Source organism: Theropithecus gelada, chromosome 8, assembly GCF_003255815.1.
Source record: "Theropithecus gelada isolate Dixy chromosome 8, Tgel_1.0, whole genome shotgun sequence".
In the NCBI taxonomy this organism is placed as follows: Eukaryota; Metazoa; Chordata; class Mammalia; order Primates; family Cercopithecidae; genus Theropithecus; species Theropithecus gelada.
The window spans coordinates 113,239,769-113,383,947 of record NC_037676.1 but is presented as its reverse complement, the minus strand read 5'-3'; the positions used below and the strand labels follow the sequence as shown (position 1 = coordinate 113,383,947).

Genomic DNA, 144,179 nt, shown 5'->3' with positions numbered 1-144,179 from the left:
GTGATTTCATAATAGCTACTTTCAAACTTTCACTTGAAAGACAGGGGAGAGGGTAACTATTTTGAATGAGAGGAACTATGAGTAGTTCAACTGGTATTCCCATTCATTAAGATGAAAGTGGTCAAGGAAATAATATGTATGTTTCTTAGTACTGATTAATGTCCTAGACTTTTGATCAGGATCTTGCAAGGAAAACGACTTGAATATCTGAGTAAAGGAGATCTTGATGGAAAGAAGCACAGGGACAGATGTATAGCAATGGCAATGAAGAGTTAAGATTATTGTATCACACATCAACACCCACCAAGAAGCATTCATCAATAAGAAAGCACTGAATAACCAAGTATGCACATAAGTTTGCCAGTTGATATTAGTTACTTTATTATCACCTACTCTGAAATGTGCACTATGGACACATAAAGTGAGTGTCCACAATGGCAGTGACGGAGGCTGTGTATAGGTCCAGGAGCATGAATTTGCATTTTCAAAGACCAATTTTACTACTACCGCCTATGAATGTCCAACTTCACAGCAGAGGTAGTGAGAGAATGAGCCTATGACCTTGGGATCTATTATTAGTACCACATACCTCACCTTTCAGAAATAGACAGCTTCATAGAATGCTACCATTTCTTTCTAGAAACACAACTGAGGTTTCATCTCAGAGGCAATCCTCTCCAAATACAGTGTGCTATTTTTCCAGATGCAGTATCTATTAAATCAGAGCTTCATATGTGAGTATGGGAAGCCACAATGTTACTTCTTACTATCACTACAAATGAACCACTGGGATTGTGGAGAGTGGTGTCCCTGCAACTCAGGGGTCTGTGGATTTGGAAGTTTTATTCCCCATAGGGGATGCTCACTTGCCAGGAGATTAGCAAGGCTCTCACTGAATTTCAAACTGTACCTGCTGTTGAGTCACTTGGGAACCCTTATGTATACAGACTAGCAGATAAGGAGTCACCATACTGATGGGTATGAATGACCCTTGTGAGATACGGCAAGGTTTCTCTTCAAACAGCCTGCTCAGCTTCTTATTCTCTAATTCCAAGTACCCCCCACTTTCTTCTCCTTTTTCTTCTTTCTAATTTTACTACATATCCAGAATGACACAGTCCCAGCCCACATTCCTTTCCTTATTTGAAAATGGACTGACTCTGTAGTCCTCTGTAGATAACCCCTTCCCCCCCTCCCCCTCTTCCACCCCTCGCCCACCTTATCTAAAAAAGTTCAAATGTTTAGCCAATCGAGTCTGATTTAAATTGTGTGGTCCAACCCCAGTCAATGGGAAAAGGATACAGGGAGAAAACATGCGTTGAAAATAAAAGCTTCTACTCTCCTTTGTTCAGTGTGTCCTCGTGACAACCAGCCCTACAAAAAAACGCCCTTCTGCACAAAAGTAAATTTACTTTACTAAAAAATCCTTTGTTTCAATACTCGTCTTTATTTACAACTCCAGACTTAATTTCTAACAACCCTGATCAGCTAAAGGGAGATTTGGTTTTAAACAGCAGAGTAGAAATACATGTAAAATCCAGGTGAACTACCCTGGTATCTGCTGGTATTCATCTCCCCAGTTAAAACTTAGTGGACACTTGCACCAATCCCAGATTAAAAAGAGAATAATGAGCAGGGTTTGAATTCTTTAGGAATGAAGTTATGAGTCATGCCATTTGTTAGGTCACCAAGATTGCAGAATTGACAATGAAAGGTGAAGAGAATTTAAAATTTAAAATGGAGGAGGAAGAGGATGAGTATTACTTGTGACACTGAAATCAAGTGGAATGGCAGGTAACTCTGTAGTTCCCCCCACTCACCTCTCACTTATGAGTTTTGTCTCAGGGAGGGAGGCTAACAGAGATCATAGAGGAACTGCTTTCCAAACCTGTGAGGAGAAAGAGGCCTGTGCAATACGAGGTATGAATTGTGATAAACATAAAATACACTACTCAACCTCCTCCTCAGGAAACCTAATTGACTGTTGGTGTCAGCTGCCGCTCTCTGAAACTAGCCATCCATTTGCACAAGACCAGGTTGGGAAGCTCCCAGCTAATAACTAAATGCAGCAAGGATATAGTTGCCAGTTTATTTCTGCAAGACAAAGAACTCTTCTGTCCAAGGACTGTGGCTCAAGGACTCCTCACTGGCCTGACTGAATCTTTCTTAGAACCACATACTGCAGTCTGAGACTCTTTCTACCCACACGCTGTGCTTTCTCTGTTACCTGTACACTAGTCAAGTCTGTATCACAATCTGAAATATTTTCCAGCCTCCCCTCCCCAATCCCACTTTCTTTCACAGGTATTTCTCCCAGTAAATCTCTTCCATGTCTAATCTTGTCTTGGCATCTGCTTCCCCAAACTACACAGATGAAAGTCTTACTCTAATGATATCATATATACTGTCATAATTTCAATTTTAGCCACTATCTATGATACATATATAATAGTAGTTTTTGAGGGGATTTTAATTTACCAACAATTAGGAAATATCTTTGGGACTTTTTTTCTGTGTGCTTGTTTGCACTACTGTAAACTGATATTTTGTTAAGAATAGATGCATAATGATAAAAAAACATATTTTTATATTCTTATTTCTTGATTGTATTTCTCAAAGTGCTTTGAATATATTGTTATTTATTTGTTGTTTAGTTCATCTGAGTTCCATTAATTTTCATCATTTAATTTTACATATTGAATTAAACATTGTGTTCCTTTATTAACCTCAATGTCAAAAGTCTATGATATTTTATTTCAGCATAACTTGTTTTACATGATCCAAATATTGTTAGAGAAAAAAATATTATTACCTCAGAAGATGAGAAAAAAATGATGTGTTTGTTGTATGTGGATGAATGTGTTTTAGATTTTAGTATTGTTCTCCAAACTTGGCCCTTTAAAATCTGTCTTTTCAGTGTCTCATGTCTCTGCATTTTTCATTGCTCTTTGTATTGCTGGTGGTATTATGATTACTTAAATCAGCTTAGATAAAATTGACAGAATTTTAAAAACCTGCCAAATCAACAGTTAGAATGTTTAGTAATGGAACTTGACTCGGTAATATTTATAATTATAGGCTCAAATACTTCTAGGCATTTCTCTGTCACTTTTCTTTTTACTTCTCTGAATGTTTTATTTTTTTCTCATTGAGCACTGCCTTTAATCTCATGCTGACAAAATATTGAAGTGTATGTTTTAATATTTTTTCCAATTAAGATTTTTGAAGAATCAAGCTTTTAAAATTGCAGAAATATGCTCTGATTTTTTTTTTTTTTTCTTATGTCAAGTATTCTCTCTTAGATCAGGAACTTGGAGCTAGTGGGACCATAACGTAACATAAAAGATTTTTCTGGAACCACAGAGTAAAAGCAGAAAGAGGACCTAGTGGAAGGGACTATTTCATGAGGAAAAGAAAAAGATGTTTACCAAAAAAACAAAACTAAAAGGAAGAAAATGTCCAGTCTATTCTAAAATTGATGCCATTATTACAGACTTTATGATATAACAGAGAGATGTTCAAACATGAGTTTTAGTATCAGTGTGAATCTAAATTAGAAAAATAGAGTTAAAATTAACTGTTAAATATGAGAGCAAATTCCAAGATGGTTTGATCAGGAAAGTTTGTACTCAGTAGCAATACGTAAAACCTTCAGATGATAGAAATATGTATAAATCTTTATTTTGTTTGAAAGAAGAGCAGAATAATAACATTATTATGAGTCAAGCCCATCAGTCATTCTGATTATTATGTCAGAAATCATTCTGAGCTCCAAAATATTCCTCAAATACAGTTTGGAGTATTTGATTGGTACCTAAAATTGATTAGTATCTAAAAATAGAAAGACCATATGCAATGTAACAACTTTTAATAGTCTATCACATTAATCTCACTTTTCTCTATTATTTTTATACCTTGTCTTTGTCATGTCACTCATCATATAGTCTTGTACTTATTTGTTTAATATCTGCCACTATCACTTGACGGTGAGTTTCTTAAAGTTAGAGACTTTATATTTATATCCTTCATAGTCTATAAAATGCCTAGTGTAGTGTATGTTCTGGAAAAAGTCTTTTTTAGCAAAAAAAAAAAAAAAAAAAAAGAAAGAAAGAAAGAAAAAAAAGGACTATCCAAAAGAGGAAATTTGTTACCACACATCCAGGATTTATCATTATAAAAAGACTATAATTTGAAAATAAGGAAAACAATCTATCTCAAGTTATGTTAGGTCCAAAACAGAATAATTTTACAAAAGAAGCGTCTTTTACAAATAAAAAAATCAGACCTACTCATTATTGGATCATTGAACTATTGACCACAACTAAGGTCATGTGTCATTTAAGGACTAGAGAACAGATAAGCATTTAGATGAAATTCAGGAGGTTGCAACTTCAATGCTTTTAGATATACAAGATCAGACTATTTCATGATTTTTTTAAATAACAAATGCAAATCCTTTGTACCATAACAAAACTAGATTACACATTGTGATACTGAAATAGTTAAATTTGTCTCTCTAAACTATATAAGGCATAGTATTTCAGTTGTAAATATGTTTTAAATATAAAATAAGGAAAGTTTAGAGTAACAGCAGGTAAAGATACAAAATAGATAGGATAGTTCAGGTTTTTTTAAATACCTGATTTTTAAAAATGCAAACGAAATCAGATAACAGGTAAGACAAAAAATGGGAAGACTTCAGATGGTTTTCATTTTGTCTATACTTGTTACTGATGGAGATAACCAGATAGGAAAATGTGTTTAACAATTTAAGCTAAAACTTTACTATAAAAAAAAGTGAAATACAGAATAGTGTAAAAGAATGGTGATATTTTTGCAAAAATTATAAAAGTAAAATGCAAGTAGAAATAATGGGACTAATATACAAAGTATGAGCTGTCTTTCAATATCTCACTTTTATAATAGTAGCCATAATTTCATGATAAATGATCATGATAAAATGTACTGTAGAGTTAAAATGTTTATCCCCACAAGATATGGAAGTCTTAAGGTATCAGGTGATAGTAAATTACTTCTTTCTAGTCACTGTGTTCAGTAATAATCAATATCAATTTAGTGTGTCATGTATTTAGAACACACAAGCTAATGTCAAATCATAAAATAAGTATCACATAGTTTTATTAATAATTGTAATATAGTTATGCTATATTTCCTAATCAGCAAGACTGGTCCAATAAGTTGCTCACTAAGAATAAGTTAAATGCTTTGGAAACTAATTAACTCTCTCAGGCTGCTAAGCACCATTTAACATATTAAAATTGTGATTTACTAAATGGCAGAAGTTAACCTAAATGAAACAAATGCAGTTCTGCAATTTTTTTTTTTTTTTTTGAGGCAGTCTCACTCTGTTGCCCAGGCTGGAGTGCAGTTGGATCTCGGCTCACTGCAAGCTCCGCCTCCCAGGTTCACGCCATTCTCCTGCCTCAGCCTCACAAGTAGCTGGGACTACAGACGCCCACCATCACGCCTGGCTAATTTTTTGATTTTTTTTAGTAGAGATGGGGTTTCACCATGTTAGCCAGGATGGTCTTGATCTCCTGACCTCATGATCCCCCTGCCTGGGCCTCCCAAAGTGCAATTTTTGATTAATGTATTTTGTTGTGGCCTCTGCAGTTTACACTCTATATTATGCCTGATCTGAGTAATGCTCTTACAAAAGTTTAAGTAGAATACACTTCTTTGGATTGTTTCACCTAATATTATACTATTATGGCCAAGACCATAGGCTGTTGACCTCTGGGTGTTGGGTGCTTCCATTGGGTGGCTTCTAAAGACACATCAAGAGAAGTAATTAGAACTATGTGCATGAAAAAATTAATAGATGAGAAATGTCTGAGTGCCAATACATGTTTATTCTAAGAAGCCTTTCATGCAATTGGTGGGGATCAAGTCCACATCACATTTTTACAAATTTTACAATTACAAATTGCAATTATAATCACAAACTTCACATCAGAGTACACAACACCTGTAATTAGAACTCATGCTTATTTTGTCTTTTTCCTTAGTCATCACCATCAAGACACAATCACGTTCATTTCTTGTGACTCATGACTGTGCCGAGGAGATAATTTAGAAAAAAAAAAAAAAAAATCCAAAGGAAAGTAACTATATGAGATTTTTCAAATATTGGTTTTGATTTGAAGATATCTATACTGCTCTTGAGTTTTCTTAAGGGAATGCTGATGTTCCTAGTATTATTCCCAACAAAGTAAAAAGAAATAAAAATAGATTTGCATATGCCCTTATTTTTATTAAAATAAAGATTTTTATTCCATCTGGAAACACTTTTTAGTTATTTACTTGGTGAAGAAATATGAAAGCAAAGACGTGTGCCAAAAATAGATAAAATTCATTACGCAATTTTTTTCTTTGATTTCTTATGCTTTTGCAGAACTGAGACCTATCTTTCAATATTTCTGAATGTTGAAATAAATGATCACAGATTCTTATGTGTCATAATACCAACAGTGGACATTTTGATTGGTTGCTTAAAATTATTTGTTATGAAAATAAATAGCAAGTAGCAAGAGTGAAAATGTCATAATCATAATATAAGATGTTAATTTGTAAGACTGAAATTATTTAAATTTCAATAAATGTTTTGGACAACTTACAAATGTAGTTAATATGACAGACCATAGTTTGGAAAATGAGTAAAAAACAATATTTTGAGGCAGTAATATAAATAAATGTATAAAGTATTGATTCTGAGAAATCTGAAATATGCTTTAGAAAGGTTTTGAAATCTTCTTACCATCAACATTTCTCATCTTTTGAAATAACAGTTCTGTCTCTCTGCCATAAATAATTTACTTAGTTCTTTCTCCTAAATTTCTAAATTCTAATAACAAAATTCTTAATTATATCTAAAACCAAAACTATCTCTTTGCATTACTGAAATGTCATGGCCAACGGTCATTTGGGAATAAAAGAATTAACAGCTGGTCTGTAACTTTTTTTCTTCATTGAAGCACCTGGGAATAAATAGTCTAATCAAATTGCCTTCAAAAGATACTAATTGAATCTCTTGATAGCATTTATTAGCAGAATGTTTTCCTATTTATGGAATGTTTTTAGCAAAATATACCTGGTCTGTCTAGGTTACTTATGACCAACACACCTGAAATTTATGGATGTCTGTGGTATGACACTCTGGAAAATGTTTGAGTTAGAGATGGAATTGTCAGATAAACAAATATTGGTATTTCACGGTTGTGCTGATTATAAATTTATTGTCTCTCAACCACAAATTAATCTTTTTATACTGCTCTAGGAACACAGATTTGGGTCCTTTTAAATATTTGTTTTTCCTGTACCAGCTGGCAGAACATTTTGTCAGCAGAGGGCACTGTAAGAGAAAAAGAGCTTTGTTCTGTACTTTGGATATGTTGGCTTTGTAGGTTCTGGTAGCGTTCATAGCTTCTGTAGTGCCTAACTCTCTCAGCTTAAGTCAGGCAGCAATACCTTGATAGCCAGCAGATTCCTTGACACATCCCATCTCCAGAGCAGTTTTGAAGAAGAGTGGCATTTTCCCAGTGTCCAGCTCCTGCAGTGTGTGGCAATCAAGTGGCACTTCACAGCACCTCTCAAACCACAGGCATTTCCACAGTATCTGGACCCTGCCATACACATTGGACAGCAGAACCATGTAGTAAACAGTCCAGTATCCCAGATGGTGGATTTCTGGCAAGTTCCAGAGACCATATTTCCAGCAAGTTCTGCTGGCATGACACCTCACAACTTCTCTGTCATCCAGTGAGCAACAGCTGTGCCATCTTCTACGAAGTTGAGAACTCAACAACTGTGTGATTTTCTCTCCTCATTGAACCCAGAATGATACGATAATCTAACTAGCTCCGTTTCTAAAAGTGATGCCCTTATTATATCATGTAGAAGCATAAATGTTAAATTTAGATGAGTGTCTTATAAAAAAGATCTGTGGGATGGGCTGGCAGTCTCAGGCTCTTCCACGCCGTGTCTGTGTCTTTCAATTACCTATAACCTTTTAGTTTGATTCTGAGCAAAGTATATGATTTTTGTGTCTAATTTCACAACTCACCCTCTTGTATTATCTCTGTATATGTGAAAAGAAAACACAAATCATCACAAAAATTACATTGCTGACTCTCAAAAATAAGACAAAGGGACAAACATTCACCATAAATCTGTATTACAAAAGCACTGTTGGAAAAGTACTAGTATATTCTAAATAAAATATATTAAATGGCTTCATTAAAGAAAAAAGATAAAGTTGCAAAATGTAGATTTTTTGGAATATAAGTGTACTATATCTTCATTTAGTTCTATAGAATCCTCTAGATTTGGCTATCATTAAAAAAATTATTCTCAACTCTGGGTACCGTGCTAACATCTATTCTCCATTTTCCATAACACAAGTATCTTTCAAAAATACACTATTTTATTATAAACTCTATATTTTTAGCACTCTTAAGGCAATAAAAGTGAGAGTAGATAACCTAAGGATTGGGTGAAAACAGATTTAGTAATAAAATAGTTTGACTGACAATATGGTTTGGGCCCTGTAATACCCACATGTCATGGGAGGGACCCAATGGGAAGCAACTGAATCATGGAGGTGGTTCCCCCCGACCCCTTGCTGTTCTTGTGATAGTGAATGAGTTCTCTTGAGATTGGTGGTTTTATAAGGAGCTTCCCCCTTCACTTGGCTCTCATTCCGTCTCCTGCCTTCCTGTGAAAAAGTGCCTTCCGCCATGAATGTAAGTTTCCTGAGGCCTCCCCAGCCATGCTGAACTGTGAGTCAATTAAACCTCTTTTAATAAATTGCCCAGTCTTGGGTATTTCTTCATAGCAGCGTAAGAATGGACTACTACACTTGTTTATGTATTTAATAAAAATTAAGAAATAAGACATATGCTCAAAATCAAGGAATGTGTATTTTTAAATATTTTTTCATTTTTTTTTCACAAATAAGACACAAAAAACTACTAATTGTGTTGCTGTGAAGATTCAATGAAATAATGAATGTGAACATTATCTTTTATTATTATTATTATTCAGGCTATGACAACGAATCTACAAAACAACCATTTCTAAAATTATGATGACTTATTACAGGAAGGTTTAGTTATTGTTCACAATACATGACTATAACTAGGCAACTCTATCACTTTTCCTTACCCCAGGACTCAGACAGAATGAGCAGCCACCAGACTAAATGTTAGCATTCTGCTGGTAGAGTGAGAGAGATCTCTGGATAATCTTACATTGACAATTAAATGCTTCAATTTGGAACTGGAACTTGTTACTCCCACTAACAACTCATTGGGTAGGACTAACTGTATATCCACCCCGCTAAAAGAGAGCCAGAAAATTACATCAGGGTTCTGAATATACAAAAAAAGGAGAACTACTTATAAAGTTAGAGTAACTGTTGGCAAAAGAATTTGAGAATTTGAGAAAACTTTGGCTCCATTTTGAATTCAAAACACAATAAACCTTTTCACTGAAAGACACCTCAAGTCCAAAATCATATATGATATACAATAGGTTCTATAACAGTTAGACCTGATCCAGACATTTATACAGTGAAAAAAATATCTGTCCCTTAAATACTTGATACATACACCACATTAAATGCTCCCATTTGACAAGAAAGAGAGAGAGTAGAAAATATAGATCTCACTGGCTTATAGCTAAACAGAAATTCTGCTGTGCAGTTATTATGGTGACCCTTCACTGTGGATGGTAATGTTTCTTGATTAGGACAGGTTATTTTCCTAAAGAGTGAGGGATTCCAAAATGATATTCCTGCATGAACTTTGTCTCTGCCTCCTAAGATTTTTTTCCATTCTTCATTGTTGCTTGGTCAAATTTCAAGTGGGCATTAGAGGATGTGTTTGCTTATGGGGCAGTTTTCTTTTGCCAACAGTTACTTATACCCACAGGTTTTTTTGTTTGCTTGTTTTTGTTTTTTTTTGAGAACATTTTGGTTATTAGATTTGCTATATTTTTTTTTACGTTTTTGATTGTATGATGGTCTCTTGTATTTTGCCTTTTTGTGGTTAATTTTTGTTTTAATTTCCATTTTAATTTTAGACTCCAGGGGTACATATGCAGGTTTGTTACAAGAGCACATTGTGTGATGCTAAGGTTTGGCTTTTATTGACCCTGTCAGCCAGCTAGTGAACATAATACCCAATGGGAGGTTTTTCAATCCTCATCCCTCTTCCTCCCTGCCCCTGTACTTCCCTCTCTCCCTACTTTTGAAGTCCTCAGTGTCTATTGTTCCCCCTTTATGTGCATGTGAACCCAATGTTTAGAGCCCACTTGTAATTGAAAATATGCCATATTTTGGTTTTGTTCCCACATTAATTCACTTAGAATAACAGCCTCCAGCAGCATTCATGTTTCTGCAAAGCACTTCCTTCTCTTTATTGTTATGTAGTATTCCATGTGTTTATGTACCATACTTTCTTTATCCCTTCTACCACCGATGGCACATAAATTAATCCCATGTCTTTTCTATTGTGAATAGTGCTGCAGTGAACATCGAGTGCATGTATCCTTTTGGTAGAATTATTTATTTTCCTTTGTGTATGGGATTTCTGGATCTATTTGTAGCTCTATTTTTAGTTATTTGGAAAATCTTCAGACTGCTTTGGAGATTTGCATTCCATCAACAGTGTATAAGCATTACCTTTTCTCCATAGCCTGCAAACATCTGTAATTTTTTGACTTTTTAATCATAGCCATTCTGATTGGTTTGAGATTGTATCTCATTGTTGTTTTGATATCTATCTCTCTGAGGATTAGTGATGTTGAGCATTTTTTAATGTTTTTGACCACTTGCATGTCTTGGTTTTGAGAAGTGTCTGTTCATGTCTTTATCCACTTTTCAATGGGGCTGTTTGTTTCTTGTTGATTCATCTAAGTTCCTTATAGATACTGTATATTAGTCCTTTGTTGGATGCATAGTTTAAAAATATTTTTTCATTCTTTGGGTAGTATATTTATTATTTTGATAGTTTCCTTTGCTGTGCATTAGTTCTTTAGTTTAATTGAGTCCCATTTATCTATTTTTTGTTTTGGTCATCTCACCAGAAGTTTATTAAAAGACTTGAGAAAAGATTGTGAGCAGTGTCAACCATGGATATTATGTCTGCTCTTATTCTTTATCTCAGTGCTTTATTCTTCCTAATTATAAATCCTCACCCAGAATATTATTTCTCACATTTTATTGCAGATTTTATAAAACCTATAGATAATAATTAATCAGGTCTGTGATGTACATTTAAACCCAGTCCACATGGATATTGATCCCTCCTGTAAATCCTTAATATTTCATAGTACATGCAGTTGTTCATCAGACATAGCACATTTTAGTCAAGACATCCTCTCATCAACATAAATATCCCCTACCAGGTTTTGGTCTCTTAATCTACCAAACTCTGAGAAATCATCATCCCACGCTGGAGTGCTACCCTCCTCGCTCCGGGCCCATGATACTTGGGGGTGACTATACTGAAACTATACCTGGCATCCAGTTCTGACTTCAGGGCCATAAAACTAAGATCGCCCACACATTCCCCTTAAATAAGACATCTTGATGGGCTAATGACTACCACCATATTAGCCAGTCATTTGAGCACTGTCATGCATTTGGTATTTTTAACTTTTGGGAGTAATATCACTCAGCATCGCAGAAGACCTGGTCCCTGCCGAATCCACTGTAGACAGACTCGGATGAAGTCCATAGTTTACATCTCGACCGATATGAGCAACTAAAGAGAAGGCAGTCGAGGTGTAACTACAGCTGAATGGTTCTCTGTTTTCATGCTAAGCGTGCTTCAATATTTTTTATCTGCTTCTTCTTACACATTGGTCGAGGTTTATACTATGGATCATTTACATTTCTAGAAACCTGAAATATCGGCATTATTCTCCTGCTCACAGATTATGGCAACAGCATTCATAGGCTAGTGCTCCCAGGAGGCCAGATATCACTCTGAGGCACTACAGTAATTACAAATCTACTATCAGCCATTCCATATATTGGAACTGACCTTTTGCAATGATGATGTGATAAAAAATCCATCATCAACATAATGCAAAGTAACTGAAAACCTTGAGACATTTTTTGACAAAACATATGTTAACTTCTCGTTGGCAATTAGTGGTGATTCATACATAATTGAGTGAAAATTAAATAAATGTGCCATTTTTAAGTGTAAAATAATTGCTGTCACTTAAAGCATGTATGCAAAACTCATAATTTTCTAATATATGTTGACATAGGTTCTAAGGCTTTAATAAAGGTTTTTATCAGGGAAAATACGTACTGGAAAATTATCTGTCTCTGAGAAAAATATGCAGTTATGCAACAAAACTAATATTCTACTCACAGGTAGCAAAAGTCAATATTGCTAAGGCCTTGCTCTGGGTAAACATTAGACAGGGTGAAAAGTAACATGAGCTTAATCTTGTTGTAGATCAGCATGGACTGAATGCTTATGACCTCACAAATTCATGTGTTGAAATTCTAACCCTAAAGATGATGGAATTAAGAAGGGGCCTTTAGCATATAGGATGAGTGCCCTTATGGAAGAGACTCCATAGAGATCTCTTACCCGTTCCATCAAGTGAAGTTATAGCAAAAAGATGGTTACCCAGGAAGAGGGCCATCGTAAAACACTGATTCTGCCAGCACCTTGACATTGGACCTCCTAGCCTCCAAAACTGTGAGGAATAATTTTTGATTGTTTGTATTCTACTGAAGCTATGAAATTTTGCTGTTGTAGTCCAAATAGTCTAGCACAATGTCCCAAAGAATATGAGTATAAACATATATATGCATATATGACATATGTATGTGAGTATACACACACAGATTTCTGAAAAATTCACTCTTTAATATATAATTCTACATTTCTATTTTATTGTGTATGCTAAGATAGAATGAACCACATGAGTTGCTTCATTTAAATTCTTGTTCATTTTCCAGTTTGCACTTATGCCATGTCCTTTTTTTGATTTCTAATATATATCTCTTCTCAAGACTGGAGAAGTACACCCAAATCCATCTTTCTACAGAAGTTTCCTAGAGAAATAATTTAAACAAATTGTAGTCATTCCTTCATATGTTTGGGCTCAACGTCAATGGATTTAACCACAATAGATCAAAAATATTTTTAAAAGTTGTATCTTCACTGACTCTGTAGACTTTTATTTCTTGTCATTATTCCCTAAAGAATACAGTGTAATAAGTATTTACATGAAATTTACATTACATTAGGTATTATAAGTAATCTAGAGATGATTTAAAGTCTGTGGGAAGATATGTGTAGGTTATATGTAAATACTATAACATTTAATGTAAGGGTCTTGAGCATCACTGGATTTTGGTATCCATAGTGGAGTTAGTCCAAGAGCCAATCACCAACAGATACCAAGGGATGACTGTACTTCAGTGAAAGGGAATAAGTAACAAAAATAATCATTTAAAGAGACTACTCCATTAAAGAAACCACTCTTTTATTTGTTCTCTCCAAAAAATTGTTCCAAGATAAAACATACGTAAATTATTGTCATTTCTAGTCTTTATAAATAATAGAGTGAAATGAGGGGAAAAATAATTTATATTACCTACATTAATAATGCTTTGCTTGGGGTTTATGCAACTTGGGGATGGCTGAGCCAAAAGAAAAATAATAATAATGACAATGATAATAATAAACAAGTAGAAGAAGAAAAGGAGAAAAATAATTGATTTGCTTAGTTCCAGATTACACTGAAAGTTTTAATTTTGAAAAATATGTTTTATGATGAAGAAAAACAAGAAGAAAAATGATAAAAAGAGACCGGAGAAAAATAATTGGATTGCTTACTTCTAGATTACATTGAACATTTTTCTTTTTGAAAAATATATTTTATATCTAGTTATAATATTACTATACTGTTGAACTAAAAAGAAAATAGAACATTCTTGGTAAGCTCTTGTTGAGTTGTAGTTTTAGGAATATTCAAGTATTCACCTGCCTACTTGTCTTTTTTTTTTTTTTTGGATGTCTTATAGGAAAAACACAGTATGACCCAACTAAAACTCTTTATACTATTTCCCAATACCTGCTCTTAGTCAAATAAATACATCAATACTTCCTGTATTTGTAAATGTTACCAATTTATACGCTATTATAAGGCCAAAACTTAGGAGTCACAGTTAAAACTTCATCTCATTCTCTTGAAATGTTAACATAGAAGAACAGGTGAGGTAAAAGTAGAAGGCTAGACGCTCTTGCACTGACCCCTCCCTTTTTACATCAGTGTAGATTCTTAGTAAATTGTAGGGAATTAAAATTCCCCAAAGGGTACATTTCTTCTGTACAATATTTATTCAGGCTATATAATTGAAGTAGAATTCCTTTACACCAGAGTGTGAAGACAAATTGCATGCGAACCAGAAGAAAAACCCCAAATACCCTGTAGAAAAGGAAGTTACCTACTAAATTTCATTTCATTCAGGTTTTTCTGAGTGAATTTAAGTGTCTATGTTAGGACCATACTTGTCCCCAGAAGGATCACCCATACAAAGCTACAGCCATACCAAAAAAAAAAAAGAAAAAAGAAAAGAAAGAAAGAAGAAGAAAGAACATTATACAGTATAATAGATGGAGGGTTGTGTAAATAAACAGATAAAAAAATGTTAAAAATCAACAAAAGGATCTTTAACTTGTTTAACTGGACAAGAAGAACTGGATAGTGCAAAGATCTCTGCAGGTCATATGTCTGAAAGGGCTTACCAGAATTTGCAGGACGTACTCATGTAGGCCTATTATTTAGGCAAAGAAAAGGGACAGCACAAGATTGACTGTCCTGCATGTCCCTCTTTTAACCCAGTAAGGGCAGTGCAAAAAATGCATGTCAGATTTGCAAGTCAAATTTGTTAAACCCGTTGGGCCAGTTGCAAACCACCGTTAAATATACTGACCCTGAGGGTCCTTCATCAAGTTTCAGACTTAAAGGGCACATTGTAAATCCACTGTTCTCATACTGGCCCAGGTTTAAAGAAAGTATCTTAAGTCCATCTGTAAATCAACTCTATCTCCTGAAACAGCTTAGTAAATTTCTTAATATTAAATGACTGCATATTTATATCAAACATTATTTTTATTGAACATAAATGAATTACTTTGTTTTAACATGTGTCTATAGTGGGGTTTTTATTTGCTTGTTTTTTTAGCAGCCTGGAAATTGTCCAGTAAAGATGTACAAATTATAATTTCAATAATTTATGCAATATTAATTGGGTTAACAGTGATACACAGGGATTCCAGATTTTCAAAAAAAAAAAAAAGCTTAGATTCAATAGTTTTATTTTGTATTAAATGGTGATACATATCTATATATACACATATATATATGTATGTAGCCACATCCATATATAATTGCAAGAAATAAGGTTAATTTTTCTTTTTGTTTTTATTTTTTAACTGGGAAATTTATTTTAGGTGTATGTGGATGTGATTGTGTGTGTGTGTTCATCTAGTAGTGAGTTACTTTTCATTATAATTTTATTTTTATTTTATTTTATTTTTTAATTTATTTAGATTTTGTTAGAACAGGTTGGAGCTCAGGTCAAAATTGAGCAGAAAATAAAGAGTGCCCATCTATCCTCTACTGCCATGCATGCACAGCTTACCCAACTATCGACATAGCCCAGAATGGTATATTTGTTACAATTGATGACCCAACATTGACTGGACATTATCACCCAAAGTCCACAATTTACATTAAGGGTCATTCTTGGTGTTCATACTGTGAGTTTTGACCAATGTATTATATTTTTATATTATTATAATATCATCCAGAAAAGTTTGACTGCCCTAAAAATCTTCTGTGATTCGTATATTTATCCCTTTCTTTCCTCTAATTCTGGGCAAAAATTAATCTTTTTACTATCTTCAAAGTTTTACCATTTTCAGAATGTCATATACTACTAGAGCTGAATCATATGGTACATACCATTTCCAACTGGCTTCTGACACTTAGTAATATGCATGTGTTTCCTCCATGCCATTTCATGGTTGATAGGTCATCTCTTTTTAGCAGTGAGTAATATTTCATTGTCTGCATATACTAGTTTATTTTACTCAGTCACTATTGAAGAACATCTTTATTGTTTCCAAATATTGGCAACTATGAATAAGCTGCTATAAATAGCTTTGTGCATGTTTTCATGTAGGCCTCCGCTTTCAATTCATTTGGCTAAATACCAAGGAGCATGATTGCTGGATTATATGCTAAGAGTTTGTTTAGTTTTTTTAGAAAGAGTCAAACTGTCTTCCAAAGTAGCTGTACAATTTTGCTTTACACCAACAATAAATGAAAGCCATTATGGTATGCTTCTCCTCCTTGAGTTAGAGCTGGTGCTGTTAGGAACATCAATGACAACATTCCCATAATCACAGCTTAAAATATACCCCAATTGCCTGGAAATCATTTCTTTTCTTTTCTTTCTTTTTAATTTTTTTTCTTGGCTGATAAAAGATAATGGAGGTTATAATTTGAGCGTCCAAGAAAACTCATATGGAATTAAAAATGCAGACGGGAGAATATTATATTTTGATCTACTTCCTAGATCATTCAGATGCTGGTATTCTAAACCATGTGAGTAATTTTCTTCTCAAATTGTAGAAAAATTGGTATCTTAAATCGACTTCATGAGATTAATATTCTCTGTTAAAACTGCTTTTAACAGAGACAGAGTTAATGTGGAAGAAATTCCTAGAGAAATGACTAATGAGAAAGATTTTGAGTAGCCAATTTTTTGCACTGTTTATGATGCATTACATAGTTTGGACAGAGACAAATTTCCTGCTTACTATCTTTTTCTTTAGGAAACTAGTTTCTTAAATCCATAAAAATTCTAGTAGAGATTAATGCAAGTTAAAATGAGATTGATTTAATAGCAGAAAGAGTTAAACTCTAAGAATCTACTATATCCAGGTCAAAAGCCTTGACAGACTATCAATTTAGACAGTAAAAATTTCTGGGAAAGAAGCCAAGTGAGATAGCACCAAGATAAAGAGTCGTAAATCTGAAGAATGAAGTTCTCTCTGCTTCTAAAGGACCACCTTATTTATCCTGCTCTTTTTAAATTTAAAGATATTTGCCTTATAAAATCTGAGGCAGATGGTGGGGACTTATCAAGAGTTAAAGGCAACAAGCATTCATTTTTGCCTCCAAGTTCATTAAGACATCAGAAATATTTAGAAGAACCCTAAGCTGTATGCCAGAGTTCAGGTATTTAGGATGAGATAAAGTTTGTTTTCATTCTTTTTTCATAGAGGGATTACCTTAAAAGAAAAGACTATTATAATTTCGGAGGAAATAAATAAACATAAATCTGAGTTTGCAAAGTTGAAGTAACTGGAAATGTCATCATGATTCCCTGGGTATGTTTTCAGAATTAGTTTATTCTGCTCCTGCAAAAATACCATTCTTGACTAAATACAGCAAAGGAATACAGGCTACTGATTACTGGGCATTTTAAATGAGACAGCTCAGAGATGTTAACCTTCACCAAAATTCTAGCATTCAAGATACAACATTGGTAGTAGGGTTAGTGAGTAAAACTAAAACAACGGCCAGGCGCGGTGGCTCACGCCTGTAATCCCAGTACTTTGGGAGGCCGAGGCGGGCGGATCACAAGTTCAGGAGATCGAGACCACAGTGAAACCCCGTCTCTACAAAAAAAAAAAAAAAAAAAAAAAAAAATTAGCCGGGCGCCTGTAGTCCCAGCTGCTCGGGAAGCTGAGGCAGGAGAATGGCGTGAACCCAGGAGGCGGAGCTTGCAGTGAGCTGAGATCGCGCCACTGCACTCCAGCCTGGGCGGCAGAGCGAGACTGCGTCTCAAAAAACAACAACAACAACAACAAAACAAAACAAAACCTAAAACAATGATACAGATTTTGAGGAAGGAGTGATCTAATCCCCTATTTCTAATAAAATTATTTATCTGATGCCTGTGAATTACCTCTGGGCATCAAAAAATAAATGATGTTGTACCTTCTGTTGATATAAGGGCACCTGATATAATTTTATTTTGAAATTATCTCTCTGCATTTCAATTTGTTTGGTAGAAAGTCAATGATCTGGGGATGCATCAACTTCAAAACAAGTTCATGTTGACTGCCAGTACGGATTCTTTCACATTACCTTGGCAAAGCAAAAAAAAGTCGTATTTCCTTTTTGGTTATCAGAATATATAACTTTATCAACATTTCCATAATCTGAAAAAATAGACTATAAACAAATGAACTTTGAAGTTGGGTTTCTTTGGGAAGTGGAATCTGAGACAGAGATTTATATAGAAGAGATTAAACAGGAATTGCTCTTTTGATAAACATTGTTGAAGACTGAAGAAAGCAGAATTGGCAGAACAATAATTTGAACTAAGATTCGGTTACTACAGAGGTCTTGGCTGGTCAAACTCAGAGCTCTGGCACAGGGATTACCCTACAGGCTTGTCTTGTATTGAAGCCAAGAAACTTGCCTTTACATTCGTTCCCTTGGCCAGACATTGAACACTGGCTTCTTGGGTAAGAGAATATAAGTTTAGGCAAGAAAACTTTTTTAGATGAGAACCATTCTTAAGGAGGGGCTCAGGAGATAGATGTGAGCTGCCAACACTGCAAAAACCTGAAAGAAGTGAATGATTTATTCTGGTAGCAGGGGACATCTAGGAAGCCCTAAGAATGTAGACCACTCTTGCATGCGTTAGAGCTGCTCGTTTGTATAATGTGATAAGAAAACACATTTTCAGTAATTTTAGCCAGCAACTCTTCCTGGAATAATTATAAACTGATATTTATGGGTATGCATAACAGTTCCCATTGCTATACTTTGTTGATATTATATTCCTGCCGTTAGATGCTCATAACTAAACCTGATACTTATGTTATCTGTAATATACTACCAAGTCTAGATTTGTCTTGTGTTTTACTTATGCTTCTTGTGGTTTCAGAGATTTACCTTACAGCTTGACTAAGAACTTTATCTCTGAGTGGTCTTAACTCCTGATCAATAAGCACTTCTCAGATGACATTAATGAACTTTACCACTTACTTTCATTATTTGGCAAAGAATAGATGCACAAGTAAGTCACTTGGGTGCCTGAATATGTAATATTAGTTGTACTATCTCTTGATCATTTAAGTTCACTGTCTCTAAAAGGAAAGTGACTTGTTTCCTTGTCAGTGGTTCTCCTGCAATGAGGAGCATGAAGTGAATGAGTGACAGCCATAGATTCAAGTTGAATTAGACTCTTGTTATTTCCCCAATAGAAGCATTTTCCTTCTGAGAACCAAGGCTCCAAAACAGAACCTACAGTTGTGTAGACAGGAAAGGCAAAATCTCCAGATGGGTTTCTGGAGAATGCTAAAAAGTGACACTACTACTTATGCACCTTGGATTGTATTTTACTTATTAAGGACACAGGGCTTCATAATCGTCACTGATGTAGTGTGTATACTTTATCTTGGCACGTAGTGTCCATCAGCACAAGGCATCATATCCAAATGGCACTTCAACTTCACCTTGGACAGGCCATTTCTTTGTCCTATCAAGCCAGCACGTTCTATGTACTGAATGGTGCAGTAATATGATTGGACTCTTGAATCTTAGATCATGAGTTGCAAAATTCTTGATATAAAATTGGTATCTTAATCCAATTCGGTATTATTCAGGATCCTGTGTTGGTGAATGAAACACTCTGTAACCTTTATATATTGTGTGGCCAAGACATTATGTGCAGGAATGTCAATACCATACTTTATATGTGTTGATTCTAGACAAGATAAATTGCCACACCTTTTGGTATTGTAGGATCTAATGTAATGTCTCTTTGCCACAACAAAGTGGCTAGTTAATCCCTTTAAACTACAGTGACATGTCAAGAGTTCATAATTCGTCCCTGTGGGTTGCAGTTACAGTAGTTAAATTGCCCTTCACACTTTATGTTCACCACAACAGTTCTTTTTACATGTCTCCTACTCATGGTCTCCTAGTCTGTCATTTCAGACCTAGATCAACCAGCCCAGTCAAGCCATTCATACCGGGGGGTGTGTGTGTGTGTGTGTGTGTGTGTCATACTTTTCTCAGGCTTACTCTCTTTTCTTACAGAGTGAAGGTCCAGAGTTAATGTGAAAACTAACCATCAGGAAGATTTTCTCTCTCCACCTTTCAAGGGCACATAAAGGAGGTCTCTAGTATATTCCAAATGCATTTTCAGCTTGCCCTGACATAGGAAGTGAAATCACATACCATATCAAGACAATCTATCTGTAAAAACAAGCATGGTCTTTCTACTCTATCTGCTGGTTATATTGGAACCACCCTAAAGGGACACAGTGTGAGCTCATGGAGAGGCATGGTAGAAGCATAGTAGGAAATACAGGGGCTGACTACCTGCTCAAATAATTTACTTCCATCCTCCAATATTGCTTGTGAACTGGGTTTACCACATTTACTTCACCATGAAATCCTGCCTACCCAGCCAGTTTTAGGAATTAGTGAGTGCAACGGAACTTACCTCATGGTTGGCATTTCTGGCTACCAGGCAACTTGGTGTTTTATGGACAGGCACTTCATCTCTACCTGGATTCACTATCATGCCAGAAATGGCTTTGCAAATGGTATTTTCCTCTGTGGATGGCATAATTTTATCAATGATCTATCAGGCTGCCTTATGATTCTCCCATGGGGGCTTGCTATAAATTCTACACAGTGTCTTTCTGTAATACTAACAAGTCTGGAACCATAGGGTCTGCCAAATCCTATAGTACGAAAATAGGATGGACTTGCATTATATTTCAGACCTTCTTCATCATCCTTTTCTGCTCTGATACTCACCAAGAGCTGTTAGTCTTTTGTGTCACATATTATATGAGTTAAAACATCATTACCAATTGTGAAACATGGTAATTCCATAAACCTAAGGCCCTACCAAATATTTTGTGTGTTTGTTTTTCTCTCTTATTGTGGAAAGTGTAAGTTACAATAATTTCCCTATTACCTTAAAGGAGCCATTCCAGTATATCCATACCCTAAACCAATGGAAGCCTAATATTTCCTACTAATGATGAATGCCCCTGAATGTATGTAAGCTTTATTTCAACCCTCTGGAATGCATGTATCTTACCAAAACTTTTAACCTACTGGCCACTTCTTGCAAATTGGGAGAATTAATGTAATACAGTTGATACAGAAGATCAATGTCATAGTCTCTGTTTTTCTTCAGACCATATTATGGCAGAGAAAAGAAGAGTTGGGCAAGACTAGAAATGTATGTTGTTCAGGATCCCATCTATACGCAAATTGTTTGGTTTTAGTTGTTGTTATTTAAGGTCTTCTGAGAAGCACATACAAAGACGTAATTAGACAATGAAGAGATTTAATGGGCAGGAGAAGGTAGGCAGAACATTCTAACCTTGCAATAGGATTTATAACTATAAAAACAACAGGAAATAAAGAAGAATTGATTTGGGAGAGTCGCAGACTGCAGTGAAGCTCTGAGAAGTTCTTGACCAAGTAAATGAGAAGCCGCAGAGGAAAAAATGCCCATTAGTGGAGTACTACATTGGGCTAGAAACAACCCAACTTTATTCCCTAGTCATGCTCTTCTTTGTCTATGAGAAATCTGAAGAGAATGCAGCCTTGTCATGAGACTGCTGGAAATCCAAATGTGTGGCAGATGGAGGATTGTTACCATCTACGCTGCTCACAATAGGTTCTCTCGAAAGTACATCTGAGTAGCACAACTCCATGGCTGTCGAAACCTGACTCCGATCAGGTTTTAACACCTATATTTATAATTTTCTTCTGAAAGAAAGCATCTCTTTTCTAGATCAGGCATTAGAATTAATTATAGCAATAACAACATCACTTTCCCTTATCCCAATCTCTCGGAGGCAATGAAATTAGGGCAGTTGTCAACTGCACTTTTGGGTTTGTGCCACAGAAGAGGAGCCCTCAAGTGACAAATCTAGGATCTTATAAGGAGCTGCTGTACAGCTGCCACCCTCCCCTCCTGAGGAAAGAAGAGAAACCTTATTTTCCTAATGTAAACAAATCTCAAATAAAAGTCCCTAGGATTTTGCCTTCCTTCATGGCTTGAGGTTTTATTCCTCTTCAAAGTGTAAACACATAGATAAATTTATACATCTCTAAGAAGTATTTTATTCTTGAATTTCTGTTCAACAATCCATTATCCTAGATTGCCTGTATTTTTTGCTCTGAAAGCCATGAACATTCAGAAGCACGAAAACATTTTTTGCTACAATTTCATACTTCTTGTACAGCACAAATACGCTTAACATATGCACAGGCAGGAAGCAGCGCCTCTCTGGCTCCTATGGGCCTCTCTTTCTCAGTTCAAATTTAGAAGAGGGAGGTTAGTGACATGCAGGCCCAGCTACGTAGTTGTTTTCAAGGCCAGGATTGGCTCCCATCTCCTTCTTCCTCTATTATTTATTCTAAATTCTCATGCTCAGCTATCATCTTTGCAGGTTTTGGTTTCTTATGTGGTAATGGAACTCAAATTCTCATTCCTGAGTGATGTGAGTTCTTCGTAACCATCCTCTTCTGAGGCCAGAACTGCTGCATAAATACATTTATGGTTAGAATTAGAAAATAAAACACTAAGGTTTACTAAAGTGAATCATGTGGGTTACACACCTATTCCTTCCTTCCCTAATTGTGTAAAACCATCTGTTTTCTGCTGATCAGAAGAAATCACCCTTGTCAAGATCATGAGTTCTTTACTTATCTTCTGGTCCCTATACACAAAATATCTAAAGTGTTTAGATGGCAAGCACCTAAAAAGCTAAAATGTGTAGTTTAATGTGATGCTTGCTGTATCATGAGAAAGTGCTCTTACGTAGTCTAAAATTCTCCTTAATTCATTATTACATCCCACCACCCTTGATTCAGCACCTTCAGAATCCAATCACACACATACCATCCCGTCTCCTTCTAGTAATTGTTGGCCAAGATCTGCAATTAATTTATGATGTATTCTGTAACATTAATAAAAATGTCTATTCCTTTCCATACCAGATAATATTGTGAATTAATGCTTATCGTAGGCTAAATAATGGCCACCCCAAAATATTAAGTCCTAATCCTTGAGACACAAAAATGTTAAGTCCTAATGCTTGTGCCATAAAAATGTTATGAGGCAAAAGGGTCGTTCAGATGTGTTAAGAATCTTGAGAGGGGAAGATTATCCTGAATTACTAGGGTGAGCCCCAAATACAATTTCATGCACCTCTGTAAGAGGGAGGGAGAGGGAGCTTTAACATGACAGAAGAGGGGAAGGCAAAGTAAAGATAGAGGCAGAAATTGGAATGATAAAACCATAAGCCAAGAAATGCCAGTAATGACCAGAAATCCTGACAGCACTTTGATTTGGGATCACTGACACTGACTTCAGACTTTTAGCCTCCACAACTATAAGATAATACATTTCTGTTGCTTTAAGTCACCAATTGTGCTAACTAGTTAAAGCAACCACTGGAAACTAATACAATGCTAATCATTAAGACTGCACTCAGGAAGAGATGTAAGGTTAGATGATGAGGGGAGCACATTTTTTCAACAAGGAAGATAACTATGCATTTTTTCAATAGCTGAGTTGTCTGCTTTAGCACAGCGGACTGGGACATTCTGCAGGTACAGAGGTGCCATGAGAGTCTGAGATTTGTTGACTTCTGAATACATTGACAAAGACAACTCTATATGAAGTCTCAGAGCCCCAATCCTTTCTACGAGGTCTCTGACCTCAGTGTAACATATTGCTAGCATTGAGAATACAGCCTTCTCTGTAACTAAGTCTTAGCCATGATCCTGAGCTTTTCCTATGTTCCAGCTGTAGGAGATGAGTCTCTTTACATGCTACCAAGGAGGCCATCTGGCTTTCACACTTAGGTTTTAATTGGAGATTAATCATCCCTAGACATTCTAAAGCATTGAAGAAACTCAGCAGCACCTGCTGGATTTTATAGAGTTAGTATTACTAATTCATATGAAACTCTCAAAATCCTGAGCCATTGGACTTGCTAGTATATTCCTTTGCATTGGTATTTCTTCTCAGTTAAATGCCAATGGAAGGTTAATAATTATACCACTACCACAAGCCATACTAATGGGCTATTAGTCATCCAACTACCACTAACGACAGATTCTTCACAGCCAACTAACTAGCAAGCCATCCAACCCCAAACTCCCATTTTAGAGTTGGCTACTTTGGTTGACTCCTGGCTTCAAATGTTTAGGGTCAGGTTTCCTAGGAAAACAACTCTGACACACAGATTTACATACAAAACTCTTTTTTGCTTATTTTTTGGTCTTTTTCTTTGTTTTGTTTGGCCGGGAAAGAAGGGGTTTTCTTTGTCATCCTGGTCCTTAATAGTTCAGCCAAGGCTCCTCTCAGCTGCTCTCCTGCCCTGCCCTGTCCTCTACAGCCCTCTCTTGGAAGGACTCCCCTGCCCACCAGTGGAGGATGCCAATGTGACATGAAGGCTGCTGGGAAATGTAGTCCATGGTCCTAAAGGGCCCTCTCTGAGTCCCAGGAACCCCTCTTCTAGCTGCAGGATGGGCTCAAACCTTTTAAACTTAGAATTTACAACAGTTTGGGGGCCTTTCTCTCTTGGTTCTGCAATTAGCCCTATCCAGAACACTTTGCAAAGCTTAAGAAGAGCCCAGGGCTGTTCACAACTTCCCCTTGCTGTAAGGCCTCCATCACAGTGAGGTAACAGAATTGTGATTTTGACATCATAGACAATTCAGTTCCTTGCATTGGGGGAAAGGGAGAGTATCATGATTACAGTTGGATCACCTAAGGCAGAGAGGGAAGGAACCAACAGGTATATGAAGAAGACTGTATTTCCTCCTCAGGAAGAAAAAAATCACTTATAAGTAAGTCTCCACCACCGTCTCTCACTTCAACCAATGTTTCAAGTCCTTTTTAAAAGCCCTGAATTTAGACGTTAGAAGGTGAAGAGATTGGGGAACAACTAGACGGTTACTGGTTGTTACGTAAATTTGAATCTCAGGTAGCATTAAAGATGGTTCAAAGAAATTGGCAAAATAATGGAAAAAGAAGAGGTTTTAAATAATGCCTTCATGCTGTGATTTCTTTGTAGGGCAGAATTTTAGATTTTGAATGTATTGGGAAGTAGTATTAATGCAATTAATTGTCATGGTTATATTTAGTAACAAAGTTCCCCAGAAACATCTGTTTTCTCTACATATTTTGTATTCTGCTTAAGCCTAGATAGATATTTTGAACCCAGAAAATTTGAGACAGGTTTTAGTTAATTTATAAAGTTTATTTTGCCAAGTTTGAGGATGCACACCCATGACACAGCCTCAGGAGGTTCTAATGACATGCGCCCAAGGTGGTCAGAGCACAGCTTGGTTTTACACTGTTCTGCCCAGACCGTTTATTCCCCGAAAAAAGACCACCAGAGTCCAGAGTCAAAGCTAAGCAGTAAGGACCTTTATTACAGGTTCGAACCTGGAACTCTCACCTGCTCGTGAAACGAGACAGGCAGGAGAGAGCTCCCCCACTGAGTTCCGAACAGTGTTATATAGTCTAAGGAAAGTGAGCATAGAATTATTATACAAATCAGATGTATGATTGGCTAGTGTTTGAACAAGGCGATTTGGCTAACTCTGATTGGTTCCCGCCATTTCTGATATTTCGGTTCAACCCTTGAGGCGGGAGAGCAGTTTTACACAAAGGCAGTTAATTATATTGCGTCAGGTTGCACAACCGGTTTATGGCAGCAAGAGTTTATCTTACTTAAACACGTCTTGTGACCCGGCCTCAGAAAGAAAAACAGGTACTTACAGAACTTATGAAATCTCTGGTACGTGCAGAGATTAGAGAGCAGAACAAAGGGTTTAGCAATAGGGTGTGGCGGGGGAGCGGGTACGCATTTTTGTGTCTTTGTGTCCTTTCAACACATTTTAGGCAGACATAAAACATCAATCAATATATGTAAAATGAACATTGGTTCAGTCCAGAAAGGTGGGAAAACTCAAAGCAGGGAGGGGATTTCCAGGTCACAGGTAGGTGAGAGACAAACAGTTGCATTTTTCTGAGTTTCTGATTAGTCTTTCTAAAGGAGGCAATCAGATAGGCATTTATCTCAGGGAGCAGAGGGATGACTTTGAAAAGAATGGGAGGCAGGTTTGCCCCAAGTAGTTCCCAGCTTGAATTTTCTTTCTGGCTTAATGATTTTGTAGTCCAAGAAAATTTCAATGGTCAATTGAGACAAACAGATCTGAGATATTTCCACTGATTACGACAGGGTGGCAGGTTTACGGATAACATTCATTAGGTTTCTGAACTTTCTGAGCAGACTTGGTGACACTGCCAGCTCTAGCAGCCTTCTTGTTCACACTTTGATGATGTTACTGAACCCTGATTTGAATGCTTGCTGTTCAAAAGAGAGATATGTGAGGCTGAGGCAGGAGAATCGCTTGAACCCGGGCAGCAAGAGGTTGCAGTGAGCCGAGATACCGCCACTGCACTCTAGCCTAGCCTGGGCGGCAGCGGCAGAGACTCCATCTCAAAAAAACAGAAAACAGAAAACAAAAAACCCTTAGTCTGTAATAAAGTGTGCCTCTGACCTAACTCTGCCAGAAGCCCTCTTCAAGGGCGACCTTTCGTGATTCTTTCCTCTTTAATTCTTACATTTACCATGAGATTAAAATATATATATATTTTGGAATATCTTTAACTTATGAAGTGACAGAGCACTACACTGAAAACTACCAAACTTTGATGAGACGCAATATCGTTATGATGTTAGTTCTCCCTGAAATGACTGGTAGTTCCAATGCTTCGTTATATAATCCAAGAAGGCTTGTAATAAAAATTAACAAGCAGTTCTAAAGTTCATATAAGAATATAATAACTTAAAAAAATCAAATCAGGTTGAAAATGAATAATAAGTTGCAAGATACTTTAAAAAACTATACAGTCTTAAAGGAATTTTCTTTGTAATCATTGGTAGGAAATTTTCTTAGGGAGACTGAAGGAGCAACCATAAAATAAAGAAATTGATAAGTTGAAATTAATCAAAATTTGAAACATTTGCCCATCAAAACACCCCATAAAATAAAAAATCAATTACATATGGTAGATATACTGCTTGAGAATTTTAGATTAAACAATTAAATAGTAGATTCTTAAATTACATTTTTAGCTACAAAATAAAACCATGCTCAGCTTTTGTTTTAAAACATATTCTAATTTATATTCAATCGATAAAATAATTATTTCCAAGTAAGATTAATACTGATGTGACATTAAGGGTTAACTGTAAATGAAGGTTAAGTGATCTCTAAGTAATTTTGAGAATGAAAACTTGTGAGGAAAAGAAAGAGAGATACACTCCATTTTGTTCTATATTTGAGATGCTGTTAATCTGTGACCCTACCCCCAACCTTGTCCTTGCAAGAGACATGTGCTGTGGTGACTCAAGGTTTAAAGGATTTTGGGCTGTGCAGGGTGTGCTTTGTTAAACAAGTGCCTGAACGCAGTATGCTTGTGAAAAGTCATCACCATTCTCTTAATCTCAAGTACCCAGGGACAAATACACTGCCAAAGGTCACAGGGACCTCTGCCTAGGAAAGCTAGGTATTGTCCAAGATTTCTCCCCATGTGGTAGTCTGAAATATGGCCTCGTGGGAAGGGAAAGACCTGATCGTCCCCCAGCCTGACACCCGTGAAGGGTCTGTGCTGAGGAGGACTAGTAAAAGAGGCAAGAAGGCCTCTTGGCAGTTGAGATAGAGAAAAGCATCTGTCTCCTGCCCGTCCCTGGGCAATGGAACATCTCGGTGTAAAACCCAATTGTATGTTCCATTTACTAAGATGGGAGAAAACCGCCTTAGGGCTGAAGGTGGGACTTGCTAGCTCAATGCTGCTCTTTGTGCACTAAAAAGGTTTATGGAGATGTTTACATATGCATATGAAGGCACAGCACTTTTCCTTAAAACTCATTCATGTCACAGAGATCTTTATTCATATGTCTTACTGCTGACCTTCTCCCTACCATGCTCCTATTATCCTGCCACTTCCCTTTTTCTGAGATGATAAAGATAATGATCAATAAATACTGAGGGAACTCAGAGACTGGTGCTGGAGTGGGTCCTCTGTATGCTGAGCGCCGGTCCCCAGGGCCCACTTTTTCTTTATACTTTGTGTCTCATTTCTTTTCCCAAGTCTCTAGTTCCACCTAACGAGAAACGCCCACAGGTGCGGAGGGGCAGGCCACCCCTTCAAAAACTCTTTGAGGCTGAGATCTAGTCTATTATTAAAATAAAATGTGAGAAATTAAGAGATACAATTGTTTATAATAATAACATTACAATTTATTTAAAGTTAGCCTGATCCCTTTTTCCCAATATATGTAATTGGTAACTAAATATTATGAAGCTCTCTGCACCCTTTATCCTTAAGTCATTTTTTTTTTTTTTTTTTTTTTTTTTTTTTTTTTTTTTTTTGAGACGGAGTCTCGCTCTGTCGCCCAGCCTGGAGTGCAGTGGCCGGATCTCAGCTCACTGCAAGCTCCGTCTCCTGGGTTTACGCCATTCTCCTGCCTCAGCCTCCCGAGTAGCTGGGACTACAGGCGCTTGCCATCTCGCCCGGCTAGTTTTTTGTATTTTTTAGTAGAGACGGGGTTTCACCGTGTTAGCCAGGATGGTCTCGATCTCCTGACCTCGTGATCCGCCCGTCTCGGCCTTGAAAATGATGATATACATTCATAGAATAGCTTCGGGTTACAATAAAAGTATTAGATGTACTTTCACCATTTCCACATTATTTTCTAAAATTATTTTAGTATTATCTGAGGAAATTGCCTTAATAATTTCTAAAAAGAAGAAAACGTATACATCTCAAAACTCACTTATTATTCAAGGGCTTCTAATAAAAGCTGTAGAAGCCTTGCTTTCAAAGGCAATTTTTACTCTCACAACAATTTTCAATTTATACTTCAAAATGGGTTAAAAATAAATGAGCTATTAAAGACTACTGGGTTAAGCATCACTGCTCTTATCATTTGCAAATTGATGTATCTTTATATCAATCAAAATAAAGTGATTCAACAATAATATTCATCTAATATTTAGCTGTTGTTAGAAAGTACATTATTCTGTACAAATATTCAAGGATAGAATCCCATGGTAAATGTAAGAATTAAAGAAAGAGGAAAGAATCACGAAAGGTGGCCCTTGAAGAGGGCATCTGGCAGAATTAGATCAGAGGCACACTTTATTACAGACTAAGAGTTTTGGGTTTTTTTTTTTGAGATGGAGTCTCTGTCGCCCAGGCTAGGCTAGAGTGCAGTGGCGGTATCTCGGCTCACTGCAACCTCTGCCTCCCGGGTTCAAGCGATTCCCCTGCCTCAGCCTCCGGAGTAGCTGGGGTTACAGGCGCACACCACCACGTCCAGCTAATTTTTTTTTTTTTTTGTATTTTTAGTAGAGATGGGGTTTCACCATGTTGGTCAGGCTCGTCTCATACTCCTGACCTCGTGATCCTCCCGCCTCGGCCTCCCAAAGTGCTGGGATTACAGGCGTGAGCCACCGCGCCCGGCCACAGACTAAGAGTTTGTAAGTATTCAAGGTGATAATGTTTATCAGAGGCTTGGACTGCTTCTGTGTCTTTTTGTTGTGCTTTTCTGGGAGGGAGAGTTGTGTGTCTGTTCCCATACATCTTTCTGCAGCTGCAGACATACTCCCTGAGTCTGCTTTTAGATTTCCTATCTTAGTGCACCTGAAGGAAAAGAAACGTGCTTATTAAGGCCCACTGTTTTACTGGGGCTCGTTGTATGAGAGTGGAGTTTGGCAGTTACCCAAAAGACTTTTCCCCCACCTCCCTCTGTGCCTGAGCTGTCTTGTCTGTATTTTATTATCTGCTCTTTGTGGCTGCTTGTAGTTAGAAGAGAAGCTTCTACATGATTTCCTGGAAATGCGTGAGACTAGAAAGGGAGCTGGAACTTAAAGTGGCGGTGTTTGTCCAAGATGATGGTGCTCCTCCTCTGTTATAAGGACCACTTTTATAATTTTTTAGTTTTTATTGCTAGGTTATAAAAAGAAAATTATTATTATATACTAGATTTTACTAAAAAACATTTATTAGAATCCTTAGCATTTTCTTAACACAGACATATTATACACACATAAAAGAGTTTTTGCTTATTTCTCTATCTGTATCCTTTCTAGCTCTTAGATTATGCCACCATTTGTTCTTTCTAGCGCAATACTGAATATAAATATTAAGATGGGCCAGGCGCAGGGCCTCACACCTGTAATCTCAGCACTTTGGGAGGTTGAGGCAGGAAGATCACTTGAGCCCAGGAGTTCAATAACAGAATGGGCAACATAGTGTGACCCTGTCTCCACACACAAAATGAAAGTAGCTGAGGTAAGAAGATTACTTAAGCCTGCAAGGTAGAGGCTGCTGTGAGCCATGATTGAGCTATGACACTCCAGCCTGGGTCAGAGACACTGAAAAAAAAAAAAAGAGAGAGAGAGAGAAAAGAAAAGAAAAAAAAAGAAAAGAAAAGAGAAAAGGGAAAGGAGAGAGGGATGGAGGGAGGAAGGAAAGAGAAAGAAAGAAAGAAGGAAAGAAAGAGAAAAGTAAAAAGAAACGAAACGAAACAGAAAGAAAAGAAAAGGAAAAGAAAGGAAGGAAGGGAGGGAGGGAAAAGTTAAAAGTTAAGATAACATACTCTTAATCTCCAAATTAAAAGAAGCCGTCTAATATTTTAACAATAATAATCTTAGTTGTAGATTATACACAATCTATTATAACCTTATAGTTAATTTCTATTTCTATTTTATGAAATTTTTTTTAAAATTATAAATTGGTTTTGGATTTTGTCAATGCATTTCCTGAAGATGTTGAGATAATTCTTAAAATTTTTTTGTTGAGAATGTGCAAGACTACTTTGTTTGATTTAAAATATTAAAACAAACTTCCATAATTGGGATAAACCTGTGCCTTAGTGTGTTAAAAATTTTATATGCTTTTACAATTTGATTAAGAAATTCATATTTTACTTTTGAGTGACTTAAATGAGATAAATAAAATACAATTCACCTTTATTTCCTGAAAGAAGTCTATAAAATTACTATGTTTTCATTATTAAAAGTTTGACAAAATATAGCAATGAAGCCACCAGGTCCTTGAGACTTTTTGCAAAATGTTTTAAAAGTATAATTCTTCTAAAGTGATGTAGGGCCCTTTAGTGTTTTAAATTCCTTTTGTATCATGTTTGCTAAACTGAGTTTTCAAGAACTTTGTTCATGTCATGTAAATAATTTATTAATGTAAACAGTTTTCTTCATATTGTTCGCTAGTTTAAAGTCTTTACAATGTCTAATGGTACCTCCATCATTTCTAATGATTATTTATTTTTTCATTTTTTATCTTGATCAACTCTGTTAGGAATTTATCAAAATAACTAATATGTTCTATCTGTAAGCTTAAATTTATGTTTCCAACTTTGTTAATATCTATCTTCATTTTTAGTATTCCCTTTGTTCTACTTTCAATTTGTGTGGATTGGCTTTCTAACTTCTCAATATGGTATATTACATAATCAATATACAATTGTTTGTCAGTATTATGATTTTTAGTTATAGAATTTTCATTTTAATAGATTCTATTTCTATAGAGTCTTGTTCAACCAACAGGATGACACTGTTCTTCATGTCTATATTTATATTTATAATGGTAGCATCAAAGTCCTTGTCCTCTATTTCCAACATACGGGTCAACTCTTGATGTGTTCCTACTTATTGCAGTTTTTCCCATATACTACATGTATACAAACACGCACACATATACAAATGTATGTATACACACATACATACACACACACACAATCTCCTTGAACAGATTCAGGAGTATCCACCAGTAATTTAGTTGCCTGGCAAAATTGCCTTCATAAGTTTCAATTAAATAATCTAATTGCTTCATGAGAGTTCTTCGCTCTGGCACAGCTTTAGCTTCAGAAATGCATAACCTTTGATTCTCTATGCATCAACAATGACTTCCTGCTAGGCTTCCCAGAGGCCTCAATGAATGGTCTTCCCAGAGGCCAAGCTTTTGGCCAAGGACTTTAGGAGAATCCCTTCACAGTTTTCTGGGTGGGGGTTCTCCTCTGTAGAATTTTACCATTCCCAAAACCTGCCTAACAAATTTGCGAACTGAGAAGCTCTGATCTTCCCATGTATGCACCTCGGCTCAGCTTGGGATCTGCTTTCCTGATTAGGAATACATTCAAAGGTAAAACCTTGGGTGAATGTGGAGCTCACTTATGGATCCAGCCTCTTTGACTTTGCTGTTTGTTATCCAGCACCAGAAAACAGTTCACTTATAAATGTGTACAGTTTTGCAGTTGTTTAAAGTGAGAAGTTCACCTTAGCTATGGGTCGAGGAACCCACATTTTTAACACAACATGAAACAATAGAAAAGCAAATATTGTGAATTCAGAAAAGCTACTGAATCAAGATTCTGCCTAAAAAATACAGAAACTAATTTCACACACACACACAGATACACAAACACGTGCATTCATAGAAAATTATGAAGGTCTAATTTTAACCAAAATTATCTTGAGAACAAGAGGATTAGGAATGCTACTAACACTGTATAGTCACACCAAAAATCTGCTAAAAATATCATAACCTTAACCTGTTATTCAAAATGATTAAGAAACATTAAGATATTTATAGGACATATGAAAATACAATATGTGAAAGTTACAAATATCTGAAATGGGTGGCAGGAATGCAGAAATAATTAGTTTTTTTAAGTATTTAGAAATTAAGATTAAACAAATAAGAACCCAGGAGTGAATTACAAAAATAATAATGCATTAAGAAGCATAAAAGTTAAAAGAAAAAGCAAAATATAAAAGCAATATAAGTTTTTCACCACAAAGTAATGAATATTAAATGTAGACAATAAAACTCTGAGTTAATAGAAATTTCTGAAGCAGTAAATCAGGCAAGGGAGCAGAACATATACTAAAATGTATTATTCAGAAAAATTTTATTGAATTAAAAAAAGAAAACTACATAATGTTCCAGAATGATCAATATGTATTCCAGTAAAACTGCTAGACTTCAAGAAAAAGAATCAGTTCTTTGAGAATCTAGACAAAAACAAAGAAAAAAAACCAAAAGCATGAGGTATTTATATAGCATAAATTTATGGCAAAAATATATATCAGAAATAACATATTTAAAATTCTCAAAGAAAGACAATGGGGCCCTAAACTTTAGCCATTACTGAGAAATGGAATATTTAAGTTCCAAGAGTTCATAACTATTCCTTCAGTAAGAAAAAGAACAACTGAGTCTAATGTTGCCTTTCACTTGTGATAAACATTCTTTGGATGTAAATAACATTATGAAGAATAAGCTTCTTCTCTGAAGTAGTCAGAGAGCACAGATTGCTCATGATTATAGGCCAGATACAAGGACAAGAAAGTTGTGATAGTCAAACTTCATCTTTAATTAACTATTTTATTTATTTATTTATTTATTTGGAGACAGAGTCTCGCTCTTGCCCAGGTTGGAGTTCAGTGGCATGACCTCAGCTCACTGCAACCTCTACCTCCTGGGTTCAAGTGATTCTCCTGCCTCAGCCTCCCAAGCAGCTGTGATTACAGGCACGAGCCACCACGTTCAGCTGATTTTTCTATTTTTAGTAGAGACGAGGTTTCACCATGTTGGCCAGGCTGGTCCCGAACTCCTGATCTCAAGTGATCCCCTGCCTCGGCCTCCCAAAGTGCTGCCATTACAGGTTTAAACCAATGTGCCCAGACTAAGTAACATTTTAATCAAAGGGTTGTATAAGCATCCCACAAATGAACAAGTGGTTGAATTAGAACCCTAAACCACAGATTAGCCGTGGCCATGACAATCACTGAAGGTTAACTGCATCAGGAGAAACAATGTTTAGAAGCAAAGAGAATACCATTTGTGGATCAAGGATGGAAGCCTGGAAGTGTATGGAGTTGTTTTCTGTTCTTTCTCCCTGGTCCACTTTGGGTTATCACAAGAATAGAGAAACTGAAGAATCATACACATACATCCTACTCTTTGACTAAAATAAATTCCAGAAATCAATCAGATCATATATATTTTTTTTTTTCACCAGAAAAATGGTTTTGCCTTGAACTTACTTCCAGGGGACATGGACATGAAGAAGTTGTTGGACTATTTGGAAGACCCATGATATTCACATAAATAAATATTATTATTTCCATTATAAAGATAAGGAAATTGAAGTCCAAAGTAAAGGTGCCATTAGTTAAGGTCACACAAATATTAAGTGATGAAGAAATAATCCACCTTATGCAGTCTGACCCAATGAATTATATACAAAAACACCATACTATAGTACCTCTCTTTGCACTACACAGAATATACTATTCAATTTATGCTGTTATATTTATAGATACTATCTTGATTTTATGCAGTGTACTCTTGCCTACTTTCTAGTTGAAGTATTTCTTCAAGAAAACCTTGCATTATGTACATTCCAAATGTAGAAGCACATCTGGCAGTGCTTACACCACTGTCCTATTCTTAGGTTCACACAAAAACTGCAGTGAACTTCTCAGATCATTCAGATTAGAACTGATGCTAAATGAGTTATGAAAGCCTCATGGATGCTTCGATTGCCTAAATTCCTTGGCTATTCACTGGGAAATAGTAAGAATTACATATTAATGTTCAACATGAGGGAACCAATTGCTTTATGTTGTAATATGGCTTAATATGTACTTACAAAAACATGCATTGACTCAAATAGCAATCTCATCAGCTGACCAGGTTACTCATGTAATAGACACAGGTGAGTTATATTGACAATACGGAAGTAACTGCATTTGTGACACTGGTAATTCTAAGAAACATCACTGCTAGCTGTAGAAAATGTGACTCTGTGTATTTAATTAGCAATATTAGAATTACCTGACATTACACTGTGTCAATTCTAAACTCTTCAGTGAGAAGAAAGACTAAGAGGGTAAAGCAGAACAATTTGTTCATAGCTTTACCTTGTGGCGTTACATAGTCTATACGTTTGTAATGTATGCATGTAGTGTTAACAAGATGTGTTTGTGTGCAAGCAAGGACAAGTGATGTTGACTTCTCACCTCTGTAAGCCAAACAATATAGGGAAAAAACTTTAAAGATACCAGTTAAAATTAAATATCAGGTCTCACATGCCGAGGAAGAAAATATTTTATACATATTATAAATGAGACTTTCAGAGTTAAAAAGCATGAATACTTTTTGTCTTACAGTTATAAGTGACTGAGTAAATATCTGAGTCCAGCTTATTTCTAAAGCCCACATGCTTAATACTGTGTAGTTTTACATTTTTTCAGAAGAATGTACATTTTACATTACATGGAATGTAAATCTAACATTCCATGGAATGTAAATGGAAATCTTAGCATTTCCATTTGCTAAGAGAGAAATTGCTGGGTTATATTGTGTGTATTTAACTTCACTGAACTCTCCAAAGGGTTTGCAATCATTTTACTTCCATCATCAGCTATTGGGAATCCTATTTGTTCCATAGTTTTTTACCATTACACAATGTTGTGATTGTTTAGATAGATAAGAGAGAGAGAGAGAGATGATAGATAGATAGATAGATAGATAGATAGATAGATAGATAGATAGATAGATAGATGATAGATACATAGTAGATAGATAGACAATAATAATACATCAGCTGAGTGAGTATAAGTCAATATATATACTGCTTAAATAAAAGTCAATATTTACTGTAGTATTTTCTTAAGGCTGCCATAAGAAAGTATCGAAAATTGATGGCTTAATGTAACGCATGTATTTTTTCGCAGTTCTGGAATCTAAAAGTCTGAAATCAAGGTGTTGGTGGGGTGAGTTCTTTATGAGGACTTTGAGGGAAAATCTGTTCATTGTCTGTCTCCTAGTTTCTAGTGTGTGCCTGCAATCCTTGATTTTCCTTGACTTGCAGGTGCATCACTCCAGTCTCTGCCTTTGTCTTCATGCAGTGCCCTTCCTATCTCTGTCTTCTCCTTATAAGGATGCAAGTCATACTGGATTAAGGTCCCAGCCTTCTTTAGCAGGACCAAATCTTAAATTAACTAATTTCATCTGTAATTATATTATTTCCAAGTAAGATCACATTTTGGGGTACTGGGTCATGACTGCAACAAATCTTTTGGAGGGACACGATTTAACTCAGAATATCTACTACATGCTGAGATGCTCTATGTAAATTAACATATTCAGAATGTGTTATTCATGACCCAAGGAGAAACCATACACGTTTTGAATCTTTCTTCCAATTGAGAGCTAAACAGCAACCTTGACTTCATAAGCAAGTGTAAGATTATTTTTACAAAATAACTCAAAATGCAAGAGTTGTAAAAATATTATGCAACAGAACAATATAACAACTATACTGACTGGAGAGTGAAAAGCAAAAAGTACAAATAGCAATATAAATAAATACTTCATATCTTCTGAAAGACAGAAGATATGAAAAAATTTTCAGATATCTCTGAAATATAAGTCCAGTGATGTGCAATAATTAATAGACTTGTGAACTCAATTAATTATGTGTTTCTAGAGGAAGAACAAGAAAGTGCATTTTAGCAAGAATTCAGATAGATTCCAAGGATATCAGTAAAAGCAGAGGGGTATGCAGAAATTTGTTGTGGAGGTTATAAATTAAAGGGCAGTGATTATGCAGTTGTAGGCTCAATGTTTGATATTCATTATTTTTATCATTAATAATTAATTTTAAAAATTAATGTTATTTTGCCAAAGAATAGCATATTATAATTATATGTCAGCCCACATTGTTGAAGATTAAATTCATTATTGTATTAGCAAAAATGCTTTATAGCGTTGAATTAATCAAAACATTAAATTTAAAACTTCATATAAAAGAAATTCATACTTCATATAAAAGAAGTATGGAGCTAAGTATTCCAGGGTTGAGCATCTATGGAGCTCTCTATACCATACTTCACTATTCTTGTTTATGGTTTTTAAGTCGATTGTTTTATTTTGACTTCTGGAACTCCAGTTATGACAATGTTAGGCTAGTATAAAAAACAAAGGGAGGCCCCAGCTGTACGTAGCTGCCTGGGTTATCTTGCGCCTTGGTAATTATGACACTGCTGAGTCAACAGCAGCCAATATCTGTTAGACATTCTGAGCCTCATTTACGCCAGCTCTGAGTTGACTATATCAGGATGCTAGAATAGTTGAAAGGAGAAAGAAAGGGAAGAGGGCAAGCCCTTCCCTAAAGATTCAGCCACATTGATCACCCAACACTTGCTCTTATTATTCACTACCAAGAACTTCTACCTAATGGGACAAAAAACATGTTGCAAGTAAACATATTACTCACCCAAACTTTGTAAGAAATATTGTGCCCAGATTGAAAAAGAGCTTGTGTTTCTTAGGAGTAAAGGTAAGATGGATATTGTATTCTCTATTGGAGAACCCAAATATGAAACAGCTCACTTGTTAACTGAATAGTGTCAGAAGTATTGAACTCAATCTTCAGATTTTCAATTATGTAGACAGGGTGAATTAAGTTCAAAAAGGTTATTTTGCAGAGGTCATCCCAATACTTAATGCAACTATAAGAATGTAAATCCAGGTCTCCTGGACACCAATTCATGCTTGATTTGAATATAATATGCCCCTTTGAATGTAATTTTTTCTAGACAAGGACAAAAATTATATTTACAGCTTAAATACAAAAGAGTTACTTCCAAATGTTTAGTTTTTTCAGTCATCTTTAAAAATGAAATGTAAAACATGGATATAAGTGTTCAAATCATAAATGCTAAATTTCAATAAATTATTTAAAAATTAACAATTTAATAATCACACACCAGTTTTAAAAATTACTGATACTGGTAATGCTCCTGTCCTGCCACCTCTGAGTCAGTAATTTCTTCACTCAAAGGCAAGTAACAGCCTAATTTTTAACCCCATAAACGTTTGCCTAGCTTTGTATTCTAGATTTATAAAATCATATATCTGTATGCATTATGTTTCTAAAATTTAACTTAATATGTCAACATAACTAGTTTATTTTTTTAATACAGTATCCTTTTGTGCAGATTTTTAATATTCTATTGATGATATATTTGAGTCACTTCTGTGTTCTGAATACTGCCTCTATTCTAAATACTGCCTCTATGAATATTCTTGCACTTGAAGCATGTATACAGTAAGTCCTTAACATTGTTGATAGGTTCTTGGAAATGGTGACTGTAAGCAAAATGATGTATAACTAAATCAATTTTACTGTAGGCTAAGTGACAAAAACAAGAGTTAATTTCCCATATCATATTTCTGGTCACAAAAACGTTACCCAACTTCCAAATAAAGACCTGAAAGACTTCTATCATTGAACATTAAAATAAATATGAGCTATATATACACTTAAGAAAGATTAATAAAAACAAGTAATAATAATTTACAATTTTTAATAAAAACAAGTAAGATAATAATTTACAATTTACAATCAGTGAGTGATGTTGGTCATCGTGGTGAGTTAAATCAAGGAATAAGTGGTTGCAAAGCAAAAATTGTAAGGAGCACCTTCTAGAGCCATGCAGGTCGAAAGCAATCACAAATATGGCAGGCATGCTGAGAGCTTTCCTCCCACATCATTTATTGCTGTGCATTTGTCTAATCATCATGTACTTTACAGATGTTTATTTTAGGACAATTTTTGTTTGGCATCCATTCACTTTCTAATCTTATTCCCCAGTGCAGGGGCACAGGTGACCACAGCCTATCCTGGCAGCTCAGGGCCCAAGGGAAGAACCCACCCTACGCAGGACAGTATTTCATTGCAAGACACACTCACACACGCTCCCACCCTCATTCAGACAGCAACCATATAGACATGCCGAGGAACCTAACATGCACATCTTTAGGGTGCGGGAGTAAACAATGAGACCTGGAGAAAACCCAGGCAGACATGGGGAGAACTTGCAAACACCGCAGGCAGTGGCTCCAGACAGGAATCTTTTTTTTTTTCTCATCAACATTATATGAAAATAACAAAATGATGTTGAATTAAATGACATTATTCAAGGAACTGTGCATTTCCATTTGCTAAGAGAGAAATTGCTGGGTTATATTGTGTGTATTTAACTTCACTGAACTCTACAAAGGGTTTGCAATCATTTTACTTCCATCATCAGCTATTGGGAATCCTATTTGTTCCATACTTTTTTACCATTACACAATGTTGTGATTGTTTAGATAGATAAGAGAGAGAGAGATGATAGATAGATAGATAGATAGATAGATAGATAGATAGATAGATAGATGATAGATACATAGTAGATAGATAGATGATGATAGATAAGATAGATAGATGATAGATAAGACAGATGGATAATTGATTATAGAGATAGATAGATAGATAGATAGATAGATAGATAGATAGATAGATAGGTAGATATTACTCATGTAATAGACACAGGTGAGTTATATCTGAGCAAAGGCTTTTCCTCAGTGAGGAGCAAATTTCATTCTTATGGTTTCATTTAGAATTTCGTTGACTCCCTGTCTCTATGATGCATAAAATATTCAGGAAGTGGGAGTATTCTTTCTGAGAACAGCAGCCATTACGTGTGCAGTCCAGCGCTGGACGCTGGCACGGCTCCATCTGAGACAATGGGAGATTTGGTATCTTGTGCACTCTGCTCTTTCTCCACTTGTAAGTTCTCCTCTACACCTCCCCAAAAGAAAACGACTGTGTTTTACAATTCTTGTATTAGTGCTATACGGCACTAATAACCTGTGTGTCCCCGACTATTTGCAAATAATTATAATAAAACAAGTGAATAGTGCACAAATATAACCTTTTTAAGTAAGTATTTTAAAATATATTCAAAGAGAGAAAAAATCTAGACACTTTGAGGGATTTTTTTTTTTTATGATTTCTCCAAGAATCAATTTTCAATCACTGAAAGACATGTCTTTTTGAAAAAGCAATAGTATATAAAATAAAATGTAGGGACAACCTGAGGTAATCTCTCTGAAGCCCCATAACAATTTTAAGAAACTCTTCAGGCACAGACAAAAAAATCTCATTAATATCACTAGCTTATTTGGAAAGAAGACAAAAAGACTCAAAAATGGAATGGCTACAATTCTTCAGAAGCATCCATCTAGAAAAACTCTCATATTCATACATTCATGCTAATGTAATTCTTTCATAAGCACAATATGATGTCTCTCTGTGTGTGTGTGTGTGTGTGTGTGTGTATACATGTTTATGTCTTAGAATACCCTTTTAATAATGTAGAATAGAAAATAGGAGTGCTTTTTAATTTAAAAAGTTTAAATCTGATTCAGAATTTAAACTCACTATAATTTTTAGACAAAATATAATTTGACTGCACTATATATAATATATCTCTGGAACTATAATTGTAATTTTTATAATTTCTGTTCATAAATGTTTCCTGTGTAGTTTTCAGTTTAACCTCAGAAGGAAAAGAAGAGGAATCATTATTTTTTGGAAATAAACTTCTCAAATTTGGAATTTATACTAATAATAATTGAGATTGTGCCTGAAACTCCAAATTAGTTTGCTGAGCATAATAATTGCATCACTGTAGTGAATTGAAAAGTAAACCAATAAACCAGTTTCCAATTTTCTGCCTGGATTTCAAACCTCCTCTGCAGATAGTAAATAAAAACAGTATCATTGAGCCCTTGCTACTCCAAGTGTACTCCATGCACAGCAGTCACCAGCATCAGCTGTGGGTATTTTTCAGAAGGGAAGAATTTAAGGAGCCTCCCTGGGACCGCTCAGCCTTGACTGTAACAAAACCCCCAGTTGATCAATTTCTAATTGGGGTTTGAGAACTCTTGCTGCAGACCTATAATTGTTGAACTTGGCTGCATTTTAAAATCACCTGAGAGAATAATAAAAAGGCTGATGCCTGGATTTCATACCCAGGTATTCTAATTTAATTAATACGACTGTGGCTTGGACATTGGGTTTTTGAAGGTACATTATATATTCCAATGTAGTGCTACTCTTCTAGGCTCTTCACAGAATGGTTAATCTCATGTAATTCTAAACACAATCTGCAATGAAGACATTATTGATTCCACTTTGTATTTGAAAAGTGAGGGCACAAAAAAACCTTCACATTTTGAAGTTTAAAGATCATAAGGCTGGGCACGGTGGCTCATGCCTGTAATCCCTGCACTTTGGTAGGCCAAGGTGGGTGGATCGCTTGAGGTCAGGAGTTCGATACCACCCTGACCAACATGGTGAAACCCTGTCTCCACTAAAATACAAAAATTAGCTGGGTGTGATGGTGGGCACCTGTAATCTTATATACTCGGGAGGCTGAGGCAGGAGAATTGCTTGAACCTAGGAGATTAGGAGGTTGCAGTGAGCCAAGATCACATCACTGCGCCCAAGAGTGGGTGACAGAGAGAGACTCTGTCTCAAAATAAATAAATAAATATGAAAATAAAGATCGTAATGCAGAGCTGGTATTCAAATTATACCCTCATTTTTTTCTGTAAAAGTCATATTGTCTTCGGCACATGATCATAGGTGTGAAATTTCAGGAGCATATACACTGAACGACACTAAATATATATATGTATAAATATATTTTATATATACATATAACATCTAAAATGAAAAGTTCTGACCTAGTCTTTTCATCATGGAAGTATTAAGACTGAGAAGTTTACTAGCCGATTTCAATTAAAATCTGGCTTTATTCTTTAAACTTTTTTTGCTATAAAACATCACAAAGACTACCACCAATGTTGACGTAGGGGAAGTAGTGATTTAACTAATCGCTACATGTCTAAGTGTATAGTATTTGTTTGTTTAGTTTTATGTTTATGTAAAAAATGGCTTATTCCAAAAGATACACGCAAATTAGAATGGATGCATGCAAATTAGTAAAATTCAAATTCTCAAATTGGATACCCATATTGAAATAACAAAGGGAGATTTGGTTAGAAATAAAACATACTTTAAAGTCATATTAATTGCTTGCTTAAGTATACATGCTCATTGTTACATTCGAGCAGCAATTATAAAAATTGAAATTTAAATTGTTTCAGGAGCCATACTTTTCATTAGGCAAAAGAAAATATTTTTCATTAGGAAAAAAATAGATAATTCAAAAATTTCAAAGAAAAGATAGATAATTAAAAATGAGAGATTTTATTCAAAACGCTTTTGCATAAAGAAAATGAACAAATTTAACATATGAAAAACACTAGCTGGATGTTTTTGTTGTTTAAATTTTTTAAAGCTTTTTAAACAACCGAATGTAAAGTAAAGGTGAGGAAATCTTACTCTAGAATTTTAAATTATGTTTTAGCAGCAGACTATTTTTATGAAAATATCACATGTAGTCGTAAAATAATTGAAAAAGACAATAGCTATCATTTGATTGAGCAAATATATGACACATAATTTCTAAGTTTTATTTTTCATATAGTTTGTAATAATTTCATTAGATATTATTGTCATTATATTTTATAGTTGAGGAAGGTATAGAGGAGATTGAGTTTAACCGAAAACTTGTTAAAAGTACAGCTATTAGACTGAGCAGCCAGAAGTGTAATCTTGACCTACTCATTTTTCCTCATTTTTATCAATAAACACTTTCATTAAATCTTAGACCTTACAAACCTGCTTCAGAATATGGTATGTAGATCAGGGGTCAGTCAACAAAATGGGCCAAACCCAGCTTGCCGCATGTTCTTATAAATAAAGTTCTACTGGGCCAGAGTCATACTCCTTTGTTTCTGATGTCTGCGGCTGCTTTCACACTACAATTGTTGACTTTAGTAGTGGTAACAGAAATCATAGACATAGCAAAAGACCTTCTCTTTCATAGAAACAAAAATGTTTACTATATGGCCATTTACTAAAAAAGTGTGCCCACCTATGGCGTGAAACAATATTTTCTGAAATGTAAGTTTGGAATATTAAAATTATAATCAATATGCATTGGAAAAAGTTTCTTATTGTCTAATATTTTTGGGAAAATGATAGATAAAATAAACTAAATGATTTTTCTTGTATGATTCCTCAGCATTTTAAATATATTAATATGTTTTGATCCTTAAATTGAGATTATATAGTATAGCTTTAATACAATTTTTAAAACTCTAGGATGTATATACATTCTTTTAGAACTACTTTGTGAGTGGTAGGAGTACAGCAGAGAACCATCTGGTAAGCACTGCAGTATGAAATTATAGTTTAATTTCTCCTTTCAATTAATATACCTTCTAATTATACATTTTACTTTAAGAATAAAATTAGATATAATTATTCCATGTTTGTATAAGAATTATTTCCAAATATTTTTAAAAAATCAAATAAATAATAATTAGCTGAAAAGTTAGGAAATTATTGCTTTTTATATTTATTTCAAAATGATTGACTGTCTCAATCTATTTCTTTTACCTAATTACTTTTGAACACATCAACACTTTTCATAAAATCTTTTCAGAAAATACAAAAATGGTTTCATTGAGTATTTTCTTATTTTGTTGCTGCAAAAGCACAAACAAGTTAAAGGAATAATACAGAGAATGTCATTAAAATTCCATTGTGGTTCTCAGCCCCTCTGGTAGCTACAGTCAGTTTAGGAGTTTATTTCATAGTAATGAAAAGTAGAGTCGGAGGACATAATTTTAGTGTAATACTCCAAGAAACATTTGTTTCTCTGTTTAGATGCTGATAGCTTTTGGTAGCAGCAGGTTTGAGGTTACACTCTCTGGAAAAATATCATAAAAGGATTGCTATTGTAGTCTCTCATATAAATTCAAACATGTGTGCTTTGACAGCATCCAGATCATTGGTAGAATCAACATCAAAGAAGCCGGTAAGGATGGTGGGTTATTATAGAATTCCACACACACTGCCTTGGTAGCATTTCCAATGGCAAAGTTTACTTGAGAAAAAATATTTTAAAATATTGATTGCAAAGTTAAATTGGTCATTTGTGTCCACATACCATTTAATCATGTTGACTATACGAAGAGTTTAGCAATGAAAACAATTAAAAGGTCTGTATTTTAAAATCAATATATTTGAACCAAATAAATATGAAAAAGGGAATAAAAATATCTAAAAACTAATAGTAGTTAAAATATAAATAGCCATCTACTTGAAAGTTTATCCCAAGCCATATTTCTTCAACATTTTGTAACATTTATTTAGATTTTAAGTATATTGGTAAAAATGTTAGTGCCTTTAATATATTTGTTTATGTACTATGTACTATGGCCCATCATATGTGAAATCTCTTTAAATAGGGTTAATGATATTTAGTACTACTTTTAGGAATTTGATAGAAAATATTTAAGGCAGCAGTTATTATATATATACATCAAGAAATCTGCCTTTCTCATAGCAGAAAAACTACCATTGAGTACTATCCTCATTACCTGGGTGGCAGGATCTATATCCCAAACCTCAGCATCATGCAATATACTCATGTAACAAACCTGCACATGTACATCCTGTATCTAAAATAAAAGTTGAAATTACAAAATAATAATAAAAGCTAAAAATGTTACAAACTCTTATCACAATATCTATAAAGGGTCAAAATCATTTTTAAAACTTTAACCAAAATTTGTTTTATTAAATATATTGTTGTTTTATACTCCTGAGAGAAAAATGAGAATCCTACTATCAACCTTTTGTGGTAAATAAGAATAGGAACTTTTAAAAAATTCAGATTAAAACCTCAACTAATTTAGTTTGTGTGATTAATTGGACTCATTTCTTTTCTGACTTTGGTGTAATACCAGGACATGTTTGATTTTAAAAAAAGATAAAAATGAAATCATATGGGATAAGAAAAATGCACGGGCAAGTATATTCTGCTGTGCAATATGACAAAGTGAAAGAAACTGACCCACCCCGGGTAGCCTATGTGAGTCAGAAGTAATTGAATGGAGTTGGCATTAAAAAATAAAAGTAAAACAAATAAGTGCCAGTTATTCAATGTACCAACTCCTCAGAAATGCCTTTGCTATTGACTTCTGTATCCAGGCCACATCTGTCCTCAGGAGCATTGCAATAACCAGTTTGGTTGTAACGACAACTTTTCGTTAGTCAAAACATTCCATAGTAGCCAGGGTATTTTCACTCTGGATTTGAAGCGAGGAAAGAAGTAGCTTGAAAAGAGACACACTGATTTAGACATTTTGCAGTGATAGCAATATGCTGTCTCAAAAACAATAAGGGGAAAATAAATAATAAATAGATTTTATTGATTATAAAAGTCACTGTACTCACAATTTTCTACTGTAAATCGTGAATGAATATTAAAAGGAACTCAAATTTGACAGTCTCAAAAGATACATCAAGCAAATTATATCTGATTGTCTTAAGAGTAAATCCTTGAAAGTCAAGATATCTGGCCTTTTAATATAAGAATGCTCATTTTTATTCTCCTAAATTCTGTGGATTCAAGCACCATAAGGCCTGTTAGCTGATTTTGATCAAAAACCTAAAAGACAACATGGATAAAGTTTTACATATCTCTTGTCTAAAGAGGGAAAATGGGAAGTATATCATATACAGAAAGTCTGTTTAGTGATGGTCAATGTGTTCAATATAGACAAACACAATACTTTGCCCTATCTTATGGAAACCTGATTTTTTACCCTTGTGAACATTTTATCAAGTGTACATTCTAATTATTGATTTTATAGTCATTGCTTAACTAAAAAATATTATTTGTTTCATATTTATAATTAGCACTGTTAAAAAATCAAAAGAGTGATTTAGAGTGTGTCTGTACAAAACTGAGTTGTGTAACATTGACAGGACTACAGTCCGAATTAACTTAATATACGTTTGTGTATATTTGTTTGCATTTTTTCTCATTTATTGTTCTTCTGTTGCATATTAAGTGATTTTTAATATAATTTGTACAACAGAGGAGTGGAAGTATTGGAGTCATTTTGGAGTAAAGCATATAAAATATTCAAGGCTTTATAATCCTAAACGATTACACATGTTTGAAAAAAACATATGCTTCACTGGTTATCTAATTTCATTTCACTATTAAAAGGAAAAACACACTATCAGCATTTTAAATTTAAGATTATTACACATATTCAAAAAATCATGTATTGAAGATGGATGTGCATGTGAAATAGTTAAGCACAAGAGAAAAAAACAAAATTACAGATAGCCTTATGTTGTCAAAAACTGTTGAGAACAAATTTTATTAAAATAACTACAAAACTAATGTAACAAAAGATAAAAAAAGATGATTTAATATAAATGTATGGTAACAAAATAACTGTCTAACCTTCCCTGGTTAAGGTAGAGAGGTATTTACAGAGCAGGAAATAGTGGAAAGGAAATAATTATTATTGTTCTTTCTTATAATTATAATGCTGGCATTTAGTAATAGGAAACAAGACCATTTGGGGAGTCTAAGGATAAAACATGTGCCAAACTACAGTTTAAGAAAGAGCACTGGGGCTGGGCGTGGTGACTCATGCCTGTAATCCCAGCACTTTGGGAGGCTGACACAGGTGGATCAGGAGGTCAGGAGTTTGAGACCAGCCTGACCAACATGATGAAACCCCGTTATGAAGTCCTTGCCCATTATAAGTCATGCTGCTATAAAGACACATGCACATGTATGTTTATTGAGGCACTATTCACAATAGCAAAGACTTGGAATCAACCCAAATGTCCATCAGTGACAGACTGGATTAAGAAAATGTGGCACATATACACCATGGAATACTATGCAGCCATAAAAAAGGATGAGTTTGTGTCCTTTGTAGGGACATGGATGCAGCTGGAAACCATCATTCTCAGCAAACTATTGCAAGAACAGAAAACCAAATACCGCATGTTCTCACTCATAGGTAGGAATTGAACAAAGATCACTGGCTAACCCCAGTCCAGCATCACACACTGGGGAGCATCACACACTGTGGGGAGGGGGTAGGGGGGAGGGATAGCATTAGGAGATATACCTAATGTAAATGACGAGTTAATGGGTGCAGCACACCAACATGGCACATGCATACATATGTAACAAATTTGCACATTATGCACATGTACCCTAGAACTTAAAGTATAATTAAAAAAAAAAAATAGTAAACTGGGGCCGGGCACAGTGGCTCATGCCTGTAATCCCAGCACTTTGGGAGGCTGAGGTGGGCAGATCATGAGGTCAAGAGATCAAGACTATCCTGGCCAACATGGTGAAACCCCATCTCTACTAAAACTACAAAAATTAGGTGGGTGTGGTGGCAGGCCCCCATAATCTCAGCTACTTGGGAGGCTGAGGCAGGAGAATCGCTTGAACCCGGGAGGTGGAGGCTGCAGTGAGCCGAGACTGTGCCACTGCACTCCAGCCTGGCAACAGAGCAAGATTCTGTCAAAAAAAAAAAAAAAAAAAAAAATAGTAAACAGAAGGTGAAAAAATTAGTAAAAATGATGCTTTGAAAACACATGCAACTAGTAGTTTGTTCTTCTGAATAATATCTAAAGATATCAAAGTAAATGGATCACTTAGAGATCACGAAAATGACTTCATCTCATGTAAGATGGAAGATATCTAATCAAGCTCAATAAAATAAAGTTGCTTTGGTCTTATGTCTTAGTAGTTTTATGAGGGTATTATTATTATTATTAAAAAATATAAATGTGAAAGAAATAAAATATATTTGACTTCATTGTCTTCCAAAGCCTGGGAATCTTTATTATCACTCACTCCACTTCTTAAAAGAAAATGAGTATCACTTACAGCCACTTTTAATTTATTAATTCACTGATGTATTCATTGACTTATCCATTCATTATTTTTAATGAAAGCTTTATGAGAGCAGAAGTTTTTGAAGGTCTCTACATCTGTTTATCTTATCTAACATCTATCAACGTATCTTAATATTGTTTTTTTAACTGCTGATTATTAGTATATTGAACAATACATAAAACATTGTTAAATTAATGAAAAAATAAACAAGTATCTTAGAAACCAAAAGGTTACAGACAATTAGAAACTGATTGAGAATCCAGAAAAATCTGAAAAACTAATTAGTCAAAGAGTTAAGATAAAGTAAAAGCCAATAAGTAGAATGATTTGTTTGATAAGAGTTCCAAAAGTTACTGGCTACAGAAGCACAATGTACCCCAAAAGCCAGAGCTGCCAAGTGAGGATTTGCATCTCTTTCAAACAGGGATTGGTTGAAAGATCTTTGGGGAGTTGTAAAACATTTAGATTCCCTTTTATGCACCATATACCATGTAACTGACCCACTTGTTCCATGGCAGAAGATGGGAGTTGAAACAGGTAGAGAGTGCTTTTCGCTGTGTGGAGATGTTTGTACACCCAAGAGAAGAAAAAAAATAGAAATATAAAAATAAAATAAAAGAAATCCTGAATCCTAAGCAATTATTACCTCAATTTACCTTCTCCTTTTATAGTTCCAGAATGCTGAAAGTCAATCTTGGAGACTCTAAGTAGAAGTTTGAACATATCTCACTAGGGAGTTGATCAAAATAAGAAAAAAAGAACTATCAATAATAAAATTTCAGTAACTCAGTGACTCCCAAAGAAAAGTGCTTTGCTGTTTTATCACCAAATTTGTGAGCATCACAAGTCAATACATATCAGCCATAGAGAGAGAGCTTCCCACCAATTTTTTTTGTTATTTTTTAAAATATTGTTTTAATTACGTGAGAAAAGAGGAATCAGCAGAAACAAAGCCTCCAGATGAAAGTGGAAAAACTTAAAGACATAAAAATTACCAAAAAAATTACACACAAAACAATAATTGGTACTTTCTAAAAATGCTAATACATAGTGAGATGTTTATAAAGATACATATATTTATTTAATATAATATTATACATAATATAATGTATTATTCTATATTTTATGTATAATAGCAGAAATAAAAAGTCATAAAGAACATTGGAAGGTAAAGTTGATTATCAAAGAAAGTAATAAATATCAAAGAAAGTAATAAACTCAAAAAACAGAGAGCTGTATTATGATAAAAAGAGATAAAGTTAGTTAACCTATAGGACAATTTCTGAATGTAGAAGAGGAGACAGTAAAATAGAGCACAGGAACAAATAAAAAATTTTAAATGAATAGTTCAATAAAATTTCCCAAGATTGAAAAGTAATAATGTTCATAATGGAAAGGCTCACCCAGCAAGATGAATTCCCAGCAAGATGAATAAAGATGCACACCAACATTTGTCATAATGAATTATCAGAGCACCAGAGAAAAATAGATGTATACAAAGGGTCCAGAGAGAAATGAACTGAAAATCAACAAATAAGAAAAATAGTATCCTCTACAAAGAAAAAGTAAAAATGGCATTGGGCATATTGATAGTAATGTTAGAAGACAGAAGCAATGTGAGCAAAGCCTTAAAAATTATGAAAAAAGAATTATGTCCTAGAATTCCTACTTTCAGCCAAACTCTAAATATCTAAAACAAGAGTAGAATAAAAATATAACGAGATATGCATCATTGTAATAAATTGCTTTTCCATCTATTTATCTGGCAAATCCACTGGGAGATGTGTTGCATACACAACGTGCTGTAGTACACCAAGAAAAAAGACACAAATCTCAAGAAATAAAGACTTCCGTTTTTTCCACACCCTTGTCAACACTTACGTCTTGTGTTTTTGAAAATTGCTATTGTAAGGCGAATGAGGTGATAGCATATAATGGTTTTGATTTGCATTTCCCTGATAATTAGTGATGTCACGCACCTTTTCATCTTGCCACAGAGGGAAAGTTGGTAACTATATGAAATGATGGATATGTTAATTTGTTTCACTATTGTAAGAATTTTATCTGTCTGTATATAGATATATAGAAAGCCATGGATATATATGTACATATACATATACATATATGTATATATATAAATGTGTGCATGTATGTATCTCATGTTGTATGCTTAAATATAAACAAATTTGTTTAAAAAATTAATAATAGAAGCACTCATAATCTTAAAAAATAACCAAAATATCTGAGATCCAGGAAACATTTTCGAAAGAGGTTTAGAGAATTCTATGCATGAGGATTAAGGGAAGTGCCAGGATGCCTGCTGTGTGAAGCCACTGTGAGCAAACACTCCAAACTGGGAAGGGAAAAAAACATTACTGTGGAGGGCAGAGGTCAGTGTGGTAGAGAAAGGACTATGGATGATGACGTCATAAGGTGCTCAATTCATGTGGAATGGAGATTCAGATCTACAGCAAGTAATTGCAAAGAATCTGTGAAAGGTTCATATAAAAATAAATCTAAGGAAAGCAAGTAGGTACATATTAACTCTAGAAAACCATAAAGCTAAGCAAAAGTTAGCCTAGATGTGTACAATTTAGTCTTATTTTCTTTTGTCTATATCTGGTAATTGCTATCTAACTTTTATTTTAAAAATAGCTGTTCCTTTTGCCATATTCAGCATTTTAAATTTAAGGTATAATTATCAATTCATCTTATTACTTATTTGTTTCAAAATGCAGTTTAATGTTTCTTGAGATATTCTTTGTAACTCCATATATCAAGTTTGAAAAACATTCTATAGATGATATATGCACATTATTTTGTTATGTTTATCAATTGAAATATAATGGACATAAAGTTGACATATTTGAGATTTTTGTGTTTTTATATATGCATACTATTATGATTGTATACTATTATAGATAATTAAAATAAAATGTCTTAGCCACTTATTAAATAAGCCTTATGTATTTTAATAATTTAGAATTTACATGTTTATATTGTGCCTACTGTATCTCTCAATGATAGTAGTAATAGAAGAAACAGTAGTACTCATTTCAAGAAATAATTTAAAAATTTATGTTGGAAATTGATCAATGTAATAAGCTCACTTAATGCTCAAAACAATAAGCATTATAATTTTCCCCCTTTGATATAAAGATGAAGAAACAAATAAACATAAAGTTTAAGTTACTTTATTAAAGTTTTACAGATAAGTGTCGGACAAGAATCCTAACCCAAGTAATCTCCTTCTAGAGTTCATGTCTTTAAGCACATTTTATTTTTGCTTGAAAAGTACAGTTTAGCACTCCAGATTGACCATTTTATTTGTACTTACGTTGTGGTATTCACTTTCTACTGTATTGTAAAAAATTACTAATTACAGTATAAGATTATCCCAAAAGTAGAATCACTAAATTATTTTAATTTTATTAATATTGATTGTTTTTAAATTTAGAATATAATGCTGTTAAGCAAAGTATGTATTTTTGACCTTCACATACAAATAACCCTCAGCATTCACTATTAAGAAAACCTGTATAAATATAGCCTATATAAATATTATATGCAGATATAAAAACTGTGTTTATGTTTAATAGTACAGCTTTACTGAAATATAATTTACAAACAGTACGTTCTCACTCAGTGTGGTTGACAGATTTTTAAAAACTCACCTTTAAGTAAAAAAAGACATAAAAGGAAACCAATGTGGGTATTTACCATAGGCTAATTGATGTAAGCAAGAATTAAATTCCTAAGACATATTTCTGGTCACAAAAACATCATCATACTTCTAAATAAAGACTGAAACATTACTAATATCAAATATTGAAATATGAGCTACACACGTATTTAAGAAAGATTAATAAAAACAAGACAATCGCCGGACGCAGTGGCTCACACCTGTAATCCCAGCACTTTGGGAGGCTGAGGCAGGTGGATCACGAGGTCAGGAGATCGAGGCTATCCTGGCCAACATGGTGAAACCCCATCTCTACTAAAAATAAAAAAATTAGCTGGGCATGGTGGCGGGCACCTGTAGTCCCAGCTACTTAGGAGACTGAGGCAGAGAATCACTTGAAACCCGGGAGGTGGAGGTTGCAGTGAGCCGAGATTGCGCCACTGCACTACAGCCTGGAGACAGAGAGAGACTCTGTCTCAAAAAAAAAAAAAAGACAATTATGTACCCAATTATTCCAGTTCAGGGTCAAGGGTGGCCAGAGCCTACCTCTGCAGCTCAGGGTACAATGTGGGAACCCATTCTAACAGAATGCCATTCCACCTCAGGGTGCACACACACACACACTCATGCACACACACTCACCACACTGGGACTATTTACACTTGTCAATTAACCTAATGTGCACATCTTAAGATATGGGAGGAAACTGGAGTTCTCAAAGAAAATCCACATAGACATTGGAGAACATGTAAAGTCCACACAGAGGCCCCACTGAAAATCAATTATGTTATTAGAGGACCTGCTGTGTATCCACTCATTCAAAATGCACAATTCAATGTTTTACAGTATATCCACGGATATGTGCAACTATCACCACAATCAATTCTGTGACATCTTCATTGTCTTATACAGAGACTCTGTGCATATTAGCAGAGACATCCTTCTTCCCCAAACCCCTCTGGCCTTAGGCAACCACCATTCTATTTTCTGTCTCTATAAATTTGCATATTTTGCACATTTCATGTAAATGTATGATTCATTTACATGAAATGTGATCATACATTTACATGAAATGGTGGTCTTTGTGACTGGCTTCTTTCACTTAGCATGATGTTTTCAATGTTCATCTAGGTAGCAGAATGTATCAGTTCTTTATTTCAATTGCTGAATAATTTTTCATTGTATGGTTCCACCACACTTTATTTATATATTCATCACTTAATGAATATTTGAGTTATTACCACTTTTTCTTATTATAAATAATACTGCTATAAATATCCTTGCATGTGTTTTTGTGTGAACATATGCTTTCGTTTCTCTTGTGTTGATACTAAGGAGTGGAATTGGTGGATCATAAGGTAATTCAATGTTTAAAATTGTAAGAAAATTTAAGACTCTTTTTCCAAAGTTCTGTACCATTTTGCATTCCTCACTGCACTTTATGAAGGTTCCAACTTTTAAACATCTTTTAAAATGCTTATTTTCCATCTTTTAAAAGAATAATTATTCTTCTCTTTTGAGACAAGGTTCTACCCAAGGTAGTGTGTGCAGTGGTGTAATCCTAGCTCACTGCAACCTTAAACTTGAGGGCTCAAGCGAGTTTCCCACCTCAGCCTCCCAAGTAGCTAGGACTACAGGCAGGTGCACGCCATTATGCCAGGCTAATTTTTTTTGTGTTTAGTATAGTTCTTTTTTAGATACAAGATCTCACTATGTTGCTCAGGGAGGTCTCAGACTCGTGTTCTCAAGTGATCCTCCCACCTCAGCCTCCCAAAGTGCTGGGATTACAGGCATGAACAACTGCACCTGGCCGATGACAATCATTCTATTGGCTGCAATAGATGCTGACACCATATTTGTATAGCATTCTGGACTATGAGCCAATTAAACCTCTCTGCATTATAAATTATCCAGCCTCATGTATTTCTTTATAGCAATGCAAGAATGGCCTAACACATCAGCAGTACTGTGGATCCTCACTGCTGTGTTTTAAACCTTTATATTCAAATACAATATCTTTAAATTGAAGCCTTACAAAATTTTCTAACTAGGTAACTACTAGTAGCTTGTATACATAAGGGTAAAGCTAAAGTTGTGTGTTTATTTGATAGTAATGATATTTCATATGTATGTATGTATGTATGTATGTATGTATGCATTTATTTTATTTGTTTTTGAGATGGAGTCTTTCTCTGTTGCCCAGGCTGGAGCAGAGTGGTGTGATCTCAGCTCACTGCAACCTCCATCTCCCAGGTTCAAGTGATTCTCCTGCCTCAGCCTCCTGAGTAGCTAGGACTACAGGCGCATGCCACCAAGCCTGGCTAATTTTTGTATTTTTAATACAGACCAGTTTTCACCATGTTGGCCAGGCTGGTCTCGAGCTCTGGACCTCAAGTGATCCACTCGCCCTGGCCTCCTAAACTGCTCAGATAACAGGCATGAGCCGCCACGCACGGCCCACATTTATGTGATAGTATTTGTTTTTTAATATTTGGTGTCACTTTTCTTACAATTACTTAGTAAAAAAATAACTAGCTCAGTATTATAAATGTACCATATATAAATTTGAAAGCAGTAAAATAGAGGCTGAAAGGTCTTTGAATATAAATGGCAGTGTAAATATACGGAATACAATAATGAAGAGTAAAGAATGTGAAATGACATAATAATCAGATGGAGAGAACAGTATTATAGCTAGGCCATAACAGAGTTAATCTTCACTTTCTGATTTCACTGTTTCACAAGATATAACTATTGTTTTCTTTTTAAAATATAGCCTACAATCAATGGAAAACAATCAGTGAAAATAACACAGAATGATCGCTAACCAGTTCTATTAGACCCCCTTGATACAAATTATTTAAAGTCAAATTGAATACACATCAGATATGATTAACTCTTGCAGAAACAAAAAAATCAATCACCTCTGATTATTTTGTCATTGAACAGCCACCTATTTAAAGAAACATTTTTATGTTTACCCCATCTAAACAGTTTACTTCTTGAAATATGCATTATCTTAGTAGAGTATAGTAAGCACATAAAGCCACATAAAGCTGCTTATAGTAAGCACCCAATATGCATTAGTTCATTATATGTTGAAGTTTGGAAAATATGAAACATTGGCAAATAACTATACAATCATCCATTGATAGGCATGATTTTGGAGATATAGAAGGAAATGATATTCTATGGGGCAAGTAGTATTCCTCAGTGAGAATGAGAAATGGCCAGAAGGAAATGAAATAATAACCTGGCTTCATCATTACCTTTTCATCATTATCCAGCCCTATGCTTATTAAGGTGGCACACCTTAATAAGGTTAAGCATATAGTTAAGCATATAGTCTTCAGAATTACAGAATCTGAGATAAAATTTTCAGTCTGCCAGCTTCTCACTTTATGATCTTAACCTACAAAAGCCTCTCTTTATTTCTCTGTAAAATGAGTATAAAAATACTAACAGGAGTGCTTACAAAATTAAACATTTATAATGTTTGACATAAGGAGATAGTGAAATATAAACATTATCATTTTTCTGTCTACATACCATCTTATACTTTTATACATGTTATTGTAGCATTAATATTAATTTGTATATTTCATAATTCGTTTTCTCAGCATTTTCTAGATAGCTAAGTGCCTCATTACATAGCAACATCTCAAAACTAGACGAGTGGCATTTACATGTTAACATATATCCAAATTATTTTGAGGAACCATTAAAGCATAGATTCCTACTCTACTCTCAAGTTTATGATTCAGTAGGTCTGGGTGGGACCTGTATATTTTATTTTCAAAAATTTCTAGGTGATACTGATTCGGCTCATCCAGGACCCACACTTTGAGAATCACTGCTCTCAGTAATAGAATAAATTAATTGCTACATTTAACATATTAACTTCCTGAGTCTAAAGTTGAATAGTATCTCCTTTTATCATATGCATCTAGATTTGTGTCTATCCTCAAATGTGAAAAGCTGGTTCAGACTTTCTCTAGCTTTTTTCTTTACCCTGACTTTAGAACCATCTCTGGAAGTTTTGAAGGTCACTATCTCTATTTCATTACAGTATCTGTTTGAGATCATCCTCAACATATTATGTACCCTGCCAGTGAAAGTGGCCAACTTTTTTTTTTTTTTTTTTTTGGTCACTTTGTCGTCAGGCTGGAGTGCAGTGGCACTATCTCGGCTCATTGCAACCTCTACTTCCTGGATTCAACAATTCTCGTGCCTCAGCCTCCCAAGTAGCTGGGATTACAGGCGCCCACCTCCACACCCAGCTAATTTTATTATTATTATTATTATTTGTATTTTTAGTAGAGACAGGGTTTCACCATCTTGGCCAGGATCGTCTTCATTTCTTGACCTTGTGATCTGCCCGCCTCCACCTCCCAAAGTGCTGGGACTACAGGCGTGAGCCACAGCTACTGGCCAGCCTACAATTCTATAGTACTTACCATATGCCAAGAACTCTTCTGGACACTTTACATGAGTCACTAATGTAAGTCTCAAATGATCCAATGTGGTAAACACCAATATTGTCATTATTGTTTTGCATATGTGGTAACAGACAACATTTATTAGATTAATTGCCTAAGTTCACATAGTTCATAAAATGGCAAATAAATCTGAACTCAGCCAATCAATTTCCAGGGCACATTTTTTTAGTTATATTATAAAATATCTCAATTTATAATGTTGATTTAAATTATTTTATGCCATCTACTCTTTCATATTTGGTTTACTTAGTTAAAACAACAATTGGATTAGGAAATGATACAAGGGCTAATCTATTTGAAACATACCTAGCAACTCTTTATAATACAGATTCCCTTTTTTTCAGCAACTTCTTTTTGAAGAGTTGCAATTTATTTGTTATATATATGTGTAAATTTTTATGTTTGTATTTATTTGCCAGAACATTCCAAAGCCTAGCAGATTTAAAATATATTGTTAAAGGCTGAAAGAATACGGTGATATTTTTATTGTAATTATAATTAGTAAATTTTAAAAATTATTATGCCAAAATATGTATTGCATATCTCAAAATGGCACCTAGTAAATATCCCCACTTTTATATCCAGAAAAATAGGAGAAAGCAAAGAGGGACAGATATTAACTTTATTTACTACTAAGCCTAACGTGGAGGTTACAAGTATGCTATCAACCAAATAATTCTACTAACTGAAGCTCTGAAGCTCTGAATTAAGCAGATTTAGTAATCATGATATTACTGAATAAGGGCATTTCTCATCATATTCAAGCTCAGAGCTCACGCTTTGGACAAACTATGCCTAAGGAAAAGAAGGGCATTACAGTGTTAAGCATTGCTTTTTAATCATTTTCAAATTTTACTTTGTGAAATTAGTTAAAGGGGGTTGAAATTAGAAGAAAACATGGGGGAAAGGCTTTTTTTTTTTGAGACAGAGTCTCGCTCTGTCACCCAGGCTGGAGTGTACCATGGTGCAATCACAGCTCATTGCAGCTTGAAGCTCCTGGGCCTAAGCAATACTCCTACCTCAGCCTCCCCAATACCTGGGACCACAGGCACAAGCCACCACACCTGCCTATGCTTTATTTTTATTTTATTTTAGTTTTTAAACATTTTGTAGTGATGAGGTCTCCCTGTGTTGCCCAGGTTGGTCACGAACTCCTGGGGTCAAGCAATCCTTTAGCCTCAGCCTCCTAAATTGTTGGGATTACACGTGTGAGCCACCTTGCCCAACTGTGAAAAACTTATGGACATTGGTCTGGGCAATGATTTATTAGATGTGACATCAAAAGGATAGGTCACGAAAGCAGAAATAAGTAGGACTCCATCAACCTAAATAGCTGCTGCACAGGAAAGGAAACAACCAGCAAAGTGAAAAAGACAATCCAAGGAATCGGAAAGAATATCTGCAAACTATATGTCTAATAAGGGGTTAATTTCCAAAATAAAGAATCATACAATTAATTAATAACTTGATTAAAAATGGGCAAAAGACTTGAATGGACATTTCTTAAGAGAAGAGATACAAATAGCCAACAGGTATATGAAAAAATGCTCACCATAATTAACTATCGAGAAAATGCAAATTAAAACTAAAATGAGATTCACCTCTCACCTAGAATGGCTATCAGAAAAAAAAAGGATTATAAGTTTTGGTGAGGATGTGGAGAAGAGAATGCTTGCACACTGTTGGTGGGAATGTAAACCAGTGCAGTCATTATGGAAAACAGTGTGGAGGTTTCCCAAAAAATTAGAAATAAAATTACCATATGACCACACAATCCCACCACTGGGTACATATTCAAAATAATCATTATGGGAGATAGATATCTGCACTCCCATATTTATTGCAGCATTATTGAGAGTAGCCAAGATATGAAATCAAACTAAGTGTCCATCAATGGATGAATTAAAAAAATGTGCATACACGCACCCCCACACACACTTTAGCCATAAAGAAAGAGAAATCCTATTATTTGTGACAATATGGATGAACCTAAAGGACATTATGTTAAATGAAATAAACCAGTCAGAGAAAGACAAATACTACATGATCTCACTTAAATTAGATCTTAAAAATTTTGATTATAGAAGCAGAGAGTAGAATGGTGGTTACCAGAGACTGGGGTAGTTGGAGGAGGTTGAGTTGGGGAGACCTTGGTCAAAAGATACAAAATTTCAGTTAGACAGGAGGAAGAATTTCAAGAGATTTACTGTACAACATGGTGTCTATAGTAAATAACAATGTATTATTGTAGTATTATGATGTAACTCCCATAACCCTTGTTACAGTCTTTTGTTGTAATGTTGGGTGTGTTAGGCCTCAGGGATAGGCCTCAGGAAACAGGATCTCTCTGACCTTCTCCTGACCTTTCACTTTCTTGAAGGCAGGACTCCTGCCTTTTTATTCTGGGTCTTAAATATCTCCCCACAGAGGGTCCCAACCTATACCCTGGGGGAAGAATTGCTGACATTATGAAGCTTCCTTAAAAATTCAGGAGGACTGGGTTCGAGGAGCTTCTGGATCTCTGAACACAGGGAAGTTCCTGGAGAGTGCTGCCCAGGGAGGCCATGGAAGCTCCACGCCCCTTCCCCTATACCTCTTCCTATATACCTCTTTGTATGTATCCTTTGCAATAGCCTTTATAGTAAGTCAATAAATGTATAAATATTTCCCTGAATTATGTGAGCTGCTCCAGCATATTAATGAAAACCAAAAAAGGGGTCATGGTGTTGGCAGTGGAAGAGATCCGAGTCACCGGCAGCCTATCTGTGTGGGTCTGCGGCAATTTCAGCCTCTGCCTTTTCAGAAGAAGGAATTCACTGAGGGACATAAAGCAGAAAAGAGACCTAAGCAAATTCTAGAGGAGGAGTGGAAGTTTATTAAAAAGCTTTAGAACAGGAAAGACAGGAAAGAATCCTTGGAAGAGATCCATGGGCACCTAAAGGTCAAAGAGAGAAAAGAAGGGCCTTTACTTTGGTCCTGGGACTTGGTAAGCTCACCTCTTTCTCATGATTCGTCCATTAGGGCGGGCTTTCTGCATGTGCAGTGCCCTCCTTACCCTTGTGAATTGAGCACGAACGGTTTGTTTAGGAAGTTGTATGCATTTCCGTCTGAGGCTTTCTTCCTTTTTCCAGTGGAGTACACCTGGAAGATCATAGTTTGCCATTTTTGTCTCTTAAGGTGTATGCCCGGCAAGTTGCTTCTCCCTGGGACTTGCCTTTAATTAACACTTTAATCTTAACAGGTGTGGACCATCAGGAACTGGCCTATTCTTCACACCAGCTGCCAATTTATCCCTTTTAGAGAGTCAGTGCAATAATTACCGAACTATCACCCAAGGTTCCTAGTGGGGTGGCAGGGAGCCCTCTCCCGCTCCATTCATGCCAGTCTCGCTACCTGTAATAATGGGAACCCCAGCTTGAAGCCAGTCAGTCAGATGTTGCAGAGGCCTGGGGTTGCAATTTGCTGTCTGAGGGTGTCTGGCAATTTTAGGGACGGAGCCCCCAACATGTGGGCTCTGTCACTCTCTCCAGGTAGACTGTGTCAGAATTGAATTGGAGGACACCCAGCTGGTATCCACTGCTTGGTGCATGGGAAAACCCCATACATATTTGGCCACAGAAGTCTTCCTGTGTGTTGATGATTATTGTTGTGGTGACAAAGCAGAGGCAAACCATGGTTAGAAAGAGTTTTTCTCGATGTACTTATATTGTTGAAAAATGCAAAATAAGAGAATGTTAATTGTTCTCACCATAAAAATGAAACTATGTGAGGTAATGCATATATGAATTGGCTAGCTTTAGTCATTCCACAATATATATACTCTTCCAAACATGTTGTACATGATACATATAATTTTATTAGTCAATTTAAAAATAAAAATAAAATAAAAAATAAACAATTACTTATACATTTCTCTAAAGAAAATATACAAATGGCCAGCAGGTATATGAAAAGATGTTCAACATCATCAATTATCAGATAAATTCGAATCAAAACTAAAATGAGATATCACCTCACACCTCTTAGAAAGGCAATTATAAAAAATAATGATAATAACCTCAAAGATTTCAAGTGTTAGCACAAAATGAAAAAATTGGAATCCACGGTGGGAAAGTGGAAATTCTCACTGCTAGTTGGATGTAAAAGTTACAGCAAATATAAAAACAGAATGGAGATTCCTGAAAATTTTAAAATAGAACTGCCATATAATCCAGCAATGCCACTTCAAGGTGTATGTTCAAAATAATTGAAATTAGAATTTTGAAGTAATATATGCACTTCTATTTTTGTTGGCAGCAGTATTTATACTAGTCAAGACATGCAAACTTTCCAACTCTCCATCACAAACAAAAGAATCAAAAAATGTGATAACAATGGAATATTAATCAGTCTTAAAAATGGTGAAAATTCTTATATTTTCAACATCATGAGTGAACCTGCAGGGTATTATGTTAAGTGAAATGAACCAGTCACAGAAGGACATATACTACATTATTCTACTCATATGAGATATCCAAAATGGTCAAACTCATCAGAAAATAAAATAGTAGTTGCTAGTTCTTGGGGCTGGAGCAAATAGGGACTTGTTATTCATTAAGTATAAAGTTTTAGCTATGGTTAATGAATGATTTCTAGAGATCTGCTATACAAATATTGTCTGTAGCTAACATCAGCATTGTGCACTTCACAATTTGTGAAGATAGTGAGAGAGATATACTTAACATGTATTGAAGATAGTGAGAGAGATATACTTAACATGTATACCTCATGCATATGTTAATTAGCTAGCTTTAGTCACTCCACAATGTATATACACTTTCAAACATCATGTTGTACATGATACATGTAATTTTATAAATTGATTAATAACATGCACACACACCTGAATGCACACACACACATACACATATACAAAGACACAAGGAAATTTTGGGAGGCATTATCTATTTCCTTGATTGTGGTGTCAGCATACATCCACACTCATCAAGTAGTACAGATTAACTATGTGCAGATCTTTTTCTGTCAATTGCACTTCAATAATGCTGCTAAAAAAAGATGAGAATGCTTACTACTTGGAAAGATCCATTAAGAAGACAGACTAAGTAATGTTTCTATGATTATTCTATAGCTGTTTTCTTCATAACCCATTGGGCTTAATTATTAGGACCATGATCTACCAAAAATTAGGTCATCCCCTTTGTTATAAGTGATTAAAAGTTTTTCACACAAGTTTTCCTGAGACAACTACTCTCAAACCAACCCCTTCTCCTTTGAGACCACTGGAAAATGGTTAATATTTTGTTGTCTGAGGCTCTGAAATAGATCTGAATAATATTCTAATTAACTTTTATGCCAAACCTACTTTGCTCCAAGGCTAACAATCTATTTTCTACTTAATTATCCATCCCAAATTAGGTTTGGGCAGATTATACAACATAGCCTATCAGGAGGTATTCTATGAGTTTAAATATTTCATTAAGAAATCTAATAATAAAATTCATAAAGGCATTTAATAAAAAAACAACATTATAGACATATTATAAATTTGAATATAAGCCCCTGAGTGGTATTAACTTTCCAGGGAAATATCAAAGTTCAAAGATTAAATCCTCCCACTCGTTAAATTTCAAAGGAATTCAAGTTTGAACTAAAAATATCCTGCCTTTGTGTGCTGAAAATCCAAAGGAATTAAAACCTGCCGCAATATTAAATTACTTTTTATTTTAGCCAAATGGTTCTCCAAGTGTAGGTGGTGTTAGAACTCTGTCAGTAGCTCAAGAATGAGGTTTCTTTCACTGGAATTACTGCAGTTTCTGAGACACAAAGGTTGAATTAGCTTAATGCCAAGTCTTCAGGTATCACATATTTTTATTTTACAGGGAAAAAATATTATGGAACTTACAAGCACCAAGGTTAAAAACACTGCAAGAGAATGAAAATCTAGGCAAAACTATTTTACAATGCTAAATTTATCAGTGATGCCCAAGATGATAGTAAAAATTTAGTGATATTTGAGTAAGTGCCAATGCAGATTTTAGATTTCAACTACATATGTTTATCAACCAGTTAACGACTATTGTCTAATACCAACAATGTACGAGTTTGAATTCAACTAGGAATAATATCCTAGATAGACTTTTTGTTTAGCTTTATGTGTTTTCTATATCTGGGCTGAAAATGTGCTTAAAACTTTAGGGTTCACGAGGACTGCCTCCTAGGAGTGGCTTTCAGTGAATGTTCACATGTTTTTAAGTTGCAAACTGCATTTAGGAGAAATCTGAACTGAAGCTGGTATTTATAAATCTTCATTTTAAGCTCTTATGACCTACAGAGGACCAGTAACTAGTTCTAATACCAGTATGTAGAACTAGTTTACTATACTATACTAATACTGCCTTCTCCTTAGGGTACTACCTTTCTTCTCTTTAGATTTTCACATTTTTATAGGTAAGCTTACATGTTTATGTATTTAAATGTTGGCAGCTTGAAATTAACCATTTTCCCCCTACACATGATCTCATAGACAAGTTATATGAACTTAAGGTTAATGCTTTAATATGTCCTTATCTATTTGTGTCTAAAAGAATTTAGAGAAGTAGATCTAATTTTATCTACCTAACCTCACACTAATAATTTTTTGACAGTGATCTGTAATTCACTCAGAACTCATCAGTTAAGTAGTTTAAAAGGACAAAAGGGCTATATTATTGCAAAACTAAAATCTTTGCTTCAGCCATGCCTACTTAAAAATATGTGTACCTGTGTAGAGAGATCTAGCAGCTTGCATTTTGAAGTTGCATGTCTCTGCAAAAGGCTGTGCAGTCTAGTATTTTGGCGAAGTTTATGCAGCTAATATTTGCTACCTTGACACTCCTATAGCAGTCTACTGAATTTATCTACAAATTTTCCATGCCTGGTCATGCAGTCCTGCATTCGCAGTGACTCACCAGTGGATAATCACACTACAAACAGGAGTCAAAATGCCATGTGGTTTCTTCTTTGGTCAGAGCAGTTTAAAATCATCTAACTGCTGAAACAACCTGTCCAGTCACACATTAGCCAGTACAAATGGACAAGTTTGAAATGCTTTCTTCATATATTAAAATCTTAGATCTCTGTACCCTGAATCATCACAAGACTTTTGGCTTGTTATTTTGGTCTGAAATTATATTCTTGGCTTTACTTATTTCCATTTCTAATCAATGTCCAATTGTTGAGGACTTTGTAGCAACCCAAATACAATCCCCTCCTTAAGCAAGGTAAGAAAAAAGAAATACCTGATGATGGTATCAATATTGCTCTTATTGCGAATAATAGCTTAATCATTCATGTTGTTTTGCAGATCAAAACAGGTCCGCTAACAGAACTCAAGATTGAAAAGGGTTTATCCACCTAGACACACAGAGGCAATGTAGTGGAAAGTATGTCTTTATAGTAGAGAAGTGTCTGTTCTGTGGAGGACAAGGGAAAACCGTCTTTCAAAAGAGACACAGACATAGCTTAGCTCAAGATACCCAGTTTATTTTCTTGACTTTATACAAAAAACAAACAATACCACCTTCTCTTAAACAGATTGAGTAAGGTAAAGCTTTCCCTTAGGATCAATAGGGGATTTAGGCGGCAGTACAGGTCAGGTGTGTTGCTTGTACTTTAGTAAAATGATGAAAATCATATCCTTCTAAAAGCTTATAAACTAGAATGTGCTACAACTTTAGATTTCAGATACTATTTAATGCAAAGGCAATTATTAACTACATCAATTTTCTACATTTTAAAAGAAAATTTCTTAAACCATAGGCTAATTTATTTCATTAACTATGTTTATAAATCAATGCAAGTATTTTAAAACAGTCAAGATTGTATATTTAGTTCTACAAGTGGATCCAAACATAGATACACTGATGAGTTTAATTTCTAGGAGGTGGATGGGGGCTTGGAGAAATAATTATTGTTGTTCACAACTTAAGTATAAATAATAAATAAACACAATTTGATGAAGAATGGCTAACTCCACCTTGGAAGAAATGCTTAGTTGTTTACCAGCATTTCAAAGCCTAAGTATTTTTTATTGATATTTATGAAATCTTAAAAATGAATAGAAACCATTTTTCTTTTTATTTATGTTGGTAAAATAAATATATTATTTTGTTTTAAAGGTATAACTTAACTATGTGACAAAATGATATGTTAAGTCTGCCTAAATACTAGAAAAGTTCATTTGTGTGGTTGGCCATTGGAACCAAATGGAACTTCAGAAATCATCCAACCCAGTCTTCTGAACTGGCGTATGAGTTAAGTCTCACAGCAAAGTATGTGGCAATATTTCAATAATACTCTGTTCTTCTGACTTCTGTTTCACTATCTTTTGTCTGTATCAAATTGCCTCTCCCTTTTGAACTACTATTGCCGTATACAAGATAGTTTCAATTAGCTCTGGACAAAACACATTTAATGATTTGTTTGTGCATACTGATATTCTCAAATAGACTCAGTCTAGGGACAATCCTGGAGTCCTTATGAGTATTAGGAGTTTGGCTGACAGCAAACACTATCCCACAGTTCAGTTACAGAAAATGCATTGAGTCTTGTTTTCTCTAAATGATGCAGCTCAGGAAATAGTGATAGCCTGAGTTAATTAAGGATTGAGTATTAACGTTAGCTTCAGTGTAGATACACTTATTGCTTTCAGTGGAAAAAAATCTGCAATTAATTCATTTATTGACATAACATAATAATTTAGGAAACAAGATGTCATACTGTTAGAATAATTCTCATTTAAGATAGTATATAAAATTGAAGGTTAATGATGTGGCAACAAATAAAATAAGCCAGACAAGTCCCAGATTATCATACAAACATGCAGAAGAGTGTGTACCATAACAGCTCTGGTCTAGATAAGGGATCAATATTCTTCTTTCTATTATTTCTATTTTCAGAATTAGAGGCTGATAACTCTCTGCTTCATTACTCTCAAAATTACAATATTAGGAAGGAAACCTGATTTCTAAGACACATTTTTATTAAATACATCTACAATAAAATATGAATTCTTTTTCACTGGGGTAATACATCAAAACTTCAAGAACCAAAATGTATAAACATGTGGCATTATGTAACTGCCACTTTGTTAATTTATTCAAGCAACAATTATTTACTGAGTAATGCATCAATCAATGTCCACAAACAAGACAAACAAGACAACAAGGAAACAAGAAACATTCTAGGTATTTTATACTGAAGTATTTTATACAGAGAATTGTATAGTTGACACAAGAGCTGAGACGACAAATAAGAGATGATGAAGTAACATAAAGAACAGCAACTGGGAGGACAAGTATCACACAGAGTAGGGCAGATATAGGGAAAAAACCATTTGCGAAGGCACTAGAGAATTAAGAATACCATGATGATTAGTCTTCCAACAGTGCCTCCCTTAGTTGAAACCACATGGTAACCATTGAGTAGAAGAACCTAGGAGATACAGTTTTCAGAACAGCAAAGTATGAACTGGAATACAAATCATGCAAACAGGCACATGTGCCAACTATGTACCAAGTATTCTTCTGGGAGGCAGGAATTCAGAAATAAACAAAACTGACCCAAATCCTTGTTCTCAGGGAGGTTAATAGGTGGGTTTATAGGTAATACTTAATATCTACGTTGCTCATAATTTCTACAAATAATCCAATATAATTTAAATACACCAGTCCAGTAAGCCTAATAAAATATCTATAGGAGAGTATTATTATTGTTCTCATTTAGATAAGAAATAAAAAGGCCAAGAGGTTAAATACCTGAGATCCCAATGCTTGCAGTGCCATAGCCAAGATTTAAGCCAAACATTCTGGCTCAGAGTACATTCTCTTTAATCCTGTTCCATCCTACATTTTTATATCTTATACTTTCTATCTTTTCTTTATACCATAAATAATGATAATTACAATTATAACATTTAGAACTTTTTAAAGTTTTAAAATGTTTACATACAGATATCTAAAATTTTGAATAGCAAGTATAAATTTGTCCACTATTGCAAAAAATATAAACACATTTCCCTTGCTTCTTGAACACAATAAAAGCGTACTAATATTTTTTGAGATGAAACTTTATAACTTCTAGGTAATATTTCCATGCCTCAGTTTTTAAGGTTTTCAGTTGGTGAGACAGAGAATCAGAATCAGAAAACAATGTTGTAATTAAATTTCACATAGAGGTAGGGAACAGCATAAGGGCAGTGGGTACTTCTGAATATAACAAGAATTTAGCCTACTTTACAATCTCCTCATGGCCACACAAAATCACAGAAAGAGACTAAAAATACTAGTACGGTTTTCTAAATCAATGAATATATTATCTCTAATACTTGCTACCAAGTAAGAGAAGAATTATTTCTGAGTCTAGTCTGTGGTTTCCTATATAAATGTGAAAGCATTTTTATGGGAAGTAGGTTTTACCTCTTTCTCCCTTATGTTTTCAGCAGATCAGAGGCAGCATTTGTAGAAATGTCATTTATTGTACTTTACTTCATATAGAACAGTAAAACCCAAAAGTCTCTTCATCAGGGCTGAGGCACTATGATCGTAGTTCTTGTCCTCCGTCCATAGTTCTTCTTATTTTTATATTTCCATTTTTATTTATTGTTTTTAAGAAAGCCAGAATAACTGTGCCATGCCTCAAGTAGGTGGGACATTTGGCTTAAAATTATATAGTTTCAGGTCATAATGACCATGTGGTCTTTGATTTTTTTTTAACTTCAAAACAATTCACATAGCTTAAAACAACTGAAATGTGAACTGATGACTTTGGGGAATCCTTGCTGCCCTTTGTAAAAGATGGATGCAATAAACATTTCTGCCTAGTGCATAGAATACTGACGTCATATAATTATGGCCATGCTAGGCAACAGCCCTTTAGTCAGAACACTATTAGAAAAACCACACCCTGTTCTAGAAGGAATTGATTCTGCATGAATTATAGGATAAAATGGGAGGCTTGGGTTCGCAATTTGAACTCTTTTCTTCCTATTTCTATTTCTTGGCTAACAGGTTTACCTTTAAATATTATACACATCCAAAATTATTTCTTGTTCTAATTTCACACTAAGTATAAAAATTAAATTTCTTAAAATATTGAATTCCTAATTATACACCTACAGATTGTTACATAAAAGCCATTTTTTAAAGTTTATTCATCTGTTAGTGAAACTCTTCTTTTGTTAATATTAGGAGAAAGCTGAAGAGTAAAAAAGGAGAAAGAGGATATGTCATGATCGTCTTAAGCAACTAAATGAAAACGTAGTTGTATACAAAGCAGTATATAACTACAAAAGCCTTTTAGTTCAAGAGCTAGTTTAACTTTATAGTAACTATTCCATTGAAAATCTCTGGTCTGTGGTTTCTGTCTCCTGATTGGATCTTGACAGATCCAAACATAAATGCTGAAACCAATAAAATAATTTGGTCTAATGTTATATGTTTTACTAATGTTTTCACATGTTAAACAGGCTAATACATTTTGCAAACAATCTTAATTCCATTATATTAAGAACATAACTATAACAAGAATTAGTTTATCAGAAAAAAATTAAAAAATTAAACAATATTGTAATGTGATACTCTAATAGCTACTATTGAAATAGTAAATTTTATTGAAGGGAATGTTTAATATTTAACAGTGCAGCTATTAACTATCTTCTCAGTCTATCAGGCCATTGATAATATCAAATAGGATCTGATTCAGGTCATTTTATATATTGTCATCACAGGAAGTTAATATTATGTTAGTGATGAATGTAGCTATTATAGGTGACTAATGGCATTTGTGATTATAAGATCAGATATCAATTATGTTAACTTGAGGTGTCATAAGTGGATGATAATTATGATAGTGAATAAAAGAGTTATGAGTTATTGGTAGTTATGAGTTGTTGGGTAAATTATAACTATAATGAGTTTTAAATATTGGGTTTGAAATTTCATTTATGTCATTAGATCAATGAGAAATAATATTAGAGACTCTGTAATTGAATAAGGTCATAAGACTTCTCCAACCAAAGCATTTCAACAGAACAGCATATGACTTTAAAGGAGATTTTCACAGCCAGGTACAGGAGCCTGAGGTGGGAAGACTGCTTGAGGTCAGAGTTCAAGGCTTCAGTGTGCTGTAAATTGGCCTTGCACTCAAACATGGGCAACACAACAAGACCCTTTCTCTAATATATTTATTTATATATATATATATATATATAAAAAATGAAAAAGACTTTCTTCCACAGACAGACCTAAGCAGGTTTTCATATAATCTTTGGGATCAGTTAATCCTAAGACCATGAAGACAGAGAAAAGATGTTCCTCCAAACCATGTAATTCATATAATATCAGGACATTATCTAAAGGCAGAATTTTAGTATGTCAAACTGGATAGCAGACTATCACATCTGAAATAATGAGTATTTGAACATGCAAAAATGGAGAAAAGATGACTCCCTAAACTTTATCCTCGTAAGTCTTTAATAATCAGTCCTCAATCTGGGGGTCGGGGAACAGTTGTACTAACCCCTTGTAAGAACAAGAGTATAACCTTACTTTTTTTTTTTCTTTTCCTTTTAGTGAAATTTCCCTAATATCCCCTGGCAAAATAATTGAAATGTTTCCTCTTGCTATGATCTTAACCTGTATATATTAGGATCTAATTTATACTCTTGTTCAAATATGTTATATTGCTTGAAATAAGTTTCTATGCCTATTTTCTTTGCAACAACCTAAAACTACGAACACAAATTTTTCTACAATAAGAATGATATTAAATTTCTGAAGAGCAAGGGAGGCGGGTACTTAGGAATAGCTGGTAAAAGAGAGAAAAAATAATTTCCATCTGCAAAATAAAATAACATTGCTGAAAAATATGTGCACATGGATAGGTAATTGGACCAAACACATAGTGGACATAAAAGCTATTAAAACATTGTTTAATTATCTGTATAAACTATTTGACTGAAAATCCTGCACCTGAGAGAAAACATCACAAACAATCATGTATTTTCGTGAAAGTCATTTAACTGACATTTATATGGTACCTACTCTCTGCTAGTTATTAAATATTTAAGTGCCTGAATCTTCACAACATTATTATTCAACAATTATTGCTACCACTTTACAGATGGAAAACTCAACAAATATATGATAAATAATAGTATAACACATATCATATACACACATATGTATATATCCATTGTATACATTTGTAATTACTTAGTTTTTTCTAAATACACATTTGATTGCAAACTTTTTGCAATGAAAATAGTAAATCCAGTTGAATAGAAAAGGGAATTTTCAACAATCTTAGATTAACTTGCATAGCAAGCCAATAAAACCTATTTGCTTGAGGTTAATGTTAAAGGGAAAGAAGAATCCTGAGCATCAGGGAAAGGAAGAATTATATTTTTCATGTCTATTGAAAAATACGCAAACTTATTTAAATAAGACAGAAAACGGGCATTTTACAGCAAGCACCCATTATTTGTGTCCACCATGGTAGGCATCCTGTCTATGATTTAGAATTTTTCCACATTATGAGACAGGCTTTTCTAAGGTGAAAATTTAAGAATTAACATTTTCAGATTCTTTTGCTGCTAATATGCATATATGTTACCTAAGTGCTTCCAGTTTGAAACAAACCCATTAGGGGTTGAATTAAAGCATGAGGCTTTAATTCACAAATGGGCAACATGAGGATGTAGTTGCATGTTCTAGCAGGGGTTTGCTATCTTTTTTTGGTGGCAGATGTGGTATAACATATTAATCATTTCACTATAGTTTGAAATATAAGTTGTTCCTCAAAGTTTGACATATGTATATATAAATGTTTTGGCATATAATTTGGTTAATAATTTTAAATCTTTCATAAGATACTCAGTGATTAATAACTATGGATATTGGCTCTTTAAATATTTTCATAAATATCTTATTAACTGATGCAACTCTAACCAGCTCTGAATCTATCTTGAACATTAACCTTCAAAGGCACTGAATATTATATTTTAAAATGTCAATTTGATGGGTGAAAATCTTGCTATATTAAATGTTATTTATTTCTGCATTTGTCTTTCATTGACTATATATTCATAGTTTATAATCCATGTGTCTTTTATGTTTTCTGATGATGTTCTTTAAGTAGTTTGTTAATGATGATCTTTTTGGTCTTTTAGATTTGTAAGTTATAAATATGTCATGCTAAATATATATATTTATTGTATTTTAAAAATGTGTAAGTGTACAATAAATTACTATTGACACTAGGTACAATGTGGTAGAACAGACATCTAGAACCTATTCATAAGTGAAACTTCATACCTGTTGATTAGTATCTCCATTTTCCTCTTTTCTTAGCCCTGGACATCCACCATTCCACTCTTTGATTCCACGGTTTTTATTAGTTTAAAAGAATTAAGTAATTTATATAAGTGAAATCATGCAGCATTTATCTTTCTATAACTGGCTGATTTCTATTAGCATAATGTTCTTAAGATTTATCCAAGCTGTTGCATACTACAGAATATTCTTCTTTTTTAAGGCCAAATAGGATTCCATTCTATGTATATTCCAATTGTATTCCATTGCATGTATATTTTCTTCATTCAATTACCTGTGGATGAATGTACCGTATTTTCTTTACCTGTTTATCTGTGAATAGACATTTAGGTTGTTTCCACATCTTGGCTGTTGTGCATAGTGCTACAATAAATATAGAGGTACAGATATCTCTTCAAGATACTGATGTTATTTCCTTCAGAAATATGCCCAGAAGTGAGATTGCTGGATCATATGATAATTATATATATTTTAATTTTTTTGCAGAACCTTCATCCTGTTTTCCATAATAGCTGTAACAACTTAACATTCTTGCCAATAGTGTATAAGCGTTACCTTTTCTCCACATCCTTGCCAATACTTCATTTTTTTTTTTTTTTTTGAGACAAGTCTCTCTCTATCGCCCAGGCTGCAGTGCAGTGGCGCAATCTCAGTTCACTGCAAGCTCTGCCTCCCAGGTTCACGCGATTCTCCTGCCTCAGCCTCCCGAGCAGCTGGAACTACATGCGCCAGCAACCACGCCCGGCTAATTTTTTTTTTTTTTTTGTATTTTTAGTAGAGACGGGGTTTCACCGTGTTAGCCAGGATCGTCACGATTTCCTGACCTCGTGATCCACCCGCCTAGGCCTCCCAAAGTTCTGGGATTACAGGCGTGAGCCACCGCACCCGGCCGCCAATACTTCCTGTCTTTTATTTTCTCGATAATAGCCATCCTGACAGGCGTAAAGGGAGATTTCATTGTGATTTTGATTTGCATTCCCAGAATATAATGACATTGAACATTTTTTCACATACCTATTGTCCATTTGTACGTTTCTTTAGAGAAATGTCTACTCAAGTCCTTAGCCAACTTTTAAATTAGTGTATTTGATTTTTTGCTGTTGAGTTGTTAAGAGTTCCTTATAAAAGTTAGTAGAATCAGTGAACCTTATTTTTGTTTTAAAAACCGAGGCGACTTATTAGATGTCTTGGTTTTAACCTTCCAATTTCACCAGTTAGAATGCTTAAACAAAAACTCGCCAAGATTGCTACTTCCAACAAGACACAAATTTGCCAGAAAAGTGGAGTGCAGCGGAACTTTATGGTTTGTAAGCCTTTTAAATACAGGCCAAAAAATAGTATGTCAGTGTGCATTTTCTCTTTGTCAGAGTTATAAATGCCCAATTCTTTGCCCTTCTTTTTTCCTGTGACAAATAGGAAAGCGCATTTTCTCAGTCTGCTCATGTAAAGACAACACTGAGCATAAATGTTACAGTGTCTGGAGAGTAAATGATTGAAAGCGTTTTGCACATTTTCAGAAAACTTCTAGGTTTGTATAGTGATTCTGCTTAGAACACTTAAAGTCGATATATGAATACAATCTCTTCTATGCGCGAGAGAATGTAGGGAATACAGGGAAAGGATCATCTAAATTTTGCATGACAATCAGGAAAGAGCCAATGTGAAACTGATAGTATAGGGACAAAACGATGTAAACAAATAAGCAGCAATATTGAATAAACATGGCATATTATATGATTGATTATTTATAAGAAGTGAATGAAATGGCCTTGTCGCTAAGTATCTAAAAGAACAGATATTCAAGCAAAGATTCCATATACTCTATTTATTTATTTATTTTTTGAGACGGAGTCTGGCTCTGTCGCCCAGGCTGGAGTGCAGTGGCGCGATCTCAGCTCACTGCAAGCTCCGCCTCCCGGGTTCACGCCATTCTCCTGCCTCAGCCTCCCGAGTAGCTGGGACTACAGGCGCCGGCCACCACGCCCGGCTAATGTTTCTTTGTATTTTTAGTAGAGATGGGGTTTCACCGTGTTAGCCAGGATGGTCTCCATCTCCTGACTTTGTGATCCACCCGCCTCGGCCTCCCAAAGTGCTGGGATTACAGGCGTGAGTCACCTCACCCGGCCAGATTCCATGTAAAGACTTGTGAATTGAGTCTTATTTACTTGTCTGCTGAGATAACATGATCTGTAGAAAGATAAAATAGAGCTAATAATTGTAATTTTGAAAGTCAGTCACAATAGAGATTTTAAAATGTCTTATATATTCCCTCTTAGAACCAAACATCCAAAAGTGTATTTTAATTGAAAAATATTTATATTATATATCTACATTTGTCTATCTATATCTTCATATATTTAGTTTTTCTATGAAACCAAAAAATTGAAAACCTAACGATATAACAGGTTACTGATTTCACTTCTTCTGAATTTTCATTTCTACACCAAAGATATATACAAAAGATCAATAAATCTTTTTTTTTTTTTTTTTTTTTTGAGACAGAGTCTCACTCTGTCATCCAGACTGGAGTGCAATGGGACGATCTCGGCTCACTGCAACCTCCACTTCCCAGGTTCAAGAGATTCTCCTGACTCAGCCTCCCGAGTAGCTGGGATTACAGGTCACACCCGGCTAATTTTTTGGATGGGGTTTCACCATGTTGGCCAGGCTGGTCTGGAACTCCTGACCTCCTGATCCGCCCACCTCAGCCTCCCAAAGTGCTAGGATTACAGGTGTGAGCCACCGCGCCTGGCCAATAAATATATTTTTTAAAAGTTTAACAATAAATATACTTCTTCTAAATTATTAGTCATAACATTCACTTGACATCTAATTAATATTTTACCTTATTTTTTGTCAATTGGAAAATATTCTGAGTAGATGCTCTATGAAATTAACCATGTGAATACAGATAAAAGTTATTTCCTATTTTACTTCTTCTTTATGTGCATCTTATCTCTTAAAGAAGATTACTTTCTCTATCAACATATGTGCTGTGTTTTCATTTTCCCCATAAAGCCAAAAGCAACTACTATAATCACAATATGTACTTAATAATCAGTTTAATTAATTACTATTATCAGTGTTTATTAGTATTAAGTAATTGTATCATTATAGACAAAGAAGTTGCAGAGTTTGATATACAAACATTGGTATGTATGAGATTGAAGCATCTTCTTGTGAGGTAACAGACAGGATTTCAGCAAGGCAAAATGGAACAGATGCATTTGTTTAAACTCTTCATTACTCTATAATTTACTGGTGGTAATTTTATTGCAATTTGGAATTTATAGGCTAGCAATCTAATTGATCAACTAGAAGACGCTTAAAGTATAATAAAACTTGCAATGCTGTTATTTATTTCCATAATGAGTGAATTAGTGGTTATTTAGTTTTTAACATACTTTCATATTTTGTTTTATTGTCTGAGAAATCAGGTTAGAAAATTTAACCTTCCAGATTTTGTTTTGAAACTGTAATAAAATTATACCATAGTATCGAATAGTCTATAAAGTTTTCAATATGCTGTTAAATTTCAGTTTTATGATTAAAATATGTTTATAAATTGTTTTGGTCACGTGTTCCTACTTAATCAGCATAAAAGTTAGTGGCTGAAAACAAGCATCAACAAAGAATTTCCCATTGCCTGTGACCTGTTTTGTATGACCTGCTAACTATTGATGTTTTCCACATTTTTAAAAGGTTGTAAAAACAGATGCCATATATGAATCACAACTTCTAAAATATTTAGTTTGTAACTTTTTCTTAAAAATGGTTGCTAACATCTGGCTTAAACAAACCACCAGTTCATTATAGGGTTTACCTGGCTGTTTTCTGATCTTTTATCTGATCTCTTATGCGATTGGACTCAGGTGGTAGTTGGGCCCATGGCTAGAGGTGGTTGTTTGTAACCTTATACTTTTCATGTGGCTTTTTTCTCTGTTTGGTAGTTTCCTGAAGGACTCCAAGAGTAAAAAAGAGGAAGTTGCCTTAATGCTTTATTTATACGTGGACTAGAAATTTAGAATGGTACTTCCTCTGCAGTCCATTTATTTGTCAAATGTATCACGACTCTGCTGGAGGGATTTAAGTTCCATATTTTGATGGAGAAAAGTAATTATTTACAAACTAGGAAGGGCAGAAGTTTGGGGGACATCCAACTCTCTGGCCACAATAGTTTATTTCTTTCCTTGTGTCAATTATAGCCATTCCATTTTTAGACACTGTCCTGCCAAAGTATCATTCTTTTACATTATCAGATTGAATTCTAGAATTGCCTTATCTTTTATGAATAAAGTTTCTTTGGTGTGGAATCTCTAGTTCATCTACTTAGATATTGTCCCTTTTGATCTGAGAACCTTTAAAAACAGACAAATTTTCAGTACCCCATTCACTAAATATATAATAGTGAACAAGGACAAAGAATATGTAGTTGGCTCACATTCAAATAGAGTTAAAGTGGTAGGAAGAGAGTAATAAGCAGCTCATAACATTTTTTTCACACATTTTAAAATTATACTTTAAGTTCTAGGATACATGTGCAGAATGTGCAGGTTTGTTACATAGGTATACACGTGCCATGGTGGTTTGCTGCACCCATCAATCCATCATCTTCATTAGGTATTTCTCCTAATGCTATCCCTCCCCTAGTCCCCCGTCCCCCAACAGGCCCCCATTTGTATGTGATGTTCCCCTTTCTGTGTCCATGTGTTCTCATTGTTTGACTCCCACTTATGAGTGAGAACATGCGGTGTTTGGTTTTCTGCTCCTGTGTTAGTTTGCTTAGAATGATGGTTTCCAGCTTCATCCATGCCTGTGCAAAGGACATGAACTCATCATTTTTGTGGCTGCATGGTATTCCATGTTGTATATGTGCTACATTTTCTTTACCGAGTCTATCACTGATGGGCATTTGAGTTGGTTCCAAGTTTTTCTATTGTGAATTGTGCTGCAATAAACATACGTTTGCATGTGTCTTTATAGTACAATAATTTGTAATCCTTTGGGTATATACCCAGTAATGGGATTGCTGAGTCAAATGATATTTCTGTTTCTAGATCATTGAGGAATTGCCACACTGTCTTCTACAATGGTTGAACTAATTTACACTCCCACCAACAGTATAAAAGTGTTTCTATTTCTCCATATCCTCTCCAGCATCTGTTGTTTCCTGACTTTTTAATGATTGCCATTCTAACTGGTGTGAAATGGTATCTCATTATAGTTTTGATTTACATTTCTCTAATGACAAGTGATGATAAGCTTTTTCTGATATGTTTGTTGGCTGCGTAACTGTCCTCTTTTGAAAAGTGTCTGTTCCTAACCTTTGCACACTTTTTGATGGTGTGGTTTGTTTTTTTCTTTTAAATTTGTTTAAGTTCCTTGTAGATTCTGGATATTAGCCCTTTGTCAGATGGATAGATTCCAAAATTTTTCTTCCATCCTGTAGGTTGCCTGTTCACTCTGATGGTAGTTTCTTTTGCTGTGCAGAAGCTCTTTAGTTTCACTAGACTCCATCTGTCAATTTTGGCTTTTGTTACCATTGCTTTTGGTGTTTTAGTCATGAAGTCTGCCCATGCCTATGTCCTGAATGCTATTGCCTAGGTTTTCTTCTAGGATTTTTATGGTTTTAGATTTTACATTTAAGTCTTTAGCCCATCTTGAGTTAATTTTTGTGTAAGATGTAAGGAAGGGGTCCAGTTTTGGTTTTCTACATATGGCTAGCCAGTTTTCCCAATACCATTTATTAAGTGTTTATTTTTTTGTCAGGTTTGTCAAAGATTAAATAGTTGTAGATGTGTGGCATTATTTCTGAGGCCTCTGTTCTGTTCCATTGGTCTATATATCTGTTTTGGTGCCAGTACCATCCTGTTTTGGTTACTGTAGACTTGTAATAGTTTGACGTCTGGTAGTGTTATGCCTCCAGCTTTGTTCTTTTGGCTTAGAATTGTCTTGGCTATATGGGCTCTTTTTTGATTTCATATGAAATTTAATTTTAACATAGTTTTTTCTAATTCTGTGAAGAAAGTCAATGGTGACTTGATGGGAATAGCATTTAATCTATAAATTACTTTGGGCAGTATGGCCATTTTCATGATAGTGATTCTTCCTGTTAATGAGAATGAAATATTTTTCCATTTGTTTGTGTCCTCTCTTATCTCCTTGAGCAGAGGTTTGGAGTTCTCCTTGAAGAGGTCCCTCACATGCCTTGTAAGTTGGATTCCTAGGTATTTTATTCTCTTTGTAGCAATTGTGAATGGGAATTTACCCATGATTTGGCTCTCTGATTGTCTGTTATTGGTGTATAGGAATGCTTGTGATGTTTTGCCCATTGATTTTGTATCCTGAGACTGCTGAATTTGCTTATCAGCTTAAGGAGATTTGGGGCTGAGACAATCATGTCATCTGCAAACAGAAACAATTTGACTTCTCTTCCTATTTGAATACCCTTTATTTCTTTCTCTTGCCTGATTGCCCTGGCCAGAAATTCCAATACTATGTTGAGTAGGAGTGGTGAGAGAGGACCACCTTGTCCCGTGCCAGTTTTCAAAGGGAATGCCTCCAGTTTTTGTCCATTCGGTATGATATTGGCTGTGGGTTTGTCATAAATAGCTCTTATTATTTTGAGATATGTTCCAGTTTAGAGAAGAACATAAAGGACCTGATAAAACAACAGTTTTTAAAATATCCAACTGGGTACCTACATGTGGTTCCTTGATTAGACCTTCTAGTTTCAATGAAGTGGCTCCCCATAGATCTTGGCTCCATCCTCAGGAATTTTCATTTGCCCTCTGACTTAACCTCAGTTTTCTATAAGAAATGGCTCATGCTTTTAAAATTTTGAGGTCCCGTGTGATCTCTTTTCATTATAAACTGTCTCCTTTTGTTTCAGTTCAATATGCTATAATTCCTTCAATAAGCTTTGTAGGTTTTAAAATTTATCATATTATAATAAAACTCATTAGACAAGAAAACACATAAAAACAAAAAATAGCACTCACATTCCCTTCAGAAGTAAGAGCTTCTGTACCTTAGACCTCCCATCCAAGGCTACTGAGGTAAAATTTTTCTTAAAATTTTCAGAAATTCTATTGTTTGACCTAGTGGTCTTTTTGTCTAGCTGAAAATTTCTAAAGGTGACAAATTGAAGTTTTTTGAGCCTTAACAAAGGCATATACAGCTGATCCCTGATCTGAAATTTACACAGAGATCAGTTTATACTGGCAATGGACAAGATTTGACCTTTGCTCTGAGGCTATTTCCTACTTTGAAAGCTTTTTTTGTGTTCCACAGAGACTGAGAATAAGACAAAGTTTTATTTTTGAAGACAGAAAAGTATTGCATTTTTGTATTTTCTCTAATTTATCTTGAAAAATTGAGCACTTACTTTTTAGCCCTTCTGGCTACTCTTGTACTTTATCATCAACCGATATACAAATTTGATATTTATATTTTTAAAAGTTCATACTCTCAAAACTTTTTCTGGTACTATCTTTAGACAGATCAACAAGTTGGGGTAACCTTTTCAATTTTTCATAATCCTTTTATTGATTATTTTATTAATTATATTGCTTTTATAGAACTTGTATCTCTTTCTTTCCAGCTCAAATAATAACTTCCAAAGTTCCCTTCATGCCTAACAATCTTCTCAAGGCATTTCCAGCTTCCATCTCCCATGATGTCCCAAAGTGTATAATATGTATGTGAAGCTTTTTTCAAAAGCAACATTCCACTTAACATTAAAAAATCTATTTCACTTCAATATTTTTGAATAAAAGATAACTTCCAAATTTGGTGATTTACACAATAGGCATTTTATTCTGTAAGCTGGCAGAAGCAGAGTGGTTAGGTTGCTTAATAGATTTAGCTTGAAGTCTCTTAAGTGAGTCAAGTCACATGACTGTTGGGCCTACCAGCTGGGTCTGGATATCTGGTGCCTGTGTACTTCTCCATGTGGCCTCTCTGTATGTTGTGTCTCAACTTTCAAGACCTTAACAAGTGGTTTCTCTCTCTAGCAGAATAACTTGCACTCTTACTTGGAATCCTAGTTTTCCATGACAGGGAGAGTAGATTGCCAAATCTTAACGACAGTGCTCAGTAGCCCAAGACTGCACTCTGTCCACATTCCACTGATCAAAGCAGTCACAGGCTCAGCTCAGATTCAAAGAGCATCTCCACTCTTGACTGTAGGTAGTGCATGCCACATAGAGAGTAGTAGATAGGTTTCACACTATCTTTGGAAACTAATGTGTGTGTGTGTGTGTGTGTGGGTGTATTCTTTTATCATTTAAACTAAAGTTGTTCAAAACCAGGCTTGTAAACATTTTCTTATTTTTCTTTCCATTTTAAGGAAGAAAGCATGCAGGTTTACCCATTCCCTGCCCCACCAAAAATGAAATGGCTACTAGAGATGAAGCAAGATGCTGTATAAACTAGAATGTTGTTTGTCAGTTTGCAAAGTTTATCACTTTCAGGAAATCACTTTTATTAATCTAGTTGGAACACCAAATTGGCATTTTATGATTGTGACAACACTGGAGTTTGTAGCAGAATTTGGAATATATTTTATCTCTGATTTATGAGAGGGGCATGGACTGGATGAAATGACAGAATAAGATTGCCTTGAAGAGATGAAACTCAATCTCTGGAAAAGAAGCCAGATCACTCACTATTACTAGTAATATAAAAATTGCAGAGCTGGCATTTGGAGGATGTAGAGTCTCAGAATAATCCACATCTTTCTATGTGTAGCCTAAGACGCTGATCCCTCACCTTGACAGTCATACACATTTGACATTGAATGTGTCCAGTATATGGTCATGTGCTGCCTAACAATGTTTCAGTCAATGAAGGACCACATATACAATGGTGGAACCATAAGGTTATACTATAGTATCTTTTTATTTTCTATGTTAACGTAAGTTTAGAGATACAAATACTTGTATTACATTGTATTACAACTGTTTGCCTTATTCAGTGCAATAACATGATGTACAGGCTTGTAGCCTAAGAGCAACAGGCCATACTATACAGCTTAAGTGTGTGGTAGGCTATTCCATCTAGGCTTGAAAGTACACTCGGATGTAGAGTGTGTAAATACACTCTGATATTTGTACAACGATGAAATCACCTAATGACACATTTCTCAGACAATATCGCCATTGTTGAGAAACACATGCCCCTATTACTAAATTTTTAATGTTGAATAAATGGAGCAATATGTAATCATAATTAATTATAAATGATAACTAAGATTGTTATAAATTGGTAAACTGTTCAATTTAGAAAAAAAATCTAGCAGTAAAATTTAACGTTCACTTACTCTTTCTTACTGATATTAAATACTATTTTGTTGCTCTTTAAAAAGTTATATTTGCATTATTTTGTGAAAGCTTTGAAAAAGAGTAAACAAACTGTTGAAAGAGCTCTTATTTCTTTTCTATGCCTCTTAAAAGAAAGAAGTTCAAGTTTTCCTAAGGTATTGTTATGGCTAATACATTTTTAACCATGATAACATCTCACATACAAATGTTACTCGCATAATATTGTCATATTATGTATTATTACTCAAATGCTGGTTTCAATAGAAAGCATATTACATGTTCTCAGAATTTGAGTTGATTCCCAGAATTAGAAATTCAATGCAACCACATATGAAAATTATGCATGATAACTGCCAACTTCAGTTTATTGTAACATCTTTTGAAACTTGCTAAATTTTTGAGTCAAATACTCTCTTCAGCATCTCCTCTCTATGGTGAAAATGCCTGTATAATAATTTTATATGTAGGCAATATTTCATATATATTACTATTTTTAAGCTAAAAATATGTGAATTTTAGAAATTTAGCAAAATATGTATTTTAATGTAATTTCCACTTGGGTAATTATCTTGTAAATAGTTTGCATGCTTTTCAGTTCTTCTCCTTTACCATGGCTGCATATCTGTATGGGTCCTAGTAGAGATGGAAACTCACTCATTAGAATTCCTGCAATCTGTTAGTGTTATTCTTATTGTGCGAAATTTACAGTCTTTGCGTGGAGTTGATCCCTGAATAAGTGAAATCTCTTTAGATCAGGCCAGATACACTTTAGAAAAGTAATTATTCTGTACTTTCCAAGTAACTACATCAGATTGAATAGATAAATTGAGCTTTAGAGACATATTTTTCTGAACTCTAATGTGCAATAGTGCAGCCTAATAGTAAATCTTGGAATATCATACCAGAAAATAGGCTTCTGAGCAACTAAAAGGTAAATGGCAACTTTTGCACTCAAAGAAGATGAACAGATTGTGAATAATTTAAGGAAAGACTTAAAATATTCCAAACCTACTATTCTGGAATAGTAGGAATAAGTCACAACACATCGTGAATTGATGGAGGGAAGCGGGGCTGGTGTGAACTTGTACACCAAAGTTCAAAGAGTTTTATAGTTAACAAAGCAAATTTAACCCAGATAGCTGCCTAAATCATTAAAATTATGGAATGAATTACATAACTCCTTAGTCTTATGGAAGGTCATAATACATAAATGTATTAGCCATAATAATGGAAGGTCAGTGTATTTCCCAATATGATAACAAATACCCATAGCTTATGATTTCATGTTTCTTTCTGGTTTCAAATCCTATTGCTGCTAAATGTTCTCTTTTACCTGCTGCTGCCATGCCATGTTTCCCTGCCCAGCATTAACTCAAGTATGGAACACAAAAATGTTCCTTTGGTGTGCCTTATAAACCAATTAAACAATATGGTTGTATTTAGATAGCAGAAGATGCTCAAGATTTATGGAGAACACTGCTAACATTGCAATACAAATGGCAGATAAGGTAAAGCTAAATGTTTGACATTTTAGTTTCCTTTGTTTAGATAACTTGAATAATTCTACTATATTCCACTATAATGTTTTATACTAATTATGATATGCTTCATATCTATCCCTTTTATATCTTCTCCAAACACAGGGTATTTCTAAACAATTTAGGTAGATTAAACGGAGAGAGATAGCCTCAGAAATGGGTAAAAGCCTGAGAACTCCCTTACTCGCAGGGGGATGGGCATCCCTGGGGAAAGAGTTGTGGTTGCATTCTTTGTTGAAATAAAGATTAATTGCTTTTACCTTTCTAACATGTTAAAATGTCGAATATAATTGAATTGAGAACATATATGTAAAAAGATGCTAAAAATTTACCATGATCCAACAACTGATATTTAACAACTCTTTTTAGCGTATTTCCTCTTAATCATTTGATATTTAATGTATGACTACACATTCAGAGGTAATCTCATCAGACATTACGCCATGTTTCTGTGTAGTGATTTTCATGTGCAGATTTGACACTGTTGAGGGCAAGGTTTATGTATTAATGTAGAAAGTATTGATTAATAGTATTTATTGGATCTAAATGCAAGAAAATTTAAAAGGGAAGATGAAATATGTTTGCTCACAATGGATGTTTTATTAGTATTCATACTTATCGAATAAAATCCAGTAATTCAGGTGATTAATTACCAGGTTTAGAATTAATGAATAATCAGTGATATTTCATGGTATTAAATAGCACTTATATTGTACATTTTGTTGATTTAAAAGTAGGTTTTTAATATTGATGCTCTCTAAATGCAACTATATTAACTATTTTTGTCTGGTGTTATAGTAAAAACATATTTGTTGTTTGTTTTTCAGGTGATCAGATGCATGAAAATATGTCATCTGCAGTGTATGAATAAGAAAATGGCTCAAGAAAGATATGCCTTTTTGCAGGGAAAATAGCTCAACAAACTCTCAACAAAGAACAGAAGGGAACTCCTTCAACTGAAAAACATCTATAAAGAGCTACAACCAGTATCATATTCAATAGTGAAAATCTACATGATGTTTCCTTACAATCAGGAATATGGCAAGAATCTCTCTGTTACTCAACGTAGTACATGAAATTCTAGCCAGTGCAATTGAGCAAACCAGCAAGATAAAGAGGTAAAGGACATCTGGTTTAAAAATGTTTTATTCACAGGTAACATGAACCTGTATCTAGAATATCTTAAGGATTTCATGAAACAATTTATGAAAACTAATAAGCTCATCAATGACTCTGCGTAAAGATCAATATATAAAAATCAAATGTATTTCTACATACTAGAAATAATCAAAACATGAAATTAACAAAGCAAGCATATACGTATAGCACTAAAAAAAAAAAAACCTGCTTAGAAATACATTTAACGAAAAAAAAAATGCAAAAGTATATACAGAAAGCTACAAAACTTTCCTGGGGGAAATTTGAACAGATTTAATTAATGGAGAACATTATGTTCATGCATTTGAAAGAGCATTATTTTTAAGATGGCGATTCCTGATCTGTTGATTTAATGCATTCTCTTTTTTTTTTTTTTTTTTTTTTTTGAGACGGAGTCTCACTCTGTCGCCCAGGCTGGAGTGCAGTGGCACGATCTCAGCTCGCTGCAAGCTCCGCTTCTCGGGTTCACGCCATTCTCCTGCCTCAGCCTCCTGAGTAGCTGGGACTACAGGCACCCGCCACCGTGCCCGGCTAATTTTTTGTATTTTTAATAGAGACGGGGTTTCACTGTGGTCTCGATCTCCTGACCTTGTGATCCGCCCGCCTCGGCCTCCCAAAGTGCTGGGATTACAGGCGTGAGCCACCGCGCCCGGCGATTTAATGCATTCTCTATTGAAGTCTGAATAGAATTTTTTCACAAAATGACAAACCAGTTGTAAAATATATATGAAAAAATAAGACACAGAAAAGTACAAAGTCTTTTTTAAAAAGTTAGAGAACTTACATTACCTGATTTCAACAGTTAGTATATAAAGGAATAGTATTAGCAGAAAACTCAGAGTAAGTAGCTCCTAAGGCCCATCTCTCTACAAAAAACAACTAATAAAAGAAAATACAAGCAGAAAGTATCAGAATCAACTCATTGGCACTCTGGAAAACAGTCAGAGGTTGACAGGAACCAACTAAATGTTAACCACAGAAAAACCACCTTAAAAATGTGCAGAACTTGGTAGTATTGTTACCTGTTCTTGTGCTACCTCACTTCCCTGCCTACCAGCGGTCTTGAAGGTGGCAGCTCATGTTCTCAGTGAGACCCTGGTCCCTGGCTCCAGAGGGAACAAAGCAGACCTTCTACGTCCAGAATTGTGTTTGTCTCTTTTAACCTGTCTGAAGACATCCTGAGGAATGGAGACAAGGTGTTTGCTTTGTTTCAACTAAACTGAAACTCTCTCAGGAAGAAAAGGAGTTATGCAGAGGGCAGGCCTTCAAAACCATGAAAGGTAAATGGACAGTCCCTCTACCATCTGGGACAGACAATTACAGTGAGGCAAACAACATGTGGAAACCTGAAAGGAGGCTCAAGTTACCCTCTTCTCCCTCTTCCAAGTGTCCTTTAGTTACATCTTGCTCTAAAAGTTGTCCTAAATTTCATTCCTGCTCTACAACTGGCCTCAGTGTCTTACCCTGCCTTACGCTCCTTGGCTGAAGTCTTTCTTTCAATGAGGCAAAAATCAAGCTGGGGCAGACCTGTATGAATTCATCACTGCTAACATTGCCTTCACATTTCTAAGAGGCTCAGTAAGAATTAAGCTTCATTTTGTGTGTGGCAGCAGGGACCAGATACAACAAACTCGTTCTTTGCCTTGAACAGGATAACTTCACATGCTCATGCCACTGTAACCTTTGAAATTTCTCTGGGATGAGAGGCCACTGAATCTTTCTGGGATTTATTTCCCACCTTTTGACACACAAATGTCTGTTCAAATGTGTAGTTTTCTACTTCCTGATCACTAACAATCAGCATATCATCGATTTAATGAACCAGTGTGATGTCTCATGGAAGGGAAAGGGGATCAAGGTCCCCGCTGACTAAATTATAACATAGCTTATCTAAGAAGCTAAGATACTTCTGAAATGACAGTGAAGGTATTTTGCTCTCCTTGCCAGCTGAAAGTAAACTGCTTTGGTGGTCTTCATTAACAGGTACAGAACAAACAGCTGTCAACCTGAAAGAATCCAAAGGGTCAGAATCCAGTTTTGAATAGTTTATTCAAAGGAAAATCTAGGAATAGCCATCCAGAGAAGAGACTCCAAAGAAATGGAATCAATTCTCAGACATTTAAAGTTATAGTCTTGCTTATATCGGCAGGAAATCAAGTTTAGTAGGATTATAACATTTTATTCAAGGCTGGTTTATGAGTTACAATGATTTAATTAGTTATAGTTTGCTTTCTTTCTCATACAGCTTGTTTTTATTTCCATTTCAATTTAAAAGAGTATATTTAACATTTCATCTTAATATATTGCAATAGTCATGAATTGTTTTTTGTGTGAAAGGTAAGAGGGAAATTAATCCATAATGAAGATCGACAGTGAAGAGAGACATAGTCTTCCTTTGTGATCTTTAGTCATTTACAACATTTTATAAAACAATGTAGGTAAAGAAGAATCTAATCTATAAAGAGAAACATAGGTTATAGATAGCTGTCTAGGTTACAACTGCCTGATATGAGTCTCCCCTAATCACATTTCCCCAAGGCTGAAAATATTTTAAAGTTTCAACAGCTTAAATTTTGAATTACTGATTTCCACACAGCATTTGCCAGATCAATAGCAGCATACAAGGTTACAGGAGAGGTGTTAATTTGCTCAAGTAATGAAAACACATCTGCAACAGCAACTGCAATTTGAACATTTACAATAATCCACTGTCCCCTTCTCCAAGATCCATTTGTTTTCTGCATATGCCAAATACATGACTCGAATAAGGCTCTATGGAAATCGCCACGCCTGCATCTTTCATGTCTGTGATGGTGGCACTAATCTTTGCAATACCTCCAGAAATGCTTTATTGCTTTCAGTTTATTATATGTTGGGGTAGAGGCAATTATATTGGCTTACACTTAAAGTTTTCTACTATAACTCTCAATATGCAGGTCAGGGAACCAATGTATGGATTCTGCCAGTTGCCAAGTATGTCTAATCCAATTTTACATTCTAGAACAGGAAAAATAACGTAGAATGGGTTCATGGATACATTGGTCCACTGTGAGATAGAGTTGAGCAAAAATTCCATAATCACCATAATTTCTCAACTCTGGTATACTACAGTAACATTCTGGGTATTCAGGAAAGAGTGTGTCATTTCATTTCCAGTCTCCAGTAATCTCCAAAATGTTTGATTATTTCCCCTTTTCCATTGCATCATTACCTGCAAACATCCATAGGTCCATTTGGAAAAGGATGGTAAAAATAAATAAATAAATAAATAAATAAATAAATAAAAACAAGCAGTACACATTTTCGTGGTGTAGAAGTGTCCTGAAAATTGGTTCATATTTTAGAATTGATTGATGGGTCATGAATATCTTTTTTGGTAGATATTAGACCTCTATTCACTAAACCTGTAACTTTCCCTTTTACACAGATCAAATAAGACTTTAATAGACTGTCCATCTATTAATTTTCTAATTACACTAAGTACACTGTGATTAACTAGCCCATACCATAAGTCACTGCAAGTCAAAGTTTTCTGATTACTCCTCAGTTTCTGCTGTCCATTAACCATGCCCATTGTCTTTGGCAATTAACTGCAGTCATGAGACCACTGCTGCCCTGGACTATCATTATTTCCATTGCATCTTGAGGTCACAGTTTGACAACAGAAGTATCTACTCTAATTTCTGACCTACAAATAAGAACATTCAAGACTTCCCTTACAAATTTATTTCCCATGGTCAAGGTGAAAGGTGTGTCATAGGGGTGTTCCAGGGTAATTGAGCAAATCAGTATGATAAATCCATTATAAAATTGCAATATCTCTACTCTCTCCCTTCTTGTACATTGTACCAAAGTACTTTTAGCATTTCAATTTCCTTTAGTGTGGAACATGTTTGCTCTTTCAACCCCTCAAGGTAAAACATCAAATCTAGAAACTCTACTTAGGGTCTCATGTCAATAAATTCAGCCTGACTTAATTTTACACTCTTTCCTCCTTGAATCGACATTCTTAAGATTCATTCCCAAACATATTTCTCAGATCTTATTCTGTATATATTTTTAAAAATATTTAGTTATTTGGGTGAGTAGTGTATTTCCTCATGGATTCACTTTGCATCTTACTCTTTGGGGCCTGCCGAGACTTGAATTAGCTTTACATCTAAAATCACAGAGAGGTGGTAGAAACAGGTACTGAGAAGGATCAGCGGTGGCTGATAAGGCAACTACCTCATGGGATGGGCTAACCCACTCAAGCAAGGAAAGAATGGCTGCTTTTAATGGCAAAAACACTTAGAAGAGTTCATGGGTCCTTCATCAGGATCTTCCTACATCTCCTATTTCAATTTTCATAATCCCATTTCTTCTCAATCAATGCCTTCACTTTAACAGAATCTACCCTGTGGGGTTAGGATAGGAATTCAATTTCCATTGTAATTCAGCTATTCACCAAATGAAACTATTAATTTTGTTTTCAGAACTGTCTATGGTACAGGCACATGAGATAAAGGCTCTTGTTGCATTTACTTTCTCTGGAAGCCTCTACTGCCCCCACTGAAGCACTTTGGGTGATAGCCAGCTGCCAGAGCTGGTGAATTCACCAGGGACTCTGCCACCACATTACAGTAGGTTTCCCACATGCAGCACCCATGCCATAGCTGCCAAAGACTGTTGCTGAGAGTTTCTTGCTACTGCACATCACCATTGCCCCTCTGGAGTACATTTGCTTATAGAACCATCACCATCCCCACTGGAGCACTTCTTGCCCACAGTGCTGCTGCGGAATGCTTTCCTCCCATGGCCTCTGCTGCCCACGACAGAGCATTGTTACCAACAGTCTGAGAGTACCATGGCCCCTCTAACCCAGCTAGTGCTCAACCTCAAGGGACCAGAGAACAAAGATAAAGGCCCAGTCCCTGCCACTCAGAGCACAAAGCTCGAGTGTGGAGCTGAGCCTTGGCCCTCTAAAAGAATCTAGAGGCTGATTCATTTAACTGTACCCAATGTGTACCATAATCAAACCCTCAAGGGCAATCAAGAACATAATAAAAACACAAAAGCCCAATCCAAAGGATAGCAATTCCAAAAGATAAAGGAACATCTTCCCTCACAGATGAGAAAGAACCAGTATAAGGACCTCTGGCAACTCTGAAAGCCAGAGTGTCTTCTTACCTGCAAACTATCACACTAGCCTCCAAGCAATGGGGCCTACATATTGCAGATATTAAATAATTAAATAACGCATACTTATATTTAAAAATTTAAAAAGGTAGTTCACAGAAAAAATTGTTTTATAATTCATAGAAATAAATAAGTAGTTCTCACATTTTAATGATTGTTATAATATGTAAATTACATTTAAACTGTGCATTTTGATAAAATTTGATGTATAGGCGCTCCTGTGATACCATTACCACCAATTAATCAAGATAATTTAAAGGCGTATTGGCAAAGATGTAGAGCAACTGGAACTCTTATGCACTAAAGCTTGGAATTTAAAATAAACGATCACTTTCAAAAACAATTTGGAGATTCTTAAAATATTAAACATACACAAAACCGTATGACTCAGCCATTCTGCACTTAGATATTTACCTAAGATAAATGAAAGTCTATGTCATTAAAGAAAATTTGCATATAATTTGTTCATAATAACCCCAAAATTGAAATAAATTACATGTCAATCAACGGGTAAATGAATAGATAAATGATGTTATATTCATAAAATGGAAAACCATTCTACAATAAAAAGGTGTAAACTCTTGATACAAGTAGCCACGTGGCTATATCACAAAATAACTGAAGTAAAAACATTAAATAAAAGAGTCCATACTGCATTAACCAAATTATAGCGAACATACAAAGAAGAGCTAGTATCAATACTACCAAAATTATTCCAAAAAATTGAGGAAGAGAGACTCCTTGCTACTCCATTCTACGAATCCAGCATTATTCTAATGCCAAAACCTGGCAGAGACACAACAAAAAGAGAAAACTGAAGTTTTCTCTTTGTCTCCAATGTCTCCGATGAACATAAACGTCAAATTCCTGAACACAATTCTAGCAAACCAAATTCAGCAACACATCAAAAAGTTAATCATAATCAAGTGGGCTTTCATCCTAAGATGCAACGGTGGTTGTGCATACCCAAATCAATAAATGGGATTCATAAAATATAAAAAATAAACACGATCATCTTCACAGAGGCAGAAAAGACTTTTGATAAAATTCAGTATCCTTTCATGTTAAAAACACTAAACAAAATAGTTCTCAAATAAAAATACCTCAAAATAATAAGTACCATCTATAACAAACCCACAGCCAACATCATAGTGGATAGGCTAAAGCTGTAATCATTTCCATTGAAAACTGGAACAAGACAAGGATGCCCACTTTCACCACTTCCATTCAAGATAGTACTGGAATTCCTAGCCAGAGCAATCGGGTAAGAGAAAGAAAGAGAAGGCATTTAAAAAGGAAGCGAGGAAGTCAAAATATCTCTCTTCATGGATGATGATTCTATACCTAGAAAACCTAATAGACTCTGCCAGAACACTCTTAGATCTGATAAACAAGTTTAGTAAAGTTTCAGAATAAAAAGTCAATTTACAGAAATCAGTTGCATTTCTATACACCAATAAAATTTAAGCTGAGAGCCAAATCAAGAAAGCAAACCCATTTACAATTGCCACAAAAATAATAAAACAGCTAGGAATACAGCTTTCTAAGGAAGTGAAAGATTTCTGACCAGAATCACGAACGACTAAGGAAAGAAATCAGAGATGACATAAACAAATAGAAAAACATTCCATGCTCATGGATAGGAAGAATCAATATTTAGAAAATGACTGTGCTGCCCAAAGCAATTTACAGATTCAATACTATTTCTATCAAGCAACCAATGTCATTTTTCACATAATTTTTTTTAAAAAAAACTATACTGAAATTCATATGAAACCAAAAAGGAACGCAAATTGCCAAAGCAATCCAAAGCAATAAGAATGAAGCCAGAGACATCTCACTATCCAATTTCAGTCTATATTACAAAGCTATAGAAACAAAACAGCATGGTGTTGGTATAGAAAGAAACACATAGACCAATGGAACATAATAGAGAACCTAGAAATAAAGCTACAAATCTAAAACCACCTGATTTTCAATAAAGTTAACAATTACAAACAGTAGGAAAAGGACTCCATTTTCAATAAATGGTTCTGGGAAAACTGGCTAGCCACATGCAAAAAATCTGAATCTGAGACCATTTCTTTCACCATATACAAAAAATAACTCAATATGGATTTAAGGCTTAAATTTAAGATCTAAAACAATAAAAGCTCTAGAAGAAAACCTAGCAAATATCATTTTGGAATTGGCCCTGGGAAATAATTTTTGACTACCCAAAAGCAATTGGAATAGAAACAAAAATTGACAAGTGGGAACTAATTAAACAGCTTCTGCATGGCAAAAGAGCTAACAACAGAGTAAACATACAACCTACAGAATGGGAGAAAATATTCACTGTCTATGTATCTGATAAAGATCTAATATCCATAAGAAACTTAAACAATTATATAACCTAAAAGCAAATAACCTCATTCAAACATGGGGAAAATACATGAGCAGACACTTCTCAATGAAAGAAATACATGTGGCCAACAAATATGTGAAAACATACCCATTATCGCTACTCATTAGAGAAATGCAAATCAAAACCACAATAAGATACTATCTTTGGTCAGAATGTAAATTAGTTCAGCCATTGTGCAAAATATTTGGGAAATTTCTCAAATAAGCTAATTAGAACTACCATTTAATCCAGCAATCCTGTTACTGGGTATACCCAAGGAAAAATAGATTATTATGCCAAAAAGACACATGTACACATATGTTCAACCTGGCACTATTCACAAGAACAATGACATGGGATAAACCAATTTGCCAATCAATAGTAGACTGGACAAAGAAGATCTGATACGTGTACATCATGGAATACTACACAGCCATAAAAAAGAACAAAATCATGTCCTTTGCAGCACATGGAAGCAGCTGGAGGCCATTATCCTAAGCAAACTAATGCAGGAACAGAAAATTAAATGTTGTATGTGATCACTAAAACATGAGACCTAAACACTGAATACACATGGATACAAAATGGGAACAACAGACACTGGGGACTGTCTCCTTGAGAGGAGAGGGTAATGGGGGTATGGGTTGGAAGGCTACCTATCTGTTACTGTGTTCTCTACCTGAGTGATGGGATCATTCATACTCTAAGCTTCAGTGACATTCAATTTACCCATGTAACAAACCTGCCCATCTATCCCCAGAATCTAAAAGTAGAAATAGAACAAAAACTATATATACACACACATATATATGATATATCATATCATATATGTGTAATATGTATGTATATATCATATGTGTCACATATATGTATATATGTTATATATGTCATATATATGTCATATGTCATATATATATATGTAAAAACAGTTGAAGCAGAAGCAGTGATGAAGAAACACCATAGGGTGGGAGTGGATCCATGACCATGAGGTCCACTGATGTAGCATATATTATACCATCCAGAAGACTGGAGCATTTACCCAGAGGTTAATACTGTTGTCATGGTTCAGCCAGGGAAACGTTAACATGGAAAACAGCATGCATAGGTCAAATAGAAAATCCAGTATCCATTGTATTAGTCTGTGAACCTGATATTTAAAATTTAGTAATAAAAGTAAGGATTATAAGGCAAAATTGCCAAGCTAAAAGAAAAAACTTTTTTTCCATTAGCTATCCCAACCATATTTACATTGATTGTTTCTTTGATTCATATTATTTCAACTCAGCTTCAATATATGCTTCATACTGTTAATTTATGTTAATGAATTACCAGTTACAGTGATTGCTGAGGGGCAAAGTTTAATGGGATGATGTGTAACTTTAAAATTTACACTTTATATATATATATATATATATATAACTTTCACAGAATTTTTCCACAACTATGCATAGATAAAATAATTTTCTCTGTTTGGAAATTCTAATAACATCACTACTTTCATGGAGGTGCATGTTGGGCTAAAAGTATTTGATGAACTTAAAAAAGTATACACAAGAAGTGGTTGCCTTTAAGCTTCACCATCCAGCAATGGTCAGGCTAAGCACATGTTGAATTATAAAATAGTCCTTAAACTAAATGAAGTATATTCCAATACTTAGAGAAATTTTACTGTTATGTTACAATGAAGAGATTTATTCTGAGAAAATTCTATTTACCGTTATGTGATTAAACACAATGCTATGTTCTTGGAATGCATACAGATGCTGACAATAAAGAATATTAATTTATAAAACTGGAAAGTATGTTATAAAAACTGTTTTGGCTTGGCGCAGTGGCTCACGCCTGTAATCCCAGCACTTTGGGATGCCGAGGTGGGAGGATCACGAGGTCAGGAGTTCAAGACCAGGCTGGCCAAGATGGTGAAACCCTGTCTCTAGTAAAAATACAAAAAAAGTTTGCCGGGCGTGGTGGTAGGCGTCTGTCATCCCAGCAACTCTGGAAGCTGAGGCAGAGAATTGCTTGAACCTGGGAGGCAGAGGTTGCATCTTATATTAAATAACAAAAGTTTGAAAATATTATTGAAATATTTATTGATTATAACTTGATAATATACAATGTCAAATCCTTCTAGACCATTAATAAGTATATAAGATTTGTTCACATAAAGTGTCTTAGGAAATTTGTTTAAACTAAAATAGGATGTACCAAATGCCAAAGTTTAGAGACATGGATGACAAAATTTAGTTAAAAAAAATAAATTAGATATGTGTCAAATAAATAAGGCCCAAATGTATACAGCCCTAGATCACTAAGCTTATTTGGTTGCTTTATTTAATGTTTATAAATAAATCAACTGTTTTATTACTTTTCTTGATTTTTGAATGTTAAAAAATGAAATAAAACTTGTAATGAAATATTTCTACATGAAAACAGCATAACTCTAATCTGTCAATGAAGAAAAACTGTTGAAGCTTATACTATTGTACTGTTAAAGGTCAACTCCAAATCCCAGTTCAATTGACTACAGTTTAGAGATCCAACTCTGCATGAGTGAGTGAGCTGAGAACTCTACACCAAAGGGAATCATCTTTCTAGAAGTGAAATCAAGGAATATTTGACAGAGCAGAATAAAATATTTTTTGTTCTTTATTTAAGGAAAAAACAAAACCTATTCTAATAGACATTTTCACAGGAAAATATAATATGTTGTAAAATATTTTCAGTTTGTGTCTCATACAACAACATTTTAAAATGAAATAGTAATAATGCATAAACAATCATTTTAAAATCATTTGACCTTTAATTGTATATGAACTTTTTAATTTGTTTCCAGTTTTTATTTTGTAAATTTCACACTAATATTTTAAACATATTCTAGTTATAAACAAAAGAAATGTTGAAAAACAAAATATGAATTCTTAGTGAATTTTGAATATAATATAAATGTCTATCTACTTCATGTTAAAGAAATACATATTACATCTACTTCATGTTAAAGAAGTAGAGAGACATTTATAAAGAAATCTATATAAACTCACCAAAGCAATTATTTTAAAGTTAGAAAAATACAGTATATTGGAATATTATGCATACTTCAAAACAGATATACATTATGAATGTTTAAAATTAGCCATTCACAGCTTGTGAAATTTTGGAGTTCACTTTGAAAAAAAATCCATAGCTGTGCTTTGTGTTTACCTTACATTAAATAATGAAAATTTGAAAATATTATTGAAATATTTATTAATTGTAACTTGGTAATATACAATGTCAAGTCCTTCTAGACCATTAATAAGAATATAAGATTTGCTCACATAAAGTATCATAGGAAATTTGTTTAAATATTCACCAATTAGAAATTTGGTTACATGCTGTGAGACAGATTTTTTATTAAAGATTTAGCTTGGACAGCTTTATGTAAACCCCACAGATGACACATGGCTCGTAAGTCCTCAGACACTGTTATTGACTTTGTCTGTTCCCTGTGACTGACATGTCAACTTTTATTTCTGAATCTGAAAATCCCTGATGCATCTATGTTTTCTGTGATTCCTGACACCCTCGCTCAAAGATGAAACAGAATTTTGGACAAGTTTTGACTTACTGAAATTTGAAGTTGGAAGGGATCAGTAAACTTTCCTATTTATAAATCTATAGATAGGAAATAAGAAGTTCAGAACTTTTAAGTGGCTAAATTTTTCTAAGGTCAAACTGACTTAAAAAACTAGGATGTATCTAACTGCTAGTTTCTACTTTCACATTACCTTTTTTATTTTTTTCCTGAGAGTAAGAAAAGAAGTAAGTTATGTGAACAGTAGTGTATATTTTTAAATACTACCACTCATATCTTTCTCTATTCACTGGCATCGCTGCACTGCTAGTAGTTAGTTCAGCATCAAGAGTGAGGCCAAAAATAGTCTGAATATAGAACTGGAGCTTTGTTCTCCTCTGTGTCAGGAAAGTCACTTCAGCAAAGCTGAGAAATCAGTTATTATGTGCTAAGTGTTCACAGCTGGCAAGTGAAGTATGTGAGATAAACAAAAAAGTATAAAGAGGCAACATCATAGGCTTTGAAGAATTTATGTTTGGACTATAAAAATAAAAGATAACAACTAAAATATAAATAGACAAAGATATGTCAGTGTGAGTGTGTCCAGAAACTAAAAAGGTGCCTGAGGAATGATGCAGGCATGTTTAAACAAGATACAAGCCAACTTGTGTAGGATGTACTTACAAAATATGGGACAATTTGAATATCAACACATGTAATAGTAATAGCAGACTATAACTTAATAAATAAAGTAGAATTCATGAGGTTAAACTGATATAAATAAATATATGAGTAAATGTGAGAGAAAAAATAGTTCTTCCTTAATGTGGAATGCCAGGTAGTAAATGTGTAAGAACTGATAAAATTAAAGAGTCACTATTTGGCAACAATCACAGTTACAATTGACCAGAGAAAAATCATCAATTGATGTTATAGTTATTGGGTGAAAAAGTAATGAGAAATCGGACTATAGTATCAAAGAATCTTTCCACAAAAGACTTATTAATTAGATACATTAGTTAGATACATTGATTCAAAAATAGCAACAGAAGAAATTTGGCAGATGCCACTTTAACCATAAGACCAAAATTAACATCACTAGTAATGAAATAAATCAAAATCTTGTAGCACCTGGTAAGACATAATGAGAATATAGTATCGCTTCTGTGATATTTTTGTCCTTAATGTTTAACTACAATCTAAGCAGGGGAGGAAGAAGAGAAGTATCAGATAACCATAAAGATACTCAACAAAATGGAAGCCTAAAGTTTTTAAAAATACTATGATCATCAAAGATAAGACTGAGGAATCGTTGTAGATTGAAGGTGACTAAGAAGATATGATGAATAAATATTAGGTGTGGTTCTGGGTGTTTTAGCTGAGTTCTTTATTGGAATAGTGGGTAAAATGTGAATACGTTTACAGATTAGATGGGTAGTATTATTATGAATATTAATTTCCTAAATTTTATGGTTATATTATACTTTTGGAATTATTCTGGCTAACTATTGATCTTTTTGAAGAAACAAAGAAGGAAAAAAGAGACACATGAAAAAAAAGAGGAAAGTAAAATTGTGACTCTAAACAAGTGTAGGTGGAGACTAAAGAGCCGTTGTAGGGTAGAGAGCTGATCTTCCCAGCAGAGACCTAGAGAACCTTAGGGCAAGAGGGAATCATGACTGCAGGACCTCAACTTACATTTAATTGATCCAGAAAAAATATGTTATGTCTGCTTATTCTTCTACCCATTTATCAATCATCCTTAGAGAGGAAAAATATGATAAAGCAAATGTGGTAAAATGTTAGCAATAGGAAAGAAGGGATTTAGAATATTTTAGTGTTTTCTGTCTTAATCTTGCAAATTTTCTTCTAAGTTTTAAGTTATTTCAAATTAAAAAGGTAAGACAATAATGAAAATGACATGTTTGATGTTATAAAATGTTTCTGACTAGCAATTATTAGTTTAATCTGATCTATTAACACAATTTATTTCATATAAATGTTTCCTAATATTGCACCATATTTCCATTACTTACTAAGTAATATGGCATGATGTTTGGCTTTAATATTTGATTTCAGATTTTTGAGTCTTGGTTTTCAATTGATACTGTATAAATTGGTGGGGTGGGGAGAGGGCACTACAAGGAGAAGCTATACCCACCTGGTTTACTATGAAAATCACAATGGCTTATAGACTTGGGAGAGGAACTTATACCCATTTTATGAATCTCACTGGAAAGAGGTCCTTTTATTTGGATGATATGTCAGGTGAGTAAATGCAAAAGGAGTCTGATGGAAATCCATAACTCCATAAGTAGATACATATTATTTTAAACTAATTAATTACAAGATAAAAAGTCTGCTGTCCAAGAGAAGAATACATACAAAATAACATACAACACCTAACTTAATTTGGTAAGGCTGAGCATTTCAACTTCATTCAATGCTGTTTGAACATTCCTCATAAGGGAAGTTCATTTATTGACAGCCATTGTTTATTTATTTGTGGACTTTAGAGTCAACTCTTAATTGCTTCCAGTTTGTTTGAAGATGAATTTATGTTTTAATTGGGAATAGAGATTACATTAAGCCACTCTAAATATTTGTAACAGTGAGTGAGTAGTCCATATATCTCATGGATAGTTTATTAATATGACATTTTCTCACTGTTCTTTCCTAGTTACTGTAAATTTAGAGCCCTAAGGTTTCCAGGTCTCCTGTGGGAAGATCAGCTCTCTACCCTACAGCAGCTCTCTACTCTGTACATACATCTGTTTAGAATCACAATTTTGTTTTCTTCTTTTTTTCTTCATCTCTCTTTTTTACTTCTTTCATTCTTCTTTTATTCCTATAAACAGATTCCAATTATTTTATATTTTCCAGAAATCCCTCAAAATCATCATCTGTAGAAAACATTTCTAATAATTATTTATATCTGTATCTGTATTATACCAAGGCTATATTTACATTTATCTATCTATATGTCTTTTCAAAGTCAATTGGCAGTCAGGGAGATGAAGTAAGATGGCTGAATGAAATCTCCCCTGATCATCTCCCTCAAAGAAATACCAAATTGAACAAGTATCCACACAAGAAAATACCTCTACAAGAACCAAAAATTAAGTGGGTGATCACAGTATCTGGTTTTATTAGGTTGGTGCAAAAGTAATTGTGGTTTCAGACTATGAATTTTAAATCATTATAACTAGGTTCAAACACATCTTTATTAATCAAAACAGGAACTATTACAATCAACACATGTTGCTAATGAAAAAAAAGTTTGTTTATTCCCAAAGCATAAAAATCTGTGCTTTGGGTTTCAGTGAACTCTTGGAAACCATTTTCTGCATCCTGCTGGCTGTGGAAGCATTTTCCCTGCAAAAAGTTGTCTACATGCTTGAAGAAGTGGTAGTGATTGGCAAGAAGTCAGATGAATATGGGAGATGAAGCAAAACTTTGTAGCCCAATTTGTTCAACTTTTGAAGTATTGGTTGTGCAACACATGGTTGGGTGTTGTTGTGGAGAAGCATTGGGCCCTTTCTGTTGACCAATGCTGGCATCAGGCATTGCAGTTGTCAGTTCATCTCAGATATAATGGTTTCCCTGGGATTCAGAAAACTGCAGTGGATCAGACCGGCAGCAGACCACCAAACAATGACCATGACCTTTTTGTGGTATAAGTTTTACTTTGGGAAGTGCTTTGGAACTTCTTCTCAGTCCAACCACTGAGCAGGTCATTGCCAGTTGTTGTATAAACCCACGTTTTGTCGCACGTCAAAATCAGATAGATAAATTGCTTGTTGTTTCATAAAATAAGAGAAGAAAACACTTCAAAACAATGATTTTTACAATTTTCACTCAGCTCATGAGGCTTCCACTTATTGAGCTTTTTCACCTTTCCAATTTACTTCAAATGCCAAGCAACCATAGAATGGTCAATATTGAGTTCTCTGGTAACCACTCATGTAGTTGTAAGAGGATCAACTTCAATGATTGCTCTCAACTGGTCATTGTCAACTTCCAATGGCTGGTCACTACACTTCTCATCTTCAAGGCTCTTGTCTCCTTTGCGAAACTTCTTGAACCATCACTGCACTGTATGTTCATTAGCTGTTCCTGGGCCAAATGTGTTGTTGATGTTGAGAGTAGTCTCTGCTACTTTATGACCCATTCTGAACTCAAATAAGAAAATAGCCTGACTTTGCTTTTTGTCTCACATCATTTACATGGTTTACAATAAACATAAAATAAACAGCAAATAATAAGTCATTAGCAAATAAATAAATAAATAAAGCAAGAAGTGCCCATTAAGATGATGTATAACATAAACACATTTACTTACATATGTATTCCAACATCAAATTCCAACAATGCAAAAAGTGCAATACTTTTGCACTCGCCTTATAGCATCATCTCAAGGAAAAAGGCAGTGAAGAGCACAGAAAAGACAATTTCAAATTTTCTACGACCACCTCTCTCCCATTCTCCAAAAGTTCCACTCAGCAGGGGAAGAGAATCAGTGTGCTTGGGGAAGAGAGAGTGAAGTGATTATGGGACTTTGCAATGGAACTCAGTACCGCTCAGTCACAAAAGAAAGCAACACAGGGTAGGATTCAGCCACTGGCCACAGAGGGAGCATTTAAACTAACCCTAACCAGAGGGGTATCATCCATCCTAGAGGTTGGAACCTGAGTTCCAGCTAACCTCACCACAGTAGGCTCAAGTACACTGGTTTTTAAAATTTAGATGTAGGAGTTTCTTACATATTTTGGAGTTTTTACCCTTTTGAGTTTATAACTATTTTCTCCAATTCTATACATAGTCTTTCACTCTGTTTATTATTCTTTTACTCTGCAGAACTTTTTAGTGTGATGTAGTCCCACTTCTTTGTTTTCGCTTTTGTTGCCTATGCTTTTGACACCTAGCCAAGAAATGATTGTCAAGTTCAACGTCATGATTCTTTCTTCTCATGTTTTCTTTTAGAAATTTTAGAGTTTTAGGTCTTATGTTAAAGTTTTTATGGAGTTGATTTTTGTGTGTGGTAAGATAAAAGTCCAATTTTATTCTTTAGAATATGGATATACAGTCTTCACAATAGTATTTGAAGAAACTGTCCTATATTTATTATTATTTTTACCATTGTTAAAAAATCAATTAACTGTATATGTATGAACTTATTTCTAGTCTCTCTATTCTGTTACATTACTCTGTCTTTATGCCAGTACCATATTAATTCAATTACTGTAGTTATGTAATATGTTTTGGAATCAGGAAGTATGAGGAGAATCTGGGGCTTGATAATTTTCCTGATCCTGTTATGCTGAGTTGGCAGTATGAGCAATGGCTGATGAGTGCATACTGGTAAATCATCACCTTGGCTCTCAGCAGTTCCCAATATGGGCCCTTTTCTGTTAGCTCTCAGATTCAGGCAAGACAGAAACCAGTCCCTTGATCAGTCTCCCGAGAGTCAAAATATTGAACTTACTGTCCCGTTATCTCCTTCCCTCCCCAAGAAGACTCTGAGAGCCAGGAGTTTTCACCCAATTTGGCAATTGCCAAACAATTGGCAATTGTTTGGCAATGTACTGAGGGGAAAGTTATAGTGAGATAATTTTACAAATTTTCCTACCAGTTTTGGTGGTTGGTTTCACACTTGCTCATAGAGCATGAGCCTCTTAATTGGTCTCTGAATTTCTAATACATAGAATATTCTGTATATTACTAAACTGGTGTGCCTGCGGGATAAGGCAACCCAGGGCTTCGTAATTCTCCATGTTGGTGATATCACTGACAAATTTTACTAGTGAGGAAAATGAATTGCAGAGCAACCAATGTACTTTACCAATGCCACATAGGCATAAAATATCCAAGATTTAATGGAAGCAAAAGGTTTTTCCCTCTTTTTTCTCTACATCTTTGGGGTGTTGAGTTGCTTCTATCTCTACTCATATGCCTTGTCTATGACACTATAAAATGAAAAACCTGTGTTCACAGTTCATCCTTTAGTCACATGAAAATAACAAATTTAATTGAGCAACGTGCATATTTAGTCCATAATCTGTAATTATCTTCATTTACTGATATAATTTGAAAGTTCTTAGAACTTAGAAAATTAGACCAACTCCTCTTAAGAATTGTTCTGCCATTCCTGAAAGATATAACGAAGATGAAGAAAAACGTTTTCATCCTTTGATCAATAATTATAATTTTAAAATTATATTTATTTAAACTGCACCCTGACTCCTACAGAATTCCTAAGAAGATTGCTAATCTAGCAAATAAAAATCAATGATTTTTTTCAAATTTCATGTTCATATCTTCATGATTACAAGTCCCTATTTTTCACTGTTTGATTTCTTAATAGCATATATTTAATTCAACTTTATTTTTGGTTCAAATATTTTGCATTTACTCTGTGACTTCTTTGCACTGCATCTTCAAGTACTTGTGGTCATAAGTACCCAGTGATGGCATTCAGAATCAAGTCAATGCATTTAGGCATGTAACCAGTAAGGAAAAGTGCCTCTTCACTTAAAAACAGACCTTTCTTCATAGTCTGATGAATGTTTATAAATTTTATGGAGGCAATTGTGTCTATTTAGTTTGATAGATGATTATTCAAATGAGGCATGAAGAAATAAAAAAATGTAGATGAAATTCACAAGGTCATAGACTTGTGAAATATGGTGAACTTGATTAAAGGTGACAGGTTTCTTAAAGAATGTATGCATGAATCATGTATCATTTCTAATAATTTACAAAAAGACTGCAAATTCATGTGGAGCTTCATTAATTATGACAGATAAAATATAGCTACAAATGCAAAATGGGAGATCTGTGAATGTGTTACAAAATACAAGGGTTGTATAAGTTGCCACTATGTTAACTAAATAATAAAGTTTTAGCATCCCTAAATCACTGTTGAGCACTAACATGACCACCCCAAGAAGAAAATTCAACACGTAAGTAAGTACCACAAACTTCATGCACAAAATTACTTAAAATGTTATATAAAATTACCTTCAGGGTATGTATATAAGTTGTTTATAAAATATAAATGAATTTTATGTTTAGATTTGGGTCTTATTATGTACAGGCAAATATTGCAAACATTTTTGAAATCCAAAGCACTTTTGGTTCTAAGCATTTTGAATAAGGGACACAACGCACACACCTTTGTGCTCATTAAACAACAGTAAACAAACCGTCCTATTATCCAAAAATACACGAGGACAGAAATTCAAGTCCAGTCTGCCCAAGGCAGTGAAACCCTGTCTCTGTTAAAAATACAAAAATTAGCTGGGCTCAGCGGCAGGCGCCTGTAATCCCAGCTACTCAGGAGAATCGCTTGAACCTGGGGGACGGAGGTTGCAGCGAGCTGAGATCATGCCACTGCCTTCCAGCCTGGGCAGCAGAGTAAGGCTCTGTTTCAAAAAAAAAAAAAAAATGTTTTTGGTTGTTGCTTTTGTTTGGCAGATTAAAATTTGTTGTTGTTTTGAGGAGCTATTATAAAAGCAGTATCACAATTTTTTTTTTGTTTTTTGTTTTTTGGTTTTCTGATGCTACAGAAATGTTTCTACGCTCTGAGAACCCTTTGTGCATGGATGTTAGGCTTTTTTACTCAAGAACACTGATGACAATGGGCAAGTACAGCTATTCTTCTAGGGCATTTATAGATCTCATTGATTCTTCTTGGGGGCAAATAAAAACTCAGTTATCTTCCAAATCTTGAGGGTATTTTGTCCTTTACAAATTTATTTATTTTAATAATTCCATCAGTATTTGTTTTTTAAACAGCTTTATTAAGGTATAATTGATATATAAAGAACTACACATTTTATTGTGTATAATTTGATGGGTTTGGATATATACAAATATCTTTGATACCATTACCAAAATCAAGGTAATTGCGTCCACAAAAAAAAAAAAAAAAAAAAAATGCACTCAAAATATGTATGTTATGGTTCCTCCTATGTTGTTCTTCCTTGACTTAGTTTATTGCACTAAATAAAAATGTATGCACCCTGTGTGTCTCATCTACAAATTGACATGACTAGAAGTAAAACCACAAAGTTAATCCCCAAGTATCTTACTATCTTTTTTTAACGTTAGTATATGTCATTACAATTTACCAGTTAGTAGTTCTGCCAGAAATTTGGAAGAAATGGGTACATCTGATTCCTCATCTATTGCTTTCATTGATACATTCTATGTGTGGTAGAAAAGACAGAGCAGAAATGGTATGATCTGTCTATCTCCACTGTATTCTGTTTTCTAATTTTTTAAAAAAACTCTTTCAGAGAATGAATATCCTGTATCTTCAGCTTTTATGAAGGGATAGGAGTTTGCCAATAATGATTACAATAAAATATTGTCTTACATTTCTGTTTCCCTCAGTAAACTAAACAGCACGAAGGCAAGGTTGATGCACATTTTGTTCAAAATTTAAAACCTGGAGTTGAATATTACTTTTCACATTTTAATTTACCTTTTGGATATCCTATTTAAAATGTTTCTATTAACATAGCTTTTGGTTATGTTTCTTTTTCATAAGTCATGGATATTAAACTCTGCATGTTAATTGCCAATATATTTGCTAGTGTATTATTTATTATTTAACTTTATTTATAAGAACTTTTGTTCTTCCAAAAGTTGTTTCTAAGAAGATCTTCGTAACCTCAGTGTTGTATATTTGTTTACATTTTTTTGTATTTAAGAATTTAAGAAATTCTGCTTTACACTAATTTGTTGAATAGTCACTGAAGCTGCTCTACCATACATTTGCTGCCTTGAAAGAACAGAATAATTTTCAATAAAAAAGGAAACACCAGGGAGCCCAGGAACTGAGAGCAATTACTGAAAGATAAAAGTGGGAACACTAGGTATGTTCTACTATACGCACAGGAAGATGGGCTGGGAGTAATGCCAATGTTTGTCAGAGTATTACCGTGAGTACCGCCAACCAGTGATCTCCTGCCTAAATCTATCTCTGCCCACCATTCACATAGAAAATTGGAACAGACATCAGAGACCGAGGTGGCTACCTCTAGAAGAGCACACTGAATATGGCATACTGTATTATTAAGAAATGACTCTTCCCTGGAAGTCCAGTTTCAGTACAAATGAGGAGTGAATACCCTCAAAAGCTAGCAGACTAAGGTGCACCCCATAAAGGCATTTTTCTATGCTTTACAAACTCGTAAGAAACCTGGCAGAAGGCAAACCCCAATGGTGAATTGTGGAAACAACAGTAGAAGATAATTGATGACAAAATGGAACTACAAAGAGATTACACAGAGGTCATTATTAAAGAAATCAATATACTGTGGAGAGAAAAATAATGATAAAAATTAAAAAGCAGCATCAACATTTTAAAGAAAAACCATAAAAAATAGTTGCTAAAACCTTAAAATGAATACAATTAATATAATCAGAGAAATAAGGTGACATCTTAATCCGAAAACAAAAAGGATAATTGTTTCTTAAAAAAAAACTCTGACTGGGAATTTTTCTAGTAAAGCTGCTTAAATCTTTGCACTTTGATTCAGTGGGAGGCTTGACAACTCATGCTTCAGGCATATTTGGGTGACTTTTATGATTACTTTTTTTTTTTTGGTCTTGCTCATTTGTTTTCCCTCTCATTTCTTCTGGACTTGTAACAAAAGCATTTAGCTCCAGACTCTGCTGGCTGCCATTCTAAAACCACCAGGGAAAGCAAGCTTAAAATCATACAAAACAAGAGTAAAACAAAGCAAAACAAAGCAGAAACAAATGATCAAAAATCAAACAAATAAACAATATAACAAAAAAAGAAATGAACATTTGGAGGGATCATTGAGCCAGTTTCTCTTTTTCAGAGCTGAAAATATCTTAACTGATAACAGAAACAATACTTGTTATGATAAATCCTAGATAGAATGAATACAAGTGAAAAGTAAGCTGCTGACCCAGAAGGTAGAACATAGGCTAGCAGACTAAGGTGCACCCATAATACATACTAATAATATGTAGTAAAAAGTATATCCGCATAGTAAGAAGAAAGGTATTAAAATATACTATATGCTATGGCAATAGCATATGAAGATTTAATAAAAGTTTATATATTTAATACTGAAAATGTCAGGATGTAAAATTTGTATAAAATATTTTGTTATTTTAGTGAGAATTAGAGAAGGGAGAATATTTTAGTGGATATACTGTCATGCTATGTAGAATAACCTTGATCTTACATTATATTTTGTAAGCAAAGATGATATTTTGGAAGTATGATTTGATGAGTTTGAATATATACAAATATCTTTGTTACTATTACTAAAAACTACCATAAGAATTCAAAGTCATAAAAATAGTTTATTGCACCCACCTGGACAACATGGTAAAACCCCGTCTCTACTAAAAATACAAAACTAGCCAGATGTGGTGGCAGGCACCTGTTATCCCACCTACTTAGGAGGCTGATGCAGGAGAATCACTTGAGCCCAGGAGACGGAGGTTGCAGCGAGCTGAGATAGCGCCACTGTACTCCAGCCTGGGCAGCAGAGCAAGACTCCATCTCAAAAAAAAGAAGCAATTTTTTATCATTTCCTTCAAGGATTTCTATCACTTCATTTTATGCCAGATGTTGAACTGGTTTTTTCTATTTTATTTTCTGAGAAAAAAAATAGAGTTCTTTGAGTTCTGAATTTCATTATTATAGATTTGAGTAAATATTCGTATCTTCCTGGTATAGAATTACATAACATTTAATTCTTAATAGCATGTACTTGAACATTGTGTTTTCTTTTATTTTTTTAAATTATACTTTATGTAATAGGGTACATATGCACAACGTGCAGGTTTGTTACATATGCATACATGTGCCATGTTGGTGTGCTGCACCCATTAACTATCCCTCCCCCTCCCCCCAACCCCACAACAGGCCCCGGTGTGTGATGTTCACTTCCTGTGTCCAAGCGATTTCATTGTTCAATTCCCACCTATGAGTGAGAACATGCGGTGTTTGGTTTTCTGTTCTTGCATTAGTTTGCTGAGAATGATGGTTTCCAGCTGCATCCATGTCCCTACAAAGGACATGAACTCATCCTTTTTTATGCCTGCATAGTATTCCATGGTGCATATGTGCCACATTTTCTTAATCCAGTCTGTCATTGATGGACATTTGGGTTGGTTAAAACTCTTTGCTATTGTGAATTGTGCCTCAATAAACATACGTGCGCATGTGTCTTTATAGCAGCATGATTTATAATCCTTTGGGTATATACCCAGTAATGGGATGGCTGGGTCAAATGGTATTTCTAGTTCTAGATCCTTGAGGAATTGCTATACTGTCTTCCACAATGGTTGCACTAGTTCACAGTCCCACCAAAAGTGTAAAAGTGTTCCTGTTTCTCCACATCCTCTCCAGCACCTGTTGTTTCCTGACTTTTTAATTATTAACATTCTAACTGGTGTGAGATGGTATCTCATTGTGGTTTTGATTTGCATTTCTCTGATGGCTGATGATGATGAGCATTTTTTCATGTGTCTGTTGGCTGCATAAATGTCTTCTTTTGAGAAATGTTTGTTCACATACTTTGCCCACTTTTTGATGGGGTTGTTTGTTTTCTTCTTGCAAATTTGTTTGAGTTCTTTGTAGGTTCTGGATATTAACCCTTTGTCAGATGAGTAGATTGCAAAACTTTTCTTCCATTCTGTAGGTTGCCTGTTCACTCTGATGGTAGTTTCTTTTGCTGTGCAGAAGCTCTTTAGTTTAATTAGATCCCATTTGTCAATTTTGGCTTTTGTTGCCATTGCTTTTGGTGTTTTAGACATGAAGTCCTTGCCCATGCCTATGTCCTGAATTGAAGGGGTGGCCTGCCTCTCCACACCTGTGAGCATTTCTTGTTAGGTGGAACGAGACTTGAGAAAAGAAATGAGACACAGATAAAAAGTATAGAGAAAGAAAAAGTGGGCCCAGGGGACCGGTGCTCAGCATACAGAGGACCCACCCCAGCACTGGTCTCTAAGTTCCCTCAGTATTTACTGATCATTATCTTTACCATCTTAGAAAAAGGGAAGTGGCAGGATTATAGGATCATTGTAGGGAGAAGGTCAGTAAGACGTATGAATAAAGATCTCTGTGACTAAGTTTAAGGAAAAGTCCTGTGCCTTGATAGCATATGTAAACATCTCCATAAACCTTTTTAGTGCATAAAGAGCAGCATTGCACTAGCAAGTCCCACCTTTCACCCTATGGCAGTTTTCTCCTTTCTCAGTAAACAGAACATAAAATCGAGTTTTACACTGAGATGTTCCATTGCCCAGGGACGGGCAGGAGACAGATGCTTTTCTCTATCTCCGCTGCCAAGAGGCCTTCTTTCCTCTTATACTAGTCCTCCTCAGCACAGACCCTTCACGGGTGTCAGGCTGGGGGACGATTAGGTCTTTCCCCTCCCACGAGGTCATATTTCAGACTACCACATGGGGAGAAACCTTGGACAATACCTAGCTTTCCTAGGCAGAGGTCCCTGTGATCTCTAGCAGTGTACTTCTCCCTGAGTACTTGAGATTAAGAGAATGGTGATGACTTTTCACAAGCATACTACCTTCAGGCACTTGTTTAACAAAGCACTCCCTGCACAGCCCCAAATCCTTTAAACCTTGAATCACCACAGCACATGTCTCTTGCAAAGACAAGGTTGGGTGTAGGGTCACAGATTAACAGCATCTCAAATACAGAACAAAATGGAGTCTCTTATGTCTACTTCTTTCTATATAGACACAGTAACAGTCTGATCTTTCTTTTCCCCACACTGAATGGTATTGCCTAGGTTTTCTTCTAGGGTTTTTATGGTTTTAGGTCTAATATGTAAATCTCTAACCTATCTTGAATTAATTTTTGTATAAGGAGTAAGGAAGGGATCCAGTTTTTGTTTCTAGCCAAAACAAATATGGCTAGCCAGTTTTCCCAGCACCATTTATTAAATAGGGAATCCTTTTCCCATTTCTTGTTTTTGTCAGGTTTTGCTAAACATCAGATGATTGTAGATGTGTGGTATTATTTCTGAGGACTCTGTTCTGTTCCATTGGTCTATATCTCTGTTTTGGTACCAGTACCATGCTGTTTTGGTTACTGTAGCCTTGTAGTATAGTTTGAAGTCAGGTAGCGTGATGCCTCTACCTTTGTTCTTTTGACTTAGGATTGTCTTGGAGATGCGGGCTCTTTTTTGGTTACATATGATCTTTAAAGTAGTTTTTTTTTTTTTTCCAATTCTGTGAAGAAAGTCATTGGTAGCTTAATGGGGATGGTATTGAATCTATAAATTACCTTGGGCAGTATGACCATTTTCACGATATTGATTCTTCCTATTCATGAGCATGGAATGTTCTTCCATTTGTTTGTGTCCTCTTTTACTTCATTGAGCAGTGGTTTGTAGTTCTCCTTGAAGAGGTCCTTCACATCCCTTGTAAGTTGGATTCCTAAGTATTTCATTCTCTTTGAAGAAATGGTGAATGGGAGTTCATTAATGATTTGGCTCTCTGTCTGTTATTGGTGTATAAGAATGCTTGTAATTTTTGCACATTGATTTTTTATCCTGAGACTTTGCTAAAGTTGCTTATCAGCTTGAGGAGATTTTGGGCTGAGACGATGGAGCTGGTACCATTCCCTCTGAAACTATTTCAGTCAATAGAAAAAGAGGGAATCCTCCCTAACTCATTTTATGAGGCCAACATCATCCTGATACCAAAGCCTGTCAGAGACACACACAAAAAAGAGAATTTTAGACCAATATTGCTGATGAACATCAATGTAAAAATCCTCAATAAAATACTGGCAAACCAAATCCAGCAGCTAATCAAAAAGCTTATCCACCATGATCAAGTGGGCGTCATCCCTGGGATGCAAGGCTGGTTCAACATATGCAAATCAATAAACGTAATCCAGCATATAAACAGAACCAAAGACAAAAACCATGTGATTATCTCAATTGATGCAGAGAAGGCCTTTGACAAAATTCAACAGTCCTTCATGCTAAAAACTCTCAATAAATTCAGTATTGATGGAATGTATCTCAAAATAATAAGAGCTATTTATGAAAAACCCACAGCAAATATCATACTGAATGGGCAAAAACTGGAAGCATTCCCCTTAAAAACTGGCACAAGACAGGGATGCCCTCTCTCACCACTCCTATTCAACATAGTGTTGGAAGTTCTGGCTAGGGCAATCAGGCAAGAGAAAGAAATAAAGGGTATTCATTTAGGAAAAGAAGAAGTCAAATTGTCCCTGTTTGCAGATGACATGATTGTCTAGAGAACATTGTGTTTTCTATTTTACTTTAAAGTAAATCAAATGGATCTGTTTGATTTTTTTTTTCAGAATAAGATACTTAAAATCTCTATTATTTACTAATTTATTGTTTCCATTTTGAGTTTCAGTTTTCCATCTGATATTTTGTAGGTTTGTTTCACTGTTTTTTTGTTGTTGTTGTTGCTGTTGATGATCAGTTTTCCTAACTTTTATCTTGCTCTTTCTGTTTATGTGTGTGTGTGTGTGTGTGTGTGTGTGTGTAGGTAGGTAGATATAGATATAGATATAGTTTAGTAATTAAATCTGATTAGTGTTGACTTTTATAATTTCATACTTGTATACTGTTTTTCTTCATCATATATATATCAATAAAAGCATTCCAACCAAAGATTAATAAATGTTTTGGTAGATTTATTCATAAGAATTTAAAACTATATTTTCTTCGATAGACTTCTGGTTATTTGCAAACAAATATTCTCTATAAATGTCTATGTTTCACTTATTCATTAAGCACAAAGCCTGCTAAATGTTTGTGTCTTTGTTTAAACTGAGCCGAATAAAAATGTGTTTTCTTGGGCATTTACTAGTAGATGGTACAATCTTTATTTGAACAGTATAATTTATACTAGTTTAGATTTCATCTGCAACTGTTGAATGTATAGAAATATACTACAGGTGTTATACATATGCACACATGCATGCACACATGTACAGTTATATACACCAGCATACTGATGTAGACTAGCAAATTTGCTAATGGTCTGATTGAATAAATAATTGATTGAATAAATTAATAAAAAAATTGAATGAGTAATTAAAATCAACTCATGTATTTTACTTATTGAAATCTGAATTATAGCATGATTTGATCAATAACATTTTGTTTAACATTACACAATTCAAACTCTATCTCTTTCCTAAAAGTAATTAATGTATGGAAATCTCCAAGTGGTGCTTTTCTTATAAAATTTATTATTATTAGCCTATTAAATATTTTGCCAAACATTACTTCCATAAATCTATTTATTTGGGAGACTAGGAGCAAAATCCTATTTTTGCCTGACTCAATCATACAGCTGATGTTTAATTAAAAACAAAAAACTGATTATAAGCTAATGATTCAGAACATCCCCCTAGGGGATCAGAGAGGAAAAGCTGACATAATGTGACAGACGCTTTCTTTCAGCTACTAGTTACAGGAAGCACTTCCAAATGTAAAAAGTCAATTTATTTTCAGAAAACATATTATTGTATATAGTAAAAAGAAAATTAAACAAATAGGCTTTGAAATAAGTAGATATCAGGGTTACAAATAGCAAATCTCCAATATTTGACTTGGAAAGAATAAAATAATAGTATGTTTCTTCAACTGTACTTTTCTCTATGACAGTGAATTACAACAGGAGAAAATCAGACATCCATGCCGTGGATGCTAGTGTATTTTTAGAAGCCGAAAGGTAAGTAGCAGCCCCAGCTAGCAGAGCTTTTTACTGATTTCAATCCATGGAATGTACCTTAGTTAAGTATAGAAACTTACGACATAGTGATATAATTTAAAAGAAAGAAATGCCATTTATATCTCACAACAAAATTTTTCTATAATATTAGTTACACTGAATTTACATGTAAGCCATACATGTGAAAGATGAAGAAATCCAAGAAAATAAAGATGTATCATCAAATGATTTTGATTTAGGATAAATTGTTTTAATAATAATTATACAGTAAAAATTGTATCTTCATAGTAATAAAAGATATTAAAATCTATTCTTCATTTTGACATGCAAACAAAAATAGGTAATCAAATGAAAAGGGAGCTGATGGAGACCAATGAAAACAAAACAAATTCTATGATACATAGTAATACATTTTGTAAGGTCTATGTTGTTGATTATAAACTAGATACAAATTTACACACCTTGTAGAAATATAGTGTGTTAGACTCTGTTAGGCCCTAATCCAATCTACTTTTAATTTCTTTCTTCTAAGCTTCCAGCAAGAGATGACCAAGTAGCTAGATTCTGGCTGATAGGATTTCTGATATACTTATCCTGAGATGTTTTTAAATTTTTCTTATATAGTCAAACACCTTTCTCCTCTTCTTTCTCCATGATGAAATGCAGACATTGCAACAAAGATATAGGTTCTATATCGAGACCATATGATAATAAGACTAAAAAAAGAAAAATACAGTCAAGAAAACACAGTTCTGGTAGAGTTGATCTAGTTGCTCCACTGAACTGACAGTCCTAACAATGCTTGTCATCATATTCCAGAGCCTTGGATGTTAGCTGCATTCCAGTATCTTTAGACTAAGCCCCTACAAGAAACCAATACAAAGTACATTTTTGCTTGTGCCTCAGTTCCACTAGTTATAAGTAGATAGTACAATTGCAGAATTGTTTATAGGTTAATTGATAGTTTAAGGGCAAATTACAATCTAAGGAGATACTGTAAGAAGATAGTGCAAGGAGATCTTGTTTATTTTAGGCTGAGAAGATAGAATTAAAAATCTTGCCATACTCTAGTCCTTGTATTGACTTCAGCTAATCTGTAATTTATTCAGGCTGCCTGAAAATGATTTTATCATGCTTTCCATGTAGTTGAAGGTTCTTGGACCACTGTATCTTCAATTCTTTCTATACATCTTTTGTCTGATTTGTGTCATGCATCTTATATTTATATTTTTATAAACACAAAATTCTTTTTTATGATTTTCCATAGATAATTATCTTCTAAAATTAGTAAAAATATAGCTTTAAGAAATAAAAAGAACATATTTTATATTGACTTTATTTAATTCATTACTAGCATGCTCTGTTTCTTTGTGTTGATCCAAGTGTTGTGCCAATGAATGTCCTTATTCATTTTTAAACGTTAAAGTCTATATTTCCTTTTAACATCTGAAGATATTTTAACTGGATATAGAATTCAGGGTTGACAGGTTTTGTTTTGTTTTTCTTTTCAGCACTTTACAGATGTCAATATATTGTCTTCTAGACAACATGGTTTCTGACATCTGGGGTCATTCTCACTTTTTAAAAATACGTTATCTTATATTCCTCTGGTTACCTTCAAGATTTATATATATTTTTTGATATTATTTATTTAAAAATGATATTCCTCTATGTTTTATACTACTTGATGCTCTCTGAAGGTATTGATTCTTCAGTTTGTTGTCTGTCGATAATTTTGAAAAACATTTTGGTTATTATTTCTTCAAATATTTCTTCCACCCTATTTTTTTTTTTTTTTTTACAATCAGATAGGCATCATGTTGCTAGGTCGCAGGAACATAGCCTTTACTAGTGCTTCTGTACCTCCCCTGATATTCTCCCATAGCTCTTGGATGCCCTATTTTGCCCCATATCCCTATTATCTCTAGACCTGTTTCAGTTTGGCTAACTTCTGTTAACCTAGAGTCACTTATTCTTTGTTCACATGTGTTGAGTATATTAATGAGCCCTGCATCAGTGAGAGAAGTATAATCAGTCGGAGTTAAAGAGGGAAGAGAGGGGAGAGTAGAGAATGAGTGGAAGGTTTTACAACAAAGTCTATCTGTGGGGCAAGCCATTAAGCTATATACTATCATGCAGGAGTGAGGCTACAGTCTTCCACAGTGAAACCTATTTGCTCTCATGGCTTTTAACTGATTAGATGATACCCATCCAAATTATTAGGGATAATTTATTTTACTTAAAGTGGAATGATTGTTGATTGTAACTACATCTATAAAATACTCAAGAACAACACCTAGATTAGTTGTTTAATTGAGTAACTGGATACTATAGCCTAGCCAATTCAACACATGAAACTATCACAAGCCAGTGCAACACATTTATCATCTGTGTTGCTGTGTTTTCACTTCTATAATTTTTGTTTAATTATTTTTTATAATTTTCATATCGCTGCTGACATTACCCATATGATCCTGCATGTTCTGTACCTTCCCTGAAAGACTCCAATATATTTATCATAGAGAGGGAGATCCTGCATTGGTGTTGTATCTGAATATGACTTTGGATCTTGGATGAGTATTGCTTTCCTTAGACTTACGTATGCCTCATGTATTTCTTTTTTATGACATAAGTTGAACTGAACTACAGTAAATAAAATAACAGCTTTTATGCCTACAAATGACTACACTTTCTCTTTTTCAATTGCTACTTAATGTAAGAATTTGAGCTATTATGATTAGGAAATGGACCAGTTCTCAAGTCTTGCCTTTTTTACATTTGTTCTTACAGATGTCCAATTCTTATAGAAATAATTTGTGTTTGAAATGGGAGGAGCTACTCTGATGAAATATTTATTTTTACTCAGTGTCTGCTCTACCCTTAGCTTTAGGTCTTACCTATGTTTAGCATCTCAGAGATGGCCGTCTTACAAGATCTTTCCTTCTCTTCCTCTCACCAGTGTTTTACTATCATTGTTACTGGATTTTTGTTAGCCTAGTGGGAATGGGAGTGGCTGGGGACAGGCAGACATTCTTTGTTGTTTAAATGTAGCCTCAGTGGATCTCACCAATGTGGTCTTTTCTAATGCTTCTGAACTTCCACCGGCTTTAGTGCTTAGCCCAGCATGTATACCTGCTCCTTAATAAGGTATAGGTTTATTTAGATTTTGGTCCTTTTCTCAAGATGAAAAGGGCTTTCCCTAGTTCCCTGACAGTGTTTGTGCCCTTACCTCAATAAACTGAACATTTTTTTATTAGGAAGTAAAGGAATAAAATTCTGGGTAGAACTTCTTGTCTCTCATGCAGCAACTTCCCTTCTCCCAGGTCTGCATCACAAGGGACACATCTTTAAAATTTTTCCAGTCTGTGAGTGCTCAGTAGGGTTCATAAAGAAAAAATCTATAGAGGATACACATGTCCTCATTTGTTAAAATCCCTAGGGGATTTACACTCCCCAGTCCACACTTGGCCTCCTCCAATTAGGGAACAATCCTGGCTACACGCTTCTTTCCTGTGTCCTGTTGCCTCTAGCCTAGCTAAAGCTGTCCCACGTTCATGCCTCCTTACAGGCATTCACCCCTCCTTAAATAGAGCTCTCTGATGCATTCAGAATAAGTCATAAACTTGAAGCCTGCCTCGAACTTTTCATTGTAAGAGTGGATGTGGTGTCCTTTCTAGCTCTCTGTATTCTCTACTGAAATCACAAGTCCCTCCCTCCCTTCTGTCTCCAAACCCCATCAGTCTGTGTTTGGTCCCTGCATTAATTATTTGTCACTGCATAACAAATTACCACAAACTGGGTGACAAAGGAACCCGTGTTTATCATCACATAGTTTTGAGGGTGATATATCAGGATATGTCATGGATGGATCCTCTGTTTCAGGTTCCTTCACAAGATCGTGATCAGTGTGTCAGCCAGGCCTGTGTTTCATCTGAAGGCTCAACTAAGGAGAGATTGACTTCCATGAAAAAGTATTCACAGGAGGTTTGACTGAGGACCTCTTTTTCTTGCTTTGATTGTAATTACCTATAGTTTCTTGCCATTTTGGCCTCTCTAACATACAGTTTGTTTTACTGAACCCAGCAAAGGGAATAGTCAGAACAGAAGTTACATGCTTATGCAGCCTAATCATGAGAATAGCCTTTCCATCCATCCATCCACTTTGCTTTATTCTATTGGTTAGAAGTAACATACTAGGCTAACTTATACTCAAGGGGAGACACTATTATACAAGGGCGTGAATAAGAGGCAGTGGATATTATTGAGGACCTTTATAGTACATGCCTGCTGCAATAATCAAAGTACATATAGTTACTGAACTTTGCTGATCCTTCCATATCTCCAGGATCCATGGCTATAACTGCTACCAAGCTCTGGGCTGCAGCAGTGTATTGTCCATAACCCAAATAAGGTAATGTAGGAGATTTTACTTCCAAACATGTTATTCCCCTAGTCATTTAATAATAAGTTAATATTTTCTGTATATTTGGGGTGCTAATACCCTATATGGTTATAATCTCTTGCCCTGTCAATCCAGAAACAAATGCGCTATCCAAATTATCCAGGAAGAAAAATAATTTATGGCTAATTTGTCATTAAATGTAATGTTGAGATAAATTGAACATATCTATATTGTGGCTGAATTACTGCTGTGGCCCTTCCATTTATATCAAAAGTAGTTTACCAGTATGTAGTGCTCTGGAAATTTTATTAGTCTCTTTGTTTTTAAATTTCTAATTTTAAAAAAGTATATATTCTTTACTTCTTGCTTACACCAGCATCTTGAGATGAGAGTGGTAAGGGAGATGTAAATTTAAGGTGATTTTTTCCTCTTCTCCTTTTCAAATCACAATTCTAGTAATATTTGACTATAAAATTACTCTCTTGGCTACTGGCAACATTCCTGAAATGTTTACTTATGACAACAGTGTGATTGATTAGGATACTGTATTGGATACTCTTTCTCCATTTACAATACTGAATATGACAAACACACACACCCACACCCCACAACAACAATAACAAAACATAGCAAAGATCAAATATGGAGTAGCCAACAATATTATGTCATTCAGGTGCCCAAGAGAAATGAACCTGATTAGGGATATGGTGGGGGCTAACCTCATCAGTATACGTTGCAGTTACCACTACAAAAGCGGTTTCTTCCTCAGTTAGTGGAAGATTTCACCTGCAGAAACATAGAATTTTACTTAAGATAACCAATTGGTTATATTTAATTGGCTTATTGCCTGGCTGTGTGAGAAAAATACAGCTGCAAATGTCACAGAAGGAATGAATAACTGTCCTGTAAGATACTCAAGTCATTCACTTTAATTTCAACCTGCTGAAAAGATTTTTTTTCTATTTCTCTACATAGCTTTTGATCCCACAAAAGGAATCTGGAAATAAATCATGGGGCAGATGTTTTGACCTTCACATCAGTGGATATTTTTCTAGGTATTTTGCTTTTCAGGAAAGCAGAGTCTTGATGATATATCTAGTGACTCAACTTATAAACAGGAAACCAAAGGTACTGTGACCTTAGATAGATGTGGTCATTTGTAAGTGTCCTATTGCTTGTGAAATCACATCATTAATTCAATTATATATCTTATTAGACCTAGTGCTATGAACCTGTGTCCTCATAAAATGTATACATTGAATTCTTAACCCCAAGTATCTCAGAATGTGACTGAACTTTGTTATAGGGCTTTGGGAAAGTAATTGAGGTGAAATGAGGTCATACAGTAGGCCCTAATGCAATGCAACTGCTGTCCTTATAAGGACAGGGGGTTAGGACAAAGACTCACAAACAATAATGACCATGAGAAGATGCTGGAGGAAGACAATTATTACAAGCCAAGGAGAGAAGCTTCCGTAGAGACAGCCCTGCCTACACTTAGATCTTGCACTCCTAGCCTCTATGAGAAAATAAATTTCTGTTGTTAAAGCCACCTTGTCCGTGGCATTTTATTTTAACAGTTCTAACAAATGATATACCTAGGGACTACATTTCTTGGCTGAATTCTAGATTTCTTCAGGTTAATATTTTGATGATGATCTATCTTCAGAACCTGTAGTACATTATCTTTAGCTCGCAGCCTGATGTTATTATTGAGTCTTTGGTCCTCCGGGAGTTACAGCTAGGGTCTGGGTTGGCCAGAGTCTCTCTGGACGAGTTATTTTTGGATAACTATAATATTCCCAAATTATGTAAGTTTGCTATACAACAAAGTATTGTTTTCTATATATGACTTGAAGGGAAAAAGTGAGGACTTATGATATCATTTTTCTGCAAAGTAGTTTCCCTCAATTCTCCCCAAACCAACCTAACAAGGCTTGCTCCAGCTGCTCGCTAGAATTCTGACTGATTATGACTGAAGGCATTGTAAACAAAAGGGAGTTTTTTGTTGTTATTGCTGTTATACTTGCTGTCTTCCCGCAGAATACCATTACTCTCTTTTGACTTTTCTTCTCCCCGCCATTTCTATCAGAAGCCTTCAGTAATGAGTCACTAGGCACACACAGCCACCACAGGAAGGTTAATCCTTTTGAGTCGAACAGCAAATATGTCAGGACAGCAGTAGGCAGGACAGGCTGAGCTGGGGCTAGAGTGTTCAGTGGAACTGATTTTTCAAGTTCTCTGGTGCTGGTAGGCTGACGTAAGAGCGTGGGATCTCTGATAGCTGCTGCCAGGCGGGTTGGCTGCTAACTCATTGTTCTTTCACAGTTGAGGTGACACTGGGCCTGCGTGGTACAGCAGTCCAGGTGTACTTGGCATTGACAGTTAAAGACTAGTCACCCGTGGTGGTAGTGATAGTAATGGCAACATCATAGGCTACAGTAGTAAAGGAATTTTGCTTGTAGAGGAAAAGAGGAAAGGTAGCATGGCAGAGGCCATTGAACCCCCACATCAGAAGACAAAAAGAAGCAGCAGCTTCCATTCCAGATGGGAAGACACAAACAGGATTTTTGTAACCCTAAATTCCTTTCACAACCAGATTTTAATTTCCATTTATCCACCAAGACTTCTTTCTGGGAAGTGTGAGGATTTACTTCATGAATGGCACTTGCTGTTTCCCTGAAAGCTGAATAATGAATTTCTTTAATGTTTACCTGTGTATTACAAATTGACTGTGTTTGTCCCAGAACACGTGTGGGTTTCCTGGCATAGCTTTTTGATCTATTTCTTATTCTTCTTAGTCCTTTCCCCAGTGTCTCCAATGCAAGATAATTCTGTTGATCAAAAAAGTAGCTTCTCTGGGTCATCCAACGAACACTCCTGGTCTCACTACTAGAATAGTCTCAATTAGGTCCTCAGTCTCTGAGCAACATTATGTCTTATACTAATGATCTTCTGCACTAAATCATGGGAAATATTATGTTCATTTATATCTTTCCTCCACTTAAGCAAGGTGCCTAAACCCCATTTTGAGGGCTACAGAGAGGACTACATTGAGACTTGGCAAAGTCCTATAGAAGTTTTGGTTTCTTATGGTGAACTGTAAGTATATAGTTTATTAATGATGCATCAGACAGATAAACATTTGATGAGCAAAGCTTCCTTAGGTTTCCCAGCTCCTCACAGGGAGTGGGCTTGAACTGATGATCATTTAGGTTATTTTTCAATTGTCTCCCAACCTCTTTCCTCTCAGCACCATCTCCGACCTGCCTCGTAGCCCAGGATTCTAGTTCTGTGGACAGAATCACACAGGGGTGTGTGTGTGTGTGTGTGTGTGTGTGTGTGTGTGTGTCTCCCTGTATGTCTTTAAACTGGTATCTATCCAAAGCATTCACAGGAGTTCATAAAATAGGAGAAAAGAGAAATACAGATATTTTCTCACTGAACAACCTTCTAATTCATGGATTGCATCCACACATTTATTTCAATGATTATTTAATATGCTTCCATTGCTTATGAGAAAAAAATCCATACCTTGTAACATGAAATTTAAAGACATCAAGCAATCTGCTACATCATGGCTTTCTGACTACTTCCCTGACCTCTGCTATACCTTCAGGTATAAAGATTTTTTTTTTTTTTTTTTGAGACAGAGTCTCTCTCTGTTGCCCGGGCTGGAGTGCAGTGGCCGGATCTCAGCTCACTGCAAGCTCCACCTCCCGGGTTTACACCATTCTCCTGCCTCAGCCTCCCGAGTAGCTGGGACTACAGGCGCCCGCTACCTCGCCCGGCTAGTTTTTTGTATTTTTTAGTAGAGACGGGGTTTCACCATGTTAGCCAGGATGGTCTCGATCTCCTGACCTCGTGATCCGCCCATCTCGGCCTCCCAAAGTGCTGGCATTACAGGCTTGAGCCACCGCGCCCGGCCTATAAAGATTTTTTATACTTTAGTGCCATTTTAATATAGCGCTTTTGTTTAAGCTACCCGCTTTCTCCACCTTGATTATCACCCTGCACTTACCTAATTATTACACAGTTCAGCTAATTATCTCCAACTTAAACACCATAAATCTCCAACAAAACACCATATGTCAGGTGTCATAATTTCAGGGAGCTCTTTAACATGCTACTTTTTAAACTTTTAAATGTGTCTCTACTGTGCTATCAATAAATTTTGTACAAATGTACAAAAACAGTAGAATAAATACATAAATCATGGTATATTTATACCACGAAGCATAGTACAACACTAAGAATGGATAATTCTTGTAATCATAGTGTTAAAGTAAAGATTCCAGGTACGAGAGAGTACCTGTTGTACGACTCCACTTTTATAAATTTCAGAAACAGGCCACAGTGTTAGAAGTCAGGAAAGTGGATACCTTGGTAGTGAGTAGCGGAGAAACGCAGATGGGAATGCTGTGGGACTGAGAAATTGTAAACATTGCTTAGTGGAGTGAGGAAGATGTAAACAAGTGGAAAGATAGACCACATGCACTGTTGCTAAAATGCAATACTGTTATCAATTCTCTATAAATTGACCTATAGATTCAACAAGATATCAACAAGACTTTCTATGCCAGCTGTTATAAAAGCACTAACATAGATTATATAATTTACCTTTAATTGAAAGGGACTTGGAATAGTCAAAACAAATAGAAAAAGAAGAATACAATTGAATATCTCAAAGTTCCTGGTTACAAGACTTAGTATAAACTACAATAATCAAAATAATGTAGTAAAATATTGGCATGTGGATATACAAAAATATAATCATAATAGATATCCAAGAAATATACCTACATATAATTCAGTTAATTGACTTTGCTTAAGTTGAGTGAAGTAATGATTAATATGTGCTTTTTAAAAAAAAATTAGGGCTGCAAAGACTGTAGACACACTAAAAGAAAAGAATACTAATCACTACTTCACATTATGGACAAATATTAAAGTGACATGTATCTATATTTATATATTTTCTTTTAATAAAGATAAAATATTTATAACCATTAGGTAGAATAATATTGTAAACAGCAGAGAAAACAGTGAAAATAACACTTTAAAATATCAGAAAATTAGGCATTATTAAAATCAATAATATTTGTCATTAAAAGACACTATGAAGAAAATGGATAATTCACAGACACAGAGAGAATATATTCAATGCGTATACCTAATAAAATATTGAAAACTAGAGTATATTTTATTTGCATGAATTCAATAACAAAAAGAAATTAACATAAATAGTGACAATGAGGAATGATATAGGACCCAGAGTTCACCAAAAAATAAATATGATTGTTCAATAAGGCCTTGAAAAAGTGTTCAGCTATATCAATTTTAGGGAAAATGGCTGAAATTTAAAAGATTATACTTAAAAGACTATAATGGCCAAAATTAAAAGAAAGAGAAGCATAAATATGTAGAAGAATGTGGAGCTCCTGAGACTTTCATATATTCATGGTGCAGGTACCAAAAAGAACCAGCTAAGAAAGTGTGTCTTTGTTTGTTTTCTGCTGCTTATAGAATATATCTGAAACTGAGTAATTTTTTTTAATGAATGTATTTCTTATAGTCATGGAGGCTGAGAAGTCCAAGGTCAAAGGGTCACACCTGCTGAGGGACTTTTTTCTAGTAGGACTCTGCAGACTCCCAAAGCAGTGCAGAGCATCACATGGTGAGGAGGATGAGTGTGCTAGTTCAGGCATCTATACCTCTTCTTATAAAGAAAGCCACATCCCACTCTCATGTCAGCTTATTAATCCATTAACCCATTAACCAACAAATCCATGAATGGATTAATCCATCTATGCAGACAGAATGCTTGTGACGTAATCACCTCTTAGAGACTCTAACCCTTCAATACTGCCACATTGAAAATCAAATTCCAGCATGAGTTTTGAAGAGGACAAATACTCAAACCATAGCCTCTTGTTTCTCTTGGATAATCTGGAATTTTTAGACTGCAGTCATACAGAGGAAAAAGGTAGTTCTGAGCTTCTGTAACTTATAATTAACTCATTTCCCTGCATTTGGAGTGCAGGGGATAAAAGTTGAACATCACAATGAAAAATGGTATACATAAGAAGTTCAGATGTAAAACAGAAGCCTAGAGAGAAGAAGTGGTAAGCTTACTTGCTTGTGTTGATCAGTGTATTACGTGGCACATTTAGACATAGAGAAAGAATCCAGAGAGTAAAAATAGTTTTAACCAATACATCCTTGCATTCCCCTTATGCTGAGCAAAGAAAGCTGATGTGGTGGTCTCTTACTGTTCTTTAAATAAAATAGCAAGTTGTTACTTTAGCAATTTATCATGCCATTTATTAAAGTACTTTATATTTTGTGACAAATTTGGCTGGATGGGTAGAGATGAGCTTTTCTTACTTAGATGTTCACTTTTGGGACAACTTTAAAATACACTTTTATTACTTTTTGTTTCCTCAAGTTCATGCTCTGTGGGAGGCGATCTATTATAAGGTAGATTTGTTCAATAGGTCCTGCAGGGCTTGACAAATACATGTCTCTAGTGATGTTATTTTGGTGGTATAAAATACAAAGAAAACTACTAAATAAATGTAGGAAATAGATATAAAATATACACAACGAATATGTTTTTATTTTAGATATTTAGAAATATGAAGATTAACATCAAAGAAAGCTCATCCATTGCTTTTCCAAAATGTAGAATTAGCTTGATAAAATATAATTCCTAAAAGGCATATATTTTTGCATTTTAGCTGTCTCTCTAATAACTTAATGAAAACCAATTTTCCAAAATTATTGACATTATTATTATTATTATTATTATTATTATTATTATTTTATGGAGTCTCACTCTGTCACCCAGGCTGGAGTGCAGTGGTGCAATCTTGGCTTACTGCAAGCTCCGCCTCCCGGGTTGATGCCATTCTCCTGCCTCAGCCTCCCGAATAGCTGAGACTACAGGCTAATTTTTTGTATTTTTAGTAGAGACGGGGTTTCACTGTGTTAGCCAGGATGGTGTCGATCTCCTGACCTCGTGATCCGCCCGCCTCAGCCTCCCAAAGTGCTGGGATTACAGGCGTGAGCCACCGTGCTCGGCCAAGTTTTATTATTTTTAATACAAATTGTCACACTATATCTAGAGAAGAATATAATTTTAGCATTTCTAGACCATATTCTTAAGATATATGTTTCTAAATAAATCTCAATATCTTTTCAGCCATTATTCAACAGATAAACTTTGTGGGTTACCAGAAAATAGTCTTAGGTATGAAGTCAAATAAACAACAAAATTATCAGCATATTGTTAGCAGCCATCTGAACTTCAAACCTTGTATCTTTAAATGTATGGCTTCTTTCCAGTTTAATCAACAACATTAAAAATATTGTTATCATTATTATTTCATCCAAAGAGTAGCAGTATAATTTCCTAGTTATATGGAAACTCTGAAGTCAAAATTCCTCGATTCAAATCCTGACTTTGGCACTTACTAACAATGATACTAGGCGAGTTACTTTGTCTTTTTGCACCACAATTTAGTTTTGCCACGTACAGAATTAGTCTAATACTATCCACATTACACATTTTGTGCGAATTCAATTTGTTTATCCATGTAATGAGCTTTGAACAGTGTATGGTGCACACCATGCAGTTTATAAGTGATTATTATTAATATAATTTTCATTCTCTTTGAGAAAACAAAATGTTATCATGACAAAGCTACTTCGGTTCAAGTTTTTTCCAGCCATTAATACAGCCCATCAAACACAGTTAGTTGTCTCTTTCATTAACTTCTGTCTAGCTAACTACCTTCGTTACATTTCTAAAACCTGCTTTCTGCTTCGTTGAGAATATTGATTCCAATTTTAAGCAGATGTCCTTCAGTTTTACATGATGGAAGTCATTTACCTATACTTTGAATAACAGTTCCACCTCCTCTTTCCGGACTTCGTTCCTCAGTCATTTACCTAGTTTATTTATGTTGTTTTTCTCATTCTTTCTATATCCTTAACTAATGCACATATTCAAGTATCGTCACTCCTTTATCTCTTGATACTTTACCAAGTGTCATCCCTCCCCACTTTACCCCTAAAGAACACACCCTAAATGCACTCTCCACTGCCTCATTTCCAGTTTTTGTATGTATCTCTGTTATGTCTCTGGAACAATTCCCATTAATAGCAGCTGCAACTTTAATGGTGCTATATGAAATCAGCAAGTATAGCTTTTGTTTGTAAACGTACATCACTGCCAAATTTCAAAATGTTACTCATTTGTTTTTGCAGCTCTACTCCCTCAATTCCATGACTCAACATGCTCCTTGTTCTTACACCTTTGTGCGTAAGAATTTTGCAACATCCCTTTGTGGGCTATTAAACTTTGCCGTGTCACTTAAACGCTGGTCTTTTGAAGGGTTCTGCACAAACACTGTTCTCTTAATCTTTAAGCCTCCTTCCTTTCTTGGAATTTTTTCTACCAATTCCATATATTAACATTTTTCCAGTCCATGTAACACTTCCATACAGTAAAATGCACATATCTAATGTACAGAGTTGAATAATCTTTGACAATGTCATCCTAATCAAAGTATAAAATATTTTATTTATCTCAGAATGTTACACTATGTTCCTCTAAAATGTGCTATGTATTAAAATATTCAATTTAACTTAAATAAAAATCTTCAATTGTTTAATAATTTAAAAATGCACATATAGATCATATATCATTCTTAGTGTTTTGGGTACAGTTCATAACATTTTCCATAGTGGCTGCACCATACTTTATCTTCATCAACAATGTATAGTGATTCCAATTTCCTTACATCCTCATCAACAATTGTTATCTCTGTCTCTCACTCTCTCTATATATATACACACACACATATATATGTATGTGTGTGTATATGTGTATATATGTATATCTAGGTATATATGTAATATATAAAATATATGTTATGTATAGGTTTAATATATATTATAGATATTATATATTACATATATCTTATAATATGTAACAATACCTCCTTGTGTGTGTACCATATATTACTTCCTGGTATGCATTCCAAAAAAATTGAAATCAAGATTTTGAATACATACCTGCACTTCCATGTTAATTGCAGCATTATTCACAGTAGTCAAGATATGAAAACAATCCAAATGTTTACAAACAGATAAATGGCTTAAAAAATATTGTATATACTGCCGGGAATGGTGGTTCATGCGTGTAATCCTAGCACTTTGGGAATTCGAAGTGGAATGATTACTTGAGCCCAGGAGTTTGAAACCAGCCTGGGCAACATAGTGAGACTCCATTTCTACAAAAAATTAAAAAATATATATTAGCTGGGTACGGTGGTGCATGCCTGTAGTCCCAGCTACTTGGGAGTCTGAGGCAGAAGAATTGCTTGAGCCTGGTAAGTTGAGGCTGCAGCAAATTACTATTGTTTCACTCTATTCCAACCTCACAGCAAGACCTTGTGTTGAAATAATAATAATAATAATGAATATAGCATATACATACAATGGAATGTTATTCAGCCTTTTTTAAAAAAAGGAAATATTGTAGTCCCAGCTAGTCGGAAGGCTGAGGCAGGAGAATGGCGTGAACCCGGGAGGCAGAGGTCCTAATGAGCCGAGATCGTGCCATTGCACTCCAGCCTGGGTGACAGAGCAAGACTTCATCTCAAAAATAAATAAATAAATAAATATTTTTTTTTAAAAAAAGGAAATATTGTCTTTCATTACAACATGAATTCATGTAACTGGTAGGACATTATGCTAAGTGAAATAGACCAGTTACATAAAAACAAAGACCACGTAATTCTGTTTATATAAGATGTCTAAAATAAACTCACAGAGCAGGGAATAGAAAGATGGTGACCAGGAGCCAAGGACAAGGAAAATGGGAAATTGTTACTCAATGGGTATAAAGTATCATTATGTGAGAAATACAAGTTCTACAAATCTGCTGTACAGCATACTAGCTATACTTAATACAGTATTTTGCACTTTAAAATGTTAAGGGGATAGGTCTATTTTAAGGGTTCATGCCACAAAACACATGCATACCCACATAAGGAAATTTTTAGAGGTGGTATACATGTTTAGTACTTTGATATCTTTAGTAATGTTATCATGGTGTATACATATATCCAAATTCATCAAAATATATACATAAAACATGCAATATTGTATATATTAATTATATCTCAGTTTATTTGGCTCAGAAAACAAAAAATCAAACTTTATGAAATTAGATATATTCATATATAGAGAAATATTTATATAATTAAATGCTTATTTTGGAAAAGAACAATCTCAAATCAAAATCTTAATATTTTTTATACAGAAAACAAACAGTAAAGTAAACCCAAAGCAAGAAAGGAAGACAATAATAAAAATAACAGAAATCAATGAAATTAAAAGCATAAAATAATAAATAAAAATCAATTAAACCAAATATTGCTGCTTTGAACATAAAAATAAAATTGATAAAACTTTAGCAATGCTAATGAGATGGATGGGAGAGACAGACAGAGAGAGAGAGAAAGAGAGAGAGAGAGAGAAAGAGAGAATGAAAGAGAGAAAGAGAGAAATTATCAATATTAAGAATGAAAAACAGAATACCACTCTAGATTCTCTAGATATCAAGAGGATTATAAAGGAATATTACACATGACTTCATGCCAATAAGTTTACTGAGGTAAAATAAACGAATTCCTTGAAAGACACAAACTACCAAAGTTACTCAAGAAAATATACAAAAGGAATAGCTTTGTAAATAGTAAGAAAACTGAAAAATTTAATTAAAACATCTTCACATAAACATATGTGCACACAGACGCATATCCACAAGCAGACCCTCAAATCATCATGCTGAAATGGTTTCACTGGTAAAATGTTATAAATATTTAGAGAATAAATAAAAATTTCTACATAAAACATTCCAGATAATAAAAGAGAAGGAATTATTAACATTAACCAACTCACTTTCCATAGTATTACTCTTTTTCTTTCAATTCTTCAGATTTTAAAATTTCTATATATATTCAAGTTCACTCTTTTTTTGATAATTCTAATGTAATGTTGAAACTTTTTATCTGATTTTTATTTTAGTTAATAAATTTTAATTTCTAGGATTTTCTTTTTTAAATTTCTGTTGACCTTCTTCATCAATAGTATATTATCCCTCAATTATTGAAAGTATTTTCTTTTAATACTTGAGAATATTTACACTAGCTGATTTGAATTCATCATCTGCTTAATCCAACATTTAAGCCACTGTGAGTCAATTCTGTTGACTGATTCTTCTGAGTTTGCATCTCACTTTCCTGTGTCATTGTGTGTTTAGCAATATTTAGTTGAAAACTGAGTATTTTATACAATACATTGTAGCAACTTTATATTCTGTCACATTTTTCTGTTAATTTTTAATTCTAGTAGATTAATAACTAGCATGGCTTCTCTCTGAAACTGTGTCTCCCTGTGGTATGTAGCAGCTGATTATCTCTACTCTAGTATGATGACTTGGAACAGTGGAATTTTTTAGCTTGGTCTTCATATATTTCCCTTGGTCTTCAAATAATTGGTGCTCAGCTAAAGATCTAAGCAGAGAGGCCGGGCGCGGTGGCTCAAGCCTGTAATCCCAGCACTTTGGGAGGCCGAGACGGGTGGATCACGAGGTCAGGAGATCGAGACCATCCTGGCTAACACGGTGAAACCCCGTCTCTACTAAAAAATACAAAAAACTAGCCGGGCGAGGTGGCGGGCGCCTGTAGTCCCAGCTACTCGGGAGGCTGAGGCAGGAGAATGGCGTAAACCCGGGAGGCGGAGCTTGCAGTGAGCTGAGATCCGGCCACAGCACTCCAGCCTGGGCGACAGAGCGAGACTCCGTCTCAAAAAAAAAAAAAAAAAAAAAAAAGATCTAAGCAGAGATGGAGAGTAAGCCTTCTTTTGGCTTCCATGCTTCTGAGGTTGTTCCTTTATTTTCAGAGTATTTCATTCATTCCCTTATAATCTGTACTCTGACATTTCAAAGCTACTCAGCATCACATTTTTGCTAACTGAGCTGTGACTGGTTGAGAATGTAGTCAGTTAAATGAAGCAACAAACTGACACACAAGCTTCCTGAAGCTCTCACTTTCATGAGTGAACTCTCTTTTGGTATCTACTTGCTTTTTTAATTTTTTAACTACTAAGACAGAGATCTCCTTTTTTGCATTCATAATTTAGCTTTGAGTCTCATATTTTGGGGAGACTGCACTGATTGGGTTCTCACAGTTTCTGTGGTTCTTGCACAGACCCTTTCATGCTTCTTTTCAAGCCCTGAATTCTGATTTTATTGCCTTTAGCAAGTAGTGCTATGACTTTTCCTGCCTGGTTTATCTTGGTTTTGGAAATTGAGTTGTGCCCTCAAACTAATAAACAAAAACTGTCAATAAATATCACATTCAGTTGCATTTTCATACTTAAATTATTCTACAACTTCTGTTGCATATTGGATACTTTCCAATGTCTTTTACTTTTTACTAGTTTTTATATTTGTTTTTGCACACTGATCACATTGCTATTTATCTCCTTTGGCATTACCAAAAGTCCTGTCTCTTTTTTTTTTTTCTTACAGACCATGTTTTCATACCTTCATTAAGGTATATTTCTGTCTAAGTCCATTTGTGCTACTCTAACAAAATACCACAGACTGGGTAACTTATAAAAAAAACAGAAAACGATTTCTCACAATTCTCAAGGATGAGAAGTCCAAGATCAAGGTGCTGACAGGTTCAATCCTCTGGTGAGGATTCCATTTCTGCTCTCAACATGGCACCGTGAACTCTGAATTCTCCTCAGGGGATAAAAACACTGTGTCCTCAAATGGTGAAAGGCAGAAGGCAAGCTGGCAAATTCGTGTGAAGCGCCTTTTATGAAAGCCCTAATCCTACTCACAAAAGGAGGAGTCCTCATGATCTAATCACCTCCTAAATGTGCCATCTCTTGGTACCATCACATTGGCATTAAGTTTCAGTGCCTGAGTTTTGGAGGAAAAATATTACTATAAAACTTATAGCAACTGATATAAAAATTCACATACATTATTTTAGGAATACATCTTGAGTTGTGACATATGCATGCATCCATAAAACTATCACTACAATCAAGCTAATAAACATTTAAAAACCTCAAAGTTGTGTCCCTTCTATATTTCTTTCCCCCATTCCTTGCCCTCCTATTCCAGGCAATTACTGTTCTGATTTCCATGACTACAGATTAATTTATATTTTCCAGAGTTTTACAGAAATTTAATAATGCAGTATGGACTATTTTATTTAATGTTTTTACCTCACTTATTTTGTGATATAGACACATGGATACTTTTATCATGAGTTTACACCTTTTTATTGTAGAATGGTTTTCCATTTTATGAATATAACATTATTTATCTATTCATTTACCTGTTGATTGGCATTTAATTTATTTCAATTTTGGGGTTACTATGAACAAATTATATGCAAATTTTCTTTAATGACATAGACTTTCATTTATCTTAGGTAAAAATCTAAGTGCAGAATGGCTGAGTCATATGGTTTTGTGTATGTTTAATATTTTAAGAATCTCCATATTGTTTTTGAAAGTAATTGTTTTAAATTCCAAGCTTTAGTGCATAAGTGTTCCAGTTGCTCTACATCTTTGCCAATACTCCTTTAAATTATCTTGATTAATTGGTGGTAATGGTATCACAGGAGTATCTGTATATCAAATTTTATCAAAATGCACACTTTAAATGTAATTTACATACTATAACAATCAATAAAAATGTGAAGACTACTTATTTCTATGAATTATAAAACCATTTTTTCTGTGAACTACATCTTTAAGTTTTTAAATAGAAGTATGCATTTATTTAATTTCTGCAATGTGTATGTGCTTTTCCCCCACACAGTAATTCACTGTTCGTTATAGGCTATACTAGATGAAAGAAAAATGTTTTCCTTACGTGGAATGCTCTGCATTTGCTTTTTTGTTTGTGTGTTTGTTTTGGACTACAATAAAATTGTGTATGTAATGAGAATAAGAGTCAGAAAATAATTTCTGAACTTCGCAAGCCTCTGATCCCTAACTCAAATCTCCTGCTGGGTTATGCCACGTTGTTGATCAACAAATCTTTTACAGGTTTGGTGTTAGATTTTGATACATGGAGAGGGTGAGGAGCATCTAAATACAATCTGCTGCCCCTGGATAGTTTACCTCCAGCCTTAGGCAGCATTTTACAGCTACTCAGTGAGTTACAAACAGCAAAGTTTAAGGGCACATTTTGCTATCCCCATAGGCAGCCAGAGAGCAAGAAAGATGAGCAACATCTGATGCTCACTACTTGGTTTTTCAATGCAAAATGTACTTGAATATCTATTGTAACAACCAGAAGGAGGGTGTGTTCCTGCCGATAGTTGACAAGGAATGTGTTGCACTGCTGGAGGCATTCTTATTCTAAGTGTCCAAGAAACAGTACACTGCCGAAGATGTTGGATTTGAAAGTAGGGAGCTTATGCTAGACATCTGGTAGGTGAATCTACAAGCAACAGTTTAGAAACTCTGCCATCAATAACACAGGCTATTTCATTCCATTTGGAACTCTTGTACTTTTAGAGTCATTCAAGCTGCAACATGATACCCTATTCAATGTATATGTACTCTGCAAATTAGAGCTTCACCATTATTTTCAAATATTTTATGTGATAGCTCTTAGAATTATTAGAAAAAATAACAGTATCACAATTGCAGTGAAAGAAAAAAATAAATTTGGGGATTCTTTAAATGTAAATTGTGTGACACACAGAATGGCTGTAAAAACGGCTTTAAACCTGTTACCATCTATTATGAAAAAATATGTTTTCTCAGTGGTAATTCTCAAAATGTTTGCAAGACTATTAACAAAAAGTTTATAAAAACAATTGTGTAAACCCACTTCAAGTAAAATAACATATAAAATTGTGTTAATGGCAGCAAATGTGTTTAATATAATTTTGAAAAATCTTTATCTGGATATTTCAAACAACTTTTATTTTGATAGCTATCTTAACACTTTACATTGATCACAGTAGTATAGAATCAGGAAAATTAATTGATTTAATCACATTTATTTGTCCCACATAGACATGCTCCATATAGATAATCACACATTCTCTATAATTTGTTACAGTTTGCCATCCATTTTCTATGGATGTAATGTGAAATTTGAGAAATACTATCCAAGCAAATGTAATACCAAATAATATCTCTTGAGATTATTTTTGTTACTTCCAGTCACCTGTGTGAAGATGATAATCTTCTGAATGTTCTCTTTAGCTGACATTGCTCATCTTAAAAATGCAGGACCTCTTTGACAGAAAGGTTGTATCCATTTCTCATTTAGAAATTACAAGATGACCCATCTAGAAAAGTAAGGAGGTGATCTGAAATATTGAGTTACTTTCCTCAAGTTTGAAATTGTTGGACATTCAATTAAATCATATTTTTTTCCTAAATAATGTAATATAGTTTGAATGTTTGTCACCTCCGAATCTCATGTTGAGATGTAATTCGTAATCTTGGATGTGGGGCCTAGTGAGAGATGATTGGATAATGGGGCAGATTCCTAATGAATGGCTTAGCACCAACCTCTTGGTGATAAGTGAGTTCTTGGCCAGTCAGTTCACATGAGATCTGGTTGTCTAAAAGAGTCTGGGACTGCCCCCTTCTCTCTCTTGCTCCTGTTTTAGCCATATAATGCACTGGCAGCTCCTTCACCTTCACCGTGATTGTAAGCTTCCCGAGGTACACGCAAGAAGCAGATGTCCCCACCGTGCTTCCTGTACAGCTTTCAGAGCCACGAGTAAAAACAAAACCCCCTTTCTTTAGAAATTACTCAGCCCCAGATATTTCTTTGTAGCAATACAAGAACAGACTAGCACACAATGGAAACATAGAGCCAAATATTAAAATGGATTTCTGAAATAGTAATAAGGAATAATTTTTTCGATATTAATATTTTCCTCCCTAAAAGTGTGTGCAGCTTGCTTCTTAAAAAAAAAAAAAGCACAGTTACACATATCTTGGTAAACTTCTCAGTTCCTTATCTTTGGTTCCATCTTCCTTCCCTATTTCTGTAAGGGTAATTCCATTCCTCCAGTTACTTAACTCAAGGTACTTAGTATCATATTGACTCGTCTATTTCCCTTATATTTATCAGAAAATGCGACTGATCAGAAAATACCAATAGCTCTACATTTGGAGCTATCTTGCCTGCTGCATTGCTAATATTCAGCACTCAGGTGTGATTATTTAGCTCTTGAATTACTGCAATAATCTTCCAACAGATTATCTTATGTCTTTTCTTATTCCTTACAGTCTATTCTCAACAACAACTAAAAAGCTAAGATCATAATGTGTAAATTTGTCATATCATTTTATTCTTTGTTCAAAATCCCACACTGTCTTCCATGTTACTAAGAGTAAAAACAAATTCCAAACTCCTAATAATGATTTCTTCTAGGCCAAGGAATGATATATCTTATTCTTTTAACCTTATGACATCTTTACTAATACACAAATTAGGTCACAATGTTTCAACTATTTGGAACTGTTAAAATTTCCAGCAAATACAAATAATACCCACATTAGGGGATTTGATTTATTATTCTCTTTGCCTAGAATATTCTATTCCCAGATATCCACTTACATTAGAACCTCTCCTCTTATAAATCTTGGTTCAGATGTCACCTTTTCACTGATTCTTATCAAGTTCTCAGCATTTCTGTTACTTTTGTGGCTATTAATACTTGTATAATAGAAACATAATTTATAAAAATATGATTTATTTTTATATGTATTTACTGTTTAATGTCTGTTACATTAAGAGGGAGACACTATGAAGAAAAATAGATTATTTGATTATTTTACTCATTGGTGGATTCCCTGCACATAGAAACATCTCTTACCTAGACAACCTACTGCATACGTTTCTTCTAAATAGATGAATAAATGCAGAGATGAATGATGCATTTTAGAAGGAAATGTGTCTTTCTAGCTCATTTAGTGATTTAACCAATGATCTGTTCAATTAGATTTCATTTAAGAGTCAGAAGAGGAATATGGAGGTAGCATTTCTTAAGTATATCTCTGGAATAGTCGAGTGAATTTTTCTTGTAATAATTAACTTTTCTCTGAAGAATCTCTGAAGAAAAATCACTAGAAATAGATATTTATACATATTTGGTCTTGTACGCAAAACTTAAACATGAAACGAGTAGAGTTTAGAGGAAAATGGATAATACAGAGTTCTGACTTAGCACACGATTTGACTAAACCCAATGGCATCGATCACAAGGATGTGGAACTATGAGAAAAAAAAAAAAAAAAAAAAAAACCTAAAATGACAATTTAATTTAATTTCTCTCCACTCAATGAAAGATAAGAAGGACTTTGCTAGAATAAGTAATTTATACTTCAAAAATATTTATTTTCTATAAGGCAATAATTGTTAGGCAGAGGTAGATTTTTAAAGTTCTAAATCTTATTTTACAAGAAGAAAATGTAATCAGGTGAGTTATTAGGATAAACATTTACATTCAAGGAGACTACTCAATAACTTCTTTTATTCCACATTTTGCCATGATACTATTACTACTTCTCTAAGAATGCTAGTTCCCTCGGAAATTGATGCCCTCACAATGGGCTTTTCAGAGAAATTTCTTTCAGCTGCTGTTTCTAGAAACAATTTTAGTCACTTCCTTCCTATAATTCTTTAGTCACAAATAGTTGAAGATTCTTAGAAACTTGATGTCTTTGCATTCATAGGAGGCAAAAAATAGCAACCTCTCAGTTCCTTTCTCCCCTCCAAACTGTGATGTAGTCACATCTAATTTGACCACTAGGAAAGTGACAACCTGAACAAACGGGTCACAGAGAATTGAGACTTTTTCTCTAATGGTACTAAGTGAGAATTGATGAAAGTCTTCTACATTTAATTGTTTAAAACTTATGCCTACCTAGAGGCACATACTATTATTCATTATTCAGTGATAAGGATATCTAGAGAGATTCTATAAATTAATGAAGTTTATATAATTAGAAGATTGGACAGTCAATATTCAGGCCCACGTTTCCCTGAGCCAGACAAAATGACTCTTCCCCTCCTGAGTGCATTATCTGCAATACTTGGATATAAATGAATATGTGGTCCTACCAGGCTATCATGTCTACCTTGTTTTTCCACATGAAGCTTATGCTATCAGTGTGCCCAATCACAAGTCAGGTTCATAGAAAAAAATTAAAACTTCATCTTTAATAGCTGTATAACTGAAAGACCATTAATTAGCTCTAGGAATTTTAATAAATTTGAGAGAGATTTTTCTTGAGAGCAGGTTAAATATTTTAAATTGTAGGCAAAGTAACTTATGTAGCAGTGTCGAAACTTCTGAATTAAAGACCCAATTAAAAATCTAGACAAAATAAAACGTTCCCATAGATAATCGCTAATTAGTATGTCATGAAAATTGTTACTTTATATGATTAACTGAAATACTAGGCAATTAAATAAAATTTTGAAATCGATAGACTCCAGGTAGTAGTGGTGAGGGGGGCTGCTGCAAAAAGTACCCATCTCAGCAAGCAGTCTCTGTCCAACACAGCCACAGCAGATACAGCCAGCACTTGTTCAGCCTTGGAAGCCTCTTCATCCTTATAGCTCTGAGATTCCCTTGCCCACTGAGAGATACCCTGTGGGATATAACCCACTCTGACCCCTAAGGCAGGACAAATAAGACCAATTGGGACTGACTAGTGAGAGTCACAGTCAGAGCCACTTAAACCAAGCAAACAAAAATAGCACTGCAAATGTTTGGAACTTAAATTGTCATTGAAAACAGTTCAAATAAGCAGGATAAACATGCATGCTAACCTAAATAGGATACCTGTCCAATATAATAAAAGATTTATATAGTGCCAAACGCTTCCTAATATAATAGGTAAGTGCCCAGGATATACTTGAAAATTCTTCATCATACCAAGAACCAAGAAAATCTCAACTGAATTAAGACAGGACAATTAACTGACATGAACACAGAAATTAAACAGTTGTTGAAATTTTCTGACAAGGGTTTTTAAGAAGTTATTATAAAAATGCTTCAACAATCGATTTTTGTAATTGATTTTCTTGAAACAAAAAAATCAGAAATTCAGAAATTCTGAGTAAATATTTTGAAGTTATAAAAATAGCTAAATAAAAATTATAAAACTAAAAACTAAATACCAGATACAATTTTCTAGAAGAACTCAAGATGAGAGTAGAGTTGACAGAGAATAGAATCAGGGAACTTGAGGACAGATCAACAGCATCCATCCATCTGACCAACCAAAAAACAGATAGAAAAAAAAAAAAAAAGACAGGAACATGTGAAAAACAACAACCAAGATTCAACATTTATATTATTTAACTTTCAGAATAGAGAAATACTGTAATGGTTAAATATTTTCTTTTTTTATTTTATTTTTATTTTTTTAGACAGAGTCTCACTCTGTTGCCCAGGTTGGAGTGCAGTGGCAGGATCTCGGCTCACTGCAACCTTTGCCACCGGGTTTCAAGCTATTCTCCTGCCTTGGCTTCTCGAGTAATTGGGCCTATAGGTGCACGTCACCATTCCCAGCTAAGTGTTTGTATTTTTTTTTTTTGTAGAAACGGGGTTTTGCCATGTTGGCCAGGCTGGTCTTGAACTCTTGAGCTCAAGGGATTCACCTGCCTCAGCCTCCCAAATGCTGCCTCCCAAATTACAGGCGTGAGCCATTGCACCTGGTCTGGTTAAGCATTTTCTAATTTGATGAAAAACACAAACCTACAGAGTTAAAAATCTGAACGTACCCCACACAGTTAACCCCCAAATAATGCCAAGAGATGATGTGTTACCTGTAAGACAGTACCAATTCTAGTAAGAGTAGTTTCTTCATCTGAAGCTGTAGAGGCCAGAAGAAAGCAGTGCAACATTTTTCAAGTGTTAAAATAACTTTTCAACTGTGAATTCTATAACTATCAAAACTATCTTTCAGAAATAAAAAGTAAATAAAAACATTCTCAGACAAAGGAAAATTAGATTGCTTTGTCAGTAGCATATACCTAAAAGAAAGTTTTCAAAACAGAAATGCAATAATAATAGAAATAATTTTGAAGCATCTGGAAGAAAAAAAGAGCAACAGAGCAGAAATATGTCTGCATAAAAGTAGTAACCTCTTCTCAGGAGTTCTATAAATTGTGTTTGATAATAATAATTAGATTATAACACTAGATGATACCCATCACAATAATACTTAAAAGTGGGGTCAGTAATTGAACTTAAATGGAAGTGACACTTTATTGAAAGTGGCAAAACGTCAAAACCATCAAACTGTAATTAATCATATATGTAAATCATACCCAGGGCGACCAGTAAAAAGAAAATATACAAAAAAATATAACGAGAAACACAAAAAAACCTGTTAAGTAACTCACAGGAAGGCAAGAAAGAAGAAGCAGTGGAAAAAGAATCAGAAGAAGCGAAAAACAAATAATGAGAGACACACTTAAGAGAAAAAAAAAATTCTGGTACAAAATTTGAAATCTAAAACTGAAATATTAGAAAATAAAACAATCTTTAGCCAAAACAATCTAAGAAAGAAAAACTTAGAGTTTTTAAAGGGTAAACAAAATAGAAGAAGGAAATATGCTACATTATTAAGGAAATACATTTTAATTGAAGACTTTTAAAAGTAAATCCAGGTAATGTATTTTGTATGTGGCTATAAATATTTGAATGAATACTGTATTTTCCCATTAGGAACTTTTTAAGCCTATTTAGAGTTGTAATATCATCCCTATATTCTAATTCTAGAATATTTTCCACACTCCCCCCCAAAAAAAAACAAAAACAAAAAATCTACGTACTCATTAGCAGTAACTCCTTATCATTGCCCTTTCCTCTCCACATACAACTACTTGTATGGTTATAGACTACCATTGCCTATAATAATCAATTGACTAATCAATTGCCTGGCATCATAGTCAATCATTAATCTACTTTCTCTGTACATATATAGATTTGCTTATTCTGGAGATTTTATATAAATCAAATCATACATTATACAATCTTTTATGACTGGCTTATTTTATTTAGAATAATGTTTTCAGGGTTCATCCATGATGCATCTTGTATTAATACTCTATTCTTCTTTTGGAATAATATTCCATTTATGAATATATGACATTTGGCAAATCCATTTATCAGTTGATGGATATTCGGGTGGCTTCTATTTTTGGCTACTATGAATAATATATGAACATTCATGTAAAAGTGTGTTTGTTTGTTTTTGGTGCATATATGCTTTTCTGTCTCTTGAATATACACCTAGGAAGAGATTCTGTGTTTAACATGTTGGTAACTGGCAAATTCTTTTCCCAAATGGCTGGAACATTTTATAATCCTACCATCAGCGCATGAGGGTTCCAATTACTCCACATTGTCTCCACAGCTTGTCTCCTTTTTTAATTATACACATCCTTGTAGAGTCCAGCCCTACTGGTTCCATGGGTTTTTTTCTCTTCACGTACAGAGATGAAATATCGTAGAAATAAAGACACAAGACAAAGAGATAAAAGAAAAGACAGCTGGACCCGGGGGACCACTACCACCAAGAGGCGGAGATCGGTAGTGGCCCCGAATGCCTGACCGCACTATTTATTGTATACAAGGCAAAAGGGGCAGAGTAATGAGTGTGAGTCATCTCCAATGATTGATAAGGTCACGTGAGTCATGTGTCCACCGGACAGGGGGTCTTTCCCTTTTGGGTAGTGGAGGCGGAGAGAGAGAGGACAGCTTACCTCATTATTTCTCCTATGCTCTTGTCAGAAAGATCAAAGACTTTAATACTTTTACTAATTCTGCCACTGCTATCTAGAAGGCGGAGCCAGGTGTACAGAGCGGAACGTGAAAGTGGACCAGGAAAGTGACCACCAAAGCGCAGCCTCACAGGGAGACCGTTTAGACCTCTGGATGGTGGGGGTGGGCTTCACTGACGTCAGGCCTTCCACAAGAGGTGGTGGAGCACAGTCTTCTCTAACTCCCAGGGGGAAAGGGAGACTCCCTTTCCCAGTCTGCTAAGTAACAGGTACCTTCCCAGGCACTGGCGCTGCCGCTAGAACAAGGAGCTCTCTCGTGGCCCTGTCCGGGCGTGACAGAGGGCTCACACTTGCCTTCTGGTCACTTCTCACCATGTCCCTTCAGCTCCTATCTCTGTATGGCTTGGTTTTTCCTAGGTTATAATTGTACAACAGAGATTATTATAATATTGAAATAAAGAGTAATGCTACAAACTAATGATAAATAGTATTCATATATAATCATATCTATATTCTATTTCTAGTATAACTATTCTTATTCTATGAATTTTCTTTATTATACTGGAACAGCTTGTGCCCTGGGTCTCTTGCCTTGGCATGTGGGTGGCTTGTCACCCACACATCCTAGTGATTATGATGTACTACTGTCATTTTCATTTTCATATTGACTATTTTTGTATTGCTTAAATGTACTTGACATAGGAGTGACATTTTGAAATAGAAGACTTTTTAAAACATGTTTATTAAAACAAGAAAGAAGGACTAGAAAGAATGATGCCAAAGGGAGAGAGCTGTATGGTTAATACTAAATTAGTACTCTTTTCAGGCTTAGGAAAATCCAATTACCCATCTTACTAAAGATACCATTTGCTTTCTTTTAGCCCATTCAGACATGTCAAGGGAATAAAACATTATTTTCATATATTTTCTCATAAAATGAACTCAAGTATATTAAATTATGAGATACATTATTTACACATAATAAACTAAAAGTCTAAAATAATATTACTGTATTTATTTTACAATTTTAGATTTCACTGGAAAACTTCATCCGAAGCAGATTTTCTCTATATTGTAATGTATTTCCAGAAGAGCTGAACACATATCCATCTCTATTAAATATAACTATTTAAAATTTTTTTCTGAACCCCCTAAAAAAACACTTAAGAAAGATGTTCTGCAAAAATCATCTGCAAAGTTCTCCAATTGAGGCGGCAATGGGGTCCACTCCTTCCAGGCCTTTGGTCCTAGACCATGTATTGTATTCCTTCGATTTTCAATTATCATCTATTTCTTGAGGTCGTTTTATGATACCCTATGTGCCATTTAAAATACTCAATCTTTCGTAAGCCTTCTAGATGTCATACGGTATTGTAATATTTCTGGATACAGCTAACTCTTCAATACTCATTTGCATGACTAAGATAACCAAGCAAGCTTGTAGCCTGCTGAGGCCTTTAAGGAAGTGTAGAGTTTTGGGAGATATATTGCATACTCAGAGCATGTGAATGCAGCACAGACACAGAAGGAACCTGAGCTTTAGTAAATTAGAGAAGAAAGATAAAAACTGGAAAATGCTGTTGAAAATTGCTAAATGATGTAAAGTAAGACCATAAAAATAGATATGAATTGCATCAGTGAAATTCCTATCTACATTTCTAACTGGACATTTATCAGGACTGATTTAAATTAGAATAATCTCTTCTCAAACTAAATATTGAATAGTCTTGTCTTGTTCATTTTCCAAAGTTAGCATTTGACTTGGCAAACATGATTATGTTACTCCACTGCTAAAACCATCAATTAGCTTCTACTTCCTGTAATCTACCTATCAAGCATATTTATTTGTTATGCCAGGCATTCATTTTGTGAATTGTGAAAAATGCAGTGTTTCAAAATGTGTGTACATCAAAGATCCTGCATGACCTTGCCAGTGTTTACTTCTCCATTTTAAGACTCTTTTTCTTTCAAACATTCCAAACTTTAGACCTTACATCGCAACTCTATCAAGAAATTGCATGGGGACTGGAGTCAAAGGGCCAGTTCTCCTCCTTCCATCCTTAATGCACAAGTAGTTTTTCTTGATCTTCACGTTACTCATTTCAATAAGAAAATTTTACTAGTCTTGTAGGCAATGACCTGTACCAACATAATTATTTAAAGTAATTTGTAGCATATGTCCAAGCAAAGAGCTGCAATTTAAATAAGGCTATTTTCAAAGGGGAGTTTGCTTTTCCTTTCCCTACATTTCAGGTATTAGTAAATCTTTTATTTTTCATATACTGATATAATATGCTTCATGTGTGCCTATATATTTGCATGTATACTGATAATCTATTAATCGCTGCACATTTTATATAGCTAAATATTTTTATTTTCAAAATTCTTTTGAAGCATTCCAGAAAATTGTGGAGCTCTACGAAGAAGATCAAGTATTTTCTTATTTTTGAAGACACTGCAGAAATAAATGAAACAGCATCTAGATAAGTGCAAAAGGATGATTACTATTAATATAAAAGCACAGCTTTCTGAATGATTTCCTGTTATGAGAAAAGAACACTTAGGAAAGTAATTGACAATTACTTATATGTTCATTTATTTAAAATATGTTTGAAGACGTAGTAAACTATTAACATATTAATATACTCTATTTCACTAATTAATACTCTTAGATATATATACATGATAATATATAATAATAAGTTACTCTTTAGCTTTTTGTCCATTTTGAGAGTTTTCTATTCTCAACTATACTCCCCAGGCTAGAGGGGAGATGATATTATTGGTAAATGGAAACTTTCAGAACCCTTTAAATCACACTAAGGAAGTAAGTGTCTACTCCAATCTCTTCCCATTTCAAAGTTGCGTAGGAGAAAAGAACACCCTTCTGTTAGGTCAAAAGGCTCATGTTAGGAGCTCTGTACTATAAAGCAAACAATTACTGAATCTCTGTAAGTTTAAATGCCAAAGATAAAAGGATGTACTAGACTTCTGAAATTCTGAAACGTTCCAAATATTTCATCACTAAAGAGGACAGAGCACTGGTGATATTACCATTCTAAATAACTCTTTTTTTTTTTTTTTTTTCCTGAGATGGAGTCTCACTGTGTAGCCCAGGCTGGAAATACAGCGGCGGGATTTTGGCTCAAGCAACCTCGGCCTCCTGGGTTCAAGCAATTCTCCTGCCTGAGCCTCCCAAGTAGCTGGGACTATAGGAGCCCACCACCACACAGGCTAATTTTTGTATTTTTGGTAGACACAGGGTTTCATCATGTTGACCAAGCTGGCCTCGAACTCCTGACCTCAGGTGATCCACCTGCCTCCACTTCCTATAAATACCTAATTCTAAATAAAATCAGAAGTTTTGAAAATAAAGCAGGCAACTTACTTATTAGACACAAACGTGGACCTTTACATAGTGAGAAAACAAAAGATATTCCAAATAATTCAAAAGGTTTAGAAGCACTGTACAATACATGAAATTTATGTTAGTAATGTGCTTTAGCTTAATTGATACATACTTTTAGCATTACATCTTAATGATCAGCTTTTAATTATAACCTTGGAATAAAGGTGATTGATAAGTTAATTGATAAAAGTTTTAAACATTGCCTTTCTTAAATTATGGTTAACAATATTGCACCTAGCATGTCGTTGTCACATAATCAATTTTGATGGACACAGGATTTATAATTCTATAATGAAATATATATTTTTTAAAAAGATGCTTCTATCAACCTACATTTGAATGACTTTCAAGTGCTTTACTCATAACACTAAATTAATGACATTAGTGTGATTTTCTCAGCAAGAAATCATCAAAGAAAGGCTTAAATGTAGGGGAAAAAAGGCTTTTATTCAAGCACACAACTTCAATAATGCAAGGGGAGTGTACCCAATTACCAGTAGGCAAATTGGTTTTTGTAGACATGTTCTATCATGGTCAAATTTTCTCCAGTGTGAATTTTCCGGCCAAAGATATCAAATATAGATATACACACATAGTGCCATTGTCTAATGAATTTCATAGGATTTGGTGACAGATGAAAAACACTTCTGTCACATGAAAGCAAGAGCTACATTCCTATCCATCATGAGTTTAAATATGTCATTGAATTTTTAGTTATGTTATATTTTATATAGGTTCCTGAGACTTGCAGAATTCAGTGAGAGGCAACATTAAACCTATAAATTACCATCGAATTGCATTAATATTAAAATACTGTGTGTGTGTGTGTATGTAAGCTACACATAATTTATGTTTGAAAAGATGCAAAATAACTAAAAGAATAGGCTAAAAATAAGATTCTGTAAAGATAAAGTAAAAGGAGGGGAATTATCTATATCTGTATCCTAGGATCTCAATTTCTGTCTAGATAAATGTATTTGTAGGCAGATGTAGACAGATATAGATATAGAATAGTGTTTTATTACTTGGAAATATGTATGTTACCCCTCTGTTTTTAAAATTACCAATTTTATAATTAATTGCACTAAAGAAATCATGTCCCATTAGTGAGAGTTATCAAAGAAATGATGAAGATTAGTCCACAGTTTTGGTCTTACAATACTATTTATTTTTTGGTAAAACTACAAACATTCTCATTCTAAAATCGATTTTAGCACTCATTCTTCTTCATATTAAGTGTAATAATGGTTGTGACTTTATATTTTTAAGTATATTTACCTGTAATCATTTAAGTTTAACCTCTTCTTCTTCTGGTTCTGCCCCACCTCAAGGCAAGCTAATACAAACGCCTGGGTGCTCACTCCTTTGCCACTGGTGGGAAGGTTAACCACATAAGCACCTAACTTCACACAGTTCCATAGAAACCATAACCCAGTCATCCAATCATCTTTTCCCAGTCTCTTCCACAAGGTGCACTTTTGTACTAGCTTGGGAAACCTGCATTATTCTCTCCACAAAGTTTCAAAATGTTGGTCATTAAACTTCTTAACTCCTCTTGGGGTGTGTATGTGTGTGTGTGTGTGTGTGTGTGTGTGTGTGTGTAGCATCAGTCTCAATATCTAAACCAAATTTTGGCTAGGAATCCATCCTGACTCTGAAAAGTTGCTCTAATCGTGAGAACCTTACATTCTCACATATTTTGTTAAATACAACAATTATTAACATTTATATTATCATAATTTAATACTAATTTTGATGCAATTTAAATAATATAACTAAAACAGAGCTATCATTAAAAATAGAAAACATACCAAAGTATGGACTTAATGTATACATAAACTTAAAGCATTTCTTAAAAAGCTACAGTTGCAATAAAATAACACATTGCCACAACGTAAAGCTAATTCCATTATATTGAAAAAAAATGCCTGAAATGAATATTCAATTTTAATGTTTTATGACTAAAATAAATCCACATTTATAGTTATATAAATACTGAAATCACAAAGATGGCATAATGAATTAATAAATTGCATATTGTAGCAAACATTCATTGGTGCAAAAAGGTTAGCTATGAACAAATTGGGACAATATAAATAATGTTGACCCATTTCTATTAGTGATTACATTGATTTTGTCTTGTAAAACTTAATTTAAAAATAAATAACATAAACAGCCAGCATTTCTTAATTCAGGCTAAAAATCCTTTTATCTGTTTAAAAATAATCATTGCACATAGAAATTAATATTGAAATTATAATTGTAAATTTTATAATTTTACTGCAGTCATATGTTTACAATATTAATAGTTACGTAATGAAACACATTAGACTCATAGATTGTGAATGCAGACTGCTTATACAAATTATAAATTCTGCCATGTCATATTGTGGAAATCAGTAATTATACTGCATATTCCTAATGTGTTTACCATTTTGCCAAATAAATAAAAATTAAATACCCAAATGTTCCTCTCTGATCATTAGATTCATACCCAACTACCTATTTCAACATTACTTAGGTATCCACTAAACTTTTTAAACTTAGTGTGTCCAAAATTTAACTTCTGATGCAAGTTTCTATTTCTCTGCAATTGCAACTCTTTCTGTAGTGTGTAAACCCAAGTAGTTGTAATCATTCTTGTTAAATTTTCACCTCTGCTGTGGCTTGAATATGTTCTCTTCAAAATTCAGATGTTGTGATTTTGATAGTGTTAAGACATAGGGCCTTTAAAAGGTGATTGGGCTGTGAGGATTCCTCCCTTGTGAACTAAGGCCCTTGTAAGAGGGATTTCACACATTATTTGGCTAGCTTGCCCTTCTGCCTTCTGCCATGTGAGGACACAGCAAGAAGGTCCTTACCAGATTAAATGTAGACACTTCGATCATGCACTTTCCATATTCCGTAACTGTGAGAAATAAATTTATATTATTTATAAATTACCTGGTCTCAGGTATTTTGTTGTAGCAAGACAAATGGACTAAGACAACATTATATGTCCATTAGTCTGCCATCTACTATTTACACCTCTATTCCCAAACTAGGTCCAAAATCTGACCAGTTCTCAAACCTTTGAATTTTGCCACATTATGAGCTAAGCCAACATCACCGCTTAAAATGATCCTTGAAGATCCACCTTGGTGGCCTCTTTTTTTCATTACTACTATGCATATCTCAGCTCTTCAGCAAAATTGGTTGCTTTATATGCCATGTCACATAGCACTTAATGCGTCTTTACTACTGTATTCGTTTCCTCTAGCTGCTTTAACAAATTACCAAAAACTTGGTGGCTTAAAAACAAAAGGAAGGTATTCTTTTACATTTCTGGAGTCTCGCATTCCCTCCACAGGCCCTAGGGAAGAGTGCTTCCACGCTGCGTCTACATTCTCAGGGTTTCTAGTGTCCCAGACTCTGCTTCCATCTTCACGTAGCCTCCCCCTCTTTTACTTGTGTGTGTCTTTTCTGCGTGTCTCATATAACAACACTTGTCATTGGGTTTAGATCTGATGCAGCTAATCTATGGTGACCTCATCTCATGATCCTCAATTAATTATGTCTTCGAAGACTCTTTTTCCAAATAAGGTCATATTTACAGAATATAGGATGATTCGGATGTATCTTTTAAGGGCCATGATTGAACCCACTGTAACAACTGTTTATGTATTTATTTCACTGAACTTTTTTCTTTCTCTTTTCTCCCTTTCTCTCTTCCTCCTTCATTTCCTTTCTTCCTTGGACTAATGTGACATGAATGAGTCAATTGCATCACAAAATCTAAGGGAATGGACACACATACAGCTAATATTCAGAATAAGTAACATTATAAGATATGTTTTAAAAACAATGAACCAAATACCAATATTTTTTATAAAGACAAGATCAGAATTACTAATTTTTTTTTCAAGTGCTCTAAGATAGTTCTTTTTTATATATGTCAGTTTCAGGTTTCTCTAATTCTCTCTCTCATACGCAAAACAATGTCAAATTCCTCACTACAGTCTTAACTTTTTTTAAAGGTCAATAATTATCTTTGTCTATTTCACCACATAATACAACATATAGCATTGATACAAAGGATGCACTAAAGGATGTACACAAATGAAGGAACTGGGACATGAGTTTCTTCTTAAGGAAATTATTCTCCATTCTTTGAGAAGTCAATTGAATAGGATGAAGAAACTGCTTTATATTATCAAGTTTTAAATTTTGTATTTACTTATTTACTTTTGTTGTTACTTAAATCAACTTTAAAATAAAATACAATTTATATTTGAGTACAAAATGGTGCACAATTCTTACAAAAATAAAACAAAAAAATAAAGCCTGCCTAAAAAAGGAGGGAGAGTTTTACAAGAAAAAAAGAAGTACAATTCAGAGAAATTCATCAGGAGAAGAGATTCTTCCAATGATATTTTCATAGAATACATCTCCATTTAGAAAAGATTTGCCAAAATTTTTGAGCACCCAAGGATATATCAGGCCTTAAATAGCATTACGTTTGAATCCATGCAGCATAGTATCTCTGAAATTATTGTTTTTTTCTGTATTTATGAGGTCAAAGACAAAAACTTTGTTTATTTACTCTCTTACAGCTCGGGAGGCTCACATTCCCTCCAGAAACCCCACAAGTAATGTTTGGTGAACTAGGAATGTTTAGAAAGGCAGTGTAGACTATCTAATAATTATTTAAATATACCTATTCTGTTTCTTTTCTCCTTTTACCTGTATACACACACACACACACACGCGCGTGCACACACACACACATTTTTTTCCATATATTACAGGAGTGACTCTTTTAAAGCCATCTAAAACTTCAGACAGATTGATTGTGGATATAGAAGCAAAAGGGCAAAATTTCCCCATTCTCAGAGCCTTAATATCAATATATTTCCGGTATTTTTATTCTCATTAATCAATACATCACCCAATACTTATTGTACCAATGTACAGATGTACAGCATACTGTGCTCATTGATAGGGTGCAACAGAGAACATGACAGACGGTGTCCTTGTTCTGCTTAAGCACATGCTATAGTGAGGAAAAAAGGAAAACAATTATTTAAAGCATTTAAATACATTATTTAAATAAATAAACATCACTATTAGTTTTATGAA

General features: G+C 34.6%; 1 long non-coding RNA gene across 1 annotated transcript; it reads left to right on the top strand.

Annotated features, from left to right (window-relative positions):
- Positions 1 to 24,855: 24,855 nt before the first annotated feature.
- LOC112629701 lies at positions 24,856 to 137,686 on the top strand. The gene is made up of 4 exons (XR_003120742.1): positions 24,856 to 24,978; positions 113,716 to 113,781; positions 116,786 to 116,874; positions 137,510 to 137,686. It is a non-coding gene; the product is annotated as an uncharacterized LOC112629701 (long non-coding RNA).
- The last annotated feature ends 6,493 nt before the right edge of the window (positions 137,687 to 144,179 follow it).